Here is a 126417-nt window from a genome sequence, read left to right on the forward strand (position 1 = left end):
GTAGGAGCTGCCGCAGGGAGGCCGTGGAGACTCCCCGTCACTGAGAACTAGGGAGTGAGGACTCTGCCAGAACACAGAGGGCCCCTGAGCACGGGGCTCTCGGAAGGCAAACCGAAGGCCAGGAGAGCTGGGCATGGCCAAGGTGAACGGCAAAGGTGACCCTGGGAGGCAGCACACGTAATGATCACAAAATACAAACAGCCAGTCTGTCACGGCGGTCATCCTATGGAGGTACTCCATGTGCTTCAGCTCATTTAATCCTCCCAGCCACCAAACGGGATAGCAGCATTGATGATCTCCAATGTTCACGTGCAGAGACTGGCTCAGAGAGGTAAGCAACTCGTACCAAACTCACACAGCTGATAAGCGGTCAGCCAGAGCTATTCTGATCTCTGAGGAGACCCTTGAGACAATGGCACAGGTGCTTCTGAAATGGACCTCTGGATGAGCATTATCACCCATGCACGACAAGCTCTAATTTGACAACCCAAACTGAAGGCAGCAATGACTCCATGTTATATGCCAGAGGACAGCCAGGGGGACCCCTGAGGAACAGCCACCTGTATTTTTTTTTGAAAGTCACTAATAAGTCACCATGTGGAGGCACGTGCCTAATGAGGGACCCATTCCAGGCGAGGCTGTAAGAGGCAGTGAACTCAGGGACAGAGACTTGGGGCTGGGATCGGAAAGTGAGTCCTGGACAAGTTACTTAAGCTCTCCAGCCCTCAAATTCTCCAACGGTGAAATGAGGGAAGGTGCCCTTCAAAGATGGTTGGAAACATCAGATCAACTGGTCAAGGGTTTCGGCTGAATTTTTATGTCTGATGCAAACGTCAGACATGCAGTGGCAGTTCCCCCACAATGTCTCTATCAGGGATCCTCACGCCGAGGACCCCACCCACCTTCTCTCTCCTCCTCCTCCTTCTTCCCACCCGCTTCTGTCCACTCCTTTCTCTTTCATCTCTCAATTGCTAAACGGACTTTCCCTACTTCTCAGGTTACCCACTGACTACACCTTGATTTGCAGTGCACACCAGTCTCCAGTGCACACACTGTCTCCAGTGACCCTCTCCATCCATACTCCTTCAGAAGGAGCTGGTGAGTGGGGTCAGGTCTGCACTGCGTTAATCAGCCATCCGCAGCCACCCTGCGAGCCTCTCCAGTCCCTTCTTAAGGAAAGATAGGGAGCCAGGGAGCTGACAGCCGCTCAGCCTGTCCTGGGGACACCTGCAAATTGGAGACCTCATGAAAAATGTGAGAGAAGAGCAGAATGTGGGTGAAAGTTTCAAAAGAGGACAAAATCCTCTGATAACACCAAAGAGGAAAGGAGTTGGGCGGGAAAGGATTAGGCAGAAGCAGAGCTGGCTATAAACTGGGGGAGGGGTTGGCGGAAAAAACACAGGGCAGGACGCCAACCAATCTCATCCCAGCCCTGCCTGGTCCTGCCGGTGAGACCCAATCTTGTGACCTTGGGCATGTCTCATGCCTCAGTTTCTCCACCTACATGACAGCATTTGGGACTAGACAATTTCTGAGGCCCCGTGCATGCGTTAGCCTTGAGATGTGTTTTTCAGGAAGAAATGGACTCATGCAATCCATGTGTGTCTGACCCGCTCCCGCCCGGGGTCCAGGTTGGACATTGTTCCAGCTACTGGAGACGGAGCAGTCGACAAAGCAGACGGAACTCTCTGCCCTCCAGAGATCGTCACACACCGGTAAAAACTGCCAGTCTCCAGACTGCTGAGAAAAGACAAATGCTTCCACTACATCTCCAAGTGATATTTTTATTGGTGGCAAGAGGAAAGGAGAGATTCTTTGTTCATCAGATTCTCGCACTAATGAGAATACCTGAAGTCATGGAGCGACTGTAATTAGGCCAGGAGCCGTGCAGACTCCAAACCGCCGTCAATAAGAATGGGGGTTTACCTAACCTTCCCCTTCAAACTCCGAGACCGGGAGGGATGGGGAAGGAGGCAGAGCGGCAAAGAGCCTCCCTCTCCCAAGTAGCAGGGAGTCGGAGGTGATCGAGGTGACCCCCATTCATGGGCCCTGTCCATCAAGGTGAAGTTCAAGATTGAACTTAAAACCCGACATTCCGATTTCAGCTGTCAGAGAGAGCAACCCTGGATGTCGGGTGGCCTTCGGCGACATCATCAGACAGACGGCTGTCGCAAGGAGGCCAGGGCTCCCTCACTTGCCAAGGTGAGGAGGATCTATTATTTGGAGGAAATCAGGATTCAGGTCAAACCCAGACAGCCCTCGATCCCCAAGCTCCATCCACCCCAAACTACTGTTGGCACCCCACAGAAATAATGATCTTGTGGGAAAATTTTTTTTAAATGGTCAAGTTCTGGTCTGTTTAGTTGGATCATCTTCAGCCTGGCCTTTTTAGGGGGGTTGGGGTGCAGTGGGCATCAGGTGAAAGAATTTCAAGCTTTGATGCAACCACATGTGTCCACTGTGAGCTGGGGCACTCGCAGTACACCTAATGATGTCCACTCTGAGGTGAGGAGAAGGCACTCCGTAAAGATGCTGTTGGCCATCTCCAGGGCTCCTGCCAAGCCTCCTGCGGAGCACATGCTGTTGAAAGTTGAACTGTTTGCTTAATTAAATGTGAGCAGGGTTGCCTGGCCATTTCTCACAGACAGAGAGGTGTCTTGGCCTTGTGACAAGTGAAAACTGGGCATGTGCTTTTCTTCTTTGCCATCTCCAGAGGCACAACGAACCCTTAGACGTCACTTCTGGCTGAGCCCTTATCATGGTAGATGGTTCTGCAATCGAAGGCATCAATTGATATCAACCGAGGGGACTGTTCAGGTGATGGGGGAGGGGGAGGTCAGGAAAATGCCAACTCTAGTCCCCCGTGGTGATATCCAGGCCCAAACTCAATCTCTGGCCTTCCCCTGACTAGCTGGATGACCCTGAGCATGCACTCAGCCTCTCCGTTCCTCCCACTTCCCTCCAGCCTGAGAGCTGATCAGACAGAGTCTCAGGAGAAAGTAAGTGCCCCTAGAGTGGGCAGCCCCAAGAGCAGTTGAGGAGATGAGGGGATCACCCAGGAATGATGAGCGCCAGGGAACAGCAAGAAGGAACAGCCACTGCCTTCCTTAGACCTGCAGGGACCCAGAGAGGCACTGATGCTCCAAGAACCAGCAAGAACTGTGGGCCAGGCACCAGCTGCGACCGCAGTTCAAAGGGCACAGCCACTGCCAAACCACAATCCAGTAAGGAAGGACTAGGAGAAACAAATACCCATAATGCTCTCCTTCCATTAGCAGATCTCCGGCTGGTACCCCCCGCAGCCAAACCCAACTGGAGGGGGCCAAAGACAAGGAGCCCCGGATATGTGTGGGCACAGAGAAAGGTAGAGAACAGATCAGGGACAGGTAGAGACTAACCAGTTGGGTGGGCTGTGCAATGGCTCCCCCCCCAAAAAAAAACAACAACAACAACAACAAAAAAAAAAAACGCCTGCATCCTCATCCCCAGAACCTGTGAACAGGTTACCTAACATGCAAAAGGGACTTTGCAGGGGTGGTTGTTAAGGGTCTCAGAGTGGGGAGATTGTGCTGGATTATCCAGATGGACCCAATACAACCACAGGAGTCACTGTAAGAAGGAGACAGGGGGTTCCAAGGCATACCAAGGCAACGTGAGGGTGGAGCTTAGGGATACAGAGAAATTGGAAGATGCTACCTTGCTGCCTTTGAAGATGGAGACACCAAGGAATGCAGGGAGTCTCTAGAAGCTGGAAAAGGCAAGGAAAAAAGATTCTCCCCTAGAGACTCCAGAAGGAACACAGACCTGCCAAGCCACTGTAGGATGCTGACCTCCAGAAGGGCAAGGGGAAAAGAATGTATTGCTTTAAGCCATTAAGTTTGTGATAGTTTGCTACAGCAGCCATAGGAATCTGATACACATGCAGAAGATGAGGGGGTGGCTCCCTCTGGCTACCTAGCCCCCTTACAACCCTCCCTGGTCTTAGGGTCCTCATCAAGCCCAGTTAGGATGGAGGTCAGAAGATGGCTCATACCTGAGAGCAAAGGCCCTGGTTAAACAGTACTGATGCCTGGAGGGAAGGACCAGGCCAGAGGGGGCTACACAACGCACACAAGCACCTCTCAAGGGGCCTCTCCGACTGCTCCAAAGGCTGATGGCAGGCTCCAACTTGCTTCTTAATATAAGTTTCACACTCTCCCCGCTATTCTTTTCCTTATTTTAATGCATCATACCGGTGTCTGGACTATCTGTTGAGGGACGCGCAGCACAGTGACATACAAAAAGCCCCAGCTGCGAGGTTTGGAAACCTGGATGCTAATCTAGGATCTACCTTAGATTTGAAGTGGGGTGAAGCATATTGGCCACCTCTAGAGCCTGTTTCCCAGTTCCTCAAGGAGATAGGACTGCTTTGCTGATAAGGCCCCAGGCAGCTGGCGATCTCATTCCCTGGTTCTAAGTACCTCCTTCACTGTCATCAGCTTTACTGACCTACTGGAGCTGCAGAAGGCAGGGGTGGTCAGGGTGTCTGCAGAAAGATCAGCCACATCAGAACCCCACCACCTGGCTCTGGGAGGACAGTTTGCTTGTTCTCTGCTGCCCCCTGCTGGCCTCGCAAAAACAATGCACTGGAGCTAGATCCCTGGGAAAGCTGACCTCCAGAGATCACCCCTGCATCCCCCTGCCCAAACCTGGCCAACCAGGACCTTCCTCAAGGCCAGTTTTCAGAGCACAGAAGAAAGCCCATGCAGACACCAGGACTCTGGATGGGGAAGCTTCCCAGGTGTATTCTGCATCCTACTTCCTCTGCACTAGTAAGGTGGGGTGTGAGATGCAGTAATTTCTCTGAAAACTGGTATTATTGTCCCATTCTCTGACTTTGGATGACAGTAACCTAGGATAAGTGGCCCCTGTACTCTCTCTCTCTCTCTCCAGGATCCCTCCCACCACAGTCTACAGATGTCTTGACCCCCAACCCTCTTCTTCCTTGGGAAAACTATCCTAAGGCATCGAAAAGGGAACTGTCAACCCGGGTGGAGTCAAACAAGACCAAGCAGGGTCCTGGAACGCATTTGGGCATTAGTTTTGCTGTGAGATCTGTGGGCCATTCCCTGACCAATAAGGTGGTATTCAAACTGTCCCCAGGAGAAAGGGCAGCAGTGGGAATGTTGTACATACAAAATGGACAGAGCAAGGAAAGCTGGGAATTCTGCGGGTCACAGTGACTGGTCCTCAGACAGCATCCTGTGCCAGGTTCCTCTCTGCTTCTGAGCCACCAGGGCAGCCCTACCAGGAAGGAGCAGGCAAAGTTTCACCCCCTCCCGCCCACATGTCCTATTCCACCTTCTCCATCTCAGGAGACACTCAATGACCTCAGGATACTCCTCCTTTGCTGCTTCTGAAGATCATAAAGTCCCCTTCCTCTGACCTCCCTTAAAACCGCCTCCTCCCACCTGGTTCCTTCATAATAGGCCTGGCTGTCTCACCGAGCACCAATCCAAAGTCAACCAACAACAGACCTCCCTTTCTCCAAGACAGGGAAGGCTTCAGCTTTAAACCTCTAGCACCACAAAAGAAAAGAAGAATGAAAGAAATAGTACAGCACCTCCAGACTAAAGTACACCCTGCCTCTCCTGATGCTAGCAGCATCCTGGTTCTGGTGGCCCAAGGGGTCAAGGAATTGGAACCTCAGAAGAAGAAATGCAATCCAAGTCCCCTGGGTCCTGCAGGGAAATTTACTTAACAAGGCCATAGTCATGTAAATGCCGTTTATTGATTTCAAATTTTAGAGTCAATCTGTGGACAAAGCACAGAAGACCATTTTGGTTACAGAACATAAGACAGGTGTCAACAACCAAGACAATGGAAAAGTAAAGTACCTTGAACTTCAGGAAGCAGGAGGAGGTGGGGGTGGGGGAGAAGGAGGGAAAGGGTCCCCACACTGCCATCTTCATCCTACACAGGAGTCACCAGATGGACTAAAGCCCATGAAATTCTGGGGAGCTCTAGGTATAATACACAGTTACACAAAGAGAACCAAAAAGAAGTCCCAAAAAATATAAGCATCCAAAATGGGGAGAAAGAGAGGAAAGGGCTGGGAAACTGCCAGAGCATGGCATCTTCATATTTCATTAACAAGGGGGTCAAATGATGCAGAGAGAAGCTGTAATACAAATGTATTATTTGGAGATAGAGAAAACGACCCGAAGAATAAAAACAGAACCAATTAAAGCAGCGACATCAGAGCTAAAGGGATAGGGAGGAAATTTCACTTTTATTCATAAGTTCTTCTATCTCTTTTGATTTTTTTTTAACCATGGTCATGCATGACTTTGATTTTTTTAAAAATAATAATTGTAGCGCAGCATGGTGGAAACTCGCCTATAATCCCAGCTACTTGGGATGCAGAGGCAGAAGTATCACAAGTTCCAGGCCAACCTCTGCAACTTCGCATGACCCTGTCTCAAAATAAAAGTAAAAAGGGCTGTCGATGTGGCTCAGTGGTACCACAAAAACAAACAAAAACTCTGTGTGGGGGCTGGGATGGGGGGTGGTATCCGGCCCGGTGAAGTTTCATCTGGGGATGGAACTCAGGCCCTCAATATTGCAAAGCATGCACTCCACCACCGAGCTACATTCCCAGACCTCAAAAAATAATTTTAAAATCTAAAAGGGAAACCAAAACCTTGGTCAATTGAACCAGAAATGATCAGGCTATCTTCTCCCTGCCTGGGTGCCCTGCAGGCTGCAGGACAGAGAGGTCAGTGAAGCGGCCAGAGCTCCTGAGACTGGAAAGGTTTGGGGGTCCCCCACCCCATAGCACAGGCAGCTAGCCCAGCATGTTCTTGCAGCGCAGCCGCTCCTCCTCCTCCTTCTCGGCCATGCGGCTCTCCAGCAGCCTCAGCTCCTTATGCACCGCCTTGCGCATGGACGGCTCCAGCTCCAGCACTTTTTCCAGGTCCGCCTTGGCCTCGGCCGCGTTCCACACCTCCGCGTGAGCCCGGGCGCGCACGTAGTAGGCCTTCGCGATGCCTGCGGGGAGGATCGCGCTGCACCCAGCTGCCGGGTTTGCAAAATCCGGCACCCCGCCCCCGCCCCAGCCCCTAGGTGCGTCCCATGCCTGTTTCTTCCTCTGCGAAAAGGAGATGACGCTAATCACCACAGTCCCGGCTCCTCTCCCTTGCATGGATTTTTCCAAAACCTGTAACTCATCTTATATTCAGAACTGTGTCTTCTTTTCCTGATAAATTCTCCCCAAAACTGCAGAATCTGAAGGTCCTAACCTGACACTACCCCACACGGTGACTATGGGGATGAGGAAGTAAGATAATTTTAAAGAGAGGACTTCGTGCCTGGTGCATGCGCTTTTGATGCCGTCACTGTTAATCTTGTTCAAATACCTTCTTCACAAATATTGCCATGTCACCGCACCCCGGGTACTAGTGTGGCTTTGTTACCTTTCTCTAGATTGATTGCCTGCCTCTTTAAAAAGCCTGATGACTACTCCACAAAATCACTAGTAAGTCGGGTGAGCTACTGGAGTGTGCGCACTTTTAAATACTTCCCACGGTGAGCCCCCCACCCCACCCCCCACCCCTTGTCCCCGGGGATACCTTCCTTGCATGTTTGGGGAAACCCTGCTGGGTGGAGACAAGTTTGAGGCTTCAAAAGGGATGGGGAGAGAAGTCCACGAAGGTCTTTGCAGGTGACCCTGTGACCCTGTGCCGGACACCCCTCCACCTGTTGGGACGCCCCGCCCCATGACCCGCACCTGGGTGATGGCGGAGGATGTCGCTGGTGTGCTCCAGCACCTCGTAGTACTCCTCCTTCTTCAGCAGACACTGACAGTAGTTGAGGATCAAGGTGTTGATCATCTTTTCCAGTTTCAGCCACTGCACATCCCAGGGCTTCTCCTGCCCAGTGCAGAAAATCAGCTTTGAGCTTGGGCAGCCAAAGGACCCCCTCCTCCCCAATCCACGGAGGCCAGGGCAAGACTGTTCCTCCAGAGCCAACCCCACCTCCCGCCCTAGAGGGCAGCCTCCCACCTTGGTCTGCAGGTTCCGCAGGCACACGATAGCTTCCTGGTACTTGGAGGAAGCATCCTCATAGCGGCCAAGCTTGAAGAGCCTGTTTCCTTCTCCGTGGAGGATGGGCACTGCCTGCATCTTCTCCTGGTTGTTCAGATTCCACGTCTCCCGCTGGTATTCGCTCGGGGCCTCAACCTGGCCCAAGAACTTCGGGTGAGTGAGGCAGGGAGCCCAGGAGCCCGCACCTCGGGAGAGACCAGGGAAGGTGGACCCAGCAAGGCCCCCTGAAGTCAGCTCTGTATTGACCACAGTGTCATGTGCTAGAAGGTTACTGGTCAGAAACGCATGCACAGGGGAAGGAAGCAACAAGGCCCAGGGCCCTGCCCTAAATCGATACTCTGTGCAAATTAGGAAAAGTTACATCTTCATCGGGACACTTTACTCCCAACATTCAGAACTGTCATGGATACTCATTGCATTACAAGATACATTGCATTACCTTATTGCCATCTGCTGGAAAGTTGTCATTATAAAAATACAAATGTGCAATGTCTACAAGGAGCACCTTAGAGGAGATGTCCTTGTGTTGTGCAACTGTTTGAGCAAGCCTATTAAGGCCTGTGTTTGCCACAGTTTTATTTGTGTTTGCCCATGTAGCCCTGAGGCTGAGCCTCAGCTTGACCTTAAGCTGATTCCTGGCCTGGCCTTGACCTAACCCTGATCCTCCCCGACAGCCCTACAAACATGTGCCCTCAATCACTCTGAGGTGTGGATGGGAGGGTGTGGATAGTTCCATGTAGCCTCTCCCAGATTTTCCAAGAACCAAGCCTGAACCCACAAACCACAGGGATCAGGCAGGAGATTGTGATCCTAAACTTCTCAAAACAAAAATGAAAGTAGTAGAAAAATGCCTCTCCAATAAACATGAACCACATTTCTTTTAAGTTGGTTCCAAGTGGGCTTTTCTCTTGGAAAAAAAAAAAAAGAACACAGGGATTTTTCTTTCTAAATTCCAATCCTTCTGAGGCCCTTGAACACTTTCTTGTTCTCTGGGGAGAAATAGGCCATATCAAGGCAAGTGGGGCTGGGGCTCCCCAGGATATTGCCTATCCCCATTCCCCCTCTGGTACTGGGACAGCCCCCTCGTCCTCCTGACCCCAGAGTCCCACCTGGAGCAGCTCTATCACAAATATCAGAGGCTGCGGCTCCTTCTGCAGCTCATCCAGGTCCTCGTAGCCCAGCGTGTGGTATGCAAACATATTAGCCAGCCCACATGTGTGGACGTGCCACTCCGTGGGGTCCTTGCCCTCGGCTACCTGCCGCAGGCTCCGGGACAGGATGGGGTAGACCCCTGTGTGCTGTGGGAGAGACAGATGGGTAGCATCTGGATTATCTGCTGAGAGTTAGCTCCCTTCCCACCAGAATCCACTGTCCCACTGTACCAGTAACAATTGTGATCAATTTGCCACAATTTGCCACTTTACCCTTATTAACTTCAATTCTTAACATAATCCAAGGACGGAGACATTGCTAATATCCCCATCCTACAGATAAGGAAACTAGAGCCCAGAGAGGTTCAACAATTTGCTCAAGGTCACACAACTAGCCAATGACAGAGCCAGAATTCCAACCTAGCTCCCTAAGCCATGCCCTTAGCCTCAAGTAGCCTGTGGTTGACTGTCACAATCTCTCCCCCAAGGAGACTCTGAGCTTCACAAGCCTATGACTCATAGGGAGGACAGTATATAGCAGTGGAGGGATCAGGGTCCCACTTCCAAGAGAGCTGGCAGAGCAACCTGACAATGCTGCAGACCAGGAGTGAGCCCAGGTCACAGCACCTCCCTGAATCCCAGTTCCCTTGGTGCCCTGTGAAGTGTTGAGGCTGTTGTAGGGATTAAAGGGGGTGGTACAGAACAGGTCTGGCTCATGGCAGCCACTAGGAGCCAGGATCACCACCTCAGGTGCAGGAGGGCTGGGGAGTCAGCCTTGGAGCCCCAATTTCCCCAACTATGCTTTCTGAGAGCCCACATCCCTGGCCAGACTCTGAGGTGGCCCGGCTCAGGCCCCCCAGCACAGCTTCAGACACACTCAGCACAAAGAGAGTAAAGGGACAGAGGGTAGGGATGAGGTCACCTTCCCCACCCCCATCTGCCTGGATTAGCTCCTTTGTGAGCACCAGCCAGATGGCAGCTGAGCCTGCAGGATTAAGGCTGGCCTGGTGGAGGGAGTGGCCCCAGGACTCGCTTGCTGAGGAGAGCAGCAGCCAGGACTCCCCAAACCCATCCCACAGCATATTGACCAGGAACTCTGGACCAGGCTGTCCTGGTACTGGGCATGCCCTCAGACTAAGGCCTTATCCTGCTGGACACCTGCCACCTGGCAGTACCAGGGCCCCTAGACATCACCAGTGGGCTGTGGGAGCTACAGGAACAGGGAGAAATCCCAGGAAGGAGGATAAAGACCAGGAAACACAGCCAAGTCTTGCAGTCTCTTGAGTCTCCTGGGAAGCACCTTGGAGAGAGCAAGGAAGGTGCCAATCTCTGCTCTGCCAGCCCTTGAGGCCTGACTTGCCAGGCTGCAGGCCAGCAGGGCAGCACAGTCACATACAGGTCTGCACACAAGCCTGCATGAACCCAGGATCCAGCCCTTGGGACTGACTCAGCCCACTGGGGCAGCAACTGGAGAAAGGGGAGCCCAGTGTCACCACCATTTTGGGGGCTTTAAGGTCATATCCACCTCACAGATTGCTTTGTTTTATCCTTCAAAGTTGCTTTTCTGTTTTTTTGGGTTTTGTTGTTGTTGTTGTTGTTGTTGTTGTTGTTGTTTGTTTGTTTGTTTGTTTTTAATATTTTTTTTAGATGTTGATAGGTCTTTTTTTTATTTTATTCATTTATTTATAGGTGGTGCTGAAAATCGAACCCAGTGCCTTGTACATGCTAGGCAAGCGCTGTACCACTGAGCCACAACCCCAGCCCGTCTGTTTTTGTTTCTTTAAATTAGTTTTCAATGATTAAACTTTGGGAGAGTCCACAGGCTCCTGCGGATTTCTGGACATGCCCTCAGACCACACTGGGCCACACTGGGTCCTGTCCCTTTGACATGGCAGCCATCCAGATGGAGATGAGGAGCAGCTGCCCCCTGTAGATGGGGCCACCAAGGTTTCTGACCCCTCATGGAATTTGAATTTGCAACCCCAGGCCTCACAAGATTGGGCACCAGAAATAGATCTGCATGGAGACCAGTATCCTCCCCCTGGGAGAGGGAGGAATACATTTCAGAACAGAAAATCCCAGAACCCCTCACTGACCCTGTCCCTCTGATTTAGGGAAGGGAGGGAGGGTCAGAGACCTAAACTTTAAGGCCATCTGATGAGGACTGTCCAGGCAGAGGGTTCTGCAGAGAATGATGCATGTGACTGGTAGGGGAAGGCCGGGTCTCCTTCTCAAACAGAGCTAATTGTCACACTGGTTGCCTACTCCTCCCAGTATTCAGGTTCTTGGGCGGAGAGATGCCCACAGAGGAGAAGCACTGACTAAATGGAACACACCAGGCCTTCTCACATTTCCTGATCTGGATGCCACCCTTCCTTCCTTCCTTCCTTCCTAGGCCTGATGAATTCCAAGTCCAGTTCAATGTCATCTTCTTAAAGAAATCCCCTCAAGACCCTAAAGCAGTTAGTTGTCCCTTTTTTGGTGTTTTTGTTTTTTAAATTAGTTTTCAATGATTAAACTTTGGGAGACTCCACAGGCTTCTGCGGATTTCTGTCCCTTTGTGGTGGCTTTAAAGAACTCTGCTCTCACTACTTACATTGTGACACTGGATGCCCCACATTATAATAGTCTAGATATCTGTTCCTCCAGAAATTGAGTTCTTTGAGGGTTTCAGACTTTGTTTCATTTCTAACACTCAGAAAAGTCAAGTCAGATGCCCAGTGACAGTTTGCTAAGTGGATGGATGGATGGATGGATGGATGCTTGGAAAAAGAAAGAGAGAAATGGACAGATGAAGGTTTAATGATGGAAGATGAGACTATGAATGAATATTGGTTGAAGGGAAGAATGGATTAATTGAGGCCTGAGTAGGCAGATGGATGGATTAACAGACAAAATGTGGACATATGGGTCTATAAATAACCGTGGAAGTTATGTATGGCTGCGTGTGCCTGTGTGATCATGGCAACTGTGGGCTGGGAGGAGGAAATGTGGGGGGCTATCAGGAAAACCAACAATCACTCTGGTATAAAAGTGACCAGATTGTGAGACGAGCAGTGCACTCATGTGACTGTTGATGTGGCCAAAAAAGCACAGACACCACGGAAAACCCAGAGCCATGCCCACAGGGCAGAAGCAACAGCAGCTTGTAGTTTTGCAAACAACAAATCAATCAACTAATCAAGAATTTATTGACAGCTCCATGCATACAGTTCTTCTGAGCTAGTAAACATGCATCCTATGGGGAGGGGGTTGTTGGTGACAAAGCCTGTCTAACATATGGCCTGAACTAAAGGTGCATATCCATTTACAATTATCCATTTAAAATTATATAATTTTAAATGAATATGCACCTTTAGTTCAGGCCATATGTTTTAAACTAACTGAAACTACAGAAAAAGCCAATTCTCTAAATTCTTAATGTGATAAAAAATAAAATTCCTTTTAAAATTAGAAAGCATCCGGATGAATAACAAAGGGACTGGCACCAAGTCAAGATGCTCAAGTAATATTTGCTAAGTAATGAGTGACACGTTGGGTGGGATCGCCTAGTGGTGGAGGATGGAATTGCAGCCTGACTCTAAGAATCAGGCACTTTAAAAAAATTTTTTTAAAAATCATGCACTGGACAAAGGAGTGAGGGATCACGGCCCCCACTTGGATCCTGTCCCTCAACTTGTTTGGCTCAGGTCACGTAACTTTCTCTCTCAACAGACTCGTTCCCTTTGCGAGTATATTGTGAATCTCAGTTTTAGTAAAATGAAGGAGTTAATCTTTAAAATCTTTTAACTCAGAATTATAGTCCCAGCTTTTCTACTGCCCTGTATGCACTCACATACATAGCATCATGGAATCCCCAAAAGAACCCTTTAACTTCAGCTTGTATTTTACTTATAGATGAGGCAATAGAGTGGCAGGAGGGAGGAAGGACCTCCCCAGGCCACACAGCTAATAAAAGAACAGAGTTCAAGTGCAGGTTTATTTCTCTCCCAAATTACTCTTTCAAAAGGTCGTTAGCCCCTGGTGAAATAATATGTAGGCACATCCACCATCAATAGGGAACATTAAGGGGGAGCTTTTAATGGATGGATGAGGTTGTCAACTCCTGAGCCCACCCATCAATCTTAATGTCACAACAGGAGAAGCAGGCATGGTGTGCCTCTCAATGAGAGGTACACAGTACCATCCATGACCTACCTTTGCAAAAACAAAGAACCTGAATCTTGTCCAGCCCTGTAGACCAAACTCCCAATTGAACAAAAGTATGGGGAACAGAGGAACGTGTTAGACAATTCCATAGAAAAACAATGAGAAAACTCAGAAGGTGAAACTTCTACAGAACAACTGACCTTGTTCCTCCAACAAACCCAAATCAAAAAATAAAATAAATCCCATAGATAACAAGAGATTTGGAAGACATATCAATAAAGCACTACCTATGGACTTTGGATCCTAATTGAACAAACCAAACTCATTCACTTGTAAGAAATAAATGAGGGGAATAAAAACAGAGAAATTCTAAGTGACTGGAGATTAAATGACATGAAGGAATTATTCAAATTTTAAAAAAGATTTAATAATGACATTGTGGTTATGCTTTTAAAATATCCTTGTATTTTAGAGATACACATTTCAATGTTTACAGATAAAATGAGCTGGTTCTGGAATTTGCTTTCACCATGTGGGATGAGGAAGGTTAGTGCCTCAGGGGTGGATAAAGCAGGACTGGTTATGAGTTGTTGGCCTCAGGTGGTGGGGACTTGGAAATTCATTATGCTTTGGCTTTGACTTTTATGTGCAATCGTAAGCAATGTTTGTCTATGAGTTTTGCCATTTCCATATGGGCCACAGAATAAGGAGCCTAATTTCTAAGGATAATTTCTAAGGGCGCATAAATACAAAAAAAAAAAAGTTGGTTTTTTTTTTTTTTTTTTTGCAATGTTGGTAGGTCTGGGGAAGAGGGAGAAAAAAGCAACTAATGGCCAAAAGTCTTCAGGATCTTAAAATGTTGTGCAAAACGTAAGAACTGTAAAGTGGGTGGGCTCACACCCAAAGGGCATAGCCTCCCACTCCCACACACCCTCAGCCACTCATGGCCCTGGTTGTCACCAAAGGGCCTATTCTTTTGGTTGGAGATATCTTATTTCCAATGACAGGGAATGAGGATGCGGGATTTGCCTTGGAGAGTTTGGTTCCCACTCCCAACCTTCCTGAAATGCTACAGCTCTGCAAAGAAGCTGGAGGAGCAGATGGGGGAGTGGGCCAACGTGGATTACTCACGATGATGTCACACCAGAACTCTGCCACCTCGTTGATCCGCATGGACTTCAGCAGGGTTTCCCAGACTTCGAGCTTGAACATGTTCCCCATGATGATGTTCATGGGATGGCCCACCTGCTTGCTGTCATCTATCACCGTGCGCTCCTCGTCGCATTTTGTGGTGCGGAAATGAAAGGTCACCTGGCCACCAAGAGAGTTGACCCTGGTCTGCACACCTCCCAAGTTCCAGAAGAAGCCCCCACCGCAGCAGACCCCCAGGGATGCCCTCAGAGGTCAGCTCACCCACACCTGATAAGTTGATAGGGCACCCCAGACAGCATGAACCTCCTCCCCATCTGTTTCCTACCAGGGACAAGGAGTCCACATCTCTCTCCCAAAGGACCCCATTGCCTCTCTCTGCTGCTCTGCATGTCTGAAAGCCCTTCCTTAAATAAGTTCCAGGGGGGTCAAAGACACATCCCTCAGCCACCAGACATTTGGGGACAAACATCATGACCCCCAAGGGCCCTTTCTTCTCACTTAATACTTTGGACTCCAGAAAATTCCCCAAAGCCCCTCCTCTCAGCCCATACTAAACTTTAACCAGCAAAGTATTAAAAATGCCCTATAAATGGGTGCCAGCTCAGATGTCTGGGGTGGACCATTCCAGAAAAGGACCGCCAGACTGGTCTTGGGCAAAGTCGAAATCTGGTGGACGTGCAGCGTGCACAGCTGAAAAGAGGAAAGCTTCCATGGGGAGCCCCATTTGGTGGGAGTGGGGGGACACTTACTCGGGATCCTGTGATGAAGTTTGGGAGCTCCCCTGTGCCCCCGTGCAGAATGGTCTTCTTGACCCCTTCCACATTCAGGAGCATGGTGGTGTCCATGGCTGCAGGTGGAAGGAGATGCCCAGCCCAGGCTGGGATAATCTCATCCCAGGGGGAGGACACCTAAGCCGCTGAGACACTTGAGGATTTGCTTGTGGGGGAGGGATGGGGGGAGGGGTCAGGGCTACTGTGGTCACTTCAGGCAACTTTCTTCTGCCCCATCCATGACCCCTCACATTGATGAAAAGCCTCTGCCTGACACCCACCATTATTGTGTCAAGCTTTGGTTTTCTGCCATCCTAAGAAGGAAGAAGGGCAGCTAATCTTTCTTAAAGAAGGCAGAGGAGTAGAGAAACCAGCAGGAGAGGCCTGGAGGCCACCAAAGGAGAAGAGGAAGGGAGGCCTACAGTCCCCTTTGCTCTGCCCGGTCCTGCACTCTAAGTCCCTTTGGACCCCAGGTCAGGGCACTGCTGCCTTTGATTCCACCACCCTCCCTCTTCCCTGATTCCTCTTCCTCCTCTCCCCTTTATCTGTCCTCAGGAGGCAGAGATGTGGTCAGAGGGCAGAGATGCAAGTTTCTGGTTAAGCAAGAACTTGGTCTAAGAGCCAGAGGCAGGTCTGGGAAAGGTGAGGTGTCTTCTGCAGCCGTTTTGTTCTGTTGGTTTGGGTTTCTTTTCTTTCCTTTTTTTTTTTTTTTTTTGGATTTAGGGATTGAATCCAGGGGCACTTCATCACTAAGCTACATTCTCAGTCCTTTTTGTTTTTTATTGAGATGGGATCTCCCTAAACTGCTGAGGGTCTTGCTAAGTTGCTGAATGAGGCTGGCCTAGAACTTGCCATTCTCCTGCTTCAGGCTCCAGAGCTGCTGGGATTACAGGGATGTGCCACCATACTCGGTGGTCTCTAGCCTTTTTGGAGTTCTTAAGCCCTGGATCCTGGGACCCAGGCAGAGTTTATTCAGGGTGTCACTCCCTTTGAGACGCTGTGACAATTCAATGTGAAGACTTGGGTGTTTGGCGCTACCTAGTGGTCAGATCGATTCCTCTCACCAGAGTCCTGAGGCTGATGGAGGAGCCCCACAACACCACTCTCTCCTGGATACTGACTTGTTACAGAGGAAAGGGACTCAGGATGTGCCACTGGCAGACATAAGAAGAGCTAGGAGCCTCATAGAGATGAATTCAAAGGACTGATCCCACCTCTTATTTACTGACATTGAGGCCTTGAATTTCTTCCATCCTCTCTAAAATCCATTTTCCCATCTAAAAAAGGAAGATTCTCCTCTCCTACCACCCTCTTCATGAAGTGGGAGGCCTGGAGCTATGAATGAGACCCGAAAATCCAGCACCCGCAAAAGTCTTCACTTCCACTAATAGCTGTTGGCTTGCAAGAAGCCAAAGGTGGGTAAACTGGTCAGAGCCAGAGAACCCAGCTTGGCCCCTCCAGGAAACCCTCTCTGAGGGCTCAGACCACCCCACCCCAGGGCCTGTGTCCATGTCTGCCTGAAGATGCAAAGACCAGCCCTTCCCTCTTCTCTTCCTTTCTTTTTCCAACCAAGCAGCAACCTAGAAGGTATGCATGCATACAAGATAAAATGTATTCTCAAAACAACTTCAAAGAAAAATAAAAGTGATTACCATAAACCGCTAGTGGGGGAAGGAGAACACACAGCCTCCTGACCTGGGAGTTGGTTACTTGGGAGTTTGCTTTGTAAGGATTCATTATTCTAGAGTTTCTATCAGGGGCATTTTTCTATTGTGACTGAATTCACAATGGGAGAAAAGGACCTAATCGGGCTCCTCTTACAATGTTTGAAACTCTCCCACTGTTTCCATCGCTTCCCTTTGAAGAAGGGCCAAAGGGCACACTTGGATCACAGTGATATCTAGGAGGAAAAAACTAATGGATTTGACCCTCGGTTGGCTGGAAGAGCTGCAGGACAAAGGGAAGAGGCCCTAGGTGCCATGCCAGGGGGCTTGGGTCCACTGCTTGAGAAAGGAAGGTTCACCATCTGTGCCAGGCCCCAGCCCCCAGGATGACCCTTGGCAATCTCTTGGCCCCCAAATCAGTCTCCCAAGGACTTTATTCAATCACAACTCTAGTTAGCAGTTTCTCTCCTTAATTCAGCAAGGACTTGCCTCTGCCTTCTGAATTCCTCCCCTGGCCCACACACCTCTACCTCTGGCCCCTGCCCTCAGCCCTGCTCTCTGTTTTTATCAGCCTTTGTCCTGTCCTGGAACATGGCAGTGCTCCAGACCCCCACCCCCAACATCAGCCCCCTGACTCCTCAGCTAAAACTCCACATACTTAGGGAGACTTCCCTGACCTCTAGCCCAAGTGAGGTTCCCCACCCCACTTACATCCTCTCCCCTCCCCCCCTCCCCCATCACTCTCTTTTCTGGTATTTCGAACAATTGTAAGGGTTTACAGTAATGTGCTTAATGTCTGTTTCTTCCATCAGACTCACAGCTCCGGGAGGTAGGTAAAAGAAATTGGTGCAAGCTTTGTTGTTGGAGAAAAGCCCATCATCTCCCCACCCAGCATGCCTGAAGTTCCTCCTCCATCCCCCTCCCCAGCACAGGCCAGGAGCTGGATACCACTTGGAGCAATGGCCTTGTTTGTTTTTTTGGTTTTATTTTTCCTCCTTCTAAGGAGCAGGGGGGCCTGCACCTGCTTCTGGAACCTGCTTTGCTTGCCTAGAGAATCCCTCCCACCCTCGAGCCACTCTCCAAGCAAGACTGAAGGGAAAGTCTTCTCATTCAGAAAAAAATACTTCTTCTGCCCTCTCTTGTTGCCATGGAGACTGTTCTTCATTAACCTGGTCTGCCAGTTGCCATTCTGAGACGCAAGAGGGTAGGAAGCTCCAAACAGAGAAGGCTCTGGGTGTCCGCATCCCAGATACTTAACAAAGATGTGGCATCTAAGGTCACACAAACAAAATTCGAAGGTTTGGAAGTCAGACATCCAGGATTGAAGTTCCAGCTCTGACGTTCCGTGCAATCTTGGACAAGATACTTTGCCTGCTGAATCTCCAGTTTTGTCATCTGTAATGGGAGTAAAAATAGCACCACTTCCTGAAGCTGCCATGTGGATTGAGGAAGTAAATGCACTTAACTGAGCGTCGGACACGTGGTAAGGCCTCAAAAAAAAAAAAAAAAAAGCTATTATTATGGATGCCTGTGACGTTCCAACCATGATGACAGACACTGCAGAGACAACTGTGACAAGGCCCTCCAGTTTAAGAGATTTCATTTCTAAGCATTTCAACTTCCTTGAGTCTTTCCCATAGAAACAACTCTCTCCTCCTCCTATTTCATCGCATTCAATTCCCTGATAACAATTGCCAATACAACTGGCATAAAATAGGTTTGGGTACAAGCATTTCCAACTCCTTCAAACGCAGCCCCAACACGACTGACCAGGGTAAAAGCAAGAGGGAGTTGGAACCCTTGGTTTTTAAAAATGAAATAGAAAATAAATCTCAGAGCGTATCACAGAGTCAAGAACTGTTGGATGAAGTTTTGGTTTTAGTTCATGTATGAATATGGGCTGGTTTTCTTAAAATGAGTACCTGTCCCCACTGAACATGTTGTAACCAGTGCCAGGAAGGCCACACAGACACACAATTAGACGACTACACAGACACATTCTTTGCCTGGTTAACTCTTTCTCTAGGTTTCAGCTTTAAATAACATAATTTTATATTATTAGGCACATTACTGCTGGTCCTGGACTGGTGGAGTTTGGATCCTTGGCCCTGATATTTTACTCACTGGGTGAAATGTCCTAGTCAAGTTGTAGGTGGCAGTGAAGGTCCACTGTGTTCATAAATACATATGAAGTGCTTGGAACACCTGAGCCTGGTGCATAAAAGTGCCATGTGCAAGTTCATTGTCATCATCATCGTCCTGGGGGCAGGGGGTGATCACTAAGGTTAAAGGAGTGGATGAGATCACCCAGACATGGAGAGGTGGACTGAAGACAGAGCCTCAAAAGCCCATCCTCTGGCTGGGGTTGTGCTCAGCGGTAGAGCACTCACTTAGCATATAAGAGGCCCTGAGTTTGATCCTCAGCACCAATAAAAATAAATAAAATGAAGGTTAAAAAAAAATCCAAACCATCCTCCCTGCATTGCGGGGAGGCAGGGTAGTTGGGGTGGGGACTGGACAGTGCTGCTTTGAGGTCTGGAGGGAGCCCAGTTGGGAATTATAAAGGTGGAGATTTTTTTTTTTAGCTTGTTTGGATGCTTGGGGCAGAGGGGGAATGAGCGTTTGGAGAACACAGAGGTGCAGTGCCGGTCTCAGGACCTAGGAGAGTCTTGAGGGAAATTTGAAACAAAACCTCCATCCTTGGCTCTGACAAAAACACTAAAGGAGAAAGGAAAGCCAGGTCTCAGGAGATCAGGGCTGCTGCCAGCGAAGGGGCACGCAGTCGGAGGCCACCTGCTAAAGGGTTGTGGGTGCACGGGACCCCTGCCCCCACGTCCCACCCTCCAGCCAGAATCCTGTGCAGGCTCAAGTCAGGGAGCCAGAGGGTGCGATCTAATCGGGCGCGGCGGCCAGAGGCCCAGCCAACGGGAGGTGGCGCCCGGGCTGAGTGAGTCAGGGGTAGCGGATTCCACCCGCCAAGCGCGCAGGAGCCCCCGCAGGCTGCAGGGCGGGGGTCTGGAGCGATGAATGGGGGTAACCCGGCCAATCCCAAAGCAGGGTTTACAGCCGCGAGAGAAAGGGGCCAATCGGATCCCGGGCACGGCGTTGGCGAGGGGACGCAGCCAGTCAACTGTGAGCATAGTCCCGGGGCGGAGCCGCGCGGAGTTTCAAATCGGCTGGGGTCAGCTACAAGCCACTGTAGCGAGCGTGTGGTCGCGAATCGGTCGCAGCCGGGTGAGCGGGGACGGTGATGTGGCGGGGCGTCTGTTCAAAGGAGAGCGGAACTTCGAGGGGCAGCATGGGACGGGGAATCTGGTTAGGACAGGCATGGCATGCGGGGTGTCCGGGTACTGCAAACGTCCGATAGAAATCTGGTGTCCGTAGGATGGCTGGGGGGTCTGGGCTGGAGTGGGTTGGGTCTGGGCAAGCCGATCGCTGGTCGTGTCCTGGACCAAGTGCTCAGGTTTGGTGAGACTTTGCCTCCCTTTCTACCTGAATCTCTGGAGAGGAGGTTGGGATGAAGACAGCTGTTTTGGAAACGTGAAGCGTGGGACAGCAAGAATGCTGCGACCGTGACCATTCTTGCATAAAGCAGTCGCTTTCTAGCCTGCAGAGTTGTCCAAGTGTCGCACACCATGGACCTCCATCCCATCCCTTCTCTGTGGAGCGTGGGAATAGAGTTGGGGAATGTCGTGCTGACCTGCCTTTTAACCTCCCAGGGTGTGGCGGGCAGAGGAGACTGGACCAAGCAGATGGCATCTCAGTGGCAGAACTTGGGGGCCTCTGTGCGCCGACGATCTCTCCTAGAGGAGGAGCTGCCGGAGGAGGAGGTGATAAGGTCTGCAGCTGGCCAACCAGAGACATCCAGCGGAGCCCTGGGCTCCCTGTGCAGACGATTCCAAAGGAGGCTGCCCCTGAGAGCAGTCAGCCTTAACCTCCGAGCAGGCCCCTCCTGGAAACGCCTGGAAACCCCAGAGCCCGAGAAGCAGGGCCTACAGGCTGCAGCACGCTCAGCTAAGACTGCCTTGGGCGCCATGTCCCAGGTAATGATCCTTGGTGCCTGTAGTTCTTACCCTTAGGGAGCCCCCAAGAATATGGACTCCATGACTTGATTTTAGTTCATGGCTCTCTCCTCAGCATTCCAAATAGTTCCTGGCAATTTGTTGAGGAAACAAATGAAACATTGTTACAGAGGAAATCCAGGCTCACAGTGCAAGATGATGAGAGGTTGTATTGTGATAGGAAATTGCAAACAAATGGCTAACAATAAGGGGATACTAAACCCCAAGCTTAGTCAGTGACAACTTCCCAGAGTTCTGAGTTGGAGCTGAGGAAATAAGATACTAAAGAGAAGGGGCAGGAACTTAGTCTGGGTATGGCCTGAGCAAGGTGAAATAGTGAGAAAGGAGAGCTGGTGTGCAGATGTTCAGATTCTCAGGAGCACCCTGGAGGGGGAAGAATTCTTTTTTGTTTGATTGATTTTTGCTTTGTTTTTGCCTTGCCAAGGATGCCACCCAGGCCCAGGTGCATGCTAGGCAAGCATTCTACCACTGAGCTACACCCCCAGCCTCAAAACTTGTCAGTTAGCATATCAGGACTTGTTTTTTAGCTTCTTGGAAAAGAGCAAGGAGCTGATACATCCCTGAGGAGGCCTAGGCTTGTCAAAGAGTGGACAACTTCAAGAGCTACGCAAAAGGTGGATTTAAGAGGATTTGATGTCACAAACAAGTATGGGCAGGACGAGTATCATTATGTTGGGTGTGGGGTGCCTGTGGGCCTTCCAATCAAATAAATCTTTAAACATGGAGCTGGAGATGTGGAGAGATGTCACCTGGAAAGAGCAGAAGCCATGCAAGTGAACAGACCTCCAAGGAGAAAATGGCAGGAGCTGGGGGTTTAGGGGGAGGGGGCAGGGACTCCTTATCATCTTACTGGGAATTCTGAAGATGTCAGGAGAAGGCAGCTATGTCTGCAATCTTTGTAGAGAGGTCTTGGAGTCAAATGCTAGTCCATATCTGGAGGAACCCTATGATTGGTTTCACCACCCTGATGGCCCAGAGAAATGAAATGAAATGAAATAGCTTGTTCAAGGTCACATGGCTCACAAGGCCCTGGGTTCAATCCCTAGCATCACAAAAAACAAACAAACAAGGTCACATAACTCATCAAACTTAACTTGGGGCTTGCTTCATTCTCTGGACTCGGGTTTACTATAGCAAAGACAATCGAGCACATAAAGAACCTTCCTACTTACCTGTGGTATCAATTGCCATGATTTCAGTTACCCTGGTCAATTACAATTTGAAAATATTAAATGGAAAATTCTAGAAATAAACACTTCAAACATTTGGAAAAAAAAAGAAAAAAGAACCTTCCTAGCTGATGCTCTGCTGGTGTGACAAGCCCAAGAGTTAGGACTTGGTCTTGCTCCCAGCAAGAAGCCATAGAAGGGTTTTGAGCAGTGGAGTGTCATTATGAGAACTGCCACAGAAAGATTTCTGTGAACCAATGTGAAGGAGGGATGAGAGTGAGATCAGAAGCAGGAAGACAAATGGTCTGGTGTCCAGAGAGCTGGACCTGGTCTTCTCTGGGCCTTCTTGAGTCTCTAGGTCAGTTTCTGCCTGGAAAGAGAGCTTAGACTTAGACACATAGAGGCTCTGTGAGCCGGAGTGGCCCTCCTGCCATGAAGTTCAGGCTCACATGGAGTCCTTCCCATCACTCACCCTCAAGACTAAGAACAGGACGTATTTATGGGACAGCTTGTGAGCTCTGGGGTTGGAGAGATGGCTTAGATCCCGGGGTAGCTCGCCCTTGGTTCGATCTATGCTAACCTTTCTATGTACCTATCACAGAGAATCCAGGAGTCCTGCCAAAGTGGCACCAAGTGGCTGGTGGAAACACAGGTGAAAGCCAGGAGGAGGAAGAGAGGGGTGCAGAAGGATAGTAGCTCCCCACCTCCCAGCCTGACCCAGAAGAACACTCGGCTGTCTAGAGCCATCTCAGACCTCCAGGAGAGGGAACATCACCGCCTCTGTGCCCGGGTTGACCCACGTGTCCATCCACGACGGCGGCCAAGGAGGGAGGCTGCCTTCCAGAGCCCCTACTCATCAACAGAGCCCCTCTGCTCTCCCAGGCAAGTGGAACAGTGCCTCTCCCCAGGACTAGTGGCCTCTGAACCCAGGCACAATTTCCCTTCCCTGACCCTGCAAACACTAACTAAGCCCCAGGGACTTCTGAGCACTTCCCATGGCTACCTGGAACCACAGCACACTGAAATGAGTCACATCTGTGTTCTGGCCCAGCTCTGCCCCCAGAGCTAATGTTGGGCCTGAAAAAAAATCCTTTAGGGCCTCAGATTCCCTATCTGTAAAAAGAAGTGGTAACCCTAGTTCTGACTGATCCCATTTCCCCCAGCCTCCTGGGAAAGCCATCTGGGGGGTAGAAGCTCAGGTTCCAAGTAGGGAACAGCAGGATCCGCTTGTCTACAAAAATCAACTGCCTGTGGCCTCAACCTCATGGACTTTGATGTCACTTCCCAGAGTAAGGATTTGCGGTGAGGTATTCCCAGCCCACCAGAGCCACCTGGGTCCACAGGCCAGGACCCAGTGCTGGGTTGGGAAGAAGGAAAAGCCCCAGGCCTCCAACTAGTCCCTGATGTGGCTTTTCCTTGTGATCAGCGAGTCTGACAGTGACCTAGAGCCTGTGGGAGCAGGAATTCAGCATCTCCAGAAGCTGTCCCAAAAGCTGAACAAAGCCATTATGGCTGAAGAGAGGTGAGTTGGCATCCATGCTACAGAGTGGTGTCTGGGAAGAGTCCCTTTTAGCCAGGTCCTCTTGGTAGGCAGGCTGATGGTTCTGGCTCCGACCTGCTGTGTGATGCTAACCAGTCCCTGCCCCTCCCTGGGCTTTGGTCTCCTTATTGGAAACATAAGGGATGAAAGATCTAGATTGAGGTGATGGTGAAGGATGCACCCTGGATGTCCTCAAGTCCTTGGGATCCCACCTTTGTTTGGAACCTCACATGTAACTGGCGACCGAATTCCTGAAGGACCTGCCTTTCCTCCAATACTCCCCATGGCTCCTTTATGCCCTGCCTAACCATGGAATTGGGGGGGGAAATGACATGGCTGCTATGGAATTTCTGCTCTCTCTGCTCAGGACCCCATTCTGTGGGCAGGGCCTCTGTTCTGAATCTGCCCTAACTTGGGACAGTTTCCTCCTTTGTATAATGGTCACAGTGGGCTCTTAGGCAGGGTCCTTCCAGCTCTGTGTCAAACAGCCATGTTCCCACCACATTTTCAGGGTTCTAGTCTTGTCTAGTCTAGACTAGGGGAGCCCCCTCAGAGCCCGCAGCACCCAGAAGCATCAACCCCACCCCCTTCTCCATCCCTAGTGGTGACATGACCATCTCCCTCATTCGTCACTGAGGACAGCGACTTCCAGGTAATGACTCCTAAGACCCTCCTCCCACAGCAGGGTCTTTCTCCTCGTCATGCATGAGTGCGTAGACCTATCTGCAAGCGAGTTAAAGAAATGAGTCTATTTTGAGGAAAAAACCCACAGAGAGGGTGCACAAGGGCAGAGTGGGAAGTGTATGAGTCTTCTACGGAGCCAGAGCTGTTACCTTCCCTGACACCCAATCACTGAGCATGCTGGGACCCCAAGTACCTACAGCCATCTTCCAGCCCCCCATTTTAAGGGGAAAGCTATGGTGCCCTTACTGCTCTTTTGAGCACAGCAAGGGGCGCAAAGGGAGCTCTGTCTTGCAGGAAATGAGCCCTGTCTGGCCACCAGAGCCCTCACACCAGGATGTCTGTGCCATGAGCTTCCTGGAAGAAGCCCCCCCCCCCCCAAGTCATCAGCAACCCTGAGCTGCTGCTGACAAGGACCTGACCAACAAGGGCCAAGGTCTCTTCTGCTTCAGCCACATCCAGGCCCATCAGTGACCACCTGCCACCACCTGAGTGATTTGGAGAAATCTTGGAATTGCTCCTACCCTCTCCCTAGGGATTATTGTACTTAGGAACTAATCCCACACGCTGTGGGGGCCTTATCCATAATGGGAAGACTAGAACATGCTGGAGAGTTCTGAACCATGCAGCCAGGAGCAGGGTCCTTGGAGTGTCATGTGTGGACTCACCTCCTGTGTTTCTAATGCAGAGGTTCTTGGGGACACAATTCCAACCCTGCTTCCCCCCACCACCTTCAGGACCCCAGAGGAAGATAGTGGAGATGTTTCCAGGCTGTGGGACCCTGGGCCTATTTATAAGGAGCTCAGCATGGGGCACTATGGACTTACAGGGAAGAGCCCTCTTCAAGAGCAGTTTCTGTCCTTTGTAAATTACTTAAGAAATTCTGCTTTGTCTTTTTTATTAGAAAGAAACCAGTGTGTAAGTTTCCTAGATCACATCGCTTTTTAATAATAAACTCTTTCCACATTTCACATTTGTTCCCCTTCACATCCCCCCGCCCCACAGCCCACCCTGACACTGCTATGAGTCCTAAGTTTAGGGTGTGATATTTTTGTCTCCCCTGTCTTCTCTGCTCTCAGGCTGCTTGTCCCCCAAATCCCAGCTTGGGGAAAACAGGAGTGAAAGGAAGGCTTTCTCAAGTTAGTCCAGAGCAAAGCACATTTTAAAGGCAAATAAGGTTTTTATTTAAGTGACAACATTTGAGAGTTAAAAACCAGCTCACATCAAAATCAAGACCAATTGTAAAAATCTTTTAACTCCATAATGCTGCTTTTGTCTTGTTAGAAATCTGGTATTTTACATTTTCTTTTCTAACGGATTTTGTACAAGGCAGCTAATAAACCATGTCCACCACAGAACCACCCATCACAGACAATACTGAAAGTTACACACTTGGGAACAGTCTGACCCTTGGCAAGGTCAGACTGGCTGGCACCACCCACAGAAACAAAGAGAAAAGGACAGCGGGGGTCCTCGAGTGGGGGGTCCCTTGGGTGAACCGCCCTCCTCTGGCCTGCCCCTCCTTGGTGTCACCTGCCTCTCCTCTGTCCCAAAGAGGGTGAGGTCAAACTCTTGATTTTCCTCCCAACCATCCTATTAGTTTCTCAGCAAGGACAGCAGAACTCGGCTGTGCCTTGCAGCTTGGACTTAACCCTAATTTGGATGTTTAAGAAAATTCCCCCAAACCCTTAGGGAAGGAAGAATGAGTGGTTGTGTGTGTGTGTGTGTGTGTGTGTGTGTGTGCGCGCGCGCGCGCGCGCGCACGTATGTGGTGGTTTTTGTTGTTGTTGTTGGTTTTGGGCTGAGCCAAAGAGAATAGGTTTCCAGAGCACTTGGCACTCAAACCCCCGGGGATTCGGCCAGAAAGTTGGTTGGTTGTTTAAGGCGGGGTCAACTGCGAGGCTCCTTCACAGTCAGGGCGCCCCTCCCGGGCAGGGCTGCACCTGAGCTGGTTGTGGGGGGTGTGGATGCAAAACTGGCACCAACTTTGGACCCAGAACCACCTGCCTGAGGTGGGGTCCAGCCTTCTTTTAAAGATTAAAGATCGATGCCAGGTTTGTCTGCAGGACACTCCCAGGGCACAAGTATGGGCTCCAAAGTGGTCAAGTACAGTTTAAAAACCACTAAGATCTAGCCTCCCCTCTTTCAAAAAGCTACCCCCAGTATCCCAAGAATCCTGGAGTCCAGACACATTTGCTGTAGCCCAGCACCCTGACAAGAAGGCTGATCCTCCAAATGCACAAAAGGAGTCCATTGTGTTTTTGTTTTGTTTTGTTTTGTTTTAATATTCCATGGTGAGTAAGGGAGGAGTCAAGATCTTTAGGGGGGGAAAAATCATAATGCTGAAAGAGCAGGCCATAGCAAAGAATGCACCCTGAACCCCCAACAAGGCAAGGGATAGGGGAAGGCAGCAGGCAGGCCCTCAGCCAGGACAGCCACCACGTGGGGAAAAACAAACATGCCACGGAACAAGCAGCTTTGGTCAGGCAGGAAGATCTGTCTTCCAGCTGCTGGTGAGCAGGCACACCAGGAGCTAGAAGAATTCTCTAGAAGACAGCTAGCTGAATTGGGATCACAGAATTACTGAAGGAGAGGTGGAAGCACCCCTTCCAAGGAATGGGACTTGGTTCTCTGTGTCTCCAACTTAACTGGACAGACAAGATTGAACACACCACTAGTATAGAAAGTGCATATGGGGTACGTAGTTGCCGAGAAAGCAGTACTTGGAAACAGAAATCATCTCTTCACTGAACAGAACGGCAAGTACACATTCACACACGCCAACTACAGCTCTGAGGGTGTTGTGTTCACAATATATCTCCCTGTACACCGTCAGCATCTCATGTGGGAGTCATCAAAACCCCAGTCTGGGGACTCCAGCAAGGGAAGGGGTGGCGGCCCTCCTGCTGGATCCTGTGTCTCAGCTCTGATCCCTAGAGTCATAGAACCCTGGTCACGGACTCCAGATTTCCTGGAGATCCCAGCTCACACTTGTGCACTCTTCCTCCCCACTCCCAAACACACGAGCCTGGGGTTCTCAGAAAAGGAAGGGGAATCTAACCTGGGGGGAAAGAGTCTCATGCTAATTATTTTATCATTTGGAAGTAAAACCTCAGTGACTTCAGCTAAAAGGAGATGATGGAGTGTCAGAGAATCACATTGAGTCTGCCCAAGTCGAAATCATGGTACTTTGGGGAAAGGGGTGGGAAAGATTAGGATTGAGGTGGCTACACCATAAAAGCTGGTGCAAAGAGAAAGCCAAAGAGTGACACGTGTTCCAGGGGACAGGCAGTGAGAAATCGCCGGGAGGCAGGGCCAGAGAAGAAGTGGAGGCTCACCACCTCCCGCCCCAGCAGACTCGCCCGCAGCACTGGGCTTGGATGGGGATGCAGTGCTGACCGTGGAGCAGAAGAGCTGGCAGATGGGGGAGGCAAAGGTGGCGGGAGCTGGCAAGCTGGAGGAGACGTTTCTAGTGGACAGAGCTGGGGTGGGAGCTGGAGCCCAGACCCCTCCAGCCCCAGCAGGGTGCCCAGGATTTCCTAGGCAATTTACAATGGTGGTGCCAGCCGCCCCCACCAGCAGCTGCCGTGGGCTGCATGGGAGCTGCAAGAGGTAGACATTGAGCAGAAGCGACACTGAGCTGAAACAGGGGCCTGCTGCGGACACACGTCTGGGCCCTGGGGCAGCCTCAATGAAAGAGCTGGGACCAGCCTCAGTGGCAGTCCACCAGGGCTCAGAGGCAACCTGGGGAAGCCCCTCAACAGGGGTGAACCTGGGCCAGGGCCCAGGGGAGTGCAGAGGCTTGGCCGCAGGAGGACCTGGGCAGACTTAGAAGGGCCCCCAGGAAAACCAAGCCCTGCCACCCTCAGGGGACTATTCAGGAGGAGGTGATAGGCTCAAACCAAGCAGAGTGGCAGAGGGAAGGAAGAGAATACAACAGTTTGAGCCAAAATTCTGCAAACCCCCAGAACCCTGGGATCTCAGCTCTATGCCTTCCAAGAACCAAAAGAGAGAAATCAGTCTGAGCAGGACTGGGGATAGGAAGAGCCAGATCCGTACCCTTTGTTGGGGGTGGAGGGAGCTCTTTTTCTCCCAGGAACACCAATTTGGGCATCAGTGCCAGGCCACCTGCTGCAATTCTCCATGGAGTAGGGGCTTCCTCGGAGAGGCTGAGTAGAGCGCACCTCCTTCCCAACCCACTCAGAAACCCTCTCCCAGTCGTGGAAGGGATGGATCGCTGGGCCCTCTGAAAAGCCTCCAGGGGCAAAGTGTAGGACAACTTAGGAGTCAAAAACTCCCATCCATCTCCACTGGGGGGACTACTCCAATTACAGAAAAAAAGGCAGGGCCCAGAGAAGGTAAGCAACAGGCTCAAGGGTACACAGCCAGCTCAGGTGGGCCAGAGCCCAAGGCTGCAGCCTCACAGGGGAGGATGTGAGGCAGGGCTCCCAGGAGAGGTACACACCTGTCCTAGAGGGCCACAGGAGAATGGTGAGGAGACTGAGGACAAGAAGTAGGGGACAAAGGACAGCTGCAGAAGGACAGACCGTCAGCACCAGACCCTGCCCCCCAGGGCTGTGGACAGACACCAAATCGTGAGAATGAGCCAAAAAGACGTCCTCTCACTCCCATAAAGTGACCACTTTGTCATAAGTGAATCAGCCCCAAAGTGGGTGACCCAGGATGTCACAAGGAGGGCGGGCACAATGCCACTCACTCCTCCACAAGACAGCCAAGAAGCTGTACCTGCCAGCGGCAGTTGGTCCTGGGGCTGGGGGCTTCTCCCCCCAGGTAGAGCCTGCCTTGCATGGCTGCGGGAGCCTCGGGGACTCTGAAAGATGGTCAACCTTGCCCAAACACTGCGGCTCGGGCAGGCCTGGCCCCCGGATTACACAAACACCAACCTTGACTCGGGCTTGCCGTCTTGGGCGTGGGGAGGCAGCAGCAGCGGCTGCACCGAGATCCCCGATTTCACCCTGTCGCAGCCCAGGGAGACCTCCCCAACGCGAGGCAGGGTCCCTCCCCACTCTGGTCGGACACTGCTGGACAGACACGGGAGGGAAAAAGCAGGAAAACGCCTGTGTCGGGGAGAAGGAGCCCCTCCCGTCCCTGCAGGCAGCCTGGTTGCCCCCCCACCCCTGTTCTGAGTACCGCCCGCCCCTCAGGGCACCGATTCGAACTTGGGGGGCCCACGCGCCCAGCTGAGCGCGGGCAGCGGCCGCTCGTGGTCCTTGTCGGACTCAGGTTGGCTCTGGGCCCGCTCGGGCTTGGGGTTGGTGGCTGGAGGGTCGGGCTGCTGCACCGACATGGTCCTGCGCAGGTGGTTGCGCTTGCGCAGGAACTCGGGCTGGGCGTGCAGCCCGAAGCTGCCCTTGCGCAGGATCATGCGCGAGTTGTTCTTCTTGGGCCGCGAGCGGTGGCTGGCCTCCAGCGCCGCCAGGTGTGCAGCGTAGCCTTCACTGAGGAACTGTAAAGGAGACAGGCGTCAGGCCGGCGAGGAAAGTAGACCCGTGTTCCTGATCCTGTCCCCCCAACATCACCATCCTCCTGGAACTAGGGAGACTCCGGCTTCGGAGTGGACCCCAGGGAAGTGGAAGCAGAAAACTCATTACCAACATTCCAGGGTCCCTATCTGAATTCTTTCAACCCCCACCCCCACCCGCCGCCCTTGCCCCTATCCCCGTCCTGGGGATTGAACCCAAGACCCCGGGGCATGCAAGGCCAGCGCTCTACCACTGAGTTACACCTACACCCCCTATTCCTCCTCTGGATTCTTGAAGACTCTGAGGCACCCTTCCTTGTTGCCTTCACCAAAATCTCAAAATGAAAGTGCCTCTCATGATCTAGCTCTACTCCATGGAACTTTGTCATTTTTCTGGCCCTCACACCTGCCCTTCCTGCCAGTTCTTCCCACTGTGGCCCCAGAATCTTGCTACTCAAAATATATTGCACGGACCAGAAGCATCACTAGGTCCCAGTCCAAGCCTACTGAATCAGAAGCTGCATGTAAACAAAATCCCCAGGTAATGTGCTGGGAATCTCCCATGACCAACAGAGCCTGGTTCAAGGCAGGTGCCAGAGATGTTTGTTGAATGAATGAATGAATGAATGACCAGTGAGCAAATGAAGGAATGCACACAAATGAGTGACCCAACAAACAACCGAACTCCCTGCTCCCGCTCTGCCCCTGGCCCTGGCCCCCAGGCCCCAGCCCCTAGACTGGCTTCCACCCACCTGGCATTGGGTTTGGTACTTCTTGGTAGGCCGGCCCACAATGAAGATCTGGGAAGCTGGCAGGCCCAGCACGCTGTAGACGGAGATGTCCTTTGTGGAGCCATAGGCAGCACTGATTTTGATGAAGCACTGAAACACAGGGCAGCTCATGGAGGGAAAGGAAGCCCTAATCAGCCTTCCCGGACCAACGCCAGGGAGCCCCTTATTGGGGACTCTCAAACTGCACTCAGACTCCAAGCCATGGGTCTGAGTGATGGGAACCAACCTCCAGAGTGGCTGTTCCTCCCTGCCCCTACTCCACCCAGCCCAGGCCCGATACAAGGCTCTACCTGGTAACAACCACACTATTTACTGACCCAACCTCAGGCAGCACTATACACAGGTTATGCAACAACAGGGCCAAGTGTTCCTTTGTGGATAAGAAATTCAATTCCTGGTTTTTGCAGCACAGGGCCAGGATTGGGGGCCAGCTCTGGGCTCCCCAAGGTACATGCTGCCTCTTGCTGGCTGGTCTAATGTCCTCCCCAGAAGCCCTAATCAAATTTAAAGAGAAACCTAAGGTCCTCCTTGCTCCAGAAACACTTTCAGATTCTCACCCTCCCCTCCCATCCCACACCACTGGATGAAATACCTCCTCCTTTGAGGTGCTCACCATGTAGCCGCCACTCACTGTGTGTGTGCCTCCCCACCAATCCCACTTTCTTTTCTCCCCAGTTCACTGGAGACTTTGGACTTGGATCACAGTGTTCCTTCCTCCTATGCCCCACCATTGCTGCAGTAATGCTATCCATGTGAACAGCCGGCCACCTACCATCTCTGCTTCTTAACACCACTGCCCACCACGTCCAGACAGAACCACACACCCCTCTGAGCTCAGAACTCCTGCCTCACCACCCTGACCACCTTCCACTTCCTGCCTTCTGCATCTCTTACAGCCCCCCACCCCGGCTGCTCTTCAACCTCACCCACACCTGCATTTTCTGCACTACCCCTCCTGCTTCACCCCTGTCCCATCCAGGCAGCCCCTGCCCTCCCAAAGTCCTCAGGCCTCCACCTCCCATGCTGTTGCCCTTTTATCCTCCTCCCCCACTCACCCAGCCAAAGCTCAGCCCTGGAATTCTCCTACCACCCACCTTCTCCATCCCTGTATGTTGACTACTAAGAGATGCTAGAGAAACTCACAGAACCACAGCTTATTCTTTTTGTCCCTGCCTAGCCCTCCAGGTGACTAAGCCAAAGAGAGGGTTTCCTTAGCCCCCTGCCTCTCACCTCATTAGTTGGTTTCTTCCCAGTTGGCCTAGCTCAAAGGAGGGTGCAGACCCCTTTCTTCCCCACCCTTCCCACCTTCTCATGCACCTGAGTTCACCCCTGTGACTTCAACCCTTCAGTGCAGGGGACGGCCTCCCACCCTCGAGACCCCTGCAAATTGGGACTCCCCTTCTCTGCTCCTCATCCTACTGTTTTTTACCCACCTGGCCTCAGAGGTATCCCTTTCTTGCTGAGGCCATCCAACAGCCAGGCTTCATCAAGTGGACACTGTCCACTTCATCAGTTTTTCACTGTCCCACAGTTCCTCACGGGAAGGAGACTGTTAAAACCCTTCCTTCTCAGATACCTGGACCCCCTCTCTCCTGGCCCTCCTCCCCAGCTAAATCTTCTGGTTTCTCAGCTGATTGCTTGTCCTGCTCGCAGAGAACCAGCACAGCTCTCCTGGTCCCAACCCTTCCCCAGGAGACACCTCTCCTCTGGTGGCTTCACTGACCTGCCTCCACTAATGGCTCAGTCTCCACCTGCAGCCCAAACTTCTGCCCTAAGTCATGCACTAAGCCTCATCTGGCTCATGTCCTGTGGCCATCACAGCTGTGACCACACAAACCTCATCTTTCTCTGGCGCCGGTCCTCCTTCTGTGTGCCCTCTCATTTCATTCACTCATTCATTCATGTATTCATCCTACTAACATTTATCCAGCGCCTACTATGTGTCATCATTGCCCTACATCCCTACATTGTTGAGCAGCACAGACACAGACTTCACCTCCATGGGGGTGAGCTGAGTAGTGCCTGAAACCCTCCTGGTCACCCAACAGGACATCTCAGAGCTCCTCGCCCCCTATATTCAACCATCACCAAGTCCTAAAGACTCCACTTCCCAGTTCTTTGTGCCTGGGTGCTTTTCTGTCCATCCCATGGTCATTCGTCCTGCCTCCTCTTGAGCAACAGCTTCCTCCTAACTGTTCTCCCTGGCTCTCCTTTCTCCTGCCAGTCTGTTCTCCACACGGCCACCAGGGGGACCTTTCTGCAATCCAAATTGGGAACTGCTATGCCCCTGCTTCAAACTCTTCCATAGCTGCCCTTTTCGTTCAGCAAAGAGTCCATGATCTTGACCTTGTTTCCAAGCTTTTTAAGGTCTAACAAGCTTGGTCCCCCATTGACGTTTGGAGACTCAGTTTCCCCTTATCCTGGGTCTGACTATGCCTGCACATACCCCCTTCCTGGGGGCCTGTAGCTCCGAAAATGTCCCAGGCTCCTTCCCGCCTCAGTGCCTTTGCACACTATAAAAGTTATCAAAATTTGGGATCCTAATTAGAATAAGTTATACTCCATGCATGTATGATATGTCAAATACACTCTGCTGTCATATATGTCTAAAAAAAATGAAATCACTTATGTCAACCCTGACTAAATAAATAAAGTCAAGTGGTCATGAAGGAAGGATTCTTTTTTTTTAAGAGAGAGAGAGAGAGAGAGAGAGAGAATTTTTTAATATTTATTTTTTAGTTTTCAGTGGACACAACATCTTTATTTTTTATTTTTATGTGGTGCTGAGGATCGAACCCAGCACCCCGCACATGCCAGGCGAGCGTGTTACCGCTTGAACCACATCCCCAGCCCCAAGGATCCTTAATCATGATTGCCTGATAATAACTATAAAGGAAAAAATACTGCTGGAGGGGCTGAAGCTGTGGCTCAAGGGCAGAGCACTTGCCTAGCACATATGAGATCCTGGGTTTGGCCCTCAGCACCACATAAAAATAAATAAAAATAAAGACATGCTGTCCATCTACAACTACAAAAAGAAATTTTTTTTAACTGCTAGAAATACAACCTTACACAAAAGGCCACAGCAAACTTATACAGAAAGCACTCCTTCAAGGACATCTGCTCAGCAACATCAGGCTGACATCACCCCTGTTACTAATCCCTGTGGCCAAAACTGCTTGTAGGTACTCCCCTGCCTCTGCCTCTTTCAACACCCCCATAGTGCACACTGCTCTTCTCATTGCAATGCTTTTCTCAAATAACACTTCATTTTACTCCAATTTCAAGCTTTTGTGTTTCTCTTGATCAACTACACACTGTTTCACTGTTTACCTGACAACCCATACCTGTGCTTCAAGACTAAGGTCAAAAGTCTCCACCCACTACAAACAGTCCTCTGGCCTCCCTAGGGGAATGAAAACCCTTTCTCTTCTGTTTGCCAATACGCCTTTTTTTCAAACATGCACCAGTAATTGTATATTTACAAGTCTTTCTTACTCTAGATCTAGGGTTAGCAGACTTTTTCTGTGAAAGGCCAGATAGTAAATATTTGAGACTTTGCACTCTGTCACAATTACTTGACTCTTCTATGGCAGGGCAAAAAAAACAAACAAAAAAAAAAAACAAACAAACAAAAAAAAAAACAACCACAGAAAATATATAAACAAATGAGCTTGGCTGTGTTCCAATAAAACTTTATTTATGCACACTGAAATTTGAATTCATTTATTTTTCATTCATCAACCCCAGCTCTAAATCTGTGATTCCTAAAGTTTTTCTGAGCATCAGAATCCCCTGGAGAGCTCGTGAAAAGGCTTTCTGATTCAGTAGGTCTGAACCAGAGAATTTGCATTTCTGAGTTCCCAGGTGCTGGGCCCAGACCCCACAGTGAAAAAAAAAAATCACAGCTCCGGAGAGCAAGTACCGTGTCCAATTTGTCTCTCTGCAGCCCCAACACCAGGCACATAGCAAGGAACACAACAGGCACTTAAATGTGTTCTGAATGAATAACCTGATGTAAAGACAAGAGTTTAGGCTTGAAAGTCAGGAAATGATAAAGGAAGAAATCCGTCATCTCAGAGCTGTTAAAGCACCCAATGGGATCCACCCTAAACGTGCTCTGCCAACTGTGTGTCCCCTTGCGCCATCAGACCAAGCTGGACGGGCAGCCCAGAGGAGGAGCGTGGAGGAGGGTCATGGTCTAATCCCTCCCCTTGACCAATGAGGTTCTGGCTTCGAGGCCCCGCCTTCTCTGGTGAAGCCCCACCCCTGGGCCAGCACTCACCTCCTGCACTAGGTTGCGGAGGAAGATGGCCTTCTGCCGCAGCGGGTCGTGCACCAGCCCATCCGAGAAGAAGATCATGCCCTGTGGGAAGTTGTGCTGGGACAGCCACGACACCACCCGCTGCTTCTGCATGTCCGGCCTCCCCGTGATGTAAAGGATCATGTAGCCCAGGTCCTGCCAGTGCCTGGCGAGACGGCATGGTAGCGTCCAGGTCCGCCCAGGACAGGCCACCCGCTGCCCAGAGATCTGCCCCACCCGCTGCTGCCCTACTGAGAAGCCAGAGGTGCTGCTCTGAGGAGCACTAGGGAGAACCAGCGGACCCTCTGTCTCCTGGCCCGTGCGCTGAGTTGGACCCCGTGAGTCCTGGACCTCTCAGGATGGCCTGCAGGTTCTGCTTGCCCACAATCAAATTAATCTACGGACGGCTTACCCCATTTGCTCAAGTTCTCTTCTGAGCCAGAGACAGGCCGCCTTTGATTCCTGCCCGCCCCCACCTCCATTTAGACAGTTTTGCTGGTCTACCCGACCAGGATCTTGCCTCTAGCTTTTAGCCCTGCTCCTTACCCTTGACTCCCATAGATTGGGAGTTTCTGAAGCTGGATCTGAGATCTGGGAGGGGTTTGTATGCACAGGCACAGGTGCCACCCACAGGGATTCTTGGGAGTTGTGAGTGGGGATGGGGTGGGGATGGGGGTTCTGTGCTGATATAAAGAGTGCCACAGTGAAGAAGGTGGGGGCACCAGGGAGCCCCAGAGAGAAAAGACCACAGCCTCCCCTTTCCCTGTGGACTGAGGAGGGGACTGGAGGTGGGCTTATCCTAATGAGAGTAAATGACCCCACCATATGAGCAGCAGGCTGTTCTCACAGCTTGTGAATAACCAGAGGTCAGCAGTCCCTCCAGAGCCAGTGAGCCAGTCCTGTCTTCTCTCCCCAAAGCAATTGCTGTTACTGGAGGAAGGAAGGGCATACCCACCGCAACCCTCAAGAATTCCCAGGGCCCCATATCTGCCTACTCTTGACATGCTAATCCTTTGGAGTTTACAATTTCTCATTCCCATCTCTTGTTTTCCCCCCCACTGGACTGGATTTTATCCAATCAGCTGCTCTCTCTCTGTCAGTGCCCAGCCCAGAAGTTGGCCTGGAAGTGGTAGAGGTGTGCATGGGTAAGAGAGAGACAGAGGAAAGGAGAAGGAAGGAATGAATGAACAAATGAATGAGCCAAGGCCTACAAAAGTAAAGAGTGTGCCCAAAGACCTTCTGTAAACTCCTATTGGAGGTGACACCAGGACCCAGTCCCAGAAACCCATAGACTTTCTAGAGAAAACCAAGGGGGAAATGCAATTCCCCCGGGGCCACTGGCTCTGCCTCCAGGGGAGGCATGTTCCTGGTGGGAGGTGGTACTCACCGAACAACATCCACCGCACCTGGCCGGACCTTGGGGTCACTTCCCATGATAGAGACACTGGCAGCAAAGGACCCATCGATGCTGAACACCACGCACTCCATGCCCCGGGGCAGCACTGTGAGGTAGCTCATGGCACAGGTCTGGTCGCCCCTGAAAGGTACCAGCCTGAGGTCAGCCTACAGCTGGAATCAGAGTCAGTCTGGGGCCAGGGTCAGAGACAATCTGGTGACATTTCCTGATGCCAGAGATGGTGGCCTCTTCCATTTTCTTCTCTCCATACAGACAAAGATGGAGCCCGAAAGAAAACTCTGAGCATCCATCTTATGGACAGGCCCAGCTGGAAGGACCACGGAAATGGGGAAGCCAATGTGAGAGTGTTCCCTTGAGCCTTACCTGACAACCATCTTCACAGGATAGACACCAACCCCCAAGCGCCGGGGCCGGGGCACGTTATATGTGATTCGGCCACTATTGTTGGTGATCTCCGTATCCAGGTGTACCCAGCGGCCTGAGGAGGGCTCTACCATCACCAGGATGTCCACCTGCATGCAATAAAGGAAGGCAAGGACCCCACTGAAGGCTGAGGGGCTGCAGGCTCAGCAAAGAGGCTGGGCTGGGAAGCTCTCTACCATTCAGCAGGCCCTGGGACATAGGTTCCTGCCTGACATGCCCTGGCTTTACCGTCCTCCCTCTCTCTCTCCACTGAAGACACTTGGGCTTATTTTTCTTTCTCATATGCACCAAGCACATCCCTTACCCCTTGATCCCCTGGTGCCACCACCATCTGCCTAAGCAGGGCAAGTGGCTTTCTGCTCATGCCCCTATGGTGGACAACCCCCATTCCTCCTGCCATGTGGAGCCATTAAGCACCTGGTGCAGGTGGGCCAGCTGAGGAGGGGATGCCCAACCCTTAATACCTTTTCACCGGTCAAAGCCACCATGTCAAGAGGCCCATACATGAACCTCCCCACCAGGACCTGGGGACCATCTTCAGCAGCAATCACATCATTGGCCCGGTGATTAGCAGTGACATTCTGGGAAGACAGAAAAAAAAAAAAAAAAAAAAAACTCAGATTTTGCATTTTATCATTAAAGCATTCTTAGGATGGCCAGAGGGATGTGGACCTATGGAATCAGGTTTCTGATTAATTTCTGTTAGGGTTTCAGAGATGATTCCCACCAAGCCATGAGAGAAACAGATCAGGATCCCCTAGCATTGTCTTCAAGGCACCTGGACTTCACATAGAAATGCATTTGCTGCTGTGGACCCTCCATAGGCCCCTGAAGGAACAACCAGTCCTCTCAGCCTCTCTGTCTTGCACGTCTAAATTCCTAGGCTGGAAGTTGCCCGGTTACCTCTGGCTCTTCCCTTCTGTGTCCCGGCTCCCATCCAACAGCCATTTTACCATCCGTCTTTTTCCAGTGGAAAATTTCAAACACTCAAGTGTAGAGAGAATAACAGAGCAAAGCCTCGTGATTCTGGCAGCCTTTCCCCCACTTATCAACCACCTGCCGTTTTGGTGTCCTTCCCCTTGTCCCAGCCCAGCCCTGCAATCCTGACTAGCACATCATTTGATCTGTAACCATCCAACATCTTCATTCTTCAGTTCATCCTGCAGCTCCGAGTCCTGAGTTGGTTCCGACTTCCCATCACTCCCAGGTTAGCTTTGGAGACCCACATCTCTCAATCTGGTGACCCTTCTTTCATAGTACTGCCCATGAAGACATCTTGGCCACATCCACATCACGTCTGCCTGAACCTTGTTGAGAGCTCCCTAATGGAGCACCTTATTCAAAAACTGCCCCATGAAAGATCCTCCATTATTATAAGGCACAGATGTGTGAGCATCTTACCAGGCCCCCCATTCTGAAGTCCACATCCTGAGCTGTGCATTCCTGGTCTTGTTGAGAAGCCTCTCCAGTCCCCTGTCCCTCTGCCCCCTCCTTGGCCTGCTGGTCCTTCTAGACCCAGCTCTGTGGGGGGGCCTCCAGGCTTTGGCTCACACTGGACTCTCCACTCTGTGCATGCTTGGCCTTCTGCCATCTACTAGGACCAGACTCAACTTCATCCCCTCAAAAAAGTGCTCCTCCAACTCCCCAAAGATGCCTTCTTGACCTCTTCTCACCCCCATGGCCTTTACTTCATTTCAACAGATGTTTGCAGACACTTCATCGGCACCAGTCCCTAAGAAGAAGCAGTTGTAGGCCCTGCCCTGGAGGCACCCAGCCCTCTGGGGGACATAAGCACCCTATAGGAGCACTGAAGAGGGAAGAGTGAATTTGTGGAAATAAGCACATCACGTGTTCAATATGCAAATAAAATGCAAATGAGAACCACACAGCTGAGAGGACCAGAATCGAAGAGACAGACAATAATAGGTATTGCTGAGATGGGGAGAAATCAAAAACCCTCGCACACTGCTGGTGGGAGTGAGTGTAGAATGGAGTGACTGCTGTGGAGAAAAGTCTGGCTGTTCCTCAAATGATTAAGCACAGAGTTAACTACTTGATCCAGCAGTTTTACTTCTAGATCTATGTCAAAGAAAAATGAAAACATATGTCCGCACAAAAAAGGTATGCATGAATATTTATAGCAGCATTATCCATAACAGCCAAAGGGAGAAACAAATGTCCATCAACTGATGAAGGGATGAACAAAATATCCACACAATGGAATTTTATTCAGTCATGAAAAGGAATGAAGTTCCGATACATGTCTCAAAAATAGATGAACCTTGAAAGAATCATGCTACGTGAAAGAAACCAGACACAAAGCATCCCAAATTATATGACTTCATTTCAGTGAAATGTCTAAAATAGGCAAATCTTCAAAGACAGAAAATAGATTTCTGATTACTTTGGAAGAAAGGAAGGTTTGGGACTAAAGAAAGATAACTAAAGGCTTTCTTTTCTGAGGTAATAAAGTGATTCTAAAATTGACCCTGGTGATGGTTGCACACATCTGTGAATATACTAAAATCCATTGAATTGTATGCTTTAAGTGGGAAAATTATATAATATGTGAATTATATCTCAAATGTTTACAAAAAAGAGTTGATTCTTAAAGCATCGATCATCCTCTATCCATGTCTGATCTTCCCACTAGACAGGAGCTTCCCATCATAGCAATGGCTTTGTCTGTTCACAGTCTCAGATATACATGGTCCTAGCAGAGGGACCGAGACAGAATAAACATTGATGATAATACACTGAATGAATAAATGAATGTGTTTGTTCATTATGCGTATGAATGTCCACATCCCAAACTGCTGCTCATCCTTCAATATCCTACAGAGGAGACTCTTCTCAGACAAGCCCTGTATGACCTTGTCATGGTTTGGATCTGGAATGTCCCTCAAAGGCTCATGTGTTCAAGGCTTGTTCCCCAGTGCAGCAATGCTCAGAAGTTAGGGCATTTGGAAAGAGATTGGATGGTGAGGGATTAATCCATTTGTTCATTGCCGAATGGGCTAGTAGGGATTGGGGCCCAGTTGGAGGAAGTAGGTCATGGGGACATCTTTGAAGGGTATGTCTTTTCTCCAGCCCCTTCCTTCTCCCCACCCCCACCCCACTCCCCAGTTGCCATGAGCTGAGCCGCTTTCCTCTACCGTGACCTTCCGCCATGATGTTTTTGCCTCACCCAAGCCAAAAAGCAATGGAGCCAGCTGTCCAGGGACTGAAACCTCTGAAACCATGAACCGAAACATTTTTTCCTCCTTTACATTGATGTTCTCAGGCATTTTGTCACAGCAACAGAAAGCTGACTAACACAGACCTGCCCTGACGGTCCTTTCCACCTCCATCCTGATCTCTGCCTCCCTCTATCATGACAAATATCACACCAGGCCATATTCCATGGTAAGTCGTGTGACTGTGCAGGACACTTTCTGATTCCAGACCACATCTACAGAAGCCCAGCATGTAAAAACTCCCCCACAATTGGCATCTCCACATCATAACTTGTGCCCCCAACCCCTACTTCAGGGCTCCTGTGGAGCCAGGCCATGGGGAACCAGCTCACCCACCCACCCACCCTGCTGCATGGATCTTGGCCTGTGTGAGCACCGAGCTCTTATTTACATGGATGACTCAAGGCTCAGGGTAGCCCAACCACCCCAAAGCCAGAGTCCCAAATGGCATGTGACCCCAGCAGGCACGTACCCGAAGCTTGACCTGGGTCCTCTTGCGAAGCCACTTCTCGCGGGGGCTAGCGGGATTCAGCGCAGCGGGGTCTAAGCCAGCACTCTCCTTCACGCTCACGTTCTCATAGCGCATCACCTGACCAACAGCCAAGGATGTCAGGCCCATCAGCTCATGGCCAGCCAGGTTCTCCCCTGTCCTTCCCACCTCCCAGCCCAGGGCCTTCAGAGGCTGGGGGCTTCAGGACCTGTCCCCTTGCCCACATGACCTGATAGCTGAGCCCGAGCACTGTCTCTCCAATGGCTCTGTCTGTGGCGCAGTCTTGGTCCCTCAGGTCTAAACCTAGCGTCTACCAGATCTGCACCATGCTCTGCCCTCCCTCCTGTAAGGTGACCCTTAGATAGACCATTTGGAGCCCTGATCCCAGTTCTCCACTTCCCAAGTCCGTTACCCCAGTCACACTTCCCTCTCAACCCCACATCATTGATCTGACACTCTGCTAGGTTGTTCTCTTTAGCATCCAAAGGCTCTGTAATGTCGCTCACCTTAAATACAAAAAAAAAAAATACTCTCCCTGGAACCACTTATGCCTTCTCAATTTCTGTCACATCCCTGTTCTCCCATAAAACATTCCACGGAAGATTGAGCCTAGACTCTGTCTTCACATCCTCACCTGCCTCCTTCTCCTCCGCCCACTCCAATAGGCTTCTGACCCCATTGTTCCACTGAAGTCACTCTTCCCCAGGCCCCAGCAATTCCCATCCTGCCCAACTCAAGGTTCACTCTGATCTGCCCACTCCAGGCTCTCCTCTGACCTCGGGGCATGTTCTTTCTGGTCTCTCCTAAGGAGTTCCAGGACTCAGCGTCTGAACATCTCTGCATGGTGACATCCTTGGGACCCATCACCCGTTTTCAATGCCATCCAAGCTCTGACATATTCATCTCACTCCTGATGTCTTTCCTACAACCAGGTTTATCTGTTCACCTTCCCTCTCGACACCTGACACATCACATGGCCAGAAACTCAGCCTTGGCTTCCCCATTAGCCCAGCTCAGCCCCAACCCCAGAAAACGGCAATCCGGCAGGATCGTTGGGCTCCCCTCTGACCCTCACAGCCCAGAATCAGTGAATGCTGCCACCAGAACTCAAACATGGAGGCTCCTCATCACCTCCACCACAGCATCTTAGCACTTAGTACATTTCTAAGTTGGGGACCGTACCTTAGTCCAAGCTGTCATCTCTAAGGCGTTCTAAACTTGTCTCCCCAGGGCACTCATGCTTCCTCTTGTGTCCCCCAACAGCAGCCCCCAAGTTTCCTTATCAAAATACAAGTCTGTCGATGGCTCTTCCTTGCTTACAACCCTGCTGCAGCTTCTTGTTGTGGACAGGTTAAAATACACCCGAGCCTTGACCATGCAGGACGGCCATCCAAAATGACCCCAGTGCTCCCCATCCTCCTTCCCCATCAGGTCCTCCCCACAGTCACTGGTCTTTCTGCTGCACCTGCTACTTTAAAGATGAGGACACTGAGACACAGAAGGGAGCAGCAATGTATTGCTCCAGTCTCCAAGTTGACACCTTGGTGTGTTCTCCTTGACTTGCCAGAAAGTTCCATTCTGTTAGCCACACAGAAGCCAGTGTTCTTTATAAAACCCAATCTCTAATAATGTCACCACCCCGGTGATTAAGTGTCCCAGTGCTGTTACAGTGGAGACAGGCCTATAGGGGAAGGGTGAACCTCTGGAGGGGCTGGGGGTGGGGTACAGGGAGCGGGGCAGCAGTACCTGTCTCAGGATGAAGGAGACCACATCAGTAGACTCCCAGTAGCTGGCATGGAAGAGGTGGGGCAGGGCCACCGTGGGGAAGGCGGTGAGGACATCGGGGCAGTACAGGGCATAGTCGATCCTCTTGGTGCCCCACCACTTGGCCGTGACTGCGGATCCAAGAGGGAGGTGAGGACAGAGTGGCCAAGGGGCAGCGTGGGACTCCAGCTGTACGGACCCAGTGGTAGATAGGCCACGTGGCGCTCAAGTTTAGGGCCAGAGCACTAATGAGCTCCGGGGAGTGAGCCGCTCTGCCTCCTTCCTTCTCACAGTGGCCGGTCCCCTCTACTCCAAGGTGTCTACACCAAACTAGTCCCCAGGAAGGAGGACCAGCCCCTTAAAGACACTCAGGCACACCCCAGGGTGCTGCTCAGCAGTGATTTCCAGTGGGCTCTGGGTGAGGTCAGGACTGAGTCTATGCCTGGAGAGGTCAGGCCTTGGTTAGAGACCAGAGTCCTGTCCAGAGTCAGAGGTCAAGGCCTTTTAAGGGCAAAACTCAGTCCTGGGTCAGGGACAGGAGTCGAAGCTCCATTCAAGATCAGAGCTCCGTCTTGGCCATGGTCAGAGTTCAGGGCTCTTTCTTGGGTCAGAGGTCAAAGTTCTCTTTGAGGTCATTCCTCAGCCTGACCTCAAGTCTCTACCAACAGTCCAACAGTCCCCAAAGGCAGGACCCCCACCCAGGATTGCCTTGACCCCTCCTCCCTACCCAGGGGACCTGTCCTCAGCATCCTGACTGTGGACCAGCAACCACCCAGAGCCAGGTCCCTCTCCCTCAAATGCAGGCAGGGCCCCAAAAGGACCTCACTCACTGCGGGAGGCACCCACAGGTGCCAGGCCATCCGAGGATTCTGAGCTGTCACTCTGCGAGCTGCCCTCACTCATCCTTCGTCCTGGGCGCTGGGACCTTGGGGCCTGAGGGAGTGAGGCAGGGGCATCCGGAAGTGGTGGGCTGCCCCGGGAGTTGCCCTCCAGGAATAAGGGGCTGTGGGTGTGCAGGGCATCAGCTGGAGGGGGAATGTCAAGGTCAGGGCAAGTAGTGGGTCCCCAACAGAGTTGCCCACTAGGTGCCAGCCCCGTGCTGGGCAGGAAGCTAGACACACAGAGGAACCAGCCCTGGTCCATCAGTCAGCTTGCACCCCACAGCGTGCATGCGCCTACACACACACACACAACACACACACACAGCCGGAAGGGACTCCTTTTCCATAGTCTACTGTTGTGTTCCATCTCCTCTCAAGTTGTGAATTATGCAGGCAGGAGTGAGGGTCCCAACCATCTCCCTCAGCCCCAAGAAATAAAGCTGCAGAGGAAGGCTAAGGGAAATTGAAGAGGAGGTCATTGGGGTGACATCTAACCATGTCTTCTTTTATCAAATTCCTCCCCCGGGCCACAGAGGACTGTGGCTGAGCTGAAATGAATGGAATTGAACCCCAGCCTAGGAGCTAGGGTGGCCCCTGGGGGTAGGAGATCCCCTGACTAAAGAGGGAACATTGTAGGATGGACAAGGGAGGTTTGCAAGTCCTGCACAACCATCAAAGCTCCTGGCAAAGAAGAGCTTTGGAAAATAGGTCTCTGAAATACAGGATGCTAATGGGTTTTAGCCTTGATGAGTCACTTGCATAGTATCCACCGCCCCCCTCCCCATCTCTGACCCAAACCTCCAAGCAGGCTTAAGCTAAACCTCCTCCTCGGTGGCATGGAGCCAGTGCTCTGATTTCCAAGCCTGGGATTATCCCCTCCAAGGCTGCCCTGGCCTGGCTCACTCTCTGAGCCCGGGAGCCACACTGCCCCTTCCCCAAGCCCACCCCCCAGCTCCTGTTTTCCTGCACCTTCATCTCTTCTCCACCTGTCCAAATGCACCTCCCCAGTCAGACCTTAGTCAAAGGCCACCTCTTGCATGAAGCAATGGCCCACTCCCCATTGTGCCCTTCCATAGTCCAGTTGGGGCCCTTGGGAATAGCGCTGGACATGGATCCCTAGACTTGCCTTTCTGACTACTGGACTGTTACTCTGTCCCCAGCCACAGGAGCTTGGCCAGGAGCCTATCAGAAGGCAAAGCGGAGGTTTCTGACACCAAGATGCCTCATACAAAGCCTGTACTTGGCACAGGTGGGTGCTCTGGAGATGAAGGAGTCAGCTGTTCTCCTCTCCTCCAAGAGCACACGACCCTGCTCACACAAGTCACCCATCAGCCGGCTACTTGGAGAGGCTGGACCAGGAGAGCGGCTCTGAAATACCACCTGGCTGGGGCCCAGCCTCCAGCTCACACACTCTCGGGGTCCCAAGAACCTACCGAGCAGAAGAGACTGTCCATCTCCCAGTGGGAACCTCTGGTAGCGGGGCACGCTGACAGGAGGCACCAGGTGGAACTTGGGCTCCAGCAGTGGCTCAAGCCGTGAGGCAGAGGGGTCTGCGCAGTGGAAGAAGCTGTAGACCTGGCTGCAGGCAGGACGCACCTGGAAACCTGGCGAGTGGGGTGAGTGGGGTGAGAGGGGAAGACACATGGGGAAACCCGCTTCTAGGATCTGCCTCCTCTGTCTTAAAAGGCTCCCTGGAGTCCAGCTTTGAGGAGCCTGCTCCTGTGCTCGAGAACCTCTCCTGGCTCCCTTCTAAAACAGGAACAAAGCTGTTATGTCCAGTTTGGCATTCAAGGCCTTGCCAACTGCTTTACCCAGGAGTGCATTTACCACTGCAGCCTGCGGCTTTGGCGAACACCTGCAGTTCCCCAGTCTGCTCAGCTACTTTCCTTTCTCTGTGCCTTTATTCAAAGGGTTTCCCAGAGGCCTTCCCTCTACTATTTCCGCTGGTCAGGTGCCTTTCAATTCCTGCACCTCCCACATCACTTAGTTGCCACCTGATCCAGGTTCCTTAGTCAGGTAAGCAGCTCTCTTTGTTCAGACCTCCAGGGATCCCAGAGGAAGGATTGCCAGAACCCATGGAGCACTTCTCTGGCTGACCAGCAGGTGTCTCCACGGAGGCCCCTGCCTGTTCCGTGGGTATCCACTGGACTGGACCGTGACACCTCCAGGGAATCCTGGAGTTCTTCTGTGACATGGAGGGTGGCCCTGAGTTCTACCTCCTCATACCAACCAGAGCCCCTTCCTCTTATTCTATTCCATGTCCTAGGTTATCAGTAAGCTTTGGAGGAAAGCATGGAACACTCTGGACTCAGGAGTTACGCCCCCTGCTGGTCAAATCGCCTGACATATGCATTTTGGAAGAACATGAAAAGCCTTATAAGTTTCAGGATAAGTGTTTATGGCTACTCTTCCCACAGGGCATGACTGCAGGACAATGGGGTCAAATCAGCCAGGAGCATGTGACAGGGACAGTGAAATTCTGTCTGCCCTTGTCCCACCTGGGGAAATTGCCACTCCTCTCCTCCAGCTTTTCCTCCATCCACCCTGACTCCAGGACCCTCCTCACCCCATTTCCCACCCTCCTACTCCTCCCATTTTGAGACCCTAACAAAGGGGCCTAAGGACACCCTGGTATCTCAGGTCCCAGTCTGTGCCATACCCACCATCCAGCCCAGGCAGCACCGTCTTCCGCATGGCCAGGACCAGGCCCAGGGGCGAACCAAAGAGGAAGAAGTCAGACACATCAAAGTCAAAGCGGCCCAGGCTGACCTCGGAGAGCTGGGACCCCCCAGCTGCAGTGAGCTCGGACTCATCCTTCAGCATGCTGGAGTGGATGCTGCCAGAGGAGGAAGACACAGGGGAGGGCAGGTCAGGGAAGGACAGGGAAGTCACCTAGCAGGACAGCCTGAAGCCTGAGAGTGGAGAGTCCAACCTCCATCTCAGGGGCACAGTTCAGAAGCAGAGTCTGCTTACCCGACGCCATCAACATGAGTTGGCGACAATCTCAGCATTGGCCACCAAGACCCAGCCAACATTTGGCTAAAGCAGGGGTCAGCAAACTTTTTCTGCAGAAGGCCAGATGGTAAATATTCTGGACTTTGCGGGCCATATGGTCTCCATCACACCGATTTAATTCTGCCATCAAAACATGAGAGCAGCCACATAGGACACTTCACAGTACGTGTGGCTATGATCTGCTACAACTTTATTTACAAAAATGGGCTGAGCACCTGGGAAGTAACTAAGCATTCTGCACGCAGACAGGCCTGCCCCATGGAGCTGCCACGCTGAGAATTCCTGCACTGTCTACCAGAGAAACCCAGCCTGGCCCATCCGCAGACCAGCTGGCTAGTGTCAGCCCTGCCAGGATGAGGGCTTTAGTTGTAACTCCTGTTGCAGACAACCCACAGACAGACGCAAACAGCTTGGTCTCTCCACCCCCCTCCAGTCAGCAGATGAAACGGGGCTGAAGGAGAAAAACAGAGACAGGACACCACACACAGAATCCCAACCATTCCCATTCCAGGTGTCTGGAGCTCCAAATTGTATCCAGCCAGAGACCCAGAGCTGGGTGCTGAGGATCAGGAAGAAAACCGGGGACCTCTCTGGAACTTCCAGTGAGCATTAGGTTCCACTTAGAGATGACAGTATAACCAGGGAATGGTGTGATCTATCAGTCAATTAACTGAATGCAAATTCTACTAAAATACTCGGGTTGGAGGAAAAACAAATTTACAAATAGCAATGGAAATAGTTCAGGCAAGCATCCCACCCTCTGGAGTGAGAGTCTGCAAAGGTGAATCCCCAGTCCTCGAGTTCCTCTGCCTCTCACAGTGTGAGCAGCTCACATGGGGGAAGATGAGGCTGGTGTTTAACCGTACATATTTCATGGACGGCGTGGCCCCCAAACACGTGCCAACTCTTTAATTGCCAAAGGAACAGCCATCTGTCCCTGCACCAGAGGGAAAAGCTGGCTGTGTTGGACCAGCTACCAAAAACCTCCAGTTTCTTATCACTCTGCCTATTTGGGTCTTTCCTAAAGAATTTTTCAAGGATGAACCTTCATTTGCATGTAGCTGCTTTTCTAAAGGAGAAACCATCAGAGGAGCTTTAAATATTTCGAAGTTTAAACACACAGAGATTGTGACCTAGTAATTACATCACCAGGAATCTATCAGAAGGAAATACAGTCATCATCCAGTTGTCCACAGGGTGGACATTCCAAGACCCTCAGTGGATTCCTAAAACCATGGAGTGCATTGTACCTTATATGTGCTGTTTTTCCCTATGTGTAAGCACCTGTGATAAAGTTTAATTTATAAATTATGCATAGTAAAAGAACAACTAATAATAAAGCCCAATTATTATAACAATATGTTAAAATGAAAGTTATGTGAATGTGGTCTCTTTCTCTCTCAAAATATCTTACTGTACATTTTCACCTAAAGGAAGTACTTTATAGCTTCTCTTTGGCATGTACAAATACCAACATTGTTACTCTTGCCATTCAGGGCCATTATTAATATGTAAAAATAAGGGTTACTTGAAAATAAGCAATGTGATGTCACCACTGACAATCTCATAACTGAAATGGCTACTAAATGACTAACAGGTGGGTAGCATATACAGGGTAGATACATTGAACAAATGAATAATTCACATCCAGAGCAGAACAGTGTGAGATTTCATCATGCTACTCAGGATAGTGTGCAATTTAAAACTTATGACTCATTTATTTCTGGAATTTTCTAGTCAATATGTTGACACAATGGTTGATCACAAGAAGCTGAAACCACAGAATGTAAAACTATGGATAAGGTAAGACTATTGTAAGCCTGATATATACATCAATGTTAATACACAAAGATGTCCACTGTAGTGCTATTTATAATAGAGAAGAATTCAGAGAAGGGGCTGGGGATGTGGCTCAAGCAGTAGCACGCTCTCCTGGCATGCATGCGGCCCGGGTTCGATCCTCAGCACCACATACAAACAAAGATGTTGTGTCTGCCAAAAACTAAAGAATAAAAACTAAAAAAAATTCTCTCTCTCTCTCTCTCTCTCTCTCTCTCTCTCTCTCTCTCTCTCACTCTCACTCTTTCTTTAAAAAAAAAAAAAAGAATTCAGAGAAAAAAAAGTATCCAGTTACTGGGATTAAGTAAGCTGTTATCCATTTGCCCAATAAAGTATATTGCCACTAAGAATATTTACCAACTATTTTTAATTATATGGGGAACAGATCATGATGTAAGAGACTTTGTTTGAGTGAGGTTTTGTTGTTTATTTGGTTTGGTTGGTTGGGTTCTTTGTTTGTTGTTTTAAGTAATACCATATGCAAAGTATGTTTAAAAATATAGAAAAGAAATACTCTAAAATGTCAATAGTGGTTCCTGTGCCTGGGAGAGGTCGAGAGAGAAGATATATTATTTTTTTTCTCTCTGTTTTGTTTGGCAGTGCTAGGGATTGAACCCAGGGCCTCACACATGCTAGGCAGGCACTCCCCCACTGAGCAACACCCACAGCCCAAGATGATATATTTTCTAAGGGTTTTAATGACCTCCTGATACTTGTCACTTGTGTAAGAAACAAGGAGCGTGGGAGGGAAATGAGACTTGAGGAGAAAGAAAGGAAAAAAGACAATTCTGCCAATTTGGGTCTATGATTAATACTCCTTTATGTTCTAAATAAATGTATAAACCATGCATTTAACCCTTGTTAGTTAACCATCTCTTCTAAAAAGTTAAAGGACAGTGCATGGAGGTCTATAAACAGAAGTGTGTTGTTGCTGGGTGTGATGGCACACGCCTGTAACGCCAGTGGCTCAGGAGGCCGAAGCAGGTGGATCGCAAGTTCAAAGACAGCCTCAGCAACTTACTGAGACCCTGTCTCAAAAAAAAAAAAAAAAAAAAATGGGGTGGGAGGGAAGTACGGGGATGTAACTTTATGGTTAAGTGCCCCCAAATTCAATCCCTGGTACAAAAAAAAAAAGTGTGTTGTGGTCAAAGCACTGAACTGGGGACAGGGAGACCAGAGTGCTGACCTCCACTGTTTGGCAACTGGTGATGTGAGTGGCCTCCTCTGAGAAATAGAGAGGACACACACCTGGGATAACTCTCAGAACATGCTCCCATCTGTTACTTCACTAGATTCTTCAAACCATGCAGAGAGGCGGTGTGGGCAGGGTTGTTCTTTTGCAGAAGAGAAAGCTGAGGCTCAGAGAGGTGAAACAAATTGACCCCAATTCTTTCTGCAAGTTTCAGCAGAGCGATGACAGAAAGCAAGTCCCTGGATCTCTATGCAGGACTCATGGTAAGTGGCCTGGGTCCCAGCATCTCAATATTTCTCTAGGGGTCCCCATGGAAGGGTCTGGGACAGGACTGTCTCCTGGATGCTTTGATGAAAAGAAGGCAGAAGCCAGGGCAGGGGGTACCTTGAGAGGAAGGCATGGTGCTGGGTGATGGCCTCACAGTCATAGGTGGAGGAGTCGCTCTGTTTCCGCGGCAACGGTCTCTTGGGCTCCTCATCCTCCACCCCGCTGGAGATGTCGATGTTGCTTTTGCTGAGCCGCTTGCTGCTGGCCAGACTGCAATCTTCCTCCACCATAACTGGGGTGTCCTTAGGGGCCAGGTGGAAGACAGGAAGCACTGCAGTCACAGGAGACTCTGGAGCCCTGCCTCCTCCCCCGGGCCACGAAGCCCTTCCTCCTGTGGTGCAGGGAGCTACGCTTTCAAAAAGTGCCCCGCAATGATGAGGCACAGCTATCTCCTATGTCCATGGGGATGACCCTCCAGCTGTCCAGTGACATGAACCCCAATCAGCACCCTGTGCCTCAGTTTCCCTACCTATGATCATTATCTCTAGCTACTCTTGCAGGAAGGATTACAATATAATCCATTGTACCACGACGTCACTGTGCCAACGTGAAGGGTCAGCAGGACCACCCCCTGGGGAGGCCCCTGATCTCCCAGGGCTGAGGGAGGGCTCCCAGAGACAAACCCTCCCCAGTCCCACCACCTCGCCGCACCTGGGTGCTGCTGATGCTCCCTTTCCGGCTGCTGCTGCCAGGGCTGTCCCCTGAGGGTCCCGCACTGTAGCAGATGGCATCAAAGGCCAGGAGTCCACCCACACAGTCCCCGATGAGACACACCTGTAGGACACACAGCTGGCACTGCATGCAGGCCTGCCCCTGACGACCCCCTCACCCCCAACCCAGACAGAGCAGGGGCCACTTTCCCGTGGGAGAATAAGGCATTCTCCTCTAGAGGCACTGAGAGCCCAAATGGGAAGCAGGGTCATCCTGGGGTCATGGCTTTATCTAGGGTCAGCCCAAGGACAAAGATCAGCCTATGTTCAGGGGTCAGACTCAGCTAGGGATCAGCATGGGCTCCAAATCTTAGAATCTTAGCCTCATTTTTCCAATCTGCAGAAGGCAGGCAAATCCCAAATCTCAAAAGCCTCCTTCAATCTCAGATGCTCTGATTCTAGAAGGGTCCGCCTTGATCTTTCTGGCAAAGACCGGCCTCTCTCCCGGGCAGCAGCCAGGACAGAGAGCAGGCCATCCTACCTGTCCACTGAAGCCAATCCCATCAGAGGACTTGAGGAACTCGCTGTAGACCTGGTTGGCTCGCTTGATGACGGTGGCAACAGCATCCTGGTACTGCGGGGAGGAGATGGCCAGCAGGGGCAGGGCGGCCAGAGGGACATGGTCCTGGCTGCTGCTGAGGCAGCCCTCATCATGGCTGGAGGGGTTCAGGCTGCAGACAGGGGGCCCAAGGTAAGCCCAGCCAGGATCAGGGAGCGGGCAGGTGTGGGGCTGAGGACGAGGAAGAGGAGGGCACTTGCTGGCCTGGCACTGGGCCCCCTGCTCCAGGGACTCTTCAGGAAGACCCAGGTAGGTGCTCGTGTGAGACAAAGCACCAGCCATGGAGACACGGGGAGCAGGAGGGGGAATTCAAGCCTGTGCTGACTGCTGTGTGTCCAGCCCGTGGTGTGGCACCGCCATGCTCTCCTGCCCTCTTCTCCATGGCCCTAAGGTCACCCCAGTTCCTAGGAAGAAGTCAGCCAGGGAGCCAACTAGTGTGGGTTGCGGGTGGGGGGACATAGCATCATGCAGATTTCCTGGAGGGCAGAGGGTCTGAAGTAGGTTTTCAAGGAAACCTTTGGAGAAGCTGAGCAGGGAGGAGGAGAGAGGGCATGCCAGCCGTGGGGCTCATACTGCTTGGAGGTGGGCACCTAGCTGAGTACACAGTATTGCAATCCCTGTGTGGGAGTGTTATATACAGAGCTCTCCCAGGCTTTGCAGAAAGGGCTGAGAGAGCCTGTCCTATGGCACCTACACTCCTAGGAGAGTGTCAGACTTCACATCACCTCTCCTCCCACACCTCCCGGCCCGCGCCCCCTTAGAAAGTCTCTCCCTTACTGGGCAGCTGAGACCACCCTCTCAGCAGCCTTCCCGTGTCCACCTGGCTTGCCTCTGACCCCTGGTGCATTGTTGAGTCTGGACATAGAGGGAAGCTGGGAACTCCCCAGCCCTGCCCAGAGGCCAGCCCTTCCCCAACAGTCGAAGCTCAGGCTGACCAGAGCCCAGTTCGGATCCCCCTGGGGACCCCATGGAATCTAGGGCAAGTGACAGAGCTCAGGCACCCTCGGCAGGTGGCAGAGTCCTCATGATGTGCATGGCTGACACCACCAGCTATTCCTCATCTCCAAAGAACACAAATTAGAGGAAACAGGCCTCCATTGCAGCCGGAGAGATTTTAATTAGCTGAGAAAGAACTCCCTCCCAGCAGTGATTATGGGGTGATTAATGGCCCTGGCAAGGAGCTGCCTGGGGGAGAGGTAAGCTCCCTCCTGCTGCACCCTGGGATGGCCAGGCCATCCGTCTTCCTGGAGATAGTGGTGACCCAGCTCCGGAGGTCAGATGTCCTGCGGGTGGGGGAGAGGCTGGGTCCTGAGATGGATTAGGAAAGAAGACAATTAACTCCCTCCCGGACTGATAGTATGACAGGAACAGAACGGCTGCCTTTGCCTCAGCAGCTCCCAAATCCTGCCACAAAGCAGGGATCGGAGGAGTTGTTAAAGATGCAGATTTCAGGGCTCCCACCTCCCGGTTCAATGGCTCCAGGGGTGAACCTACACATCTTGCTTTTACAGTTTGACAAGAATCACACCAGGGACTGGGGCGATTAACTAGGTGGGGAACCAGCAGCCTAATCCCCTTCCTTCCTTCCATCTCTGATTGAGATCTGCCTGCAGGCGTCCTGGGAACACAGATAAATCATTCTCTGCTTACTCAGTGCAAGGAAAAGAAAGAGGGAAAGAAAAAATCCAGCCCATGCTGGCTCCTGATCAACCCAGGGCAGGGGGACTTTGGCCTTTCCAGGAACCCCTGGACAGGTTGCTCGGCTGAGGCTCTCCCCAGAGCCACATCTGGCTGAGCACACCTGCTCCCTTTTCCCTGGGTGGTTGGGAGCTCCCCATGCACTCCAGCTCCTTGCTGGGACTTTCTTTCCACAAGCCCCAGGGCGAAGGGGCTCTTGAGGCTCTGGCAAGGTCTTGTGAGAGGGGCTTGGATCCAGATAGAGGTGCCAACAGCTCTCTTTCACCTCTAGCTACGGAAAATACCCAGCTTTTGGCTTCCAGTCCTAACGAGATGCCAAATGCTCTATGGGACGTGGGCCCTGCAGGTGCTCAGGTCTTTTGTGCAGATTATTGAGAAACCAGAGTATCCACCTGGCTCCAGGCACCTGCCTTCATCAAATTCAACAAGAATACCTTGGGGGCGCTGGAGCCCTAAGGCCCAGGAGCAGTGGGTGGGATCCCCCAGAGGGTACCGACTCTGGAGGGCCCCTGGTGTCTCAGTTTGTCCCCCACAGATACCAGGACCTACAGTGGATGGGGACACACCAGCATCTGCAGTTAACAGTGCTGCCCAGGGCTCGGCCTGTGCTTCTGTCCACGCCATCCCTGCTCCTCCTACTCCGTGAGGTTCTCTGCCGTGTGTCAGGACCTCTTCCTACCCAGCCCACTCTCTACCGACATGTGCTGACACCGGGTGAGTGTGCGCATACACCAGCACACAGAATCCTCATGTGCACTCTGGGAGGCAGTTATTATCATTACCGCTCCCATTTTAAAGATGCAGAAACTGAGGCCGGGAGAGGTTAAATAGCTTCCCAAGGTCACATCGCAGGAATTCAAATCCAGGCTGATCTGAGAGGCTAACAACTTGACTGTTATCACACTCAAAAGTCACCTCCTCTAGGAAGTCTTCCCTGGCCTTGTCTCAGAGTGTCCACGGTGCTCTGGGCCACCCCCATTATAGTATTTATCCCTAGCAGGCAGTAAATTGCATAGCTTAGGAGTGAGGCTGCCTTAGTGTGGCTCCTGGCTCTGTATGCTGGGTAACTCTGGGAGAAAATGCTGAACCTCTCAGTTCTCTTATCTTGTGCCAACTGGATCAGGCCCACTGAGCCCGAGAACTGAACCCAAGGAATCATGAGCACCTTAACACGACTTGCTCCCAGGTAGAAGACTCTTGCAGACCACTTTCCACCAGGGATGCTCATGAGGAATCTGAATGTGACACCTCCCAGAGGCCTCAGCAGGCATCCCCCTGCCCACCAGGTACCCGCATGGCAAGAGCAGCCCTTCCAACGTCCCCCTGCACCCACCAACCCAGCTCATCCAAGCGGAAATGGACTCACTTAGAGACAAGAGAGAAAGCCTCTGAGCAGATGGCAGGACAGGGGACGAACTTGATGAGGATGTGGCCCACAGCAGCTGGGAAGTGGGCACGCATGACCTTCTCCAGCACAGAGCCGAAGGTGTGGATGTCAGCCGCCTTGCAGGACGGGTCCCCTGACCCCGTGTCCAGGACGTTCCCCCCATGCAGCACCAGCAGGAGAACGTGTGTCTTGCAGGAGCGCTGAGAGCAACCTTCCTGAGAGGGACAGGGTTGGGATAGAGAGAGGCAGGCAACGGGGGACGGGGGACATAAGAGTGGTGGGGGGCGGGGAGCTGTCCAGTCCTCTGTGTGGTAAGACCTCTGATGCACTATGAGGGTCTTGCCAGAAGTATATCAGAGCAGGAAGAGTCTGAAGAGACCCTTCATGTTCATATGGGAGCCTGAAGCTCTGAGAAGGACAGGGAGCTGCCCAGGGTCACCCGGCAAGTCAAACAAAGATGAAAGCTATGCAGCCTGTCTATTCTCCTAGGGCTCTTCCTAAAATCCTGACCACAGATGGGCCCAGCCCTCTCAAAAACCCAACACACCTCGCTGTCCTCGTGGATCTCGATGCTTCCCTGGGCCGGGAACTTCTGTCTTCTCAGGGAAGCCCGGTACAGTTCTCCTGCAGAGGGGACAGAGGAGCATTCAGCATCTCCAGGACTCCCACGGCAACAGGACACTCCCTGGGCCTAGTTGGTCACATAGCTCTTCTATTGAAGAGCTAGGATTATATCATAGTTAGGACCTGGGGAGAGTCAGCCGGTCCCGGTCCCTGTCTCTGCAGTCCACACATCATGATATGCTTTGTCCTACAGAGAAAAGGAAGCGTGACAGAGATAGGCCAGGGTGGGATGAGTAGGGGTGTCCTAGGAGGGGACTGTCCTGGCTTTTCTTCACCAAAAACAACAGCTGATGTCATCTACTTTCAGTCCTGGCTGTCAATCTGAGTCACGCCTCCCTCTGAGAACAGCTGGAAGAGCTGGTGTGATGGTTAATTCCATGTCAGGTTGCCTGGGCTCAGGGATGCCCAGATTTCTGGTGAAGCATGTTTGCTAGGTGTGTCTGCAAGGGTGGTTCCAGAGGAGGTTAACCTTTGAATTGGGAGGTCGTAAAGAAGACTCACCCAGTCCACGTGAGTGAGCATCATTCAATCCACAGAGGGCTTGGACAGGACAAGAAGGCAGGGGAAGGGAGAATTTGCTCTCTCTTACTGAGTATGTTTGTCTGTCTGTCTTCTCCTGCCCTGGGACATCGGTGCTCCCGGGGCTTGGGCCTTTGGACTGGGACTCACATCATGACTCCCCTGGTTCTTAGGCCTTTGGGCTTGGACTAAAACTATACCACTGGTTTCCTGGGCCTCCACTGGCCAACACATCATGGGACTTTTGAGTTTCTGTAGCTGCATGAGGCTGTTCTTCACGATCAGTCTCTTCATATAACTCTATCTATCCTGTTGGGTCTGTTTCTCTGGAGAACCCTGACTAATACAGATGGATACATAATTTTTTAAAAACCATCTGGTTGAGCCAGGCAGGGTGGTGCATGCCTGTGGTGCTACTTGGAAGCTTAAGGCAGGAAGATCGGAAGTTCTAGGCCAGCCTGGGCAACTTAACAAGGCCCTGCTTCAAAATAAAAAGGGTTGGAGATGTAGATCAGTGGTAGAGTATCCCTGGGTTCAATCCCCAGTACTGCAAAGACTAAAACTATCTATCTAGTTGGGGCAGATGGAAGCAGGGGTAGTTCAGAGGCAGAGCACTTGCCTGATGTCTATGAGGCCTTGAGTTCATCCCCAGCATCACAAATGATAATAATAATGTAATATAATATAATATAATAATAAATGTAAAAATATATATACATATATACATGTGTGGTTGAAGCTCTCAGAGTCATAGCAAGCCCTTGAACCATGATCCAGAGGAAGGTGGACTCTCAGAGAAGTATGGCCAACACTCGGGAGGACCATCAACATCACCCAGAGCTTTGGAGTGAAACTAGTTACTGCCAAAAAAAAAAAAATGTGCTCCTGACTCCTCCCAGTTGCCTGGCTCAACACCTCCTCCAGGAAGTGCTTCCTGGCACCCAGCTCTTCCTGAGCACTCGTTTCTCTAACACAGAGGTCTACAGCCAAGGGTGGAATCTGGCCCACCACCTGTTTTTGTAAATAAAGTTTTATTGGCACACAGCCAGGTTCATTCATTTACATATTGTCTACGGCTGCTTTCACACCATAGCAACAGACTTCAGAAGTGACAACAGACTTACAGCCCTCAGTGCCTAAAATATTTACTATCTGGCCCTTTACAGAAAAATGTGCCCACCCCTGATTTAACACCCATGCCCCCAAATGTCATGATATCCACCTCTCAGGTAAAGAGAGACCTCAAAGATACCCAACAGCTGCCCTCCACCCCAAATTAATGCCTGCCACCCTGAGGAATCCTTCCTTCCATCCGGTCCACCTTGCCTCCTTTCCTTTCCCCACTGTGAGATGGATGCCATTTTCCAAGACCCACAGCTAGGCCGTGAAGCACTTGTTTGCCTTTGTTCATGGGGAGCTCGTTGCCTCTTACAGAAGCGTGGTCCAGATGAGGATGGCCTTTTCCTTCACACATTCATGCTCTTACCCTCCAGGAGCTTGCAGCTCCCCGATAGGAGTCACATCTGGGCACAGTCCTTCCCACAGGCTTCCTGGGCATCCCTGACCTACCTGTGTATGAGTCGACACCTCCTCAGCCACCACCAGCCCAGGAAGAGGGTGCTTTGCAAAGAAAGCCCAACAAAGAGCTTTTCTCCACAGAAAAATGCAGTTTCTGAAATATTCTGTCCTCACAGACATGACCCTGGTCAGAGGGTAACAGTTTCCCAAGCGCCTAGCAGCTGACCACACAGGCAGGACATCATTTCCTGAATGATGGCTTTTAGGAGAAGGAGACAAAAAGATTTGTTCTGAGACCTGACTCTGCCCAGTACTTTCTGATGCTCCTTCCAGTAGCTCAAGTTCTTCTGCCTTTCAGACATGCTCAAGACTTGGCCCACCAGGCGAACGCCTGTAATCCCAGTAGCTCAGGAGACTGAGGCGGGAGGATCACAAGTTCAAAGCCAGCCTCAGCAACTCAGTGAGACCCTAAGCAACTCAGTGAAATAAAAATTTAAAAATAAACTGAGCTGGGGATGTGGCTCAGTGGTTAAGCACACCTCAGTTCAATCCCTGGCAGAGAGAGAGAGAGAGAGAAGAAGGAGGAGGAGGTGGAGGAGGAGGGGGGGCGAGGAAGGAGGAGAAAAGACCTGACCCTGGTTTTGGCTAGGGGAGGCCTGGACTCCGCCTTTAGAACAATAATAAAAGACCACAGGAATGCCTGGTTCTATTGAGCACTTATTATGTGCCAGGCTTTTATGTGCTTGACATGTCTAATCTCAATCATCCTCTCAGTTTGGATGGATTTGCTCTTAGTCCCATTTTATAGTCAAGAAAACTGAGTTCAGACAATCTAGGTCGCCTGCCCCAGGCCACATAACAAGACAGAGGGAACCCAGCTGGAGGAGCCCACGTCAGGCCGAGGATGATGCTCAGCCATGTGCTGCACTATCCTTCTGAAGCACACACCATTGCAGTGAGGTGGACGCAGCAATCCCCATTCTGCAGGAGAAGGCACAGAAGCACAAATTGACAATAGCACCTCAAAGATGAAAGTCCCGTTCTGCTGCCTGGAAACCTCTTCTTAGGACATGAAGTGTTTTGTCAATAGGAAAAGAGCACACCTGGAGAGGAAAACCGACAAGCAGCTGTGCTTCATGGTGCCTGCAGCCTAACGTGCGGCTCTGGGGCAGGTGGAAGCAGGAGGAACAGAGCGTGGCCAGGGCTGAGACCTTGACTGCAGAGCCTGGGATGCCCCTCACCTCTAGGGCTGGGAGAGAGGCCTGGCTAAACCATAGACTTTGGAACCAGAGTGCTGGAGTTCAAGACGTGCCTCCTATCAACCGTGTGACCTGTGCCTCAGTTTCCTCATCTGGAATGCAGGATGCTATTATTAATGACCTCACAGAGCAGTGGTGAGGATAGGTGGCTCATCCGCACGAAGAACTTCAGGCAGGGCCTGGAGTAGAGAGGTGCTCTGTGCTAGTTGCTTTTGTTATTCTTATTCTCCAGGCTCAATCAGGGGGCGCAGAGCTGGGGCCACAGCTGACGAATGGAGCTGGAGGCTGATGGGGACATCGCCGCCTCTGCACTGGCCTGCCCTGCCGCCAAGTCCCTCCCTGAGCCCTGGCAGGCTCACCAGCCTCGCTGGGCTGGGTGCCTGCTTGCAGTGTGATTACAGGATTAAATGCTGTGATTGCCACAAATTACCATAGCGAGTCTATAAATAACTTGCAGAGAAGACATGAGGGTCCTGCTGTCTCCTGGGCACCATGCCCTCCAGTAGGTGGGGCTGGAGCCTGCGCCCTCACTGATGACACCGACTGAGGAGCTCCTGCCTCCTCCATCTGCCTGGAGTCAGCTCCTTCGGGCCCACGCCACGCTCTGGGCAATGAGTTGGTGGACATGTGCCGCATTCCCAGCCACAAATGATGCTGAGGCGGTTCCTGGCTCAGTAGGGACAACAGCCACAGGCTGGGACTGGGCAGGGTTGTCTTCAGTGCCACTCCATCCCTCCACAGCCAAAGGCAAGAGTCTCACCTCCTACGCAGCTTGGGGACAGAGCCTTGCTTCCTTTCTGGGCACAGCTAGAAGTGTTTTGCTCTGGGCAAAGGAGGAGGGGCGCCCTAGCCTGCCAGATCTACCCTGTGGTCCATCAAGAGTTGACTACCAGGCCGGGCGCGGTGACGCATGCCAATAATCCCAGTGGCTCGGGAGGCTGTGGCAGGAGGTTCGTGAGTTCAAAGCCAGCCTCAGCAATTAGTGAGGCTCTAAGCAACTCAGTGAAACCCTGTCTCTAAATAAAATATTAAAAAGGGACAGGGGACGTGGCTCAGTGGTCAAGTGCCCCTGAGTTCAATCCCCAGTACCCGCCCCCCGACCCCCCAAAAAATGTTGACTACCAGGCCCAAAGCTACCCCACAGGAAGGCACATCTCCAGCCATAGCAGAGGCCTTGGGGCCACCCTGACTGCGGCTTGCCTGCAAGGTTTTACCTCCCTAAGAACCAGCCATTCCTACCACAACAATTGAGGTCACTGGCTCTATGCACCCAAAGACATCCCTTTTTCTCTCTTCCTGGTCTTTGCATATGCTGAACCCTCTATCTGCTAAGCCCTCTCTCACTTTGCAGACCAGAAAACCCTGCAAAACCCTGCTCAATTGTCAGTGCCTCTGGAAAGCCTTCTCAGAGCTACCAAGGCCATGTGGCAATCCCACAGCCATGAGCTGGGCCTGGCTACGGCTGTGAGCTTACTTATCTATGGTCCCAACAGACCCTTGAATAAGGTTTATCAGCTCTCAGGTCCTGGCATTTTGGGGAAAACTTTTTGGAAGCAAATATCCCAGGACACACACAGCCATGAGACATCTTCATGCTGCTAAACCCGCAGGAGAAATCAAATTCAGGGAAGCCCCACTGGGAAACACATTTCTTGAAAGTCCCCAGGGAAACTGGAATCTGGCAAGTCATGGAGCAAATGAATAAACAAATGCTTTTTGTTGTTGTTGGTGGTGGTGGTTGGTTGGTTGGTTGGTTGGTTGGTTTTACAGTACTGGGGGTTGAACCCAGGAGTGCTTTACCACTGAGCTATATCCCAGCTCTTTTTAATTTTAGAACTGCCTAGTCCAGGTTATGTGGTTCCACCTATAGATGGTTCCCCTAAAGAACTGCCACCGGGGATCCAAGATGGCAGAGACCCCACAAGCAAGGGGCCCAGGACCTCACCACCAGGCTGTTTGTCCCTTCCACTTTCTGTTTGCATGACCCTGTTCAGGTTGGGTCCCTGCTGTGCCGAGAGTTGGGGTGGGGGAACTGACAGGTGCTTTTGTGAGAATGTCTCAGGACAGGCTTTGAGAAAGACCGGCTACCACAGCGCCTGCTCCCAGCACTCTGCCAGCTCTGAGCACACCAAGCTTGCCATGGCTCCTCCTGCCGTCTGAAGAATGGAGGCTATTTTTGTTTAATCATAGCCTTGGAAAGGCACAAATCGTGATCATCCCTTCTAATTACCCATGCACCACACTGCTCTTGAGACAAAAGCCAAGGTCATCACCCACGCACTTAGTGCCCTGAGCAAAGCAACACCCCAGCTTGGCTAAAGCAGACAACTATCTCTGCTGCTCTTGTCACCAGCTGCTAGAATCCACCAGGGGTGGACGCTGGGGGTGTCCCCGGCTAGCACTGACAACTTCATCTATCCTGCCAGCGCCCTGGTGGTCACTGTCACATCCATCAGTCACTCCTGGGGTCCACTGGGCAGAGCTGGTCCCAACTTGAGATCATGCAACATGCCCTAAGAAGTAGCTACACAAGCATTTAATCCTCAGTGGGCAGAAACAAAAATGTGTACATAAACCCAGTGACTTTACCCTCTTGCCCTGAAATGAGATTTGGGAGATATAATTGGAAAATATCTGGGAAGAACTACAACCTCATTCACCAATAAATGGGGAGCTCCAACCACGGTCCTAATCCCCCAGGTAAACCCATGAAGAGAAAGATACACACACACACACACACACACACACACACACACACACACACACCAGACAGACCATGACAAAAATCCCAGGATAAGACATAAACACCCCATCTACACCACCATGAAAAGAGGCAGGAAATCTGAGATTCTAAACCCAAGCATGAGTGTGTAGCCTCCATGTCCAGCAGAGTATGGACCCAGGGACCTGAAAGGACTTGCAGGCATAACCCCAGACTCACTTCAAGGGCCTAAGGAGGAGAAAAGAGGAACCAAGAAATTGCAAATGGGAAATGTCACCTGTATCACAAAGCAATTGATTCCAACTAGAATATTTGGTGTGAATTCCCAGGCAAGTCATGGAGCAAGTGAATAAATAATGCTTTTGTTGTGGTGGTGGTGGGTGGTTGGTTGATTGGTTGGTTGGTTGGTAGGTTTTGCAGTACTGGGGGTTGAACCTAGGAGTGCTTTACCACTGAGCTATATCCCAGCTCTTTTTACTTCTTGAGACAAGGTCTTCCTAAATTGTCTTGAACTTGGAATCCTCCTGCCTCAGCCCCCTCAAGTTGCTGTGATTACAGGCATGTGTGACAGCACCTGGCTAAACAAGTTTTGAGGCCCCATAAAAAGAAAAGAAGAAGTGGCCACTCGAGTTTTGATAAGTTCACCTGGAATATTCTTTGTCAAGGCTATCTCATTGCTTGTGGAGTAAGTAGGGTCACAGGTCTGGCAACTCCAGGGCTGAGGGCATCTGGGGAGGAGGGACACATGCGCAGAATGATAGATTGATCTATGGAACCCACAGCTCTCACCACAGCAGCTCACAGAATGTGGTCTGTACGTAGGGGACAAGTGCAAGAAGCCACCAAGCTACACTGCAAGGTTCTGTCCTGGCCCACAGGTGACCACTCAGAGGGTGTCAGTAACAGATTCCTACTGGCCCAATGCTGGCAGAGGGGGCTCATCACCACACAGGATGCAGATGGGACTGCACAGAGCAGGGAAACACTAGGTCCTCTTCTGAAGGAGTTAAAACTTTTTTAAAACAAGAAAATTGACTATCCAGTGAAATTTTATTTAGGACACCAGTTGACAAAGATGAAAGTAAACCAGTTCTGGCTGAAGCAGATTGCGGGGGTGGGGGAACAATATAGCTGGGATCTTAATGTCCCCAAAGGCCTGTGAGTTGAAGGCTTGGTCCCCTGTTTGTAGCCCTACTGGGAGATGGTGGAATCTCCAGGAGGCGGGGCCTAGTGGGAGGAAGTTAGGTCATCAGGGGTGGGCCCTAGAAGGGGATATTGGGACTCTGGCCCTTTTCTGTCTCTCTGTTTGCTTCCCAGAAACCTCAAAGTGTAGAGTCTTCCTCCAACACACGCTCCCAACATATACTGTGCCACCACAGGCCCAAAGAAACAGGGCTAAGTTTCCATAGACTGGAATCTCTGAAACCACAAACTAAAATAGCCTTTCCTCCTTTTAAGTTGATTATCTCAGGTATTTTGTCACAGTCACAAAAATTGATCAACATAGATGCCCAGAGCCCCACTTTCTCACCCCAGCCCAGCTCTGCCACTAGGCAGTTCCTTGGGGCTCCACAAAGCACAACTTCACAGCCACTGGCCTCATTCACCAGCCAGACCCCAGGCCACCTCCCCTGCAAGTACCCCAGCCCCAACCTTTGCGAAAAACAACAATCTAGGTAGGGGTAGATGGAGAAGCCTGGAGCCTTGTATTAGAAGGAAATCCAACAAAATGTTGTCAGCAATTTTCGGGTTGCTGGGACAAGGGGTGATTATTTTTTCTACTTCTACTTTTTCTCTCTTTTTTCAGTCTTTCTCTAGAGAGCCCATATTTCTTTTAGTTTTAAACTATTTATGACTACATCCATTGAATAGACAATGCAAGCTTGGGCTATATTTAGGCGAAGGACATTTTCATACCAGTCACAAACCCCTACCTTAGAAAATACACACTGCCAAGAAAACAAAGCCAAATGTTGTCCTGCCCTCTGGGAACTGACAGGCTAATCAGGAGATATAAAAAGAAAAGAGATTCTTGTGGAGGAAAAGAAGAACTTGAAATGTGACAAGCGAATTAAGATCCTGTGTTTGAGCTAAAGAACCAACTCAATATCCCCTGCTAATCTCTACCCTCCTCGTTACTACCCAGCTTGTGATACCAAGATGAATCCCACACAGCACCTGCCTTCAAGGAGCCCTCAAGTCCCCAAGATCACATGACCAAAAGCATGTCTCATGGCGGGGCCAGGTCACATGACCAAAGGCTGCAAACACCCCTGGGTCAGGCTAACGAGGCTGCCAAAATTACTTCTCCACTTTTGAGGCTGCACAACCAGAGTCCACCATTCAAAATGAGAAAGGGGACGATATTGACCAAACTATAGTTCGATCATGTGCATGCACGAATATGCCCCAGTGAATCCCACTGTTACGCACAATTATAATGTACCAATAAAAAATATGGGGGAATAAATGAGGAGGGGCCTCCCCTGCCCTGCCCCTGCAGCTCAGGTCACACTGAGGACACATCTGGAACTCCCTAGCCAAGGAGGAAAACTATAGAAAGTGGCTCGGAGGTCAAGGGACCCAGCCTGGAGAAGAGTAGACCTAAGAGGACCCGGTGGCTGCCTGCAGATCCTCACTGAGTCATGTTTGGGCCAAGAGAGCAGAGGGCAGAGCCAAGACAAATGAGGTAGGAGTGGCTTCTGGAGAGTCTCCAACTTTCAGCATAATTTAGGAAATATTTACAACTGTTCCAGAATGCCCCATGCTGGCCTGGAGGCAGGAGGTTACACTTCACTGAGGTTACACAAGCAAGTTATGTAAGTGGCCACTTCGCAGGGAGGCTGGGGAGGGAATATTCATCCAGGGTCGGGGAACATCTAGAGGCCAGAGGTCCTGCCTGTGGCCTCCTTAACCCTTTCAGGTTCAGAATCAACCACATCCACCTGGATCCATCTGGTGAATGAGACAATAGCAGAGAGACTAGCCCAGATGAAGGCCTGACCCCTGACCCCTGACCCCTGACCCTTGACCCTTGCTAGGGTCTGGGCCCCAGAACCTGCCTATTGAAAATGTGTCCTTGGGCTGCCAACTGAACACCAGGAACCTCCAAAGAGTAACTCCATTGGGGGCATCAAGGGACTTCTCTCAGGGTGTAAGTGGAGGGATGAGGATTTGAACCCAGTCACCAGACTATGGCTCTTTCATCCTCCTGAAAGTAAGGAGTGGGAAAGGGATGGTTTCTTTGCTTTTCAAAAGCCTCCATGTGATGGCCTTGCCCTGCAGAGAGAGACCCCTAGCAAGGAAGAAAAGTGGGGAGTTACAGGAGCATGCTTGGAACCTGGGGCCCAACTCTGCAAGATTCCCCTGGCACATTAGCCCTGGCCCTGCCAGAAAGTCGGAAGTCAAGTCTGCACACACAAAGGAATGCAAGCACACGCCAGCCCACACCTTCCTTCTGCCGTAATCCCTTCAGAATGCTTGTGGCTTCCAGCAAAAGGAGAGGGGAATGGCCTTGACAAATGAAAAGGGGCTCAACCTCAGAACCCTAAGCTAGAACAATGCTGCTTGAAATCACCGCCCAAACACCTTGCTTTCACCTCTCAGATGAGCCATTATCAACTCGGTAGGGGCCAGGATGCGGGAAAATAAGCTCTCTCTTCCTTCTTTGCTGATCAGAGTGAAAACCAGTATAACTCCGATGGAGGGAAATTTGGCAATGTCATTCAAAACGCCACACATGCCCTTGACCGGGCAATGCCAAGTCCACACACAAAATGGTATAGGTACCACACTAACCACCGCTAAGTTGTTTATAATAGCAAAAGACAGGAAGCAACCTATCTGTCCACCAATAGGGGACAGGTTAAATAAATCATACCACCACGGTGATCTGTGACACACCCATTGCCCAGAGCAACAAATCTGAGCATTAGAAATGTACCGAGACAGTTAAGATAATCATGCTGTGTTAATACCCTTGAGGAGCGAGGTGCAGAATGGAATGCACTGCATGCTCCCATCTGTGTGGGGGGTATGTATAAAAATATATGTAAGAGAATATTTATGGATATGTTCATGTTTTCAGAGACTATCTGTGGAATGGAATAGAAGACACTCATTATCATCTTTGCTTCTGGGGAGGACTGGGTGAGCGGGGCATGGGAGAGGGAATGTCACTCGCCGTCTTCCATTCCTTTTGAGTTTTAGACCTTGTTCATGAGCTAGCTACTCAGAAGACAGATAAAAAATAAGATTGTTTTTCAAGTGCATGTAGCAGGATGATTTTTTTTTTCTTTTTCTTTCTTTTTTTCTTTTTTTGAGAAACAAATTTATGTTTTCTGCCTGCTCTGGCTCCTTTGCCTCTGAGGTTTGTGACAGAGCTTCCTGGATTTCCTCTTTTGTTTCCAAAAGTCCTTTTGTTCCCAGGAGAAAGGGATTTGAAGAGACAACAGATTCCCTCTGGCTGAAAAAAGAGATTCCCCACCCCCAGGCCCCGCTGAACTGAGGGGAGGAGACAGACCTGTCTCCCAGATGGTGGGCCACTTGGAAAGCCTGAACATCTGTGCCCAGGGGAACCTGGGACCCTCAACCAGGAGCTGCAGTCTGAGACACCAGACTGGGTTGGGGCCCCTGTGCTCACCAGGGTGGGTGCAAGGGCTCCCTACACCCATGTAGATGGGAACAGGCACACACATACACGGGAAGGTTAGGGAGACACTGGGGTGTTGGGGACAGGGGCAAGAGAATGAGGAAAGGAGAAGTCCTGGGAGCCAGAGAGGGATCTCTCATCAGCCCAGCGGTTTGGGTACCTGGAGTCAAAATCAAATTGGGTCCTGGAAACATTGAGGCAAGTGTGACTCCTCCATGTGACATTGGTGGTCTGCACAGGGAGGTCTCTGTGCCTCTCCAGAGCTACATGCATGGTCTGTATTCAGTCACCAAGGCTGAGGCTCCCTTCCTCATGGTTGGGTTGGACCAGCAAAAGACACCCCTCGGAGAACTGGGGAGAGTGGGGCTCCCTCCCCAAGACTGAATCATGGGCTGTATTTCAACACTGAGAAAACCTCCTCACTTCCCCCCCACATAGTCCTTCCTCTGCCTTCCCACACCCTGGCCAAGGCCCCTGTGAGGTTCACAAGTCCCCACTGTCCTCTTTCCCTGCTCACCTTCCCTCTCTGAACTTAACCACATTGGCCTTTTGGACAGTCCTGAAGCCTCTTCCCTTCCCCTCACCCAGGGCGCTTGTGCGCATCTGCTGCCCTCTGCCTGGACCCTCACGCACCCCTGTGTACAGATATTCCCTACAGAAACCTCTGTTTGGCTTCCTCAGGAGCCTTCTCTCCCTCCACCCCTCTCCCCAAAGCACCATGGACCTCTCCTGAGACACATCTTTATACTTTCAATGTTATGAGTATTTGATCATTGTCTTCCCCTCCTCCATCTCCCAGACTATAAAACTGGGTTTGTTTTTGCATTTTGTCCCCCCCCCCCAAACTATTATGGTACTGGCGTATCAAGGTGCTCATTAAATATTTTTGAAACAATTGGGTGACTGGATTAATGGTCCGTTCTCATCTTGCTCTCCTGTGTCAGAGGCTGCACGTGTCCCTAGCAAACCACAGGCGCTATACAGAGAGACCCAGCTATGTGCACCACAGACACTTGCTGGTCCTCATGTAGATGGATGCACCAGTGCATGACACACATGCTGAAGCATGCTCACAAATGCAAGGACACACACACACAAAGGAGCCAGGCCAAGCCTAGACATACGCACACATGCAAGAAAAGTGCTCCCAAGGCGGACGTCTGCCACCCTGAGCTCATTAAAGCAGGCTAAATATAGCCTGTCTGCAGCTGTGCTCAGCAAGCTGCCCACACAGACCAGGAAAAGATACCAGTCACCAGGCAGAGAGGAGTGGGGAGGCCAGCTGCGGGCAAGGGGCTTCATGCATCACTCCTGTGGGGGGGGGTCCTCCTGGGTAAATTGCAGACTGGTGGGGTATTCGGGAAGGGAAGCTGTTCCTCTGGTTGCTAACCCTAGGCAGTGGAATGTGAGGTCAACCCGTGTCCCCACAATGGGGAGGGTGACACTGAGCCAAAGATTAGAGCTTATTCCAGACCAGGGCTGAAGTCAAGATCTAGTCGGGGATAAATCAGGGCTCAGGGATAAATCAGGGCTCATTGAGTGACTATGACAGAAGCTCAGTTTGGGGATGAAGATAAAGGGTCAGTCTGAAGCCAGAATCAAGATTCAGTTGGTTCCATTGTTAGGGTTTAGTCTGGGGAAAAGAAGAAATTCAGGGTCCCAGGGGATTCCACTGTGATTTGCAGATATGACTGTGGGCAGTCCTTCCGATACCTGGGACATCCTCTTACCACCCCTGCATCCATAGCTAGTGCCAGCGTTGGCCTTTGGGAAAACCAGTCAGCAGTCCAGGTGTCATGTGTCCTTTCTATTGCATGCAACATGGGTCAGGTTCAACCCCAAAGGCCACGGCAGTGAAGTCTTCCTGTCACAAAACCTGTCCTTCTGGAGTGGAGGTAGATATAGGAGGCCCTCTCTTCAACTCTCCTGTCCCTGTCCCATGCAGAGCCTGGACCCAAGTGGTTTTGACAGGAAGCAGAGGAAGCAGGGAGATTGACAATAGAACTGACTCCCGAGAGTTCCCCCTGTGTGGCAGAAAGGACCGGAGAGGGGACCAACCCAGGTACCCGGGGTGATTGTGGAAAGGACCAACTGCAAGAAAAAGGGAGCTCAGATCTGAGTTGGCCAGGCACAGGGCGGAGCTCTGGAGGTGGAGGAGTGAAGGGAGCTAGTGGGACCATCTTCCCGAGAAGCTCATTTACTCCCAGGGCATCTTCATGTTCTCACTGTGACAGGCTCATCATGATCATAGCCCTCCCCAGCCCCAGATTTCAAGATCAAAGGGAAGCTCGAGGGGAGCCCCCTGAACCCTGTGGAATGGCGGAGTCTAGAAGGGTCAGGGATGAGGAGGGCCTCCCAAGGAGGGATGAGGCAGCATGACGGGGGATGAGGCCGGACCTCCTCCCACGAGGGGGTGGGTGCAGCAGGAAGGAGAATTCCCATCCCAGGGAGCCAAGGGTGATGGCAGCTCACAGCAGGAAGTGGCGGGCCAGCTTCCTGCTTGCAGCTGTGCATCTGAGTCCCCAGTCATCCTTCCCACCTTCTGCTGTGCAGGAGGCTGTGCGGGTCCCCTCCATGGGCATGAATGGAATCTCAGTTTCCTGATCAGCTCCCCCAGTGGGTGCTCCCCCAGAAAGGAAGCAGGGAGAGTGATGAGGGAGGTGGGGGAAGGGAAGCAGGGGCTGGGGGGGACCAGGACTGCCCTGGCAAAGTCTTTCTGTCACTCTGGAGAAGACAGAGGGGGAGAGTCTGGAGGTGGGGAGACCAGTGTAGTGTACTGGAGGACAGGGTAGTCCAGGAAAGAGAAGACAGTGACCTCTGTAATCCCAGCGAGTAGGAAGGCTGAGGCAGGAGGATTGCAAGTTCAAGGCCAGCTTCAGCAAACTGAGCAGGGCCCTGTCTCAAAATAAAAAAAAATAAAAAATAAAAAGGGCTGGGGGTGTAGCTCAGTGGTAGAGTGCCCACGGGTTTAATCCCCAGTATTTAAAAAAAAAAAAAAAAGAATATCAATCAATGGGCTGAAGAATTTTGGAGCTGAAATGATAAATTGGCAATTTCAAGGCTGGTGATTCCCAGGTATAAACCCAGGGGGCAAAAAGAAGGGTGGGAGAGAAGGATCCTGAATGCTCTAATTGGACTAGATGGTGATAAAGGTAGAAGGATAGTCTAGAAAGACCCCAGATCCAAGATCTGGCTTGGATCTCAAAAGAATGTTGCCCTTCCCTTTGAAGACCAGAGGAATAAGCTTCCATGAGGAGGAGCTGAGTTCTCTGAAGGCCCCCACCCAGCACCCACCAGGCATGCACAAATGTCTCCCATGCTATAAGGAGGCAGGAACAAGGCAGAAAGAGAAGCAGACAAAGGAAGCCAGGAGATAAAGGCACACCAGCCGGGAGCAACAGGAAGTCAGAAGCCCTCAGCATGTTAGATCCAGAAGGGCTTATGGACAGGACGGAAGACTGGGCAGCAGGCTGGAGCAGAAACTGCACAGCAAGGTGAAGAGAAATGCCCCAGACCTCCTGCCCCCCAGTCCAAGGCTTTCCTCTCCTCTTCCCCCTGCTCCCTACCTTGCCTCTGCACACAATGGCTCCCTGGGCTTCATCTAATCTGATTCCAAATTATAAGCACACACCAGAGGTGGCATTCTGCCAGGCCAATCTGTCCAGTGGCAGGATGAAGCCTGAGCTGTCTGATAGCCCCAGAGGAGGGACACGTGCCTTCCCATCCCAGTCCACTGCAAACAAGAGCTGGCGACCTGGCGCCTGCACCTTCTCGAATCCAGAGAAGCCCAGCTCTCTCTGGCCATCTCAGGAGGAATTTCAACTGCTGTGATGATGGCTCTGAGGCAGCCACAGGACCAGCAGAGTGCTAATGAGACTGAGCTCCACCAGAGGACAAGATACCTCCCTCCCACCTGTACCAGATTCCAGTTGCTAAGGCTCATGCAAAAGCCAATGAGAGAGAACCGCAAGACGCTTCTTGTGCATCAGGTGCAGACCATGGCTTTGCACATGAATTTTATCTGATTCCCTCAGCAGCTCTCGAAAGTAAAGAGTATGGCCATTTTTTTCCACAATGAGTATACTGAGGCTCAGAGACATTAAGAAATGTGCCCAAAGCATCACAGGGACCACATAGAGATGCTGACCTTCAAACCCAGGCCTTAGACTTTTAAATGCCGGATATTATAGCACTAGCCCCAGGATTTTTTTCTGACTCCAGGCTTGGGGTAATTTGTACCAACTCATAACTTGTTTTTGGAGAATTTTCAAAAACCCAATGGAAATATTAATGAAGGTAATATGCATAGAAGTGTACAGTCAGTGGAAAAACACATTAGAAACATAAGGCATTGCTATTATCCCTTTTTAATTCAGGTCACAAACTTTTATTTTGCCAATTTTGGATTTGAAATAAACAAACACATTATCATCAATTACCACCATCATTTCATAAAAGAAAAATGATATTAATGCCAAAAATTGTAGGCAAGACATAATAATTGTGGAATTATGTGAAAAGTAGCCCTCTCCACTGAATACATTCAACATTATGGGAAAACACATTACAGTGTTGTTTTTCTCACTGCCAAAAAGGGCGGGTTTATACTTGGTGGGGGTCACTGGACATGGCAACCTCCAATGTACAATTGGTGCTCCAAAATTCTTCTTCACATTGACTGTAGCTCCTGTATCACTGAGCTACACCCCCAGCCCTTTTGATTTTTTTAATTTTGAGACAAGACCCTGCTCAGCTGCTGAGGCTGGCCTTGAGCTTGCAATCCTCCTGCCTCAGCCTCCCTAGTGGCTGGGATTACAGGCACGCACCACAGCCCCTGGCTTCATTGACTATTATTTTTTTATTAAGCAAGAGTATCCTTAAGGAGCAGAATCTGTTGACAGCCTTCAGCAATATAATTTTGACTAAAATCGATAACCGTGAGGGGGGAAAAAGACTCTGCCACTATTGAAACACAGTTTTTCAGTCAGGTCCAAAAGAAACTAACTGTCCTGTCAATTCAATTGTGTCTGTGGGAAACGGAGCTGTGGTTTGGCCTCCTGGAGATAAACCCCAAGTCAAATGGCTGTTTTCATTTCCTAAAGAACCAGCAGGAATGGTCTTTTCCTTTCCCACATCCCTGAGGAATGTGATGGCATCCCTGTAGTTAACCATGTTTTGTTGTGTTTTGTTTTGTTTTACTTTATGATGGTTTGGCATCCTGGGAGTCTTCCTGGCCAGAGAGAACCTACCCCTCCTTCAGCTGGGAAACTTGCCCAGGGGAACACACTTTCACAGGTGACCAACCAAACTCCAAGCCTCCTTTAGCTAACATTCACCCACTAAGCCACTAATTCCCCCACCCTAAACCACCTAGGGCCAGGTGCCCAACAACTAGGGACCTCTGCCACCCAGAGATCAGAGACATCATTCAAACCAGCCCATCCTCAGCTGTCCCCCACGCGTCCCGCCTTTCCTGCCTCAACAAAGGCAGTGGTGTGTGCCTTGGCCTCCTCCTGCCCAGCCCTGTGGCTCTCTGGTGGCCCTGCCTGGCGTGGCAAGACATGCCCCTGCTCTTGGAAACTACGTGATAATTTCACCTTCCAATGGCCTCGGTCTCTGTGTCATCACCCAAAATCACCTCCATCAACTAAAATCCTGCAGGCTCATTTGGAGTTGGCCCTCTCTCTCTCTGCCCTGCCCTTCCTCCTGTTGGGTGGGCTTGAGGCTGGGGACTTGAGGGTGACCAGCCCCTGATCACACAGGGGACTTTGTGAATTGCATCTGAATGTTAGAAACCCAGAAGGCTTCTCTGGAGGCCTGTGCGCCCACTCAGGGACGGGCCCCCAGGTTGTGGGAGGCTGGGCTCAGGGACCTCAGCTGAGCAGCAGAGGGTGGGAGAGTGTACAGGAAGGCATCCGCCCTGGGCCCAGGGAGGCGCTGGGCAGAGTGGGCTGAGCCCCTGATAGCTGCAACCACGGGTCAGAATAGCAGGAAGGAGAAGTCAAGGAAGTCCTGAGAAAATACACATACAGACTCCTCTCCCCGGCCCCAGCCTCTTGAGGAAACTCAATACGCCGGCAGCAGACACAGGACTGCGAAGCTACCCACCAAGTCCACCCAGGATGTCCAGGGCAGACTCGGCCCGCAAACTGACATCTTTACTTCGTCTCTCCTAGGACCCATCCTGAGCTTTTCTCTCCAAGAAAACACAGGCAGAAGGAAACGTGGAGACATCGGTATGACCCAGAGCACAACAAAGACAGGAAACACCCGGATGCAACCACAGGAGCCCCGTGCTCGGCAGAGAAGGCCTCTTCACAAGGGATTGTGACCCAGGCATGGCACAGCCTTGAATGACCTCATTCACCCTGACCTCTGTCACGTCACCATGGCGCCACCTATGGCTACTGGGAGTTATGTCACCTGAAGGAGGTCATGGAGGTGTATAGCCCTGCTATCTCCGTAGATGAAGAGAACATTTCACCAGGTTTCCCACAATCCCATTGCTCTGCTGCCCCTGCCCCTCGCCCACCAGCCTCACCTCACCCTCCTTGCTCTGGCTCTGACAGCTGAGCAGCCCGGTATGGGGTGACACGGGAACCCGAGTGTCTCAGGACAGTGGCCCAAGCTCAGGCCAAGTGACCCCAAGCCCATTGTTCCTGCCTGTGGGCAAGATAAGGAGGACCCCACCACCCTCCGGGCTCTGAGTGGGTGACAGGGAACCCATCCCAAGGGCTCCATGGGGTCAGGCTTAACTCACGCTGCTTCTCCTGGAGGATGCTGGATGTGCACGGCGCTGTCCCTTCTCCTGTGGAAACAAAAGGGACGTGAGCAGACCAACCCTGGCCTCTGCTGACCAGGCCCTGTGCCTCCTGAGAGCCCCTCCTAGGGACTGCCTCTGTCCCTTCGCTCCAGAGCAGAGGGGCAGAGGTCTCACCCACCACTTCTGGCCCTGCACCCCCTCCCCACAGACTTAATCCTCGGCCTTTATGCAATTCACAGCTGGGAGCCCTCATGACACCTGGCCTGGTTCCTGTGACTGCCTGACCTTCTCACAGCCATCTTGTCTGACTCCCTCCTCTCCCAGCTCAGTAAGCAGCTGCTGACCAGGTGCTGCCTTCTGCCCACCCCCCAGTCTCTCCTGAGGGTCAGTGCTGCATGCCATGTTCAGGCAACTGCCAAACGTCTCCAGTCCAGAGCTCTCTCCTAAGTTCTTGATCTCAACATCCCACTGTCTACTGGGCTTCTGTGGAAGCTTCCCAAGTCCCTCCTACTCACCATATCACCATGACCCTGCTTCCTGAGCAAGTCCGAGCTTCCCCCAGAAAATGTGTCTGCAGCTTCCCCCCAAGGCCCTGCTTCATTGAGAAGGGATTCCTGGGCTCAGAGGAAAGCCACCTTCAGGCCTCTCCTGGGGTCCAGGACCCTACCCCACTCCAAGCTGCCTTGCTTCCTCCCCTTAGGGCTCTAAGGCAGCTCCATCCAGGAAAGACCTCTATCTCCCCAGCCAGCCAGCCAGGGCCTGATGGACAGCTCCTGCCCTGAACATGCCTGCCTCCCCTCTTGCAGCCAACCCAAGTGACCAACAGAATTGCTCACCCCATTTCCACAGCTGTCTGCCTGCCACAGCTGCCTTGCGGGTTTATATCACCCAAATCTTTGTCTGTCTCCCTCCAGTTTGGAACCAGGGCTGCTGAGCTCTCTCAAAGAGAGAGAAGAATATATAGCTGGAGTTTGGAAGCTGAGATTCTGTTCCAGACTCCCACTGACCCTGCTGTGTGACCTGAGATATGTCCCTCCCCCTCTCTGGGCCTCATTCCTACAAGACACTGCAGGATCCAGTATTCTCTAATGACCCTCCCAGCTCTGAAAGCCCTTGGGGTGTTCTGTGTGATGGTCAGACACCTGGATTCAAATACCAGTTCTTTCATTGACATGTACCTTTGGGCAAGTTACAATTCTCTGTGTCTCATTCTTCCCATGGAGGAAACGGAGATCGTATGGGTCCCTACCTCAGAGGATTATTGTGCAGAGTAAATGATTACAAAGTCCTCAGAACACAGGCAGGTAATGACAGCCATTCAATAAATGAAGATTGCTCTTCTTATTGTTTTATTTTCTTATTTGCTTTTAATGACTGATTCGAGACCTTGTCTCTTTTGTCTTCACATCACCAAGTGAAGCCAGATGGAAATGACCAATGTCAAGACTTGCTCCAGTTCATGATGCTCCCCAGGCCCAGGAGGCATGACAGCCTGAGCCCAACGGGGGCCCAGTTGGAGAACAGTGGCCTGGGCCTCATGGTATGGCCCCCACCCAGCATGGTGAGGTGACTGTAGAACCCTTCCCAGGAGCTACAGCAACCCAGATGTGGATGGGAACAAAGAAAGATCCAGTGTCAGACGCACTTGTCAAGGACCAACGACCAGCATCATGTCTGAACACCGCCTGAGGCCCATGGTCCCTTAGGTGCCTCTAGGGAAAGTCACCTTCTGCCACCACCACTTAACAGAAATGAGGTCACATGCCCCCAAAATACCTTCTATCTGCCAAGGGCCTTGGGAGATGCAGAAACGAGGAGGTCAAGGTGAGTACAGGGAAAGAACAGAGGTGCACAGCCCTAACTGCAAAGAAGCATGAGGAATATGGAAGGAGGAGGAAGAGACCCCGTCGGACGCAGGGAAGCAGGTGGCAGAGTGCGATTGCAGCTTCCACGGGGAGAGGGAAGGGGAAGGCGTTCCAAGAGGCCAGCAAGACCATGTCCACGACAGGCCAAGACCATGGAAAGCAGAGAGTGGGAGCGGGTGGCCCTGGGCAGGAAGCCCGTTTATCAATAAGAAAACTGAATCTTGGAGAGGCGGAGGAACTTACAAACTTCCAAATCTCCTGCTTTATCTACTGCACCCAAACTAGCTGCATAATCAGCAGGGCTCCGTGAGAAAGGAAAGGAAATGGTGCTGTTCAAAAAGCAAGAAAAACGTGCTGCTCAAAATGCTAAAAGATAATTTTTTTTTTTTTTTTGGATGACCCTCTTGATCGGTCATGATGCTTTGATTCACTACTTAGTATCATCCTCCTTCATACACAGGGTGACCCATGAGCTCAGGGTTGACCCTCGCAGCCCTGGGTCCACACTCCCTGATGTGGCACACCAGCTCCCGGGTGGCCCTGCTGCCAGCCACTGGGCCCATGCTGGCGCAATGACCAAGAGCCAGAAAGTTGAGGCACGCACCTCGGCTTTCCTTGGGCCCGCTGCCCTGATCCAGGCTAGACAAGCGCACTGCAGTCCCCATACCAAAAGGCACCAGGTTCCTAGACAGGGCTTGGGGGGAGACTTGCTCCCTCTGAGTTACCTTTGGAATATAGCCAGGCAGGGACGGCTTCACCACCCTAGACACAGAGGGGTAGGAACACCTGATCCCAACCTGTCTCCCCTCAGGCTCCTGCATGGAGGGAGGGCAGCAGCTGTCTACAGGCAGGGACCAGGAGAGGGAAGCTGTAGGGCTGAGGAGCCCAAGGGAAGGAGAGCAGGAGGCCAAGCACCATCCAGGGACTGTGAGGCAGCACAAGGTGGGACCATACATGAGCCAAACATGAAGCCCCCGGCACACGCAGCATAGGGCTTCACTTACAAAACAACAGCTTGGAGGTAAAACGATTCAGAATTTAGAACAGTAAAGCCCAAACCCAGGGCCCTGTAGAACACAGATCATGCGGGGCAGGGTGACACACACCTGTGATCCTAGAGGCTCGGGAGGCTGAGGCAGGAGGATCATGAGCTCAAAGCCAGCTTCAGCAAAAAGTAAGGTGCTAAGCAGTGAGACCCTGTCTCTAAATAAAATACAATATAGGGCTGGGGATGTGGCTCAGTGGTCAGTGCCCCTGAGTTCCAACCCTGGTACCACCCCCTCAAAAAAATTAGAACACAGATCACAAACCCTGATTACAACACAGACATCTCTGGTGTTTCCTGAGCACCTACTGGGGGGCAGAACTTGGAGGAGGAAGGAGAATCCTCTGAGGGATGGGCCAGGTCTGACTCATCACCTCCAATGTTCTCACTCCAGGCCCATAGCAGCTCCACGCCTCAACAGTTTATGAGCCTCTGATCCCATTCTCACTTTTCATTACCAGAAAGCAAACATGACTTTGAGCAGAGCAGGATCTCCAAGGGCAAGGAGACCTGGTGGCGGGGTAGGGCGAGGGCCTGAGAGCCAGGGAAGCAGGAGTGCAGAGCTGGGGGAGGAGCCAGAGGGTGGGGGACCTTGAAACACTGCTTGGGATTTTCATGGGCAGAGGGAAGAGAATTAGGAGAAGAGGTCAGAGCTCAGCTCTGGGACTCCTCACAGCCAGCCCGGAACGTAGCCAGAGTTGTCTAATCCTTGAAAGCTGTACCTGGGCACTCAGGGGCCGCAGGCTCCACCCAGAGCTTCCCCACTTGTGGAATCATTAAGACTGAGGCCCCAGAGGCCCCCTAAACAAATAAGGAAACAGGTTTGGAGGGACAAAAATCACTTACTAATGTTCAGATCTGGTCCCTCTGACCCCCAAGTCTGGCCAGCACTCTTCCCTCCAGCTCACCCTGCTCCTCTGGGTGTTTTAGGCAGGGGCTTTTTCTGGGAAGGGTCTCGGAGCCAAGGGGGAGCCATCAAGACAGAGAAGGCGGCCACAGTCAGAACTGAGGGGAGGGAAGGAAGGGAGTAGAAAGGGGCTATTTGCAAGGAATGGCAGAGGAGAAGCGTCCAGAGGCCTGGGGACTGACCAGAATTGCCCCCAGGCTCAGTATCCCCTACAGAGAAACCTAAGCCAGGCATCCAAGGGGTCTGGAAGCCAATGAAGCCACCAATGTGGGCAAGAATGAGCTATTTGACAACATAAGTGTGGGGCCCACATAGCAGGAAGCTGGTCTTTCTGCTCAGTTCAGGCCGGCTCCATCTTCCCTCAAAGCTGCTACCAGCAAGAGAAGGGATTGGTGGACACCCCCCCCCCCAGCTTCCTGATTAGCAGGCTCCCAGGACGAGGGCGATTAACCAAATGTGCAGCTGGCTCCGCCATCCCCTAAATGAGACCCCACTTGGCCTAGAGCTTTCCAGGGCCCCTGGGCCCCGCCGCCTCGCCTCAGCTGGAGCTTGCTTCCAGCACAGGAGCTGCCAGCAGTTCCTGCAAACAGGACAGCTGCACAGAGAGGGCAGGGGACAGGGACAGTAATGCCTTCGCTGCCAGCCCCAGGCTGTGGTCCCACAAATTCTGCCTGTGCTAAGGGTCACACAGCCCTGGGAGTCTGAGCTACATCATCTGCCCAAGAAGACACGTTCAAGCCCCGTTAAAGGCTTCCTGAGTGATTTTTGTACTTCCTCTTCCCAGCTCCCCACATCCTGAGCTCCTCAGAGCAAAAGGAGGCACCACGAACAGGATGGCTTTCCACCAACACCTGAAATAAGAGAAGACGCTCCTTGCATCCAAAGTACAGGTTGTGAGATTTGCTGGGGCAGCCATTACAACAGACTGGGCTGTGGGCAAGAGGAATGGGGAATTCTCCTGGTCGGCTTGGGCGTGTCTGGGAAGTCACACTGGAACAGCCCCAGGAGCAAGAGAAGCATGACTTTGCCCTGGGCTTGCCCCTTGCTGGCCCTTGGGAGCTCTGGCCAGAATCTGGCCCAGTGGTGATGCAGCTTATGCAGCAGGGCTGGGAAGGAAGTAAGTACCCTCCTTCTTGGGGGTGTCCCCAGAGCCTGGGCTACAGGTGAAGATTCAAGCTCATTACCTCTCACCTAATCTGCAGCAACTACATTCATTCCTGGCCCCTCTTTTTATCTTTCACAGTGGCTTCTAGAAATATCTTTCTAGAAAGTGGCTCATGGCTCCCCTGCTGAAACCAATCTAAGGATTCCCATGGGCGCTTTCAAGAAGAGACCCACTCCTGAGCCTGGCATTCCAGTTTCCCACCTGGCCTCTTCTCTGAGACCTTCCCATCCCTTTTCATCACCCGCTCCCCACTACCGCACACCCAAACCCCAGTCAAGAAGAGCCCCGTGTGGGTCCCCAAGTCTCCCTGCTCCCACACCCCCTTTCCCATCCTGGCACCTGCCTGCTGCACTCTCATCTGTCGAAGGCTCTCATCTCATAAAAGGCTCAGCCCCGGCTCCACTTCCGGTTCCCACTTGTGGTAGAGCCATTAGCTCACTGAACTGTAACTGCCCTGAGTGGGCCTGAGGATGAGCAGTCTGTACAGGAGCAGCTCAGTTCTGAGACCACTACTGAGTCATCCACACGTCCCCAGCACTGACCGGCACAGGACCTAGCACAGAGCCATGCTTAAGTAAGAGAGGGGATGCAAGGATGCATGATGAACCCCGGACTGCCTTGGGGCCAGGAAGGGAGGGAAACCACACACCCCGAAAGGCACAACTGGAAGCAGCCAGGTTGGTGCTGCAGGTGAAGGAACCACTGAGCAGCGCTGGTGAGAGGGAGGTGGTCTGAGAGAGGCAGGGCCGTCTGGGAGGCTTCCGGGAGGAAATGAGCAGGATCTTGAGAGCTAGAAACGAAGTCAAGGGAGGACTGGGGCAAAGGTAGGAAACTGAAAAACTCTGAGTGGGCTGGAGGATCTGCAAGCAGCCCCCTGGCCATTTGACTAGAACATGCAGTGATTGGAAGAGGAAGGAGGAATGGCCCAAAAGATGTAAGTTTCAGAGTCAGAGGGTCACCTTGGCATCATATGATTTAGCAATGACTTGACAGACCCTTTATTACATCCCTCATGGTAGCTACTCCAAAGCTGTCTGATTCTGGCAGTGATAGGGAAGTTACTAACCCTGAAAAATCTTGATGGTCAGAAGAAAGCCTGGGAGAAAATTGTGGATAGCCTTCCTTACCAGGCTGGGGAATTGATACTTCATTCTTCAGACAGCAAAGACCTCGTTGTCAATTCCATAGCCGAATGATGTTACTGAACTTCTACTTTAGAAACATCACAGCTGGATTGCGTAAAGAGGGTAAACTGACTACATGACCCAGACTTCTTCTGCTGCTCCAAATCCCTAGAAATGGCCTTAATTACTTTCCTATGACTTAATGTTGGGTAGCAATGTAAAATAAGAAGGGATGTCCTATGCTGACCAAAATTGTGTAACATCCCCAAAAGGCAGAAAACAGAGAGATCTGATGGAAGAAGGCAGGACTGGCTACATTCATTTTCAGGTCCCCAAAATGGAACCGTGGTGGCCCTTATTCAAAAGTATTAAGAATTGCAAGGTGGCGATGGCAGAGTATAAAAATCAATCACGGAGCCTTCTAAGTGTGCAGTCTTGTGTGACTGCAAAGGTCAAATGCCCATAAAGCAGCCCAGAAGAGAGGAAGCCATAGATTCAATCCTGCAAAGAAAGGTCTGTGGCCAAGGCAGAGGCAGCTCAGAGGGCACAGCAGGCTCGTGTACGGGAATACCCGGGAGCAATGGAAGTTTTGCAATTATCTGGGTGTCCACAGTAGAAGAGCCAGTACTTTGGTCCTTTTCTGACCCCTGATTGTACCAAGCAAAAGCATCTGTCCCCAAGTGTGAAAGAAGATGGATGTTTGAGGGATAGGACACCCTGGGAGGCTGAAAATACCCAAAAGGAAAAAATCAGAAGTTACTGGTTCAGTGCACCCGGCAGCATTTCCTACCCACCCTAATAATTAGATGACAGCAGGCTGCAGTAAACAGACAGATCACATCCCTGAGAGTTAAGCTAACAGGGAACTGCAAATACGAAGTGGAGTGCAAATCCAAATATTGCTAAATATTAAAGGAAAGCCAATACTGCTGAAGAAAGATATTAAACTCAAAGATGGGAGGGAAGAGAATACAGAGAAATGGCCTGGGGTTTCCTTGAGCCAACTTAGTAGCCCATCCGTAATCATTCTTAAATTTTAACGTGTATCAGAATCACTTAGAGGTCTAGTGAAAAAAGATTCTGAGCCCTACTCCCAGAATTTGGCTAATTCATTCTGGGTGGGGGTGCCCTCACTCACATTTCTAACAAGTTCCCAAGAGATGCTAATGCTAGTGGTCCAGGGACCATTGTTTGAAAACCACATATCTAAATGCAAGAGTTGGGGATGAGTGATACAAAAACATAGCTCTCTGGAAAGTTGAAAGTAGATAAATTGATTAGGGATGCATAGGCAGTGACTGCTTCCTTCCTGTCAATGAGAATGTGGCCATGCTCACACTGTTTATTTCAGGAAAAAAAAGACCGGATTGCAAGTATGAGTGACAGCTCATAGACTATTAGTATGAATTATTCTGGAAGAAATATAAACTGTGCCAGGCGCCGTGGCACCCGCCTGTAATCCCAGCAGCTCAGGAGGCTGAAGTAGGAGGATCGTGAATTCAAATCCAGCCTCAGCAATGGTGAGGCACTGAGCAACTCAGTGAGACCCTGTCTCTAAATAAAATACAAAATAGGGCTGGAGAAGTGGCTCAGTGGTTGAGTGTTCCTGAGTTCAATCCCTGATGCCCACCCACCCCAAAAAATATAAACCATGAGCATAAGATGTTAGCAAGATGGCAAGCCCTGCTAAGGACCAAATGGAATTTATCCCAGGAAGGCAAGGTATTCAACATACAAAAAACAACATAATACACCATATTGATAGAATAAAATACAAAAACCACACAAGCATCTCAATAGGTAATGCAGAAAAATTATTTGGGAAAATTCAACATCTTTTCGTAGTTAAAAAAAAAATCAACAAACTAGGAATAGGGAGGGAAATTGCTCAACCAGATGAGCATCTACAAAAAAAAAAAAAAATCCATGGTTAACATTATATTTACTAGTGAAGGATTGAAAATATTCCCCTTAAGATCGGGAACAAGACAAAGTGTTTGCTGTCACTAGTTCCATTCATTATTCTACTAGAGGAACTTGTCAGGGAAATTCGACAACAAAAGGAAATAAAAGATATCCAGATTGGAAAGGAAGAAGTACAACTACCTCTATTTGGAGATGACATGACCTTTTGGATAGAAAGCCTTAAGGAATCACTCCATCTCCAACAAAACAATAAAAAACTGACATTTAGTTCTGTAAGGTTACAGGATACAAGGTCAATATACAAAGATCAATTGTATTGCCACAAAGTTGCAATGAACAATCTGAAAAGAAAATTTTTAAAATTTTTTTTAAATTTTTTATTTGTTTTAATTAGTTATACATGACAGTAGAATGCACTTATATACTTTGATATATCATACATAGATGGGGTATAATTTCTCATTTTTCTGAGTATATATATTGTAGAATCACATACAGTCACATACATACATAAAGTAATATTTTTTTGAAAAAAATCCGGTTATAATGGAATCAAAAAGAATAAATATTTAGATTGGACTGGGGTTGTAGTAGGGTTGGGGTAGAGTGCTTGCTTAGCATGCATGAGGCACTGAATTTGATCCTAGGCACCACACAAAAATAAGAATAAAATGTTTAGAAATAAATTTAATAAAACAAGTACAAGACTTATGCATTGAAAACTATAAAACATCTTTGAAAAAAATTAAAGAAGATCTAAATAAAGGTGAAAACAATTCTGTTTGTAGATTAGAACTGAGATTACAATGGCAATACTTTCCAAATTGATCTACAAATTCAACACAATCCCTATCAAAATTCCAGCTGGCTTTTTTTTCACAGAAATTGACAAACTGGTCCTAAAATCCATATGAAAATGCAAGGAACAAAAAAATAGTTAAAACAGTCTTATGAAAGAACAAAGTTGGTGAACTCCCACTTCCTGATTTCAAACTCACTGCAAGTGTACAGGAATCAAGACTCTGTGGCATATTGGCACATACATATGTGTGGAATAGAATTGAGAGTCAGAAATAAACCCACATGTGTATGATCAAGTGGCTTTTGACCATGGTGCCGAAACAATTCAATGGGGGAAGGAATAGTCTTTTCAGCAAATGTTCCTGGAACAGCTGGTTAGCCACATTATTTCTGTGCATGTCATGCACAGAAATAAACTCAAGGTGTATCAGAGACCTAAATAAAAGGGCTAAAACTATAAAACTCTTAGAAGAAAGCAGGAATAAATCTTGGATTAGGCAATGGTTTCCTAGATATCACCAAAAGCACAGAGAATAAGAGAAAAAATAGATAAACTGGACTTCATCAAAAATTTAAAAGTTGTGATTCAATAGACATTAGCAAGAAAATGAAGTCAATTCACAATATGGGAAGAAACATTTGAAAACAACGTATCTAATAAGATTTTAGTGTTCGCATATAAAGAACTCTTATGACTCAATGATGAGCAAATAATTTGAAATAGATACTTCTCCAGAGAAGATAAGCAAATGACCAATAAGCGCATGAGAAGATGCTCAACATCATTCATCACTAGGGAAAATAAAACTCAAACCACAATGAGATGTCACTTTCCACCCACCAAGATGACTAAAACCAAAAAGACAGATGGTAACAAGTATTGGTGAAGATCTGAGAAACTGGAACACTTTTCCATTGAGGGTGGAAATGTACAGCAATGCAGTGATTCTTTGGAAAGAATCTGCAGTTCTTCAAAAAGTTAAACAAAACTACTCTATTAAACATCAACTCCACTCCTAGACACATACCCAAGAGAATTGAGGAAATATTTTTTAAAAACTGGCATATGACTACTTATAGTAATATTATTCACTGGAAACAACTCAAATGGATAAACAAAATGTGGTATTCCCTTACATTGGAATAATGTTCAGCCATAAAAATGAAATGAAGTACTGATTCATGCTATAATGTAGGTGAATCTCCAAAACATGCTAAGGGAAAGAAGTCAGACACAAAAGGCCACATGATTGTTTGATTCCATTTTAATGAAATTTTATGGGTTGGAGGATGAGGAGAATGGAGAGTACTGCTAATGGGCACACAGATTTTTTTGAGGGTGATGAAAAAGTTCTAGAACTAGAAAATAGTGATGGTCGCACAACTTTGCAAAATGTTGTATTAAAATTTCAGAATTGTGCAGTTTCAAAGAGTGAACTTTATGATACACGAATTACATCTTAATTTTTTAAAAAAAAGAATTGAGCAACATCAATATTCATAGCAGCTCAATTCACAATAGCTAAACCGTGGAGCCAACCTAGATGCCCGTCAACAGATGAATGGATAAAGAAACTATGGTATATACACCCAATGGAATATTACTCAGCATTAAAAGAGAATAAAATTATGGCATTTGCAGGTAAATGGATGGAGTTAGAGAATATCTTGCTAAGTGAAGTAAGCCAATCCCCCAAAAACCAAAGGCCAAATGTTCTCTCTGATAAGTGGAGGCTGATCCATAATGGGGGAGCGATGTGGGGAGAATGGAGGAACTTTGATTGGGCAAAGGGGAGGAAGGGAATGGCAGGGGCGGGGGGGGGCAGGAAAGAGGGTATAATGAGATGAACATCAGTACCCTAGGTACATGTATGACTGCACAACTCTACATCATGCACAACCAGAGAAATGAAAAGTTTTGCTCCATTTGTGTACAATGAATCAAAATGTACTCTGCTGTCATGAATAATTAGTTAGAACAAAATTATTAAAAAAAAATTTTAATTAAAAAATAAAAATAAAAGAATTAGGCAAGATACATTTCACTTGGACAGTATTAACGACAGCTGTATGCTTCCTTAGAGAATTAGAACCAAGGCAGCTCCTGTTCAATTCGAATGCCATTTGTGATCCTTGGCTAACTAATCCAGTCTTAAGTGTGTGGTTTACTCCTGTTGATCTCTAGTCTACCAGAACTCAGAAACTTAATAGAACAAGCAGAAAAAGACCTTAGAAAACATAAAGTGAGCCCTTGGGCTCCATGAATCAACGTTGGGTTATCAACCAAAAGAACCAACCAGAGCATATGAAAATGAACAGATGATTGTTAAAAATAATCCACAAGAGTTGAGCAGCCGAATGGAAAAAAAAACTGATAAAGAGGAAATGGTCAAGCTGTCGTTTAGAGCCAAGGAAACTTCCAGAACTCAACTAGGACCAAGAAATGAGAATTAGGACAAGTCGACACCTGGTTAGAAAAATTTCAGTATCTGTCTAGTGATTGATAAAACAAGGAAAGAAATATTAGAAGAAACAAACAAAAAAAAAAGTGCACAGTAATGAAAGATTGTGACCAGGTGTGAGCATGACAACCAACAGCCACAAAAATCTCACTCAGAAACACTGTGGTCTCAGAAGATGAAGAACAGAGATTTAGCTGCTTAAGGCTTCAGAGGAGAGAGAGGGAAAAAAAGCAGATTATCCACAAAGGAATGAGAATCAGATTTATCTAGAACTTGTCTCTAACGACACTATATGCAAGGAGGCCATGGGAGGACATCTTCAGAGACAGATGAGAACATGATTATGGATGCAGTCTTGCATTCAAATGAGAAGGCACAGCCAGGTGCAGTGGCGTACGCCTATAATCCCAGCAGCTCAGAGGCTGAGGCAGGAGAATTGTGAGTTCAAAGCCAGCCCCAGCAAATATTGAGGCACTAAGCAACTCAGTTGAGATCCTGTCTCTAAATAAAATACAAAAAAAGGGCTGGGGATGTGGCTCAGTGGTTGAGTGCCCCTGAGTTCAATCCCTGGTACCAGAGAGAGAGAGAGAGAGAGAGAGAGAGAGAGAGAGAGAAGGCACATGATGACATGTTTAGAAATACAAGAACTTGGGGGGGCTGGGGTTGTGGCTCAGTGGTAGAGCGCTTGCCTAGCATTCGTGAGGCACTGGGTTCGATTCTCAACACCACATATAAATAAGTAAAAAAAAAAAATTTCAACAACAACTAATAAAAATTTTAAAAAAGAAAAGAAATACAAGGACTTGGAAAATTACTGCCCACAGTCCCTCCCTGGAGAATGAGAAGATGTTCTAATGAAAAGAAAAAGTAAATCAAGAGGAAGGCATGGAATTTCAGAAGCAGCATTGAGAACTGTACACTAAAAAGGATAAATTTTACCAAAAGTAAATCATACCTCAGTATATTTGACAAAAGAAGAATGAGGAGGAGGAGGAAGAGGGGAAAGAAGTCATCCTCACAGTCACCATAATGAGAGGGAGGGGGGAAACTCCCCAAAAGAAAAAAATAAATATTCACATTAAGATGAAATAAGAATTGAAAACCTGGAGCCAAATGAACAGGGGACAAAAAAGAATAACAAGGTCCCTTCCTATTCAGCAATAGAATATAAAATATTGATTCAGTCCAGACCCTGATAGAAAAATACTCATTTTAAGTGTGTTAAATATCTAAATTTTTAGAAATACAAAAAAAGGGATGTATAAGAAAGTTGATCATGCCAATCAAAGACCAAAAAGAAAAGAAGAAAACTATATTGATTGGTATGTTTGATCTAAGAGATAGAAAGATTGGAACCCACTATATAGAGGCAAGATAACTTTTTTAAAATTCATGGAACATTCATTCGCACACACTAGTTTTAGACAAGAAAGAACTTTAAAAGAATAGCACTTACAGGTCACATTCCCCAATCGCAAAGGAATAAAATTGCAAATTAACAAGGAAAAAAAAAAATGCAAGTCACCAGGAGTCTTGTAAATGTTTCTAAATATCTCTTAGGGTCAAGAGAAGAAAAATGGAGATTTTGAACTACTTGGAAGACCCACAATGAGAGAAAGAGCTACTTATCCAAATCCTGTGGGATGTGGCCAAAGTATCTGAATCCAAGCTTTGTGGAAACTGAAGGTTATGTAATTTTGGGGTCCCCTTTATAAAAACAATAATCAAAATATCTTACCTTTGCAAATTTTATCAGATTTAAAAACATTTTTTCTAGGGCCCTCCAAGACCTTGGCAGGGACCCATGCATATGTAAATTAGAAAACAAAAAAAAAAAGCCTAGAAACTTTTTTCTCTAGAATTTAGAAAGTTATGAACAACTTAAACCCAAAAATGTAGAAGGAAAAAAAGTGTTGAAACAAAAGCAACACTAATTAACATAAATTAATTTTTTTAAAAAAACAGAGTTTATATAGAGTTGGTTAAAAAATAAAGCTATTTCTTTGGAAGATTATCAAAATGGGTAAACCTTTGGCAAAATATATTAATAATGGAGAGGAGATGGATTCAAACAATGAGGGAAAGGGGAAAAGATGTAAACTTTCAGAGTTAATCTTTTCAACTTGATGAAGTAATCTTTCTGGAACACTAGGGCAAGAGGCAATACTTATTGGGGAAATATTAGGATAGTTTCCTTATATCATCAATACAGATATGATCAAACAAGAAAGCCTGCCACCACTTCTGGTACCTGGTGTTAATCTGGAAATCCTATCCAATAGATGTAATTATGCTGCACTTTTATGGGTTATAATTTCATTGTGAATTTTTTTTTTTTCAGTTCTCAGCGGACACAACATCTTTGTTTGTATGTGGTGCTGAGGATTGAAGGGCCGCACACATGCCAGGCAAGCGCGCTACTGCTTGAGCCACATCCCCAGCCCCAAACATATAACAGATTTTTTTTTTTTTTTTTTTTTTTTGTGGTGCTGGGGATTGAACCCAGGACCTTGTGAATGCAAGGCAAGCACTTACCAACTGAGCCATATCTCCAGCCCTTCATTGTGAATTGTGGTCTTGGGTATTAACAGTGAATCTCCCCCTTATGGTGATGGACATAAATATGATAGGCAAAATTCTAAGATGGTTATGCAATGTAATTATTTTTAAAAAATGAGTAAGTGGTATAAATATTGGCAAGGATGTAACTGTTAAGACTCTTAAGTGATATCACAGTCTCACTGGAAAACACAAAGGAATCAACTAATAAACTATTAGAGCTAATAAGAAATCTCAGCAGAGTGACAAAATTTCAAATACATAACAGACAAATAACTTACATCTAGTATACTTAAAAAGACTTCCTAAAAGAAATACGAAAAGGATAAATATGGCAAAAATTATTTTTAAGAAATAAGAAAATAATATAGGTCAACACATTTATGAAGTTCAACCTTACTAAAAATCAAGTAAAAATAAAATATAAGAAGATAGTTTCATTAATAAATCAGAAAAAAATTTAAAGCTTAATACGGTCAATCAATTCTGTCAACGTTGTAGAGAAATGGTACTGAGGATTGAATTCAGGGGCATTTAACTACGAAGCCACATCCTCAGCCCTTTTTAGTGTTTTTATTTTGAAACAGGGTCTCACTGAGTTTCTTAGGGCCTCGCCAAGTTGCTGAGGCTGACTTTGAATTCACAATCCTCCTGCCTCAGCCTCCCAAGCCACTGGGATTACAGGTGTATGCCACCGCACTGAATACAGACGCTGAGGTGGCTGAGACATCCAGGATCCGTCCATCCAAATAAATCAATGTTTATTTTCTAACCTATACAGCATTCTTTTTTCTTCTTCCTCTTTTTTTTTTTTTTTTTTTTTTTGTGTGTGTGTGTGTCTTGTGGTGCTGGGGATCAAACCCAGGGCCTTGTGCATGCGAGGCAAGCACTCTTCCAACTGGGCTATATCCCCAGCCCTACAACATTCTTTTAATAATGAAAAATTTCAATGTCTTCCCACTACAGAATGGCTTACTAAATTATGGCATGTCTACTGTACAGAATATGGTAACACAGGTAAAAAGAATGAGGCGAATCCATATGTACACATTTATGAAAAGAAGTGAAAGAATCACCAAGATCTACTGTTAAATTTTTTTGAAGCAAGCTGCAATATTAATGTCTAATCTTATCTACTTCCAGAGTGATGCCTTCCACATCCATAAACTCTGCAATGAGGTCTGAACTTGAAGGAATGGTTTTGAAATTGAAGGAATAGCTAAGGACAACTTTGGTTTTTATTTGTATTCCTTGATTTTTTTTCCCCCAACAATAATATAGTCAAGAAATAAGGTGGATATTTGTACACGAATGTTCATAGCAGTATTAGTCACAATAGATAAAAAATGAAAACAACCCAGATGTCCATTGACAGAAGAACAGATAAACACAATGTGCTAAATCCAATGGAAAATTATTCAGCCACACAATGGAAGGAAGTACTGACACATGCTACAACATGGATGAATCTTGAAAACATTAAACTAAGTAAAATAAGCCAGACACCAAAAGATGAATCCAGTATGATCACATTTATAGAGGTACCCGGAGAAGTAAAATTCAGAGAGACAAAAAGAAGAACAGTGGTTATGAGGGACCGGGGGTTGTTGAGTGTTTAAGGAGTGCAGAAGTTTCAGTTTGAGATAATGACAAAGTTCTACAGGTTGATGGTGATTGATGATGGCTATACAGCAACGTGACTTAATGCCACTGAATTACACACTTCAAGTGGTTAAAAGTGTATATTTTGTTACATGTATTTATTTTACCACAATCAAAAAACATGTTAAGTAAAAATAGTAAACCATTGTCAAATGACAACAATAATAAATAAGGTGCACTGAGCTGATGCAGGAGGATTCCTCCCCACAGAAATACATATGTGCTGGGCAATATGGTACCCCAAAGTGTCAATATACAACCAAGCTTAAAATAATGTACAATACACAAGACCAGGTATCAGAGGGAACTGCAGGAAAACAGAAGCTGAGGTGGCTGAGACACACCCAGGATCTGTGCATTCAATGTATGGAGGCTCTGGGGCTAATGGCTGAGAACAAAATTTGACCTCAGCTGGGGGATGATGAGGAGCTAAAGTGGAACCCCCTTTAAAGTAGGGATCCTTGAAGGGCTGCTCCATCCATAGTGGAACACACACACACACACACACACACACACATACACAGATCTCTTTGGGGCAGCAGCAAAGAAACCATTCACAGAGAGTGAGAAAGAAAAAAGTCACTCATGAGTAATTAACACCCTAAGGCTGTGCCACATATGGGTGTAAGGTCTAAATATATACCACCCATGGAGAGTGGAAACCCTAGGCTGTAAATTTAGCATATAAAATATTCAAAATGAGTGAAATACTCAAGTCCAGCAGAAAGAAACAAAAGACCAGTCTCGAGGAGGATATTTGCACCATCCAAGACACACAGACTCCCACAGAAAAGAAGAGGGAGTGACCAAGAGGAGTTCATAATAAAAAAATAAATAAAAATGAAGAATCAAGACCCACAGTGCATGCTTATGTATGTTCACCGCCCACCCCCCTCCCGAATCAGCACCCTCAAGAACTGGATATTAGGTCTAGGGGTGTAGCTCAGTGGTAGAGGACCTGCCCAGCATGCACAAGGCCCTGGGTTCAAACCCTTGCACCGAAAGAAAAAAGAGGAGGAGGAGGAGGAGGAGGAGGAGCAGGAGGAGAACTGGAGTCATTAGAAGAGTCAGAAAGTGCGTGTGTGACATATGACTTAAATGAAGGAGAGAAAAGATGGAGCACAAAACACAATTCAGGTTTCAGAAGAAGAAGAAGATCAGCTCCATTTGGAATTTGCAGAGCATTGGGGGTCCTGGTCCTGAGGTCTTCCAGGTAGGGTGCTACCTAAAAAGAGTCTAGAGGCCAGGAGAGTGTTCTAGGCTGGAGGCAGACGTGGAGTCATCATTGGGGAAAATGGAGGCACCCATGAAGGAAATGTGACTGGCCAATGCACCCACCTCGAGAGGTGGTCCCTGGGGTGACCTCCATTTTTAAGGGCAGGAACCTCGGAAGAGGCAGGAGCATCAACTCTGTTTATATGGCCAGTTTAGATCACAGCAAGTGTTCTGCCAGCTTCCTCTCCCCAAAGTACCCCCAGAGCCTCCCTCTCCTGCCCTTCTTTACTCAGCTTGCCTAGTTGCAGAGTCACTCGTCATTCTGCTACAGTGACAGTGCCACCCTGCTGGTCCTTACATCCCTGATATCTAGCACAGGGTTGGGCCCCTGTGGTGGTCCATAAATGGTCACTGAAACGAAAGGAAGCAATGTGCCTTCTTTCGTGTTCTGGGAATTCCCATCATGAATCCACAGGGGGAACGGGCCTCCGAAGGAGCTGGAAACAGGCTAGTTGACTCTTCCTCATCCCCTCTTCCTCCCCGCCCTTCTTATTCTGTACTGGGAGGATGAAGCATCAGCTTCTGGACACAAGCAAGCATCATCCTAGTTCAAACATGAATCAGCACCATGAAGTATTCTCGAGGGCTGAACTCATACGAGATGGCTCACTCTTCTTCCCCTCCTCCCTACTGATGATTACTTGTTACTGGGTGCACTTTGCAAGTAACATCTCATTTAATTTTCACCACTTTTTCGGTACCCCGTATTGCAGATGAATTAACCAAGGCTCAGAGAGGTGATGTGACTTTCCTTGTCCACAAAACCACATAGTAGCAGGGCCGAGGTACAAACTCAGACCTCTCACACCCCACAAAGCTGCAGTCACTGCCTCTCCCGTGGACCTCCCCTTCTGCTCCCTTCTCCCTGGTCCTTCCCAGCCCTCCCAGCTCACTCTGCCCTTCCATCACCCTCTCCCGAGCTCACACTGTGACTGAGTCACACATTTCTCAGCAGACAAGGGAGGCTTGGAGTGAGGAGGCGATGGCCAGATGACTGGTGAGTATACATCTGGGTCTGTCTTTTTGTGACCACCAAGCATGGTCATGGAGCAGAACCTGGAATCCATGGTACTCTTAATGCCCCTTCTCAAGTTCTTGGACCCATCTGAAAATATGTGGCTATGAAGACCCGAAGGGATACTCTGAACTGGGGATCAGGAGCCCAGGAGGACCACAGGCAAGACATAGCTTCTCCCAGGTTCTTCATTGTAAACTGAGATAATCATCCCGGGCTCACCCATTGCTCAGGATGGGTACTTTGACACAGGGAGTTTCCCCAAACAAATGAGGCAGGGATGGGGGATGAGAAAAGGGGTAGACGCAAGGGGCAAGACGGCCATTCTCTTGGGCTAGGCCAGAACCATCTCACCAGATACCTCCTGTTCGGATGCCTTGCTCACTTAGTAACTCTGGCCCAGACCATGACTGTGCACTGACAGGACCAATAAAGGAAGAAGAGGAAATAAATGCCATGGTTTGAATATGGTCTGTCCCCCAAGGTTCGTGTGCTGGAAGCTTGGCCTCCAATGTAACAGCATTGAGAGGGGTCAGGACCTTTAAGAGGTAAGGCTAACTGGGCAGTGATTGGGGCATGGCTACCCTTGTGAAGGGATTCATGTGAACGCACAGAGTGGATCAGTTATCAAGAGAGCAAGTTGTTTTAAAATGAGGAGCCAAATACATTTCTCTTCTTTATGCGTTACTTAGCATCAGGTATTCTGTTTTAGCAACACCAAAGGGATTAAGACGTTAAGAAAGAAGAAAGTAAGATGAGGAGTATATAGTGGATGTGATCCTCCTGGCCTGAGGGTCACAGACACAAAGGTTAGCACCCTGCAGCCTGAGTGGGATCCCCGCCCTGCTCTGCTTCTCACTTCAAGGAAATATTAGTCAAATACAGCCCCCAGCTGAGGATCTCTGGCCTTGGTTTCCCCATATGTAAGCTCAGATTTTTTTTTTCACCATTTCAGCTACATCCTCTACCTGCCTTCCAAAGTCGGGTCCCCTCACCTCATTGTTTGGAGCCCTTCCTTGATCTGCTGTCCTGCCTCCTAAAGTCCTGCCTCTCCTTCTGGGCCCAAAACCCTCAGCTTAAGCCCAATCCTTATGTCTTAATGTGCACCATGTCCCACATCAGAAGTTAGAGGCTTCCGGTGAATCACTGTGGTCCCTCCCACCAAGCACTTATCCAGGTAGATGTTCATTAGACATTCCATTAGTAATGAAAAATGGACAAATGTTTAGACAGATGGATGCCTAAAAGCTTATCGAGCTCCTGGCCAAAGGTCCCCGTCATAAAAATCCCCTTGCATGAATTCCCATCCGTAAACTTCTTTAGCAACTCAGCCATAAGAAGACCCAATCTTCATTGCCATCCCTCTGCCCTGAGACCTGGGCTCCTATCCTCACTCAGAGGCTCCTCCAATGGCAACCTCCTTATCCAGCAGATTCCAACCCTGAAGGCTTCACGGTGCCAGGAGCATGGAGCCAGCACCTGCCTTAACCACCCCCTGCTCCTGAGTGGTCACTCTACAGACAAAGGAAGCTTAGTTGCAATATCCTGGGGTTGTTTTCCTACCAAAAAAGAAAAAAAGAAATAAAACCCACAGATGTCCCCAAGAGAGTTCCTACAGGTGACAGAATTCAGGAATGCTGTAAGGAAAAGTGCCCAGAAAGACAACTCTTCACAGAAGACCTGAGTCCCAACCCCAATCAGCAGCCCTGTCCCACTCTGGAACACACGCGTGTGCTTTCCCTGACCATGAGAAAGAGTCTCACCTTGATGCTCATCCAGTTTCCCCATGGTCTCGATCTGCTCCACCAGGTCATTTGAATTCCACTGGCTCATTCCAATAAGGATGGCATTTTTCCCCTCGGCCATCTCCTCTGTGGAAAGAAGCAGAGACGGACATAAGCAGGCATGGCCATCTATAGGTGGCCCTAACCGGATCAGGGTTGAGGGGGACAGGGACTTATGTCTAAGGGGGTTATTATTTCATCCATGAATTGAGGTAGTCTTCAACTATTGGATGTGTCTGTCGTTATAGACAGGAATGGGACATTCAGGAATGTGTCATTGAAAAAAGGTGTGTTGCTGTACCCTACTGAACCCCCACATGGGACAGCATAAGAAAATAAACAAGGAACCAGTTGCTAGAAAAGCTGAAAACCCAGAGAAACCTCAACTCCCGGCACCGAAAGTAGTATTTCTTAAAAGGCAGAAAGCTTGTCACTTGCCAGCAGTTTTTCCTTTAGGAATGTCATTCAACTTCTCTGAGCCTCGGTTTTCCTATCAGTAAGATGGGACCGGCCATGTCCAGCTCACTGAGTTTTTAAAAGGGTTACATGAGATAATGGGTGTAATGATCTCGGTGCATAGAATGTGCTCTGAGATGAGAGCCAGGTGGTATTTTGTCAAATAAGAAGTAACTCACCAGCAGTATTTGAGTGGGTCAGGGTTTGAGATGGACAGGAGAAGCTCTGGAGTGAGAGGAGAGCAGAAAGCTCCTGGTTCTAAGCAAGCCTTGAGCTGCATGGAACCCTTAGCCCCCATCTGAACTTCATGAACCTTCTAATGCCTTCATTCTCCCCCATTTCACCCCTTAGCCCTGTGTCTATCCCTGCCCTTTCCCTGTCTGAGCTTAGTGATGACTCTGGGAAGAAGCAGTGGGGCTGAATCCCCCAATCACACTGAACAAAAGCCCCTCCCACATGCACCAAGGGTACAGTCCCTTTCCTGAAGGGACATTTCCTCAAGAACAGACCCACAGGGAAGGGTCCTCTCCAAAGAGATAGGCCTTCCCCATGGCAAGATGTGTGCCCACCTTCAAAGAACAGACATCAAAGGGTATTGAGGAAAAACCCCAAACTCATGATAGTTAAGAATAAAGGGGTGCTAGGAGAGGAGGTTCGAGCCTGTAATCCCACTGACTCAGGTGACTGAAGCAGGAAGATCACAAGTTCAAGGCCAGCCTCAGCAACTCAGTGAGGCCCTATGCAACCGAGTGAAACCCTGTCTGAAAATAAAAAAATCAAAAGACTGAGGATATAACTCAGTGGCTAAGCACCCCTGGGTTCAATCCCTGGTACAATAAATAAGGGCTGGAGATATAGCTCAGAGTAGAGTACCCTGGGTTCAATCATCAGTACCGTGAAAAGATGAAGAAGAAGGAAGAGGAAGAGGGGGAGAGGGAGGAGAGGAAGGGAAGAAATGGGGAAGAGGAGTGAGAAGGAGGATAGAGGGGTGAAGCCCCTCGTTGCACCAGCAAAGAACCGTATCCAGCAGACGGAACCAATATGGTAGAACTGAAGCACTGGGAGCTGTCCAGCATTCTGGGTCACTCTAGAGTTCCGTAATCCAGATCTCAATTCTGGCTGGTACACCTCCTCCTGCCTTATTTAATTGATTGATTGATTGACCAACCTTTATGGAATCCTAACTACATAGTGAAATTGATGGGTTTCCAAATATTAACTCAATCCTGCCAGCAACACTAAAAACGAAGAATTATTACTATCTCTGTTTTGAGAAAACTGAAGCACAGAGGAGTTGAGTAATTCCTGCCCGAGGTCACTGCCGAAGGATGCAAGCCCAGATACACTGTTTCAAGAGTCCTGAAATCCTGTCCTCCTGATAGCCTGTCCTAGACTTCTGTATTGGCTGCTCAACACCAACCAAGCACTACACGTACACTCAGGAGTGTCCTGAGTCTGGTGTGCTCCATCTGGGGACTGGTTTACACCCATGAGCAGCATATGCACTTGAGGAGAGCTCTGACCAGGCTCCAGGGCAGACTCTGCTACCCATGAGCTTTGTGATTTTGCTCGCCTCCTTCCGACACTTCTGTTTACCTTATCCCTTAAATGGCAATCTCTCTCTCTCTCTCTCTCTCTCTCTCTCTCTCTCTCTCTCACACACACACACACACACACACACACACAAGCCAAATACAATAAATTTTTTAAAAAGTGCACAAGCCAAAATGGTGTGCATAAATATAAGGTAGTATTATTCTTGGGGAAGCAGAATAGTAAAGAAGTTAACGGCTCTATTCTGGTGTGAGATTGACTATTTTTCAATCCCAGATCCGCCATCTGCCTGTTATGTGACCTCAGACGAGTCATTTCAGCATTCTAAGCCTTAGTTTTCTCTTCTACAAAATGACATCAGAGTTGTGCCTACGTCATAGGTTGGCTAGAAGGATTCGATGAGGTGAGACAGGTCACGTGTTTGCAAAAGCAAGCGGTGAGCGCACTGGAAGAGCATGGAGGTGAGATGACAGAATGGTACCATTGTCACATCGCCACCGCTGCTGCCAGCATGTGGTGTTGGGCCACAACACTCACTCTTAATTCCAGTCACACCCTTGTCTCTTCCTATGACATCATGTCCCAGCTCCAGAGCAGGGTAGTCAGCCTGTGACCCACCTTAAATTCTGTCTCCTGCCTCAGTTATCCAAAAGCAACTCTCCATTTGCTCCTTCTGACATCCAGTCTACAGCAAATGGATACTCAAGCTCCTACTGTGTGTCCTGGGAGATGTGACCTCCAACCTGTAGGAAGCCAGTCGTGCGAAGGACATAATGATAATTCAGACATGATGAGATGTGAGGACCCGGCTCCGGGTCTGTCTCTGCACTCACTACCCCATGTTGTCTACAATGCCCTAAGTCCTCTCCCAGGGGTGAATGCAAAGCCATCAGAATGTCCCCCTCTCTGGGAAACCTCTCTCTTCTCCCCCCATCTCAGTATCTGTCCCTTTCTGTATTCTGTCTCTCCAGCTGTTTCAAGCCCCATCCTTCCCATATGCTTTCTTTCCTGTCTCCCTCTCCTGATCTGGACCTCTCACCTGTACTCACTCTGCATTCAGCTTTCAGATCTTTATTTTGAAAACAATGGGGCTGGGCTGGGGTTGTGGCTCAGTGGTGGAGCGCTCACCCAGCACGTGCGAGGCCCTGGGTTCAATCCTTAGCACCACATAAAAATAAATAAGATAATGGTTTTGTGTCCAACTACAACTAAAAAATAAAATATAAAGGAAACAACAGAAAAAAAGAGTACATGTATAATGGCATAATTTGGTGTGAACATACTTTATATACAGAGTTACAAAAAATTGTATGGGTAATAATGAGTGTAATGCATTCCACTATTGTCATGTATTTAAAAAAAAAAAAAAGAAAAAGAAAAAAAAGGAAGAAACCCTTTGATAGTATAAAGATTTAAAAAAAAAAAGGGCTTGTACCCTGAGTGATAGCAATAATACACACACACACACACACACACACACACACATGTGCACACACACAAAACACACACACACACACACACACACACGAGCCTGCGCACACAGAAGCAGCAGACAGAATGGCTCCTTTCAGAGTTGTTCAGGCAGAGGGTTCTGCATGGCTCAGCTCTGAGCCTTGTTCTACTTTCCCTCTCTTAGTGCTGCTTCCCCACAGAACCCACTAAGGCCACAGAGGGGACATCTGGATGACTTGTCCTGCTTATTGACTTTGCCTTTTGTCTTCTGATGACTGTTCCCTGCATTCTAATTATCTCATGGTGACCATTGGTATGGACATCGTTTTTTTGGCATCTATGTCCCCCAAGCCCTGAATTCCAGCTCCTGCTCAGACTAAGCTCCAGGCTGAGCATCACCCACCATCACCATAACTCTGGCTCTGACCTCAGCCTGACTCTGACCCTGGCCAAAGCCAGCATGTGCCCCTTCAGCACCACCTCCAGTGCTGCAAGGGAAGCCTTTCTTCCTGCCTGGGGGGCCTTGGTTCTGCAGGATTTATAGGACTTAGGGAGACTCCTTATCCTAGGCCAGGTAGCCTTCGCCTCTAGCTCATGGAGCCAAGGGCTTGGTCACCTCCTCCAGATGACCTGTCCAATACCATCTATCAACAGGCCCACAATACCAGTCTGTCCAAGGACCTAGAAGCGTCTGCCCAGAGGCCTCTGGGTCACATGATTGCTCACCTTGCTGGGTGTGGTGGCACATGCCTGTAATCCCAGTGACTTGGGAGGCTGAGACAGGAGGATCAAAAGTTCAAGAACAGCCTCAGCAACTTAGTGAGGCCCTAAGGAACTTAGTAAGACCCTGTCTCAAAACAAAAAAGGCTGGGGATGTGACTCAGTGGCAAAGCACCGCTGGGTTAAATCTCCAGTATCAAAAAAAATAAAAGATCGCCTACCTTCACTGCGCTTCCTAACACACCCCCCACCTACAGCTGAGGCCACCACTCTCTCTTTATCACATGGTGGCAGCTGCCACTCAGGTCATCCTCAGAAGCCTTTGGGACTGGCTCCATGGCATTCTCTTCTCCATTTCCGCTCCCACGGTGGGGGAAAGGCGGGAAGTGCAGTATGTCTATGACATACTTTGATTGGCTTCTGTGATGGCTCCTTGGCTCAGGAATAGTCATCCAGCTTCCCACAGTGACTTCCTTCCCCTCCACCCAAGAGACAAAGCTTCCTACACTTACTGTTTTCCAGAGGAGGAGTCAGACTCAGAGACTCAAGGCTCAACTGAGATCAGATGGAGGCTGTCAGGGACACTGGTAGGATGAGGGACGGGGTCCTCTGACTGTGCTTCTTTCACGCCAAGGGGCTGTGTGATCATAACACAGTTTGAGAGAAGACCAGACTCTGCCCTCATTCTATAAGAGAACTAACTTGGTGAGAGTCTTTGTCTGTAAAATGGGATTGTTTATCCCTGCACCACCTTTCTCTCCTGGTTGCTATGGGAAACCAAAAAGTTCGAGCCGTGAGACTATGCAACCAGCATCCAGCTCCTCAGGCCCCAGCCTCCTACTTGATGGCAAAGAGGAGGATCAGCCAGCACCGAGCACTGAGAGCAAGAAAACTGAGGAGACAGAAGACAGGGGTAAAGGCAGAAGTTGCCCAACCTGGAGAACGTCCCTACCCTGCTGAAGGAGCCAGTCCCATGCTTTGTACTTGGTCAAGCCACCCAGGACCAGATGTACCCTGAAGATAAACCCAGCTCTACCACCACCACCACCCTCCACAACTGCTTGACCTGTCATCTTGCTTATGCATGTTCGTGGAGGAAATGTCTGCTATTTAGATGGAGAGGAAAACCAAAGTGAGGGAATGGGCCTGGGCATTATGGTAACAGAGCTTTGCAAGGCCATTTGGGTGCTCCTTGTCACATTTAGAGTTCGAAGAGCCTTCAAGGTGAAGTCTGGCATCCTTGTTTTGCAGATGCATGGCTGCTTAACTGGTCCATGGTCAAAAGGAGGCTCCCAGGTGGGGCCAGGCCAAGAACCCAGATCTTCTGCCTGCTAGTTCAAGGAACTTCCCCCTAAGATTACCTTCTCACAGTCAAGTTCTTGGTAAAAGCCTTTGTTTTTACCTAGATCTTTGATCATTTTAGAACTCTAGTTGGAGTAGTCTCTGTACCTAAATAGGTTATACTTAAGGATGCACCTACACTCATACATTGCTGGTGGGACTGTAAATTGCTGTAACCATTATGGAAAGTAGTATGGAGATCCCTCAGAAAACTTACAATGGAAACATCATTTGACCCAGTTATCTCACTCTTAGGTTTACACACAAAGGACTTAAACTCAGCATACGACACTGACACACCAACATCAATGTTGCTAAATTCACAATAGCTAAACTATGGAACCAACCAAGGTGCCCTTCAACAGATGAATGGATAAAGAAACTGTGGTGTATATATACACAATGGAATATTACTCAGCCTTACAGAAGAATGAAACTATGGCATTTGTCAGTCAATGGATGGAACTGGAGAATATCATGCTAAGTGAAATAAGCCAATCCCAAAGAACCAAAGGCTGAATGTTTTCTCTGATATGCATGCGGATACTAATTCACAATAAGAGGGTGGGGAATGGAGGTACTTTGGATTAGACAGATGGGAGTGAAGGAAAGGGAGGGGCTCTGGAGGTAGGAAGGATAGTAGAATGAATTGGACATTATTTCCTATGTGCATATATGATTACACAGCCTGTACATTATTATCCTATGTGCATATATAATTACATAGACTGTACAGCATGTACAACTAGAAGAATGAGAAGTTATACTCCATTCATGTATGATGTATCAAAATTCATTCTACTCTAATTAGAACAATTAATTAGAACAATTTTTCTTTTTAAAAAAAAAAAGGGAAAAAAAGACAAAATAGGGTGACCAAATATATTCATATCCTATATAGTAGTCTCAGCGACAGGGAACATAACAACAATTTTGAAAGCGGTGATACAATTCTAGTTAAGTGTTATTTGGAGTAATTATCATTTCCTTATTTTTCATAGCCACATTAAGAAGGAAAAAAAAAACTAATTGAAGAAATGAAAACTGCAAATTACATCAGGACGACAGAATTTGTTCTCACTGGCTCATCCCAGACTTGGGAGGTGCAACTACCCCTATTTGTTCTATTTCTATCCTCCTATCTAGTCCTCCTCCCAGGGAATGTCCTTACCATGTGCACCACCAGACTCAATCCCCATGTATTTCTTGACTCTCCCGTCTGACTCTCCCATGTATTTCTTGTTAGCTCCCCTGGCCTTCCTTGATATTTGGTATTCCTCTGTCACAGCCCCGAAAATGCTTGTGAACTTCTTTGTGGAAAGAAAGACAATTTCCTCTGGTGGGTCCACTGCACGGCTCTTCCTCTTGCACTTTGCTGGGCCTTAGAGATGTTCCTGCTCGCAGCGATGGCCTTGACCATCATGCGGCTATCTGTGCCCCCTCCACTAGACTACCATCAGGAAGCCATGTCTCTGCTGTATCCTGGTGGCTCTCTCCTGGATGGGGGGCTTCGTCCATTCTATATTACAGGGGTCCTCCTTGTCGGACTTCCCTTCTGTGGGCCCAGTGAGTTGGACGGCTACTTCTGTGACATCACACAACTGGCGTGGATTGCCTGTGCCAACACCTTCCCAGAAGAGTTAGTGGTGATCTTTAGCCACGATCTGATCTCCATGATGTATTTCAGGGCTCTGTTAATGTCAAGAAGCACTCAGGCTCATGGGACAGAACCAACAGGGCCGTGTCCACGTGTGTGATGTCCCCACATCACCGTAATGGGGCTAATGTTTGGACCAAGCATCTATATTTATGTTCATCCCTTTGACTTGTTTTCCCTGAATAAAGTGGTATCTGTGTTCCATACAGTAATATTCCCCTGACTTAATCCCATCATATGCACATTGCAAAACAAGGAGGTAAAGACAGCCAGCCATGAGGAAGTCAGTCAACAGATATATTTTATGTAAAGAGAAGTGAAAAATAAAGATTTTCTAGTCCTTCTGAGGATCCTTGCCCTAAAATAGGAGGCATTTGCTGTGGTAATAATGCTACTTTTACTTCCTCCTTTACCTCAGCATCTCTCATTATGATTTTCTTCTGTTTCTCTTTATGATGGTGGAAAAACAAAGACATTAAAACAGAAACAGGTTTACTTACACCCACCCCGAAGTATCTGGCAGACCATTATTGGAATCTGAGATACAATAATGGTCTGCCAAAACACACGTTTTCACTAATTGTTCGTAGAGCAACTACCCTAGAGGGACTCAGGCTGTGAGAAGAACGTGTGTTGAGAAATAATAAAGTATAAAGACCTCAGAGACACATCCACCATGAATATGAAGAAGTGGCCAGCACATGAATATGACTAACTCCATGTTACCAAATTAAAAAATTTTTGTCATATTTAAAAAAAACCAAAAAATGATACATCTGCTCTTTTGTAAAGAGAGACATACATTTGCTATAGAAACAGACCATAATGTGACCCATGCTTGACATACCCAACTGCACCCCACATAAACCCATCTAGCGCCACGATGGCTGCTTGCATCGCATCCAACTTTGCACCCTTTTAGGGATGGAGACTCCAAAGGACATTTCCATTTGCTCTCATAGACAGGATCCCCATGAAATCTGGGTTGTCTGTCCCTCCATACCTTGGCCTACTAAACTGTTCTTATTCATGGTTTCCAGCCAAGATACCTGTCACACAGCAGTCTTCATCACCCACAGTGAGGACCTCAGTCACTCAAGGTCCAAGCATAATTCCCTGTGGAAGGTCCATCTTGTACTTATGAGACTCTGTCCTCTACCAAGACAGGGACAGGGGTGTCAGGGGCCAGCCTGAGCATGGACATGTGCAGGATGCAGACTTCCTTCCACAGACAGGATGCCCCTGTTGGCACAATGGGCCAGCAGCACTGATCAGTCTCCTCCTCCCTCCCTCACTCGGGGCCAACCCAGCCCTCCTGATATCTCCCAAAGATGCTGTGCTCCTTCCTCCTGTGAAAGCTCTCTGCTGCCCAGAACAGAACGCCCTTCCCCCAGAGCCACTCGTGGCTCAGTTCTTGTTATTCAGCTCCCTGTTCAGGGCCACATCCTCTGGGAACCTCCTTCAGTCCCCCAACCACTCTGTCACACCTTCTATGAAATATGGGGGAGGGGACTCCATTTTTAACAGCATTACTGAGGTATAATTGACATTCAATAAACTGCACGCATTTCAAATGCACAGTTTGGTAAGTTCTGACATATGTAAATACCTGTGAAAACATCACCCCAATCAAGAGAGTGCACTATCACCCCTAGGGGAACCCTGGCCTGCTCCTGTCACTACAGATTAGTTGGCACTTCCAAGAATTTTATATCAATGGATCACACAGTGTGTGTGTGTGTGTGTGCTGTGTTTCTGTCTGACTTCTTTCACTTTGTGTGATTATTTTGAGATTTGTCCATATTGCTGCCTGGATCCGTGCATTCCTTCTTACGGTGCTGCAGTTTGTTTAGTCACTCCGTCACTTGTGTGCACTCATGTTTGGTTGGGGGCTGGAGTAAATAAAGCTGCTGGGAACATTCCTGGACAAGTCGACAGGTGGACACACACACTCTTTTTCTTGGGTAAATGCCTAGCAGTGGAAGGATTGCTAGTTAAGTATGATTCACTTTTTAATTAACTGTAATCTATTTTCCAAAATGGTCATATATTGTCTCTTCCCACCAGCAAAACTGGAAAGTTCCAAATCTTCCACATCTTGGTCAGTCATTTCAGCCATTTTAACATGGTGAGACCTGTGCAGCTTTGATTTGTATTTCCCTAATGACTATGACACTGAGCATTTTTTTTTCTTTTTTCTTTTGATGTCGGGGATTGAACCCTGGGGCATTTTATCACTGAACAACATGGTCAGCCTTTTTTTTTATTTTTTGAGACATGGTCTCCCTACATTGTTTAGGACCTCACTAAGACACCGAGGCTGGCCTCAAATTTGTAATCCTTCTGCCTCCACCTCCCAAGTCACTGGGATGGAAGGAGGTAATGAGACCAAGGGCGGAAAGTAAAGGAGGGCCCACCAAGAAGAGAGGAGTGAGGGAAGAGGCCAATTTCACCGCACAAAGAACAGAGACATCAGGGGAGGGGTGAGCAGAGATCCGCTGAGGGAAACCGAGGGAGACAGCACCCAGCTGGGAAGGGAGCAAGAAGGACCCACAGCTGCTCTAAAGGAAAGCAAGTGAGCAGGGTCCAGGGACAGAGCTGACCCGCATGCCACCCATAGATGCCTGCCTCCTGCAGCAATCCATTGTCAGCTGGGAACGCAGACCCCCGATGAACTGCAAGAAATATTTTAAACCAAAATCTTCCAAGCACCAAAAATATTGAAGTTGTTGTTGTCACACTGTGGGTTAGTTGCTATGGAGCAACTCAGCCCCAGCAGCCACTCCAGTCAGGCAGAAAATGGGCCCCAAATGGGCTGATTTAGGACTGTCATGGGGGAAGAGACAGGGAGGCTTAAGCAGGGGCAGCTCCCTGTCTCCCAATCATGCTTCCCTGAAAATCACCTGACTTGGGCATTCTCCACATTGGAAGGTGCAGCACAGAGCTGACAGGGAAACTAAGGCCCAGCTTGGGGTCGCAGAACGAGTGGATAGCATGGCTGGGACGGCATCTCCAGGCTCCTGCTCTGGGTCTGGATGTCTTCTCAGTCATGGTCTTCTTATCTTTCAAGATCCTGTTTGCCAGGCATTTCAAAGTTGGCCCCCATCTCAGGATAAGTCAACACCCTAAACATGGTGGCATCTTGGAATGGGGCCAAGCAGGCTGAGTGGGAGCTGGGGACCCTCCAGGGCTGGGGAGCAGGCCATCGGTGGCTTCTACCCCTTCCCACCCATCCCATGGAACATGGTGGCTCAGAGTGTTCTCTTCTAAATTCCAGACTGACTCACCTCCTGCTGCACCCACACCTCTGGTTTTGCTCACGCTGGTCTCTGGCTAAAGCGCCTGCTCGTTTGGTTTTGCGCTTTCTCCAGGGCCCATGACACTTCTTGTTCTTCCAACCCAGCTTAAAACTCGCTGTGTCTGTGCGCTGGCTTCGCCAGTTGACAGAGCTGATTTCCTCACCCACCACCCATCGCCTCTCCCCTACCCACAGCCATGGCCTAACACTCTGGCTCTTTTCCCACCTGTGAGGTTCGGAGGTCCTGTTCCAGCCATGGGTGCCACAGCCCCTGCAGCCTCGACCCCTGGCTTTTCACTGCCCTTCCATGCGGCTCTTCCATCAGAGCCTGGAATGTCCCCCACTCTTTCCTACTCCAGGGCCACCATACCTGCTGTCTCCCCTATCTGCAAGAGTCTTTTGTGGGCTCCTCACCTAGCCACCTCCTACTCCTCTGCTCTGCAGAAAGGCTGTCCTGCCCACACTGATTCAGGGGTCCTCCTCTCATCTTCTCTCACAACACCTGCCACTGTTCTCCTGATGGCACCGTTCCCCATGAGGGCCTGCATTTTCCTTTGTGCCATTGTTTGGTGCCTGCCTCTCCTGCTAGACTAATGCAGGCAGCAGCCGTGCCCACTGGATGCCACAGTCTCCTGTGCACTGGCCCAGCTCCTGGCACCCGTTAGGGGCTCGGCCAACATTTCCAAGAGTCAATGGATAAATACTGAGCCCCTGACTCAGAGCTCTCGCAGACTGGGCAGGTACAGAGTGTGGAACTGTTGTCCGGGTGGGAAGGAATATACTAAACCCCAGCAGGGATGCTTTCTTAGGCTTCTAGAAAGATCAAACAGTGGATAGTGTGAGAATAGAGTTCACTCACCTCTAGCATCAAAGAATTCATCATCTGAGCTCTCCACTGAGTCGCTGAGGACATTTCGAAGGTGCCAGGGGGCACCGCCGCCCGGGGAAGGGCCACCTGCCAAAAGGAACACATATATTAGGCAAGCCGGAGACTGTGTCCTGGTGTGAGGGAGGCAGCCCCGGGCACCCCCCCCCCCCGGACTAAGAGTCAGGCTCAGCGGCCTCAGACCACACGGAGGCTTCTCATACCCTGCTTTCATTCAAGCCTCAAAGAAAACCTCTTTGGGAAAGCTCCAAGGGGCAGGAATTAAGTGTACACATTTTGCATAGATTAAAATAGAGACGGGAGAAAGTTAAGAGACTTTAGCCAAGGCCACCCAGTGTATCCATCAGCCCAAGATACAGTTGAGCTGTGGTAACAAAGTAGCTGCTGAAAACAACAATGGTTTCTTTTTCACTCCTGAGTGGGTTGGAAAGAGGCTATATTCATCCTGATCACTTAAAGGGGCCACCACCTCATGATGTCACCATCTCAAAATGAAACCTCAAGGTCCGCCAAAGGAAGAAAGAAGACCACAGAAAATCCCACCCAGTCTGAAACTTCTTAAACCCCTGCCCAGCAATGACAGGCTGCTTCTTGCTCTTCATCAGCCAAACAAGTCGCACGGTCATGCCCAACTTCAAGAGGGTGGAGGAGGGGAGAACCAGATACCTTGATGACCACTAGAGAAGTCCACCTCACACAGCATGTGCAGAGCAAGCCATGATGGAGTTCCAGAACCAAGAGAAGGAGAAGCTAAGTTGGAACTCTGCCACCAGCAATCTGCAAGGCCATTCCCTTTCCATCCGCAGCCTCATTTCCACCTCGGTAAAATGATGACCACCCCCAATCCCTAGCTGGCGGGATCAGAAATATTACATGTTCAGTGCCTGGATCTCAGGAGGCTCAGCAATGGCAGCTGCTGCTAATATTTATATCTACAGAGACCAGGATATGGAGTCGAGGGGTCTTCCAAGCAGGTGGGAGCAAGGATGCACAGAGGACCTGAACTCTGCCCCAACCCACCTCCTGCCCTGGGACCAAGACTAGGGCGACCAGGCCCAGAGCTGGGGCCAGGAGCCCCCTCCCCATTCTCTGGGTCCCCTCCACTAGGCATTTTGGGAATCACATGGGACCAGCATGTGCATGAATCCCTCTGCATGCCCCTGGATGCAGAGAATTCTGGGGATTACAAATGGATTAAAATCCAATTGTAAATGCTGGGTGTGTTTCATGCCTATAAACTCAGGGACTTGGGAAGCTGAGACAAGAGAATTGTGAGTTCAAAGCCAGCCTCAGCAATTTAGTGAGGCCCTAAGTAAATCAGTGAAACTCTATCTCTAAATAAAATACAAAAAAGGGGCTATGGATGTGGCTCAGTGGTTAAGTACCCCTGATTCGATCCCCAGTACCCCCCCCCCCAAAAAAAAGTCTCTAAAGATTATCTCTATGGAGAAATTTAATAAGAAGAGTCAGAGGAAAAACCAGTTTTAATCCTGCACATATAATTTTATATGACCATTAATTTCATAAATGTAGCTTATGTTAACAGTTCCAAGATGCACCTTTTTCACACTAACATCTTTGAAATTGAGTGTGACTTAAAGGATGGCAAGTAGTTATTTAATTGGCATTGTTTACTCTTTCCTCAGAGGTATATAAAATGATGGTGCATCTTAGAATCAATTGCATTTTTCAGTGAAAAACAGTAAAACCACTGTGTACATAAGGTTCAACTTTCCTGGGGCTTAGCCTCTGGTCACCAAGCACCTATGTCCTGTCCCTGCAGAGACTTGTGTGCTTGTATCAGCAATGCCCCTCCCTGGGTTTCCCCGTCTGTCTAATGAGAAACCTGACAGAGATGGCCCCTTGAAACTCTTCAACTCTGACTGATATTTGAGGAGTCCATCTGGCACACAGTAGGTATCAATAAAAAAGTGAAAGGTCGACATCCTGCCCAGCCATGATCAGGTTGCACTTATGACAGTCCATGGAGAAGCTGCTGCAGCCCCAGGTCACAACATGCAGATCTGAGCCTACATCCTAGGGCCTAAGCAAATATCCTCGAGATAGACGACAGCCCCGGTGACCCAGGAACACAGCCCTCCTGGATAACACTCCTGTCTTGCCCACCACAAACTCCCAGACACACACCTAGCTTAGGCCTTGTGGCTTGGAGCCAAGTAAAAAGCACATTCTGAGACACAGAAAGGATAGAGACCACAGGGAGGGCTGATGTGGGTGTCACCTCCAGATGCAAAGTTGGGTCTCCCCAAGCTTCCCAGAGGCCCCTTGAAGCTTCTGATCTCATCACCAGTGTGAGCAGCATGGTAGACAGGCTCAACAATTTCCCACCCTTGGGCCTTGGATTTACTGCAAGAGGGTCTGAGAATCCAGATGCATCATAACTGTCTTTTTTTTTGGGTGGGGGGGTAGTTGGACACAATACTTTTATTTTATTTATTTATATGTGGTGCTGAGGCTCAAACCCAGTGCCTCATATGTGCGAGGCAAGTGTTCTACCACTGAGCAATAACCCCAGCCCCATAACTGTGTCTCTTTAACATGGAACTGGGACTGTTCGCTTGAGCAATAAGACAAGAAAAAGTAATGAAAAGTATACAGATTAGAAAAAAAAGCAAACAAAACTTTCTTTGCATGCTTGTCCACATAGAAAACAGAAACTCTATAAACTGTACCAAAAAAAAAAAAAAAAAAAAAAAACTGTTCTAGAACTAATAACTGTATAGCAAGATTGCAGAAATCAGGATCAATATGTAAGAGTCAATTGCATTCCTACATACTGGCAATGAACAGCTAGAATTCGAAAACTAGAAACAATACTATTTACAATAGCACAAAAAAATACTTAAGTATAAATCAAGTGTATGTGGAGATTTCTGTGATTCAAAAAATATAATCTCAGCCATACTGTTAAGTGGAACACATTGTTAATCCTAGCTACTTGGGAGACAGAGGCAGGAGAATCACAAGTTTGAGGCCAGCCTGGGCAACTTCATGAGATCCTGTCTCAAAGTGTAAGAAGTAAAAAGGGCTGGGGACATAGTTTAGTGGTAGAATATCAATGGGTTCAATGCACACACACACACACACACACACACACACACACACACACACAAATATCCTTTTTTAATCCAATTGTATTCCATTCCTAAGAAGCAAGAATTTGGGTGTTAGGGAAGTCATATCATCCTTGTCTATTCAGTTCCTGAGTTTGGGAATGGAAGCATCTAGAGTTTAGGTACTGACAGAGTTACCTGGAAGTTTTTCAGTCTATATGGTTTCCGAGTTTGAATATCAAGGAATCTGCAAGAGGCTCCTGTGTACTGTGGCCCTCACACATGTACAGTATACACTCCACCCAAAGAACATAAGCATTGACATGCCTGCCAATCTCCCACTCAGACAGAAGTGCCAGAGCCTTGGGAAAAGAGGAGAGCTCTAAGCCAGGCATGGTGGCACACATCTCTAATCCCAGGTACTTAGGAGCCTGAGATAGAAGAATCACAAGTTCAAGGCCGTCCTGGGCAATTCAGGAAGATCCTGTTTCTAAATGACGAGCTGGAGATGCAGCAGTGGCAAAGGTTCCCTGAGTTCAATATCCCCAGTATTGAGAGAGAGAGAGAGAGAGAGAGAGAGAGAGAGAGAGAGAGAGCTTCTCCTTACCCCCCAATCTCTTGGCATTACCGTACTCTATGTGGGCCACATCATCTTGGGTTACTGCAATCCTCTGATAGTATATGTATGGGCTGGCCTTTTGGGGAAGTCCAGGGGAGTACCAGGGCAGAGCACATCCCTGCAGGGAGGCCAGCTCAGTCCGTTTGAGGGAGCAAGTTCCCCCAGCTGGAAATGAGCAGAAAAAGAAAGGACTGGTGGGCATCAAAGGAAGTTTCTCACTCCCACAGGCACTATGTTGGGTGCTGGGCACACCACGACGGATAAAAGGGACAGGATAGATAAAAGGGTCACCAAGCTTAATTTTGCAGGGGTACGAGGAGAGCCCACCCAGATCAAGTACATGATCATTTCTGCAGCAAAAACTTAGTTGCTCCCTCTCTACCTCCATCTCCTCCTTCTTCTGCAAGTGTTTTTGATGATGTAATTACAGCCTGAAGGCTCGGCAGGCATGGGCATGTGGATCTGTACGTCCAGAGTGAAAGCAATGAGGGAACGTGGACTGGTTCATCAAGAGCACTTGGTCAATGGTTCAATTACAAATGCTAACCGCAGGATCAGACTTCACCTAGCTGTTGTGACTCTCCTTTGTGGTCAAAATATATGTTTGGATTCCTTTCCAAATGCATACTATACTTTGTTTACTATTTCTCTCCTTACTTTCAAACTGCAGGCTTGCCTGGGTTTTTAAATGTGCACTCTTAAGTTTGTTTAAAGGGCATATGAGATCTTCCTTCCCCTCAGGCAGGGGCTGCCCAAAATAACCTCTGGGAAGGCCCTTTTGAGGTGCTGGGGAGCAGCTGTATATAAAAGTGGGTATGTGAGGAAGCAGTCCTCACCTGGCTTCTGAATGGGAGATGTTCCCTCCATCTCTTCCTCCAAGATGCTGACTTTTTAGCAAATGACAAAGGTCAGATTTCAAAAGAAGTGTGTGTGTGGGGGGGGCTGTTCTGAAAAGGTGTCAGGAGCTGAGGTTTGAATGGTGAGAAAATGCCAGACACACTAATGTGTGTGTGTGTGTGTGTGTGTGTGGTGTGTGATGGGTGTGTATGCATGCTGGCTCATGTGCACACACAGGTGGGGTCAACACACAGGGTGAGTGAGTAAGAGCCTTCCCGGATGAAGGAACTGCAAGGGCAGATTTGCACATGAGCATGGTATACACACAGGGCAGGAAAAAAAACAATGTGGCTGGAGCCAGTGATGGGGGCGGAGGGGACAGGTATGAAAACAGATGAGAGGAGATGGATCCAGACCAGGGAGGTCTGGTCTGGCCTATCATGGAAGGAAACTTGGAAGAGGTGAGTTCTGCGGTTCCTTCCCCTTCTCCTGCATACTTCAAGACGGGAATACAGATGCCTAAGGGGGTGGGAAATTCTTCCAGGAGAGGGAGACAGCAGAGGAGGTGGGCAAAAGTTCATCCATGCAGGTTCAGAGTAAGGACAGATGGCACAATGGTCCCAAAAGGTAGGACAAAGGACCACAAGCAGTCCCCTTGCATTGTGTCATTACCTTTCTCTGTATTTTCTGATCCCACACAGAGGAGGGCCAAGAACTGTTTGACAAGCAAGTGAGTGAACAACACCTGCTGAGGGCCAACTGGGTGCCAACAGCCTGCCAGCTACTTTGCAGATCTTATCTAGAGGCATCCTCCCCAAGCCCAGAGAAATAACAAATCACCTCACAGGGAAGGAGCCAGGCACAGAGATGTGAAGGCATTTGCTCAAGAACACAAAGCTAATACACAGTGGAGGATTCGAACACAGATCCAGGGTCTGTACTGTCAGAGCCACCATATGGGCCCCTCTCTGTAAGAGCTGAGGATGGGTGACTCCAATCTCTTCCTCTCTTCCCAACTTTCTCTCGGCAAGTGATAACTGTCCCATCTGTTGCTGGCCAGATGGGCAAGGAGTCAGAGGACCCTTATACAAACCCTGGTCCTGGGGCTCTTATCTAGAATCATCTGCCTACCAGATCCACAAATTAGCATTTGGCTTTTTGTGGGAAAAATCTAAATGGATCTTTGCATTCCTGTGTAGAGATGTCTAATATTACACAAGTGTCTGTCACTGGGTCTGCAAGGCTGTGTGTGTGTGTGTGTGTGTGTGTGTGTGTGTGTGTGTGTACATACCTTGGGGAGTATAAGCCTCCTCAACTTGTCACCCTTCTTTCCTAGGACTGTTTCTAAGTCACATGCAAATCAGATACCAGCCACGGGTGGTAATTTATCAGAGAGGTGAGAGGCTTTGGTGGAATACAAACATGAAATCTACAGTATATTTACTAGTCCATGATCCAAAGGTCAGTTCTCTAGGCCTCAGTTTTTTCATCTGGGAAATGGGTGCCATGATCCTTACCTCCCTGATATAAGATTTAAATAAGGTCAATCAACTAATTGTCCACCCAGATGCCCTGCCTGGAGCTCAGGAAATGGCGGCCCCACTCAGCTGCAGAACTAATCCTTGAGGCAGCTTCTAGCAGCAGTTAGGGACCCTCTCCAAGGCTGCCAAGCTGCTTCTGTGTCCTTCAACATTCAGCCTACCTGCTCTTGAAGACCACATTTATTTAAAACCCTAAATCAGAGCCAGGCATGATGGCCACATGCCTATATTCCCAGCAGCTCAGGAGGCTGAGGCAGGAAGATGACAAGTTCAAAGCCAGCCTCAGCAACTTAGGGAGGCCCTAAGCAATTCAGCAAGACCCTTTCTCAAAATAAAAAGGGCTGGAGATATGGCTCAGTGGTTAAAGGCCCCTGGGTTTAAACCCCAATGCCCCCTCCCCCTCTCAAAAAAAAAAAAAAAAAACCTAAATCAGGATAAAAGAGAAAGAAATATCAGCCCTTCCCAGAGAGGAACAAGTGATCCTCCACACCCACCAATAGTGGCACAGCTCCAAGCCAGGCCCTGAAGTGAGGGGATGGCTCTCCAGGTCCATCTACCCACCACCTCGGGTCCAGTATGGTCTCCTAGGCTTTTTCCTGGGCTGGGTCTCCCAGGCAGGGGTGTGGCCAGAGATCCTGGCTCAGATCATGGGTTCCATCTGCCCACCTTCCCCATCTCAGCCCTGGCTCCCAGAGACATGAATAGGCAGACTGGCCGCCAGACGGACCAACAGGAGCCCTCTGTAAGTGCTCTGCCCTATCCCAGGGAACCCAGGGCAGCCAATTTTGACCACAGAGGGCCAAATCATCACCTAAATGGGGCTGCCGCCCTGTGCTCAGGAGCCCTGTCGGATGAGAGCGACATTTTGCAGAGAGAAAAGCCCTGGCACAGCAACATGAGGAGCAGAGGCCCTGGCGACTCTTCCTGGACCAGATCTTGAGCCAGATGGTGCCCGGGAGGAAGGAGTGGGGGACGCAGCTGAGCTGGAACAGTCCCTGCCCTTGGGAGTGCCAGCCCCAGGGTCCCAGCCCTGTACTGCCCCCTGCACAGAGCAGAGGAGAGCAGATCAGCAGGGCAGCCTGGCCTTTGTGCCAAATTCCACACGTGCCACATCTGTCCAGGCAGGGCCTCAGCAGGTGTGAACCACACGGCCCAGAGGTAGGGTCTCCGCAGACTGGAGAACCTGGAAGCCCTCCTGAGGGTAGGGGAGACTCAAAGGAAGAGATGGGCAGCCTGCCAGGGTGAAGCAGGGCAGGAGAAAGAGGGAGACGGAGGCCACAGCCATCAAATGGAGTCATTTCCAGAGGAAGCTGAATCTAGAACTTTCTGTCCAAGAATAATCCTCCTTGGCAGCCTTGGAGAGGGTCCCTAACTGCTGCTAGAAGCTCCTCAATGGGGCCACCATTTCCTAAGCTCCAGGCAGGGTATCGGGGTGGACAATTTGTTGACTGACCTTATTTAAATCTTCTATCCGTGAAGTGAGGAACATGGCACCCATTTCCCAGATGAAAAAAAAAAACCGAGGCTCCGAGAACTGACCTTTGGATCAGTGTGTCAGGGCAAGGGAGGGAACATGGATGATTGCTGGGAACCATGGCTCTGGGGAAATTTAAAGAACACGCACAATTTCCAGACCTCCATGGAAGAGCAAGTGCCTCTGAGCATGGCCCCTGCTGGCTTGTTGGCCCACAGGCCCATGACTGTGGCCCCTGCTCCAACTCCCCAGCCAAGCCCTCAGGCTGTATCTGAAGCCTCATCCTGGTGATGTACTTGAGCAATCTGTGCCACGAAGACCAAGAGGCTAGGAAGGAGGCAAGTGCACAGCTTCAGGGTTGCTGGCTCATTAGATGGGCGCTCTCTCTCTCTCTCTCTCTCTCTCTCTCTCTCTCTCTCTCTCTCAACACACACACACACAAACACAATGAACACACACATGTGAATAGAAGGTTTTACAAGCATGCACCTGGGTCTAACTCCTGGCAATAGATTTGCTGCAGCTGAAATGATGAGGTCCAGGGGCTCCCCAAGGGCAGTTAGAGTCCCGTGCACAAGCAGGGCCCAGAGCACACATTCTTAGAATCACACTTCACTGCTCCTCACTTCTGCCTGGGGGCCCCAGGGGCCCAAAGGCAGCAAGCAGAGTGGGGAGCTTTGTAGAGCCTGGGGGAGGCTCCAGACAGATGGGCAGCTAGCAGCTCCTCCTCCTCCTCTTCCTCCTCCTCTTTTTTCTCTTCCTCCTCTTCCACAGAGCCCACCTTCCTCCTCCCTCAAGGGAACCACTGCCCCACTCTTACCGGCCTGATTCCAATCCCAGCTCTGAAGCTTACCAGTTAGTGGTCTTAGTAAACGACACTAAACCACTCTGTGCCTCAGTTTGCCCCTCTATAAAATAGGGATAATAACCATACTGCATCAGGTTGCATGAGGGTTAAATGAAAGGGTTGATGGAGCCCTTCCTCTCCCTTACCCACACACAAGGCTGATCCCTCTGTCTTCCCTCCCACTGCAGCTCCTGTGAGGCTCCTACCTGTCCCTTAAATCTTGAGCTACCTAAGACGAGGACCTGTGCTGTCTCTGCCTCTTCTCCCACCAGTCTGGGCCCCGCAACAAGCTGCCCCTGGTCAGTCTTCCACTTCCCCTTCTTCCTGTCCAGGTCTTTGTTCCCTCCCTGCATTCCCCACCCTAACTCCCTTTCCTATTGGGGAAGCTTTACCTGCCCTGAGGATGGGCTGGGGCCCCCTCCTCTGTGTTCCCATCTGTCCGGGCCTGCCAGCCCACTAGACTAGGCAGGGGTTGCCCTGAGCAGACACCTGTTAGGAATTCTCTGGGGCCCCATAGTCTCTTCAGGTCAAGGGTGGGAATCAAAAGCTCATGTCAGGCTCAGCGTGGCCCAGCACAGGGCAGATCTCAGGAAGACCCCTCTCCAAGGAGCATCCCACAGGTCACGTCCTCAGGCTTCCTCTCTGGGTCAGGGTGAGTTCAGAGACCAGAACAGTCCAGGGCCAGACAGCCCATGCTCAGCCTTGAAGGGGCTGCACAGCCACCCAGGGAGGCATGAGAGGCCAGGAGAATCTACTTCCAGAAAAAGGCATTATTGAAGGAAACCAGCTACAGTTGGGGGTTGGTTGCTATAGAAACAGTCCTAACTATCTCCTAAAATGCTAGATGTGCCACCGATGCACTGTGTGCGGGGCTGTTTCAGGGGACTACCAGAAGCCCCGGAAGGACCCATTTGCTGTAGTATCCAGCCTCTGGAGAGGACATCCTGGAGGATCCAACAAGGAATCAGCTTCTAGGGGCAATGAGGCCGGTTCATCAGTCCATGGGTAACACACTAGAAAACTGAGACTTCAGGCTGCAGAATTATCTTAAGAGCAACTCAGGTCCTAAGACCAGCCATGGCCCAAACCTTGACTTCAGCCCCAGTCTGAACCTTAAGCTAGCAGTGGATAGAGTCGTTACTCTGGCCTCAGATCAAGCCACAATCTTGGCCACAGAGGATCCACAATTCCAGTTTCTAACCAAGTCCCAAATCTGACCACAGACCCAGCCTGACCTAGTCACAGACCGAGCAACAAGATAAGCCACAGGCAGAGCCTACCACACTGGCCATAGATGGCATCCTATGTTACATCAAATAATTGTAAGGATATTTTCCCAGCAAATGCTGTGGATTCTGTAACAGCCTGTTATACTCTTGCCATGGATTTCCATAGCCTTCACCTCCACCATAGCCCCAGGAGGGTTATGGTCCCTGTTTACAGAAAATGGAAGCTCAGAGAAGGAAACTAACCTGCCTACGGTCACAGAAGGAAGAATGCAGGTGGGTGGTGGTGCAGAGACTAGAACCCAGGTCTCCAAGCTGGGCCCAGCTGGCCAAATGCATTGCTTTGGAAAAGATGTGCTTTTGAAGACCTGCTGGTATCTTATAAATATGCCATTTAAATACCCATTAATTACCTTATTTAGGAGATAATTAGTGATTAATAGCTTTGGCTATCTATTGTACTTTCATTTGCTCTGCCAATTAGGCTCCCAAACAGTTCTGAATTCTTTGGAACAATCCTCCCAAGGCCCAGATGTCCCCACTATGTCCCAACACACTCTTGCTCTGTGAGGAGAAGGCTCTCTCCTCCCCGAAAGGGAGCTCCCCCAAGGTATCCGCCACTGTGGCACCAACAGCCTCTGTCACCTGTGGGCTCCTCGGGAGGACAGCAAGGGGGACACAGAAGACATGGGGCAGCCCCAAAGGGAGAGCAGAGGAAGGCACTCCTCCTCATCATCCCAGAGCCCCCTTGCAGGAAGGGAACAACAGACTCAAGACCCAGGCACCAAACCAGAGGATGGGGAAGATGGGGCGGGATCCTAGACTCCTTGAAGGATGCCGCAGGGTCCGGTAGAGACCACCACCTCAATAAGACCATCTGTGTGGTAAGGGTACCGCCTCCTAGGGCAAACAGCAGTGGGGTGGAGGGGAACAGCTCCTCCCCCAACACCACCAGCCCAGCCAGGGCGGTGACCCCACATGGGCGATTTGTTTCACCTTCCACTCCAGGATTTCAAAATGGGGCCTAAGGTTGCCTCTGCCCCCAGGACCCTCCATTTGGTGCCAAATCACAGTGCCAGGAATTGCCAGTGGGGCCCCGGAGGCGGGGCTGGGTACTGCTCTCATCACTGCCGGGGATTATACTACACAAGAAGGAAACAAAAAGCGACAAAGGATAAACACCCCCCACCACCACCACCGCTGGCCATAATGGGAAGGCTCAAAATAGCTCTTTTTTTTTTGCAACTCTGGGATGATTCCAGAGTTGCTCAGCTGAGACCAGCTTCATGAAGTGGGGGGGGGGGGGGGTTAGGGAGGAAGTGGGAGCCACCAGGGCCAGAGGGAGTTCTGATCAAGGAGGGTTGGGATCTGGACCAATCCAGAAAAGGTCAAAGGTGCCTGAGTGATGGGTGGATGCTGACAGCTCCTAGAATGAACTCAAAGTCCTCCGGTCCTCGGCCCCTGAGCACACAGGGTCACAAATCCTGCACACCTAAGTCTCTTCCCAAGAAGGGCAGGAGGGCAGGACGTGACGTGCTCTGCAAATACCCAGAGCCAAGCAAACACGGCGTCAGCAGCAGACGGCTCAGAAGAGGCCTCTCGGATCCACCAGAACTCCACGCCCCTCCCAGACAGAGCCCAGAGAGTTTCTATTTCTGCTTCCAACCCTTGTTTGGCATCCTCGGCTAACAGACGGCTACTTCCCCTCCCTCCAGAATACCAGGTCAGCTGGGAAGTGGAACACCTCCTCCCTGGCCTCCCCTGCTCCCCTGCTCTGGCTCTGCCAGGGAACAAGCTGACCCTTCCTGAGAGCAATGGGAGGCATTGCCTGCCCCTAGCAAGGCTTCCTCCCTGCCCTGGACAAAGGCCTCATCAGCACACCTGGACCCAGAATTCTGGCTTCCAGAGGAAATGGATCCCAACCACCTCCCAGATAGCAGGAGGCACAGACCAACCTCTCTCAGCCCCCCTGGAGCCTTGAATCTGACCACACCATCCAGTCCCAGACTCCAGCCATAGACAGAGGCCCACCGTGCCACAGCCTGCATCCTACCCCCACCCTCAAAGTGATCCCTGACCATGGATCCACAGGCCCTCAGCCTGGCCTCAGCCCAGGCCCATCCAAGTGCCAGTCTCACAGATTCAGCCCTTGGGGAGCCTGGAAGAAGCAGGCTGGCCCGCCTGGGCCCCCCTGCTAGGACCTGGCTCCCACCCAGAGCCAAGACTAGCAAAAGGCATGTGATCCCCTGTCCACCCTCTCCACATTCATCCGCCTGCCCGTGGGGGCTGGTGGCCACACAGCTGTGCAGGCCTCCGCAGCAGGCACACGTGGGACCCTGGAGGTGGCATTTACCTCCGGAGTGACTCACTTAAGGCTCCCATTGGTTTGTGAAAGGGGGTGCAATTTAGCATTTTCTTTCTCTTTAGAAAACAAGAATTTTAAAAGAGAGAGAGTAGAGAGATTTGAGGGAGTGGGTGGGGAACTCAGATCTCATTTGATTTCCTACCTCATTTGTTATGCATTCTCTCCTCCCCCCTCCCACTCGCAGCCCTTCCCCTGGGGGCCCTGGCCACCCGCTTCCACTAGGCACCTGGCTGTAGATCTGGGGATGGACTGGGACCCAGGACTCTGGGAAGCACATGCTGTCCCAGGCCAGGTCCTCAGCTCTCTATTCCTCTCCTACCCTTAACCACATGGCCAGGAGTATCAATGTGAGGTGAGGGGCGAGGCCCCTTCCTGGCACAGTAAAGGCTGTTGTGAGGGAGGCCAGGAGAAGAAAGAGCAGTGTTAAACTGAGCGCGGTGGTGCACGCCTGTAACCCCAGCAGCTCTGGAGGCTGAGGCAGGAGGATCGAGAGTTCAAAGCCAGCCTCTGCAAAAGCGAGGCACTAAGCAACTCAGTGAGACCCTGTCTCTAAATACAAAATAGGACTGGGGATGTGGCCCCGTGATCAAGTGCCCCTGAGTTCAATCCTTGGTACCAAAGAGAGAGAGAGAGAGAGAGAGAGAGAGAGAGAGAGAGAGAGAGAGAGAGAGAGAACAGTGTTAGAGCAGGGGAAAACTCAAAACTCATCCTGACCCCCAAACTCATCCTCCCCTTTCCCTTTTACAAATGAGAAAACTGGCCTGAGGGCAGCTCCAGGTCAGCCGTGCCAGAGGCCTTCTGTCACTGCTTTGTTGGACAACTTAACTCCTAGGAAAGTTGAATGCAAGAGTAGAAGAGACCAGCATGCTAATTCCAGTAATTCTAGCTCTGATTCTGACTTTATGTGTGACTCTAGAGCCAGGCACTCAGCCCTTCTGGGCTCAGTTTTCTCATCCATAAAATGGGAATGACATTAGCCCTGCCTCAAAGAGATGCTGTCAAGTCATCTAGGAAAGCATGTTGAGGGCTATTATAAGAACCAGAGGGTTCTCAGGATGCTAACCCTGACCTGCCCTCCCTCCCGCAAGCCTAGAATCTCAGAGAATTCCTAGGAGGCATCTGGGTCCTCCTAGGAGGACCCTAACTGCCAAAGCTTCATTGGTATCTTGAAGTTCACACTTTATGCCCTTGACCTCAGAGGAAGACCCTTTGCCTTTCTGATCTTAGTCTCTCAACATGCATAATTAACAGGTGGGCCAAAAGGTCTCTAAGCCTCTTAAGCCATGAAATATCATGGTATGTTATGATGTGCATGAGGAAACATCACAATTTCTGGCCCTTATGACCCAGATATGGCCCCAGCAAGGGATGGGCAGGGGTATCGAGTCATGATCTCGTATTCTGTGTCCCCTGCTAGGCTCCCAAACACAGGCCAAGACAAAGGGGCTTCCAATGGGGTAAACCATGTGCTGCATGCTGGAAGTGGGACCTCAGGCTAGACCATTCTTGCTTATGCAATGATACCACTGCAAAGAGCTTCAAGCTGAGGCCTGCCAGGCCATCTGCTGTGGCAGGTAAGTCCATAAAGATAGGCGTTTTGCACAGGAACATGTGACCTATCCAAGCTCCAGAATATTCCCAACTACAAGGGAAGTCCTGGAAGGCTTTCTGGAGCGAGACTTTTAGGAAGGCCTGGTATCTGGATGCAGGGCTTCCTGGCTGGACACCCAAAAAGGTGAGTCTGCAGCTTCTTGCAGATGATGCCCTTCCCAAGACGGATAGGAAAGCTAGCCAGGTACCCTGGGAAAGCTAGCCAGGTACCCTAGGTGTGGCAGTTTCTTAGAGTCGTGCCTCCACTCCCCTGGCACCTTCTTTGAGTCCAGACAATCCCAGTCTGGTCCCTTTCCCAAGCTTCCAAATGTGTCCTCCTTTGGGAGATCTGTCCTCTGGTCCCTGCCCCTGGGAGCCACAAAGCAAGCAGCTCAGGAGAAAGTCTGTCTTGGGGATGCTGTGCAGATACATGTCCACCTCCAGAGGACCCCAAAAGGAGACTGACAGCAGAGCACGGTCCAGACCACGATGCTGGAAACCCAGGTTCCGGCTCAGTCCTGCCATAACTTTTTTTTCTGTGATTTTGGGCCGGTACTTAGCCTTCCTCAGGCCTCAGTGTCCCCTTGTTAAAGAGGGTTTTGAACAGGAATATCTGGAAGCATCCCTCCCACTCTGACACTGTAGGATCAGTATTTTACTGACTCAAATTACTAGGTTCAATGCTCTCAGGCTGCCAGCTCCTCCCCTAGAAGCAGAGGCCACACCTGGGAATAGCATAAACTGGTTCCTCCAGCCGGAGGCCCAGCCCTGTGGTCTCTGCTCAGTCTCTCCAAACATTCCTGCCCCAACCCAAAAGCTTCCTAGACCCCCCTGGCTGCTTGCTCTGTTTCTACCCAGTCCAGAGACCTGGGGCCTCTCATTTGCTCTGACCCAGGGTGACAGATACCTGCTGTCAGTTGGTTCGGTCGCTGGGGTACAAAGGGAGGGCCTTGGGGAGGCACAGAGGAAGGGAGGGGCAGGGTGCCTGGCAGAAACCAGAACAAACCCTTCCCAACAAAGGCGGCTCCACCAGATTGGCCTCTCTCCAGCCTCCCAGGAGCCCTCACACGGCAACAAGAGGGACCTGACAAAGCACCCAAATCTCACCATGCCACTCCCCTCCTCAATGCTCTTTGGAGCTCCTTTTGGCCCTGTGCACTCTAGGAACTAACGGCCACCAAGCCAGACAGAATTCTTCCCTCTTGGGTACTTCTTGCCTGCCCCATAGCAGCTGGACCACACATTCTCAGATGCTCTGCCCCTTCCAAACTCCTGGGCTTTGCTCAAGCCTTTACTTCCAACCTGGAAGCCTGGCCCTGGCTGCCTTTCTACCCAAATTCTGAGGGCCTTTAAGACACCTAGAGGAACCTATCTGGCTTTCACTGCTCCAACATGCTTGCTGGGCTTCTCTGCCCCACGGGCAGCCCTATACTATACATTATCGTTTCCTTTATAAATTGAGTCCCAACTCCTTCCTATCCCTGGCCCCCACCACCAGCTTTCATCCCCAAGGCAGGTCTCCCTCTTCCTTTATCCACAGGGCAAAATCCAGGGCTCTCCTTCCTTCCCCTCAAGACTTGATGGGGTTGGGGGCATTATAATGATTCCTGGCTGTGTGGCTAAAATCTATCCAGAGATTGGAAACTGATAACTCATTTAGATCCCAACTTTTCTGGAACTTGATTAGATTTTCTCTTGAATCTGGATACTCCCAGCCCATGAGAATGTCCTTGAACTACTTCCCAATAGGTACTACTAACAGAGCTGGTAAATCCATGGCTGGATACGCAGGCTGTATACTGCACGACTCCATTCATTGAACAATGGGATGATCTGGAATCTGTTACCATGGTAGCCTTCACACCCACATCCCATCTCTACCCTCACTCGGTGTCCACTGGCCAGTTTTTAGAGGAAACCCCTCACACCACAGGTCAGGAAGAAGACCCCTCACTCAGAGGCCAGGTTCCTACAGCCTCCACTCCCAGCCTTCAGCCTTCTTTTATTTTAAACTACCCCCTCAGAGAGATGGCCTGGTGATTCCACCCATCAGTCTACTCATAGAGATAGACGGTACTGAATAGCCACCCGTCTCTGTAGAACGTCCTTCCTTGGGCCTCAGTTTCCCCAGCTATAAAGAGAAAGACTTGGGCTCCTGATCTCCAGACGGCCTGTTTTTAAAGCACATCCACCTATTCTACACTGACATGGTCAGTGGGAAACACGGCATTTCCACACGCATACTAGTGTTTTACATTCACGAGGTTTAGAAGCCTAAAGAGAAGAGACGTTTATAAAATGCAAAGTTGCCTAGAAGCACTGAGAAAGTGAAGAGTAATCGGATCTTGCTGAGATCTGTCTCAAAAGAGTCCTTGTGGAGGGCAGCTGATAAAGGGATAGGGATGCACAGGCAGGTGGATCCACAGAGGTGGGGAATCCGGGCTGCCCTGGGGGAAAGAGCCAATTGTGAAATTGCAGCAGGAAAACCCAATGTTAGAGCAGCCTGGAGCAGAGCAGTCTTCTCACCTGCCACTGTACAAATTCCCATGGACTCAGCCACAGGCCAAAGGAGAGGGCCTAGGACTGGCACCCCCATTCCCAGTGGTGACCTATCAGGGCACAGGTGGAGAAAACCCCTTAAGAGTCCAACAGACTTGGCCTTGAGTCCAAGCTCTGCCCAGACCCTCTGAGCCACCTTGAGGGAGCTATTTCTCCAAGTATCAGTGTCTGGATGCTTTAAAAGGGGGAGAGTGACATTTCCTACCTCACTTTGCAGTAAAGGGCTTAGCACATTGTGCCTAGTACACAGTAGAAACAGCAATCACCAACAGCTATTGCTCCTGCTGCTGGGCCCTGGCAGGTGGTCTGTGTTCCTGGTGTCCAGGCAGTACAACACACAAAGAGTGGGGCAGTGGATGGGGACACGAACCCTGTCGTGGGTCCTTTGTCTGGAGAGAAGGTAGGGAAGGACACAGGCACAGCAGAAGTAGAGGGGAGGCAAGGAGCCTTTTCCAGTCTCCCTGGTGTCTTCTCACTGTGCCTCCCTCAAGAGGGGAGAGGGAGGGAAGTGACAAGGGGGGTGTTTAGATGTATTCTGTACTTGCTGTGTCTCACACAACCAGCCCCACCCTGACAGGATTCCTCAGGGACAGGAGGGGAGGATATTCTCAGGCACCTAAATCCCAGTACACGCACAGGGGGGTTCCTATCTGGCCAAGTCCCAGGCAGCATTCCAGGAGTGGGGAGGATTTGCATACAGTCCAGTGGTGTTCACACCTACTAGTATATGCGTACAGGTAAATTCAGGCTCATTCCATCACCGTCATCACTTATGGGCGGAGAAGTAGGGTTCACACCAGGCCGATGCCTATTCCCTGGGGGAAGGCATGGCACCTGCCAACGTCACAGGCTGGGTGTGAGTTCGTGGTAAATTCTCACAGGCCAGGCTCACAAGCCAGTGCTGCGACCAGGCTTGCTGCCGCCTACTGTATGGCCGGCCCTGTGGGCACAGGCTCTCCTCAAGCCGGCCTCCCAAAGCACTATGGGGCCCAGAGTGTGCAAATCGGGGCTAAGTGTGGTCCCCTCCTCATCCCAGCACCCAGCTCGGGGCCTGGCACAGAGCAGATGTTGGTGAATGAACGCCGGGCTGGATGAATGAATGAATGACTAACACCCACTCCCTCAAACCACGGGCTACACTGCCTGAGCCTGCGGGAGGGCAGCGCCCATGGGACCCCAGAAGAGCGCCCATCTTCAGACCTCCGCACCTGAGGCTCTGCCTCCGGGGGTCGGTAGGGGGAGGGGGCGGGACCTCCAGTGCCTCGCGGAACACCCTTCCAGCCAGAGAAGAAATCTGGGTCTCCGGACCGAGCTGGGGGCGGGGGTTGTCGCGTGCTGAATAGAAAGAGTGTCAGGACAGGGGGGCGCGTCCTGCTTTGCGTGGCGGGGCGTGGGATGGATCTGCGTCCGTGGGACATCCCCTTCGGTCCCCGTGCAAGGGTCTGCCCGGGCCTCGGGAGGGTGGTGACAGCTTCCAACAGCTGGACTGGACAGGGGTGCTGCAGACCTATCCCTTTCCAGCGGGGCTACAGCGAGGGGGACGTAGTGTCCCACGAGGTGACAGGGGTTGCAGGAAGGACGTGGGGCTCGAGGAGCCCCCTTCACACGCGCCGGGGATCCGGCCTCGCCACTGTCCCCTCCAGCCCTCCCAGAACCCCCGCCCACCTGCGCGAGGGGCTCACCTGGGCCGGCGGCCCCTCCTCGAAACGCGCGGGTCCCTCCCCCAGGGCCACCAGCCCTGCCCTCCCGGCGCCCGCCCTCACCTGCACCGCCCGCCTTGGCCATGTCCCGGGCGGCGGGCTCCGGCTGCGCTGCCCGCGCTCCTCGCGGCTCCCGGGCCCGGCCCCGGCCGCCGCCGCGCCTCCGGCCCCGAGCGGACTCTGAGCGCCGCGCCCCGCGCCCCCGCCCCGCTCGCCTCGGCTGCCGCCACCGCAACCGCCGCCGCCTCGCCGCTCCCTCCCGCTCCCTTAAAGGCGCCGAGCGGCGGCCGCACCGGCCCCCCCGCGCTGCCGGGGAGGGACTGACGGAGGAAGGCGCCCAACGCCGCCCCCGCGGGCCCGCACCCCCGCCCCGGGCCGCAGCCGCCGCGCTCCAGCCGGCTCCGCTCCGGCCCGCGCTGCCACCGCAGCGCGCTGGGGGCGGCAGCCGTGGGGCGACAGCGACCGAGACCGGGACCTGCACTGAGATCGGGAGCAGAGAACGCCCGAGAAGAAACGGATTCAGAGCCGGATACACCGCAGTCCAGACGGGGATGGGGACTCGGACTGGGGGACCGGGACGTAAAGACCCTGAGATCCAGAGCCAGAGAGAGAGAGAGAGAGAGGGGGGCACACTCTTAGGTCAGAAATACCCATGGGGGAGAGAAAAAGAGAAAAATTCAAAGCTGACTAGAGACCCGGAGCCTGGTAGCAGGAGAGAGTGACAGAGTGAGAGGAGCGTAGGGACCCAAGTGGCTCCCATCACGGCGACAGAGAAGTCACTGCTGGATCAGAGTCAGAAAGGGACCCTTGCATCAGCTCCTTCCCCCACTCCAGGGATTCTAGGTCCTTTTCAGGGTTCAGCTTAGCCTCAAGAGAAGGAATAAATTAGAGAGAGAGAGAGAGGAAGGAGATTCTGTGCCTTTAACTCTAAGGAAACATGTAAAACACATGCATATCCCACCTGGGATTCCAGGCTGAGCTGGATTTAACGGGCCCCAGGGGCCTGGCAGTGAGCTGTAACCCCCTTCCACTTCCCACGTCTGGGATGCAGGCATTCTAGCAAACAGGCCTCCTGGGGGCTGGGGAGAATGGGTTGTGTCTAACAGCAGCAGGGGATCCACAGTCCAGCCCCAACAGAGAACCAGGAGATGGCCAATCATTTTGGGTAATGCCCCAGAGAAGGGAGGCCCCAAAGGAGGGAGGCCCCAGGGGAGAGCAGGCCTTTCCCTAGCTGAGGACTGAGCCAGGTCTGTAGGTCCACCGACTATCTGACCTGCCTTTGGCAGCTCACAAATTCCCCCAAAACCAGCTGCCCGGTTCCTGGCTGCTCCTCAGAGGACTATGCAACCTTACCAGAAACCCTGCTTCCTTCCCAGCAATTGATTTGGGCTAAAACCCCAGGTACAATCTGCAGCCAGGCATCACACCCACCCTGCTCCACTCCACCTGGTACATGAGATAATTCCACCCCTGGACTAGCCATGATCCTTATTCCAGATTCCCCTTAGCTCCTCCGTGGAAATTAGATACAGAGCACCAAGGGGCCTAGATGGACATTTAGTCTAGCACTCCCTCTGGGGCTTTGACTCCATCTACAGGATCCCAGTAAAGCAGTCCTTTAACTGCTGGTTGAATCTATCCAAAGACTGAGAGCTCAGTCTTGCTGAGCTCTTTGATCTTTGGACAGAGCTATCCATGAGAATGTTCTTCCTCCCTTGAGCTGAAATCTACATCCTATATGACCCACTCATGAGTTCAACTCTGCCTTTTGACACCTTACAAAAAAACATTTAAGAACTAAGGCTTTCTAGGGTCCTCTGTCCAAAGCGCCTCATGTGGCTTCACTTAGGATCACCAACCATCCTGATTTGAGAAGGATTGTTCTAGTTTAGCTCTGAAAGTCTTGACTCCCAGGTCACCCTTCCGTCCCAAGAACTCTGGATCTCAAGCCAGGCAGCAACACAGACTCCCGTAGGTATAGAATTTCATAAGCTCTGAAATCATGAATCCAGAGCTGTTCCCCAGCACAGGCCATTGATCATCAGCAGGGTGAGTGTGACTGGGACCCCTGCAGCCCTTCCCCAGCACTGGGGTGAGGGTCAGGATGGGAACAGCAATGAATATTTATTGGACAGGTAATATGTTCATGGCTTTGAATATATCCTGTTATTTAACTCTCGAGTACTCTCTGAAACATATTGCATTATTCCCAGTTTCCACAGAGGGGAAACAGAGGCTGTGAAAGTTCAGGCTTAGATTTCAGGCCTGTTCTCTCTACTGTGCCTCTCCTTCCCCCACCCTTCCCCGCCACAGAGGGAGTTTCAGATGCCAGAAAACCTGTTAATGTTCAGGCTTGGCCACCTGTTCTGTGGGTGCAGGAGTGGGCACAGTGGAGACCACTGACCACAGGAAAAGCAATAAATTAGTCACAGAGGGGACATATCTGGGCCTGAGCACCTCCCTAACCCTTGTCTCACAGCAGCCAATATGGACTGCAGGCTGTTGGCAGCCCAGTTTCCTGGCACAGCCCAGTGTGTGTGCACACCCATGCACCTGCAGGAGTGCTTGGGTGTACTTCACACACACAGACCTGTTTACAGATAATGTTCCATTGGTGGACACTGAGACCCCTTCCCCCAACACTCAATCTAGTCACCACAAACCCTAAACTAGTGGGGAAGGGGTAGGTGGAGCATTGAAAGAGAGATGCCAAGTTGAATTTCAAAAAGCATCTCCTTAGTCCACCGTTTCCATCCCATTTCTCAGAGAGGAAGACAATGGACTAGACTGGAGGGATGAGAACCCAGACTCCCCCAGGACTCTTGAAACCTTCCGTGCAGTTTCAGCGCCTGAGTGAAGCCCTCACTGAGAGGTGATGTGGAGTCCAACAGGGAGTGTGGGCCTAGCCTCCAGGGCAGCTCCTGACTGCACTGGCTGTTACCAGCTGCCAAGGCAGTTGCAGCCTTCCCTTTAGACAGAGCAAACACGTCAGGACTCAAGGCCATTAGATTAACTGGTGGGAGTTAACTTCCTGCGTCACAAGGATCGTCCTTAATTGGAGAAAGGAATAACTAGCAATTTAGAGTCACTGACCTCAGCTGCCTAGAGGAAGGAAGAGCAGAAGCCAATCAGGGCCTCCTGGGCCTCCCAGCTCTCCGTGACCAGAGTGACTGTGTCTGGGTTTCAGACTCAATCCTTTCTCACAGACCTGGTGCCCAGACCCTTTTCTCGGACTACAGTTTGTTCTGCTTCTGTCTCCACAGTGGCCTGCGGCTCCTAGGCCCAACGGAAAACCTTAAATCCAAAAAAAAAAAAAAAACTGGGGAAAACAGGGCGCAATCCTGTTCTCCCTTCCCAGGGAGAACACAGGCACAGATGTGGACAGACGGGGGTCGCCCTGGGCAGGTAGGGAGTGGGAGCTGGTGGCAGGATAACTACTCAACATGACATACCCAGGCCTTTTTATCGGTCCTGGACAGATGGTGTCCAAACTCTTGGAAAGGTTAGTGATGGTCTCTAGGAGCCAGTATGGCCCTGTGGAAAGCCAGCGGTGCCAGGCCAAGCTCATTTCCTTTTTGGACACAGTTATGGCAACTGGTGGAGTTGGGCATTGCCATGCCTGCTGGGCCTGTGCTTGGGCACAGCTGCTGCTCTACCCTCTGATGGTGACTTTGTGAACAGTAGAGGTAGTTAGGGGTAAGATGATGGCCCGCCCAAGCGCATGTCCCTGTCCACTCCTGAATGGGCTCCAGTGGAAGGAGGTCTCTGGCGGGACTTGGACCATATCACACTGTCAGCAAAGGTGCTCACCACAGAGAAGCAGCTGCATGAGAAGGATGCACTTTATGCAGACTGGATGGGGAGCCATCTGGCAGATGCATGGCCATTCACAGTGGCCTTGACAAGCTGGGACCATGGACTGAGGCCAAGAGGATGAGATGAACATGGACAAACAAGTGGATCTAAGGCCCAACACAAGCATCCTTTCTCCAGAAGTCTCTCTTAAACTCCCAGCTTGTGTTCAATCCCGCATCCAGATTCCCACTGTCCTTTTTCTCCTCTAGTCCTGCCCCCTCACCCTAACACCTACCTATCCCTCACCTGGACCACTGACAACTCCTTCACTTCCTGAGGTGTCTTCCGGCCTGGGATCCCCTCCTCACTGGGTCATGTATTTTTAAAAATCCGTTGGTTAGCCAGGTGTGGTGGTGCATGTCTGTAATCCCAGCTACTCAGGAGGCTGAGGCAGGAGGATCACAAGTTCAAGGCCAGCCTAAGCAATTCAGTGACATCCTGTCTCAAAAGAAAAAAAGGGCTGGGGATCTAGCTCAGTGGTAGAGCCCCCCTGGGTCCAGTGCCCATACCACAAAAATAAAACCAAATACAAAAAAAAAAAAAAAAATCTCTTGGTTATTGTCTCCAGCCATGGGGACTACCTACAATCACAAAAACAGCTCCTAACCCAGTTGCTCTTCTTTGGATGCTTCACAATAGCTAATGTGTTCTCATCCTCTCCTTGCCTGGGCTGCCACCAATTCTACGCAGCACAGGACCCTGGGTGAAATGTGCCCTTTAATCCAGGGCCACTTATTCTTCCTTTTCCTACTGATACCTGTGGCACATCTAGTGTATACTTCTGCCTCACCCACAGGAAAGGGGTAGGACCCTGCCTCCTCCATTAGAGGGCCCATTCTCTGCAGTTACAAGGAAAAACATGGCCTCAGCCTCAGGGCAGATGCTATAAAGGAGACACCACCATATTACCAAGAGTCTCATTTGTGGTTTTTGGCAAAGGCGGGAAAATTCCCTTGAGATCAACCAATGACTTGTTGGGGAACCCCCCAGCCAAAACAGACCCCCACCCTGGAGACCAAGCTGAATGCTTCACTTTTATATTCCAGTGTATTTCCTGCTCTGTACTGATACAGGTGGGCTGCAAAACTAGACAGCAGACATGCACATGTATCTTCAGCATTTTCAGAAGGACATTTGGGGACATCCTGAATTAGACCTCATCCTGTCTTTTTTTTTTTTTTTTTTTCTGTACCAGATTGAACCCAGGATCACTTAACTACTGAGCCACATCTCCAGCCCTTTTTATTTTTTATTTTGAGACAGGGCCTCACTGAGTTGCTTAGGGCCCTGCTAAATTGCCGAGGCTGGATTTGAACTCCTGATCCTCTTGCCTCAGGCTTCCAAGCCACCGGGATTACAGGTATGCCCACCTGGACCTCATCCAATTTTGATTTGCGATGTTGAGATGAATGGAGGCTCAAGTCTGGATTCTGTTTGATCTATTGCTGTTTAGTCTGCTTTTGTCTTGCCGAGTAGGGTTTGTTGCTAGATGGGATTTTGGAGAGAGGCTAAGGGACAGATTTTTCAAGGAAAGGGGTGTTGGGGTGGATACAGAGACAGACAGCTCCTAGAATAATAGAGAAAGAGCTTCATCAAACTTAACAATAGGTGATTGTCTATCAGATAGTGGGACCCCGTCCTCCCCACCCACAGAAATGTGAGCAAGTTTACCTGGCCCATGATTTTGCAGTTCAATCTGTGCTTTGCACTTGTGTGGTGTCAAGATTGCTGAGATTGGCCCCAAGCAAACTCAATTGTTTTCAA

General features: G+C 50.0%; 3 protein-coding genes across 5 annotated transcripts; 1 reads left to right on the forward strand and 2 right to left on the reverse strand.

Annotated features, from left to right (window-relative positions):
• Positions 1-6826: 6826 nt before the first annotated feature.
• Positions 6827-15381, reverse strand: Aipl1 (AIP like 1 HSP90 co-chaperone). Its single transcript, XM_076870808.1, has 6 exons — positions 15286-15381; positions 14516-14695; positions 9194-9382; positions 8043-8219; positions 7769-7910; positions 6827-7029 (listed from the first exon to the last, which is right to left on the reverse strand). Exons 1-6 carry the CDS (start codon positions 15379-15381, stop codon positions 6827-6829), a joined length of 987 nt encoding a protein of 328 aa, XP_076726923.1.
• A 4776-nt stretch (positions 15382-20157) lies between these two features.
• Pimreg (PICALM interacting mitotic regulator) lies at positions 20158-24769 on the forward strand. Its single transcript, XM_076871232.1, has 6 exons — positions 20158-20204; positions 20690-21013; positions 22823-23103; positions 23648-23743; positions 24364-24413; positions 24740-24769. The coding sequence occupies exons 2-5, from the start codon at positions 20723-20725 to the stop codon at positions 24395-24397; spliced, it is 702 nt and encodes a 233-aa protein (XP_076727347.1). The 5' UTR covers positions 20158-20204; positions 20690-20722; the 3' UTR covers positions 24398-24413; positions 24740-24769.
• A 4834-nt stretch (positions 24770-29603) lies between these two features.
• Pitpnm3 (PITPNM family member 3) lies at positions 29604-120901 on the reverse strand. 3 transcript variants are annotated; one of them, XM_076869973.1, is made up of 20 exons: positions 120862-120901; positions 102940-103035; positions 91582-91689; positions 72010-72057; positions 54504-54580; positions 53936-54171; positions 50794-50983; positions 50254-50376; positions 49660-49844; positions 45893-46065; positions 44663-44833; positions 43179-43373; positions 42331-42479; positions 40567-40683; positions 37323-37439; positions 36799-36947; positions 36406-36555; positions 35001-35184; positions 30677-30805; positions 29604-29909 (listed from the first exon to the last, which is right to left on the reverse strand). In XM_076869973.1, exons 1-20 carry the CDS (start codon positions 120881-120883, stop codon positions 29604-29606), a joined length of 2925 nt encoding a protein of 974 aa, XP_076726088.1. In that variant the 5' UTR covers positions 120884-120901. The 3 variants fall into 3 exon arrangements, with proteins under 3 accessions (XP_076726088.1, XP_076726089.1, XP_076726090.1); XM_076869974.1 differs by lacking the exon at positions 120862-120901 and adding an exon at positions 112248-112269; XM_076869975.1 differs by lacking the exons at positions 72010-72057; positions 120862-120901 and adding an exon at positions 112248-112269.
• Positions 120902-126417: the final 5516 nt, after the last annotated feature.

The sequence above is a fragment of the Callospermophilus lateralis genome, chromosome 11, assembly GCF_048772815.1.
Source record: "Callospermophilus lateralis isolate mCalLat2 chromosome 11, mCalLat2.hap1, whole genome shotgun sequence".
Taxonomy (NCBI): domain Eukaryota; kingdom Metazoa; phylum Chordata; class Mammalia; order Rodentia; family Sciuridae; genus Callospermophilus; species Callospermophilus lateralis.

Bases quoted from the DNA above. Each gene is read 5' to 3' on its own strand.
- Aipl1 (XM_076870808.1), bottom strand. From the start codon at position 15,381: ATGGACACCACCATGCTCCTGAATGTGGAAGGGGTCAAGAAGACCATT. The intron at 14,696-15,285 runs GTAAGTGTCCCC...CTTGGTGGCCAG, and splicing joins ACTTCATCACAGGATCCCGA to GTGACCTTTCATTTCCGCAC. The intron at 9,383-14,515 runs GTGAGTAATCCA...TCTCTCCCACAG, and splicing joins AGTTCTGGTGTGACATCATC to CACACAGGGGTCTACCCCAT.
- Pimreg (XM_076871232.1), top strand. From the start codon at position 20,723: ATGGCATCTCAGTGGCAGAACTTGGGGGCCTCTGTGCGCCGACGATCT. The intron at 23,104-23,647 runs GCAAGTGGAACA...CCTTGTGATCAG, and splicing joins GAGCCCCTCTGCTCTCCCAG to CGAGTCTGACAGTGACCTAG. The intron at 23,744-24,363 runs GTGAGTTGGCAT...CTCCATCCCTAG, and splicing joins GCCATTATGGCTGAAGAGAG to TGGTGACATGACCATCTCCC.
- Pitpnm3 (XM_076869973.1), bottom strand. From the start codon at position 120,883: ATGGCCAAGGCGGGCGGTGCAG. The intron at 37,440-40,566 runs GTACGTGCCTGC...CTGTCTTCCCAG, and splicing joins GGACCCAGGTCAAGCTTCGG to AATGTCACTGCTAATCACCG. The intron at 29,910-30,676 runs GTGGGTGGAAGC...TCTCCTTTACAG, and splicing joins AGTACCAAACCCAATGCCAG to TTCCTCAGTGAAGGCTACGC.